General features: G+C 36.9%; 2 pseudogenes; one reads left to right on the forward strand and one right to left on the reverse strand.

Annotated features, from left to right (window-relative positions):
• Positions 1-34,130: 34,130 nt before the first annotated feature.
• On the reverse strand, positions 34,131-35,066 carry LOC145067831 (pentatricopeptide repeat-containing protein At3g59040 pseudogene; annotated as a pseudogene).
• Positions 35,067-51,064: 15,998 nt separating this feature from the next.
• Positions 51,065-110,062, forward strand: LOC145067832 (putative protein phosphatase 2C 4; annotated as a pseudogene).
• The last annotated feature ends 34,117 nt before the right edge of the window (positions 110,063-144,179 follow it).

Raw genomic sequence — 144,179 nt, forward strand, 5'->3', positions numbered from 1 at the left:
ATATAATATAATTGATACTCGATAACTACCTAGTTGAATTCAGATGAGTAGGATAAATGTCAGCTAACCATTTTATTTGTTTTGCAACATGGGTCTTAGATATTGATAATTAATGTTTTTAGAAACTTAAGGTTATTAATTATTATAGATTTATATATCGTAAATACTACATAAATTTTGATAAAATTTTGTGGATGAAAACAAAATCCATTCTAATAACCATGCATCATATTTCACTTGTTGAAATAATAACATTCTTAAAAGGGTCTTATTCCAAAACGACCTGTTTTGAGCAAAAAACTGAACCTGATACCTGGTGCCAACACTATGATGCTGAAGATGTTTCTAGCATCATAAGTAGGAACAGTTATTCCTGCCTTCCTGGAAGTCTTGGATAATTTAGATGTATACAAGATGTTCCAAAAATATTTAGTAGATATTCTAATAATATAGTGATATTTTATTATTGAGCAAGTTCAAACAATTGAATAATGCAATGTCGAAAAGAGTCACCCAATGTGATGTAAGAGGCCCATATTTTACAGAAAGGACACCTTTAGGCCCAAGAAATCCAAAAAATTCCGTAGAGATGGATCTTGTTTCTATTATAGAGAATCAGGACGCTGGAAGAGGAATTGTCCCTCTTATCTTAGTAGGACTGGCCAGACCAGTCATTCGGGTATCTACTAGATAGAACATATACTTTTCATTTAACAATCCTATACTTGGTACTTAATGTTAATCTAATATTTGTAGATATTTATAGATATTAAAGAAGAGTAAGCAACTGAACACAAACAAGTTGGAACTTGACTCTCGAAGTTTAGTTTATTATTTATGCTTATAACATAAACTATTTGTATTGTAAAACAATGTTTTTTTTGGAATAATGTATATTTTAATTTAGCATTTTCTAAATATATTTCTCAATTAATTTATTAAAATTTGATTATTTACTTAAATCGTTTTTCATAACGATCACATTCAAAATTTTGTAATGATCATATTTCTGTTTTAGAGAACTAGATCTCTTAATAGGATTAAAAAGTAAATATCAATTTTTTTATAAATAACAAGTTCTATATGTAAACACTTTTGACTTAAACTTATTTTAAATCAAGCTTATCTAATACATTATTATCTTTATTATATAAATGATATTACCATATTCCAACTTCAAGAAAATAGATTTTTGAAGTCAAATAGTGTAGTTTATTTGACATATGTGAATCTTATATATATATATATATATATATATATATATATATATATATATATATATATATATATATATATAAAAGATTCCTAATGATATTTTTGCTAAACTATAGAGAAAATAATTATTAAGAACTACACACTGTGATGTATGACTTCTTTTCTAATGAATATTTAAGATTTAACACAAGATACCAAATCAACTTTATGAACAACTATACTAGTTATAATTATATTTTATATGTTAAAACATAATCGTAAAACCTTTGTTGAAGTTTTCAAAATATAATGTTGAGATACAAACCAATAAAACCATCAATAGCATCAGTGATAATAAAGGATGAACTAGACCTTGCTATATATTGTTTACTTTCTCATTGGTAGAAATTATCTTCTTTTATCTTTTTGAGATTCTACCTTAATCACTATCACTTGTAGTTTTAATAGAAACACCAACCAATAAGTAGATAAAACAATTGATAAGATTTAGTATGGAAAGGTTCCATCCTTATATTACTTAATGTTTTGTGGATTTAAAGCCAATGTTAGCCTAAATCTTTTAAACCCAAAATCTACTAATTAAACATTTTTAGAATACTCTAAAAGGCTGATTGCACTATTTATACAAACCCATCAAAAATAAGTTCTCGTATTCCTCTAAAAGTCGAGTTATCAGAGAGAAAGCTTCTAATGACAAAGCAAGTTGGTGGCACAGAACTTGAAGTAGCTCAAGAACCGTAGCTTGATGTAGCAGTAGTTAGCACTAGTTTCAACAAAGAATTGTTGAACATGAATAATAGCCATTCATAAATACATTTGTTTGCATATATGGTAGAAATCATCTACAACATGACAAATATGAAATCTATCATTGTTGAGTTCTTCTTAATCGTTTTTTTGCAAATCCATCAACTACCAAAATTCTATATTAGATCTTGAACCCGATTAATGACTTAGAGTCATGAATATGAGATTAAATCCATGTATAACAATCAAGCATGGGCTTGATTAATCTTCATCTCTATAGCAAGACTAGAAGGAGTATGTAATTCTTCTATATGATATATATATATATATATATATATATATATATATATATATATACACACACACACACACATTTAACAAAAACTTTTCATAAAAAGATTTTCTCATAATGATGTTTTTGACTATGATATTTATCATATGCATGTCATTGACTATGATCAAACATTTTTACAAGTAGATGTGATCAGATCAACTAGGATATTATTCACCATAACTAGGACAATGGATCTGAACGATATACTTATCATAGCATACTATTTAAGCAAAATCAAACTAAAGGCCATGCCAAAAGTGCCCTACGAACTGCTTTAAACTTCTTGAAGGACTATGTCAAAGAATTTTTAAGAACTGATGTTGAGCTCTTTACCATGTTTAAGTAAACTCCAGCTCCTCCTCTAATCAACTCATCTCTTGAAAACATTAAAGATCTGCCTCTTTGTCTCACTAAAAAGCTTGAGCTTGAATTTATGTACACCATGTAGAAATCTACACATAGGAAGTTTTTTAGGCCAAGGAAAAAGCACCTATTCCACACTCATGTGCTTTAGAAGTTTTCTCCAATGATATTCAGCAACTGACTAGGTGGCCTTGAGAGGAATCATAGAAGCTTAATGAGTATATCTAGAAAATTGGCATCTTTCTTAACATTGTGGAGATTAACACTTGTGTCGATGCTCTCTCCAATAATGTCACTCAATCATTTATCAAGGTCTTTGAGAAACTTAATGTTATTCAGACTGGATTCATGAATAAAGTTGGGCTGTAACGACCCAATTTTCAAGTCCAAAAAAATCATTTTTTGATTAAGTGATTTGCAAAATATTTGTAACAAAATATCATTTGATCATATCATTTAATAAAAACATGTCTCGTGTATGAAAACCGAATCGTAAAAACATAATAATGTCAGAGTACAAATCCCAGAATAACTCATAGTGCGGAAGACAATGTGTGTGTATGATGTGTCGCTACCGCGCCAGGTCCTTCCCCTTAGCTGAAGAGGTACCTGAAACCAAAACTCTAAACTGTAAGCACGAAGCTTAGTGAGTTCCCCCATCATACCACATACCATGCAATCACATAACATACATACTGCCGGGCAATTATGGGGTGCCTGACCTACCCGGTACGGCCATTCTGGGGTGCCGACTTACCCGTACGGCCATTCTGGGGTGCCGACCTACCCATGCGGCCATTCTGGGGTGCCGTTCTACCCATGTCAAGCCATTCTGGGGTGCTGACCTGCCCGTCAGTCCTAACAACCGAACCTCGGGGACTATTCCACCCCCTACTACTACTATCACATATATCATAACATAAACATATTATCAGACATATCTGGGGTGTCCGAACTACCCTTCGGTCCTAATAATTGAACTTGGGGACTATTCCCATCCTTCTACCACTATCACATATAACATATCATGCCAGCATATAAACATATCATCACTTACCGTCAGACATATCTGGGGTGTCTGGCCTACCCTTCGGTCCTAACAACTAAACTCTACTACTATCACATATAACATATCATGCCAGCATATAACATATCAGGTAGTAGCAAACCTAGATGATATCACAAAGACAATCATCTAACATACAACTCCTACTGGTGGGCCGGCATTGTGGCCGTAGACCCACTGCTACTGGAAGGTAACTCATCTCGTAGTAGCTGCTGAACTGTGCGGGAATCCTATGACTACTTCCGCTGCTGCTCCGGAAATCCTCCGGCTACTGAAGACTGCAAATGATGTTCAAAATCGGATCCCTCTAGCCTCCTCTTGATCCTTCAAGCTTTTCCTTCCTTCCTTGGATCACAAAAGCACCAAAATTACTCCAAATGTCTTAGATTGCTTCAATAACGGCTAGGGTTTGCTATGGGGGTCTTCTGGGAGCAAATGGGACGAAGGAGGCCGAGTTAAGGTGTTTAAATAGGGTGCAAACCCTCGAGTTAGGGTTTTTGTCCAAACAGGGCCTACTCGCCGAGTCCGGGACTCGACTCGTCGAGTCAACATCTTAAACTTCGCGTCTCATCTCGCTTCTACTCGGCGAGTTGGTCCTTCAACTCGCCAAGTCCAAGGCCAAAATGCAAAATATTTTAAATAAGAGAATACATACCAAGAACCAGGTGCTACAGGGGCCTTCATTCATGAAAGGGGGAAAAGACGAACATCATCGGGAAGAAACACATACTTCCCCTCTAAAGGATGATGATGAGAAAAAGATGCTAGAAAAAGAAGTAATTCAAACTTTATCTGATGCTGATGAAAAATCGTCAAAGAAAGCTCCAACTCCTACAAAGAATCCTACTAAAGTTCCCAGTTTACCTGATTTACCAAAGTCACCGCAGTCACCACCAAAGTCTCCACTTGAATCTTCTACTCCTCTTAGAGACCTAGGAAGAAAAAGATTACTAAAGAAGAAGATTACATCAGAATCGTCTGGCCGCAGCTCTCCTACAAGAACAGTTTGATAAAGAGAAAGTTGTTCCTCCTTATCCTACATAAGAAATTGATGTCGATCCTCTATTCCGTCCATGGAAGTCATTTATTCGGATGATTGAAGACAATGAAATTGTTCCTTAGGAGACTTATAATGCTCCTTCCAGATTTGAGTTTGAGTGGGATCTTCCTATGTCACCAAATGAGTAATATTTTCCGATATTCCTCTTTCATATACCTTCAAGCCTTGAAGAGATTCTTTGTATGAAGAAAAAAAAGGTTGAAAAACTTCTACTCGAAGCACCAACAAAGAATCTGTGGCATGGGATGGTCTAGAAGAGTAATAATAAAATTCAAAATCTTCATGTTCCGTTCATTCGAAGGAGCTTCATATTACTCCTATGACCTTCAGAGGAAAAATGAAAAACAATATTGCCTCACTAAAGTAGAATTCCCCATTGCAAACCATGATGATCTCTTTTGCATTGCAAAGGAACCGAACTGAAGAATCCCCTCAAAGGAAACAACCAAAGCAACCCCCATTCCCATCAGAACTTATCTCCAAAGAACAAAACATGAGATACCTACAACTGATTCTAAGATAAACACTCTGATATCTTTGGCTCAATTTGAAGAGGTGTACTGTAGTCTTGATGGAATAAAACATCAAGACTTCAGGATCAGAAAGTAACCTGAATGAGGAATCATTTATAATCTTGAAGGCTCAGAAGAAAAAAAAATTCTTCTGTTTGAGCCAGAAAGTTGAGCGAAGGTTGATCATGCCTGAAGTCAATTATTATCAGAGGGTTGTCTGTTCAAATATGTAGTGAAGATCATAAGAAGTTGACTTGAGTTTTGTTTGTTAGCAATAGAAATTATTGTTTGTTAGTTTGTGATGGTTATGTTGGATTAGTGTCTAAGGCTGTAACCATATTTGGTAAGTACTTGACCCGGTTATGCATGGTCCTTTTGGGTTGCCTTCACCAAAGCAACTTGACTAGAGAAATAGTTGAAGAGAGAGGTTATTATGATTTATTAATATTTTATAATAATAATATATTAAAGGAGAAATCATATTTGTTTAATTAATATTGGTCAATAATTAATTAGGAATTAATTTTGTGATCAAGTGTAATTAATTAAACTAGAGGGACTGAATTGTAATTATGTGATAGTTACAAATTAGGGAAATGATTATCCTTATTATAGGTTGGACGAAATCAAGGATAAGATATCCTTGAAATCGTCCAAGGGATAGAGGATATGGGCTTTTCAAGGCTTATCTTGTGATTGCTTGGTGGGCAAGTAATTGGATAAAGATAAGGACTGAAACCCTAATCCCAAATCTATATAAAGACCCCTTGGCCTTGAGAAATCGTCCGACATGCATCTAAGAGATACCAAGGCCGATTTCTACTCATCCTCTCTCTCTCTCTCTCTATAGTTTCTCCAATTGCTTGTGGTGTTTGTGAGCCATTAGAGGCACTACACTTGTGGTGCTTGCTTTCAAGACAAAGGGTTTGGAGATTTGAGTTGTTATTACAATATAACAACAAGAGGTATGTGATCTAACCTTATATGAGAATTTCGAAAATAGCATTGTACATTAGGGTTTTATTCTTGTGTTCATAATGTTGTATATCTAAAAGTGTAAACATAGATCCAAAGCTAGGGATGCATGTACACATAGGATTGTTTGTATAAAACTCATCAGTGGTATCAGAGCCATTGGTTTACTTGTTTTCAATTAGTATATTCAAATGTATGAACTTGACAAATTAGGGTTTATAGCCAATAAACCCTAGGAGGCTATAGATTTCGAGATTAGGGTTTCCTAACCCTAATTTGCGAAAAATATCATGAAAGGTTTTGTGAATCCTTTCCTTTGATCCAAATTTCGAAATCTAGCGTTTGCAAACCCTTAGATTTCGAGATTAGCCTCCTTCCCCAAGATAAGATCCTAAATTTTCGGGATTTGGATAATCCCATATCTTGTAATTATCCTTTAATTGTTAAATATGGTAATTGAAGATCTTGCATTATCCTATCCCTTATTTTCGAGATTTAGAGAGGGATTCAAGGGATTAGGATATTTTAAATGTATAAATGGTAATTATCCTCATGATTTAATCAATCCCTTGTGATTTAATAATTCAAATTAATTGTTTAATTTATGGTAATTATTAAATCAAGAGTTTTAATATTTAAAATTTTAATTTAATTTCTATTAAATTTCGAAAATTTTAAATTGAAGATTAAAACCCTAGTATTTTGAAATGTTTAAAATACACCCTATACTATTATATTATTACAAGCTTAATAAATATATATGTATAATTAAAATGCTAGTGTTACCGTTAGTAGGCCTCATTCACGAAGCCGGTCTATAAGGTGGGTATAAGGTTGCTGCCTATAAAATGGCGCTTAATGGGTGTACACTCACACCCACCGCTTTGCCAAAAGGTGACTTTTGATGGAACGAGCTTTAATGAATGGATAAGATACATTCGCACTATTGCGCGCTACGAGGACAAAGAGTATGTCCTTGACGAAAAGCTCGAGAAGATCAATCCAGAAGTCGCCACTCCTGGTGAAATGGTTGTCTTTGAGACCCACGAACGTGATGCAACGAAAGTACATTGCATCATGATAGCCACCATGAAACAAGAATTCCAAAATTCCTATGAGGACATGTATTTGTATGAAATGCATCAAGACTTGATGGAGAGGTATCATCAAAGCGCGAGGCAAGAGCGCTATGAGATCATTACGAATATGATCACCTCTAAGATGGGAAGTGGAGAATCTCTTACCGTGCACTTGCAAAAGATGCATAGATATCTCGATCGTCTTCGCAAGTTAAATGTTAACTTTGGGGAGGATTTGGCTATTGACATTGTTCTTCACTCCTTGCCTTCATGCTACAACCAATTCAGGATGACCTACCACATGAACAAGGAAGAGGTCACCCTAAGCAAACTCCAAGGGCTCCTAAGGACTGCTGAGAGCAACCTAAAGGACAAGTCTATTGCACCAACTGCCAATCCATCCACTGCTCCTGTTTTGGCTATAGGGCAGGGAAGAGGCAAGAAGAGGAAGGCTCCGTCAAAGAGCCACCGCAAGGGAAAGTCCCAAGATGGTTCCTCTTCTAGTGGGACCAAGGTTGATCCTGCTAAGCCCAACCCTAACCCGAAGGAGGCAGAGTGTCATCATTGCCACAAAATAGGGCATTGGAAGAGAAGCTGCCCGGAATACCTGCAAGCCATCAAGTACGGAAAGATCAAGCTGTCTTATGCAGGTATATACACAATTAAATCTAATGATACATCACATGCTATTTCTTGGTTTCTTGATACAGGATGTGGTTACCACATTTGTTCTGATTTGCAGGGACTAGGACGAAATAAGGATGTGGAGCATGGAAGAATAAATCTAATCATGGGGAACAAAAGAATGTCGGTGTCACTAAGATTGGAGTGTATTCTTTAGTGCTTAGTAATGGATTTAATTTAGATTTGAGTAATTTTTGCTACTCGCCAGATATGGCAAGAAACATCATTTCATTTCATGGTTTATTTAGACAGGGATTTAGATATTCGTTTAATAATGAGAATGGTTCTATTTATGCTTATCTAAATGGTGTCTTATACTTTGAAGCAATACCTTGCAATGGAATTTATGAAACTGTTTTGGTTGTAGATAACCTAGGAAATGATGTGTTGTGTATGGATTTTTCCAATAGTATGGATAAAGCATCTTTGTGGCATTGTCGTCTTGGACATGTCAACAAGAAGCGCATAGCCCAACTCCAAAAGAATGGAGTGTTGGAGTCATTCGACCTTAGGGAAGATGACAAGTGCGAATCTTGTTTGCTTGGAAAGATGACCAAGTCACCCTTCACTGGAACTTGAGCGACTGGTAAGGGTTTATTGGATCTCATACATACCGATGTATGTTGGCCCTTTAGATCCACCACAAAGGATGGAAACCGCTTCTATGTGACTTTTACCGATGATTATAGTAGATATGGGTATATTTACTTAATCAAGCATAATTCAGAAACGTTTGAAAAGTTCAAAGAGTTCAAGCATGAAGTGGAGAATCAATTGGGCAGGAAAATCAAGATGCTTCGATCCGATCGAGGAGGAGAGTACCTAAGTCTTGAATTCCACGACTATCTCAAGGAATGCGGAATAGTTTCGCAATTGACGCCACCTAGGACACCGCAGTTAAATGGTGTGGCAGGAAGGCGTAATCAAACCTTGTTATACATGGTCCGTTCAATGATGAGTCGTGCTTCACTACCTATCTCATTCTGGGGGTATGCCTTAGAGACTGCCGCCCATATCCTTAACCTGGTCCCTACAAAGAAGGTTGCCAAAACACCTCACGAGATGTGGACAGGGAAGGCTCCCTCGTTGGCACATATCAAGGTTTGGGGATGTGAGGTTTTCGTAAGACGAGAAACTCATGACAAGCTCGAGCCTCGTAGTGAGCGATGTATTTTCATCGGCTACCCGTAGAGATCCTTTGGATATCTCCTTTATAGACCGAATGACAATGTTGTCTTCGTTGCGAGGAGAGGGGTTTTCCGAGAGCGAGAACTCATAAGCCAAGGAGACAGTGGGAGGCAAATCGATCTTGAAGAGATTCAAGAATCGAGTGATGAAGGAACCTCTACCGCTGGCGCTCAACCCGAGGAGGAAACTCCGGTTGAACCAATTGACGAGTCCCTACCTCTTATACGTTCCGAAATAGTTAGAGTTCAACCCCAGTTTTATGGTTTTCATATTACTACTGAAGGGGACACTTATATTAGTGATGGTACACTAATAAATTTAGATGAACCTAATAGCTATAAGGAAGCCATGGCAGGCCCAGAGTCTAAGAAATGGAAAGAGGCGATGGACAGCGAGATTCAGTCCATGTATGACAACCAAGTTTGGAATTTGGTTGACAATGTACAGACTTATAAGGCGCGATTGGTGGCAAAGGGCTTTACTCAAACTCCCGGAGTTGACTATGATGAGACCTTCTCACCAGTTGTGAAAATAATGTCTATTATGGTGATGCTAGCCATTGCTGCATTTCATGACTATAAGATATGGCAAATGGATGTCAAGACCGCTTTCCTTAATGGGAAGTTGGATGAGGATGTTTACATGGCTCAGCCAGATGGGTTTGTCGATACAAAGCATCCCGAAAGAGTGTGCAAGCTTGAGAAGTCCATTTATGGACTTAAGCAAGCATCTCGCAGATGGAATCTTTGCTTTGATGAGAAAGTCAAAGAGTTTGGATTTGTACGAAGCGAAGATGAATCATGTGTATATGTCAAGACCAGTGGGAGTATAGTTAGCTTCCTCGTTGTGTATGTCGATGACATACTGCTCATAGGAAACGACATCCCGACTCTGCAGGAGGTTAAGTCCTGGCTCGGGAAGTGCTTCGCTATGAAGGACCTCGGAGAGGCTTCCTATATTTTGGGAATAAGGATAGTGAGAGAACTAAGTAAGAGACTAATAGGACTTAGTCAGAATACTTACTTGGAAAAGGTACTAGAACGTTTTAGTATGGAAAACTTGAAGAAGGGAGAACTACCGATACAGAGTAATGCGAAGTTGATTAAGACTCAAAGTCCGAGTACCGAAGCCGAAATAGCAGAGATGAGCCGAGTACCTTATGCTTCCACAGTTGGCTTAATCATGTATGCTATGACTTGTACTCTCCCTGATGTGGCCTTTGGTTTGAGCATGGTCAGTAGATATCAAGGGAACCCAGGCAAAGCTCATTGGATTGCTGTCAAGAATATACTTAAGTACCTTCATAGGACGAAGGAATGGTTCTTAGTTCTCAGAGGGAGTGATAACTTAAAGGTGCGAGGGTATAGTGACGCCAGCTTCCAAACCGACAGAGACAACTACCGTTCGCAGTCGGGCTGGGTCTTTACTCTAAATGGTGGACCAGTGACTTGGAAAAGTTCCAAGTAGGAAACTGTAGCTGATTCAACGTGCGAATCAGAGTACATTGCAGCGAGCGAAGCGTCAAAGGAGGCGATATGGTTGAAGAACTTCATTGGTGACCTTGGAGTTGTGCTTTCCATAAAGGAGCCTATGGAAATTTTCTATGATAATGAAGGAGCGGTTGCCTTGACCAAGGAACCAAGGGATCATGGTAGATCTCGACATATCGACAGAAAATATCATTTTATTAGACATCGAGTAGAAGAAGGACACCTCGTCGTTAAGAGGATATCATCGGAAGATAACCCAGCAGATCCGCTTATGAAGGGACTGAGTAGGGTTAAGCACTTGCAGCATGCCAGGAGCATTGGGCTGAAGGATGATATTAGTTTAGATTAGATAGTTTTGAAACATGTAATAGATAAATGTAATTGACATTTGATGATTAAATAAAGGAGTATTATTTATAAGTAAAGTTACTGTCTTATGTTAATTTTTTAACTATTGTTTCACTTTGCATGTTTTGACTTCCAGAATAATTGAGTTTATTAAGAATAATAGAATTATTCAAACAGTCCACAATCGTTCATATGTTGGAAGTAGGTATGAATGAAGATTTTCATGAATTGGTGTGTAGATTTTCTAAATGGTATTAGACATGGCAAATGTTTGCTGCAACGTTCATGAGTGCTTATGAAAAGGTTTTGAGCATTGGAATAAACCCGCACTTGCTGGAATCACTTTATGGAATATGACAAAAAGTGATCGCAAGATGATAATATCATATGGTCTTAAAACCTAGATATATGGTTTATTATTTGCTTATTGGTTGTGCATTGATAATGCGAAACCGCATCAGTAAATTGATGTCATAAAACGCATTGTTGTGTATTATTGATTGGTGAATAAGTAAATGCATATAAGTCGAAGTTTATCTGTTACTTCTATCCTAAGAGGATAAAAGCGATATCACAGCCGCTCTATGATTTGATTTGACCTATGTGTCGGGCCCGGTCAGGACTGAATTGATGTGTTCAATTAAGTTCTATGTCGAATAAATCTGAGATCGAGAAACCAACTGCTGGACAATTAGTTCCATAAAATTGTCAGCATAATATCTAAATAGAGGATTGTATGATCCCTTATCTATAGGACAGGTTACTGATAAGATCAGAGTTCAACAGCATCTTTGAGAGCTACGATTGCTAATCAAGGTGTACGTTACATTTGTGGTTACTAGACTTATCCAAGTGGGAGACTGTTGGATTAGTGTCTAAGGCTGTAACCATATTTGGAAAGTACTTGACCCGGTTGTGCATGGTCCTTTTGGGTTGCTTTCACCAAAGCAACTTGACTAGATAAATAGTTGAAGAGAGAGGTTATTATGATTTATTAATATGTTATAAGAATAATATATTAAAGGAGAAATCATATTTGTTTAATTAATATTGGTCAATAATTAATTAGGAATTAATTTTGTGATCAAGTGTAATTAATTAAACTTGAGGGACAGAATTGTAATTATGTGATAGTTACAAATTAGGGCAATGATTATCCTTATTATAGGTTGGACGAAATCAAGGATAAGATATCCTTGAAATCGTCCAAGGGATATAGGATATGGGCTTTTCAAGGCTTATCTTGTGATTGCTTGGTGGGCAAGTAATTGGATAAAGATAAGGACTAAAACCCTAATCACAACCCTATATAAAGACCCCTTGGCCTTGAGAAATCGTCCGACATGCATCTAAGAGATACCAAGGCCGATTTCTACTCCTCCTCTCTCTCTCTCTATTGTTTCTCCAATTGTTTGTGGTGTTTGTGAGCCATTAGAGGCACTACACTTGTGGTGCTTGCTTTCAAGACAAAGGGTTTGGAGATTTGAGTTGTTGTTACAATATAACAACAAGAGGTATGTGATCTAACCTTATATGAGAATTTCGAAAATAGCATTGTACATTAGGGTTTTATTCTTGTGTTTATAATGTTGTATATCTAATAGTGAAAACATAGATCCAAAGCTAGGGTTGCATGTACACATAGGATTGTTTGTATAAAACCCATCGGGTTACTGGTTATTAACTATATTAGTTAGTCAAATCATTATCTTTTGGAATAATGTGTTGGATTAGGTGTGTAAGCCCATAACTATTATTGATATGTACTTGACCCGATAGTAGCATGGTCCTTTTTGGTTGCCTTCATCGGAGCAATTTGATAGGATGGATATTTGAGAAAGAGGTTATTTGTGATTTATTAATATATTATAAGAATAATATATTAATTGAGAAATAATATTATTTAATTGGTATTGACCAGGAATTAATTTAGTGATCAAAAGAGACTGATTAAATTAACGGGGACTGATTAAGTAAATCAATGATACATATAGTTTGGGCTAATGATCCATTTTGATTAGGGATGGACTAAGTCTATGTGAGAGTCCATGAAGATTTAGTCCAAACGGCCCATCAAATGAGTTATTGGATTAAATGCCTAAGTGAATGAATTAGGGTTTACAAGTTGAAACCCTAGGAATTCCACACTATAAATGTAAACCTTAGCACTCCAAAAGTTGGAAAATACTTCCAAGAAGAAACCCTAGCCGTTTTTGGGTGCCTCCTAGCCTCTCTCTCTCTCTCTCACTATCCTCCATTGTTCTTGGTGTTTGTGACTCATTTGAGGTGTCACATTTGAGATACTAAGCTCTTGAAAGGCCAAGTTCTACAAGCTACAACAAAAAGGTATTCATCTAACTTGTTTTATGTTGTAAATCTCAAAATTGTATGCTAGTTAAGGTTCATGCTTTGGACTAAAGAAAATTGCATGTATAACTTGAGAAAACTTAGATCCAAAGCATTAGGGTTGTATGTGCACCATAGATTGTTATAGTGCTCAAAACCCATCAGTGATATTAGAGCCTAGGGTGTTTTCTATTATATTGATGCATTGGTTAATTGTTCAAAGTTGAAGAAATGGAAATTTGCTCTCTGCATGATGAACTCCATGAGTCCGTTTTCTGAATCTTCTTTCTTCATTTAACACCATTTAACCATAGAAACTTGATGACAATTCTTCACTAACATGCAATCAAAATATTTTTCTTGAAAAAGAAGAATCAGAAAGATATTCCAAGCAAAACATTGATGTTTGGAGAGTCACATTCAAGATTGAGTAATACATACAAATCACATATAACGATTAAATGAGAAACTGAATATAAAGAAAGAGTAGAAAAGCTTAATTTGTTTTAGTTGAAAGATATTTCAAGCAAAACATTGATGTTATGACATCCTTCTTACATGTAAGATTTTATATAACACAAAAGACACAAAAGATTGACTTTTTATAGTAAACGTTTAACTAAATGCTAATTAAGCATAATATAAGTTATAAAAACTTTTGAGTCACTACAAGAAAAATACCCTTTAATGACGCGCAAACAATGACACTCGCCGATTTAGGATACGCATTTTTGTGTGACCTTAAAAATAATGTCAGCCTTCCGAAATTCGAAGGATAATGGACACGCATTTTTGCGCGCCTTCTAATTAATGTCCAACAAAAAAAATACAAACATGGAGAGCACTTGTTTTAAATGCGTGTCCTCTAGAAATGTCGCTTTATATTTTTTTTTATCTAACGCGCGTTTTTAAAGGCGGAAAATGAAATCCTTTGCAATTCTAAAATTTTGAAGTGCCCGGTTCTTCACTTTTTCCTCTAGAGCTTCTCTCTACAAACCCTAAGGCATCGCCACCTCCCTTCTCTTTAGGACGTGCTAGGGTCCAGAAATCATCTCTTGCGGCTGAACATGCGACGGCCGGAAACTTCGACACCGCTATGCGGTTGCTCAGCCGCCAGCTTGGCATAAAGAACTTCACACTGTTGAAATCACTCTTTCTTGATCTTCACATGGGGAGTCATGCTTTCCTGCGTACTTTCTCTTCGGCTCCACTGATCTCATTGGCTATTGAGCGTGGCTGGAGTGATTCAGCAAGCCCTAACGTCTGGGCCCCACCTGCACTCGTGTTCAATTTCTCTCAGTTAGAAGAAAAACTCAAAGTTGGCAAGAAAGCCACCACCACTGGTAAATTCACTGAAGATTGAAAGTCAAAATTAGATTAATTGCCGCCAGGAAATGATCGCAGTGTTCTCAGAACTTACTTCTGCTACCAAAGAAGAAGCGTCCTTCTTCCTCGAATCGCACAACTTCGATCTCGATTCCGCCGTCTCCACCTTCTTCAAAAAAGCCCTAGGGCTTCGTTTTCATACGAGAATTGTTGTTGCTTTCGTTGGTTCACTGAGCGTTGGGGATTCCTTGCCTTGGGATCTACGCTTACGAGCGACGGTGGTTTAGGGGAAGGAAAATGGAACTGGGTGAGTTCAATCCCTTAGATTCACTTCTAATCCCACCTCCATCTCATCTAAGCTTTTTCGATCTTACAAAGAAGAAGACGATAGGTCGGACACGGTAGACGAATCCCTAAATGATGTGTTGGGTTTTGAGCAATCTAACACTTCCTAAGTGTGCATGCAACCCTAATAAACCTTGGATCTATGTTTGTCTAAATACATGAAAAATAATAAGTTTCCAAGGTTCATAACCTATCTAACATGGCATGGGGAACATTTCAACATAAAAGAGTTAGAAGAGATTACATACCTTTTTGATGAGTTTGATTCTTGAGGAGTTTGAGGGACAAGCACCAATAGTGTGAATGCCTCAAATGGAATCACAAATCACCACAAACTCTTGGAAAACTTTGAGAGAGTATACACACTTGCAATTTTTCGGCCACACACAAGCACACACACACTAGTTCACTAGTTGCCATTTCATGCACCATAAGCATGCTTATATAGTGTACATGGTTAGGGTGAAACCCTAATAACCCATGACCTTTCCTTTTCCAAGGATCCATGGGTTAAAAGCTCCATGGATCATCCATGGACTTCCATCCAAGCCTCGCCCATTAACAAATGAGTGTTAGCCCACACCATATAAAACCAATAGCCCATAATCTAATTAGTCTTCCTTTTAATATCTAAATTAATTCATAATTAATTTAAGACTAAGACTAATTAAATAACATAACTTCATATTAATATATTATAACTTATAATATATTAATAAACATATGTGTATAACTCTCATAAAATTATCCATAAATTGTTCGGGTGAAATGCAACCCAAATGGACCATGTCGGGTCGGGTCAAGTATATACCAAATAAGTTATGGACTTAGACACCTTATCCAACAGACTCCCACTTGGATAAGTCTAATAACTCTATTTGCCTATATAACTTCAGGAACCAACCAGCAATCGTAGCTCTCAAAAACTCTGTTGAACTATGAAGCGCCATTTTAAGACAAGTGATCATTTAATCCTCTGTTCTCATGATATCAGCCGGACAAACACATGGAACTATGTCTTGCTTATTGTCTGGCAGTTGTTTCTCGATTTCCGATTTGTTTGACAAAGAACTTTACTGAACACATCAGTTTAGTTCTGACCGGGCCCGGTACATGGGTCAACACAAAATCATCGAGGGTCCCAGATATCGCTTCTATTTCTAGAAGGAACAGATAAACTTCGACTCATATGCTTGTTCTACTACTTGTTAAATTGTACACAAAGGCACGTTTTATAACATCAAGTTACTGATGCGTTTACGTGCAATCAATGCACAACCAACACATAGGTAACAACTCATATCTCTAGGTTTGAAGACTTATATGATATTATCGTCTCATGATCACTCGAGATAAATTCCATGAAGTGATACAAGTGAGCGTGGGTTTATACCAATACTCATAACTTATAAGTACTCATGAATGTTGCAGCAACCATTGCCATGTCTAAACACCTTTAGACATCTACAAACCCAATTCATGACAATCTCGATTCATACCTACTTCCAACGTATGACCGATTGTGGAGGTTTGAATAAATTAATTATTCTGGAAGTCAAAACATGCAAAACTGAAACAATAGTAAATAATTGACAATGATAGTAACACTTTACTCATAAATAAATCACAAATTTTATTCATCATCAAACGTCGATTACATTTTACAAGTTTCAGGAAAACTATCTAATCTGTAAAACTAATATTGTCCCTCAGCCCGATGTGCCTCGCATGCTGAAAATGCTTAACCCTCGTCAGTCCCTTCGTAAGGGGATCTGCAGGATTCTCATCCGACGATATCCTCCTTGTCACGATGAGTCCTTCTTCAATCTTGTGTCTATGAAGTGATATTTTCTGTCAATGTGTCGGGATCTGCCATGATCTCTTGGTTCCTTGGCTAAGGCAACCGCACTATTGTTGTCACAGAAAATCTCCATAAGTTCCTTAATAGCTGGTACAACTCCAAGGTCTCCGATGAAGTTCTTTAGCCATATCGCCTCCTTCACTGCTTCACTCGCTGCTATATACTCTGATTCACAAGTCGAATCAGCCACCGTCTCCTGCTTGGAACTCTTCCAAGAAATTGCCCCTCCATTTAAGGTAAAGACCCAGCCCGACTGAGAGCGGAAGTTATCCCTATCAGTCTGAAAACCAGCATCACTATACCCTAATACTCTCAAGTCATCACTCCCACCAAGGGTAAGGATCCAATCCTTAGTCCTCCGCAGATACTTGAGAATGTTCTTTACCGCGGTCCAATGAGCCTTGCCAGGGTTCCCTTGATACCTGCTGACCATGCTCAAAGCAAATGCCACATCAGGGCGGGTACAAGTCATTGCATACATGATCGAGCCAACAGCGGAAGCATACGGTAATTAGCTCATCTCAGCTATCTCTGCCTCTGTACTCGGACTCTGAGTCTTACTTAGTTTGGCATTGCTTTGGATCGGTAAATCTCCTTTCTTGGAATTTTGCATGTTGAACCTTTTTAACACCTTATCCAAGTAGGTACTCTGACTAAGTCCAATTAATATCTTACTCCTTTCTCTTAATATCCTTATCCCTAGGATATAGGCAGCCTCCCCTAGGTCCTTCATAGCAAAGCACTTCCCAAGCCAGGACTTAACCTCCTGCAAGGTTGGGATGTCATTTCCTATAAGTAGTATGTCATCCACATACAGTACCAAGAAGCTAACTATACTCCCACTAGCTCTGACATACACGCAAGACTCATCTTCACTTCTCGAGAAGCCAAACTCTTTGACCTTCTCATCAAAAAAAAGATTCCAGCTACGAGATGCTTGTTTTAATCCATAAATGGATTTCTCAAGCTTGCATACTCTATTAGGGTACTCTGCACTGACAAAACCCTCTGGCTGATTCATGTACACATCCTCAACCAACTTTCCATTAAGGAACGCGGTTTTGACATCTATTTGCCATATTTCATAATCATGAAATGCAGCAATGGCTAACATAACCCTAATAGACTTAATCTTTGCTACCGGCGAGAAGGTTTCATCATAATCAATACCCTGAGTCTGAGTAAAACCCTTCGCAACCAGTCGAGCCTTATAAGTATGCACCTTTCCTTCCATGTCGGTCTTCTTCTTGAAGATCCATTTGCACCCGACTATTTTACGGCCTGGTACATTGTCAACTAAGTTCCAAACTTGATTGTCATACATGGACTGTATCTCGCTGTCCATAGCCTCCTTCCATTTAGCAGAATTCAGGCCTGCCATGGCCTCCTTAACACTGCTAGGTTCATCCAAATTTACCAGTGTACTATCGCTGGTAAACGTATCACCTTCCGTAGTAATATGAAAGCCATAATAAAACGAAGGTGTGTTCCTAACCCGTGTGGAACGCCTCGGAGGTACAGACATGTCAGCTTGCTCAACAGGAGTTTCCTCCTCAGGTTGATTGCTAGTGTCTGAGGTTCCTTCACCAATTGCTTCTTGAATTTCTTCAAGATCAATTTGCCTCCCACTGTCTCCTTGGCTTATAAATTCTCTCTCACGAAAGACCCGTCTTCTCGCTACAAAGACCACATTCTCACTGGGTCTGTAGAAGAGGTAACCAAAAGATTTCTGTGGGTAGCCGATGAAAATACACCTTTCACTTCGGGGTTTGAGCTTACCATGAGTCTCACGCCTCACGAAAGCCTTGCAACCCCAAATCTTGATGTGGTTCAAATTGGGAACCTTCCCAGTCCACATCTCATGAGGTGTTTTGGTAACCTTCTTTGTAGGGACTAGATTAAGGATATGGGCGGCAGTCTCTAAGGCATACCCCCAAAAAGAGATTGGTAGCGAAACTCGACTCATCATGGAGCGAACCATGTCCAACAAGGTTCAATTACGCCTCTCAGCTACACCATTCAGCTGTGGTGTCCTGGGAGGAGTCAATTGTGAGACAATCCCACACTCCTTAAGATAGTCAAGGAACTCGGTACTAAGATACTCACCACCTCGATCGGATCGAAGCATCTTAATGTTCCTGCCCAATTGATTTTCTACTTCCTGTTTGAATTCCTTAAACCTTTCAAAGGTTTCTGACTTATGTTTGATTAAGTAGACATACCCATATCTACTAAAATCATCAATAAAAGTCACATAATACCGATTAGCATCCCTTGTGGCGGTTTTGAATGGCCCACATACATCAGTATGTATTAGGTTCAACAAACCCTCACCCCTTTCACAAGTTCTAGTGAAGGGTGATTTTGTCATCTTTCCAAGTAGACAAGATTCACAACTATCATCCGATTTAAGGTCGAATGACTCCAAGACTCCACTCTTTTGGAGTTGGCTCATGCGTTTCTTGTTTACATGTCCAAGACAACAATGCCACAATGATGATTTATCTAGGCTAGTAGAAGAATCAATATACAACACATTATTTCCTAAGTTGTCTACAATCGACACAGTTTCATACACACCATCACAAGGTAACGCTTTAAAATAAAACACATTTTTAAAGAAAGCATTAATACCACCACATTCATTATCAAACGAAAAGGTAAAACCTTGTTTGTACAAAGCATGAAAAGAAATAATATTTCTCGCCATTTCAGACGAGTACACACATTTATTCAAATCTAATTTTAACCCATTATTAAGCAACAAAGTATAAACTCCAATCTTGGAAACAGGTGAATCCTTCCTATTCCCCATGATCAAGTTTATCTTCCCGTGCTCCACATCCTCACTTCCTCTTAGGCCCTGCAAATCAGAACATATGTGAATACCACATCCTGTATCAAGCACCCAAGAGTTAGAATATGTTGAGTAATTAGACAATATAGTGTAAATACCTGCATGGGTGGGTTTCACTTTCCCATCCTTTAGATCCTGCAAGTACTTAGGGCAGTTTCGCTTCCAGTGTGCCTTTTCATGGCAATAGAAACATTCAGCATCCTTGGGAATGGTAGAAGGAGTGACAGAACCGCTCTTGGTCTTCGATGAGGAGCCTTCAAGAGACTTTCCCTTGGTACCCTTCGAAGGGTGCTTCATCCTTTTTCCTTTGCCTTGCCCGATAGCCAAAACAGGGGTAGATGTTGGAGTAGGAGTAGTAGAGGTAACAACCGCCTTGCCCTTAAGACCGGTTTCTGCGGTCTTCAAGAGTCCTTGAAGCTTGCTGAGTGTAACTTCCTCCTTGTTCATATGATATGTCATACGAAATTGGACATAACAAGAAGGTAAGGAGTGCAAAATGATGTCAATTGCCAACTCCTCAGGGATGTTCACATTCAGCTTCAGCAAACGGTCCACATACCTTTGCATCTTTTGCATGTGAGCCGTGACGGAATCACCGTCCTTCATGCGGGTAGTTATTATGGAGGAGATTATTTCATACCGCTCCTGACAAGCACTCTGATGGTACCTTTCCATCAGGTCTTGGTGCATCTCAAAAGGGTAGAAATCTTCATATGACTTTTGGAGCTCGGCTGTCATCGTGGCCATCATGATACATGCCACCTTAGTAGCATCTCTCTCATGTGTCCTGAATTCAGCGATCTCCTCAGGAGTAGCAGTAGACTCATCAAGCTCTTTTAACTCCTTATCGAGGACATATTCCTTGTCCTCATAACGAGTAACCATCCTGATGTTCCTAATCCAACCCATGAAGTTGGAACCATCAAAGATGACTCTCCCATAAAGATTCATGAGAGACAAAGAACCAGTTGGGTTAGAGCCTAAAGCATTAGTGTTGGAAGACATCTGAAAGAAGAAGGCAAGTTTAGATTAGATATATAGAATCCTTAATAAGACACCCAAATGTAATATTAAGGCTAGGACCCAATCACAATATATTATACTTAGAAGAGGGTTGTCGTAATCTAAGTAATAATATATTTGAAAGGTAGGTGAATGACGATTCACCAATTTCCACCATGAAAAACAAAATGAATTATTAGGTTTTAATTGGATTTGAAATTCCTAGATTCTTTTGAGATTCATTGAACTTTTCAATGGCATGTTTCAATCTCGATTGTGCCCTTCAAGTTTTGTGACTGGGATGTCGAGGATCACAAAACAAGGTGTGAATAACCATGCTAATTCACTTGGTACCCTTAATATTATCACCTAATCAATGTGCCGGTTAACCATACACGCTCCATTGATCCATGACAAACATTAAGTCACCCTTCGTGATCCTTACTAGTCCAAGTTAGTGTGCCGGTTAACCACACACGCTCCACCAACGACTTGGTAAGGTACAAAGTGTGAATTCCATGGACTAGCACCATGTTCACATTTTTCCTAAAATAACTAAGATTGGGAATTAAAAAGGTTTAGTTACTTTATAATAATCATTATACTTTTAATGAGGATTTAAAGTCATTGTCCTACCCGTTCGGCTAACGACCCTCCACCAGTCAAGCAAGCGGTGGGTGAGAGTGGACACCCATTAAGTTGCCATTTTATAGGCAACAACCTTATACCCACCTTATAGACCGGCTTCGTGAATGAGGCCTACTAACGGTAGAACAACTTATTCTTATACATATATATAATAATTAACCATTAATGTTATAAATAGTATAAGGGTTGAATTTTAACTATTAAAACTCTAAGGGTTGGAATTAAAGTTTATTAAAGTGTGTGAAACTTTACAAATTCCAAAACTTGAGGGCAAGTTTTGTAACTATCCAAAACTTTTCATTTCATAACTTATGAATTAAAGGTTTATAGAAATGAAGACTCTTCATTTTCATGTAACTTATGTGTTTAAATGTCTGTGTTAAAGAAAGTGACCTTTGGATATCCATAACTTGAGGACAAATTATGGACTCCATTAAAACACATAAATGATCAAGAATTAATTCTAAACAATTCAGCAAATAATTCCTATCATCTGCTAAATTCATAAAAACATGAACATGATCATCAAAATTTCAAGAATTATATGAACACATAAAAATCATGGAATTTTGATATATGCTATTGTAAATGGATTAGAACAACCATTACACCAACTAAAACAAGTTTTAAAACACCAAAACAGTTTAGGGTAATGTTTCTAGTCCATTTCCAGCAGCAAAAGTCGAAAATCTGCACTCTGTGGCTCCTACTCGTCGAGTGCATGAACCTACTCGGCGAGTAGGTTGAAGATACACATGAACTCGGCGAGTCCCCCCATGGACTCGGCGATTTCATCAGGCAGACAGCAAGTTTTTCGACTTTTTCAACTATTTTGCATCAAGTATCAAACAAGCAAGCCTAGACTCTGATACCACTGTTGGGTTTTGAGCAATCTAACACTTCCTAAGTGTGCATGCAACCCTAATAAACCTTGGATCTATGTTTGACTAAATACATGCAAAATAATAATTTTCCAAGGTTCATAACCTATCTAACATGGCATGGGGAACATTTCAACATAAAAGAGTTAGAAGAGATTACATACCTTTTTGATGAGTTTGATTCTTGAGGAGTTTGAGGGCCAAGCACCAATAGTGTGAATGCCTCAAATGGAATCACAAATCACCACAAACTCTTGGAAAACTTTGAGAGAGTATACACACTTGCAATTTTTCGGCCACACACACACACTAGTTCACTAGTTGCCATTTCATGCACCATAAGCATGCTTATATAGTGTACATGGTTAGGGTGAAACCCTAATAACCCATGACCTTTCCTTTTCCAAGTATCCATGGGTTAAAAGCTCCATGGATCATCCATGGACTTCCATCCAAGCCTAGCCCATTAACAAATGAGTGTTAGCTCACACCATATAAAACCAATAGCCCATAATCTAATTAGTCTTCCTTTTAATATCTAAATTAATTCATAATTAATTTAAGACTAAGACTAATTAAATAACATAACTTCATATTAATATATTATAACTTATAATATATTAATAAACATATGTGTATAACTCTCATAAAATTATCCATAAATTGTTCGGGTGAAATGCAACCCAAATGGACCATGTCGGGTCGAGTCAAGTATATACCAAATAAGTTATGGACTTAGACACCTTATCCAACATGATGTTCAAAAGGTAATTGGTTTTGCTTTCTCTCATCTCCTGTGTGAAGGTTTAACTTTTTCCTCCTAATATGTCTCCTTTTATCCAATAATCATTCATTAGTTTTCAATGTATAGCTTCTTTATCATAGACCCAGACTATTCTCGAGATTTTAAATAAAATCGTTTCTGGGATCTTCTTATTCTTATCCTTGATTCACATCAATTTTATTGCTTATAAATATGTCAATCTCCACCTACTTGTATTGTTGATCTTGATGGCGATTGTGGGTTGGGAAATTCGACTAAAGGGCAATTCAAAAGATCTAATGTGATATCAGGTTAATTTTTAGGGTTCTATGATTAAAATATGTTTGTTTGTAGCATCAGTGGAATTGATTTAGTGAACGGAAGTTTTGATTATGGTTTTTTCTGGTGTTGTTTGTAGTTAACAGTTCCAGCTTTTTCATTGAACTCAAGAACGAAGGGCACAACCTTTATCTATTTCTCCTGCATCCAATTAGGTATCAATTTCTCTTTTTCTAATGTTCTGATCAATTTTTTCTTCAGCTGACTGATGTGTTCCTTCATCATATTGAGAGCCTCCCTCTCTCTTTCTTTCAGTATTGTACTTTATGAACCGATTCCAACTATACACCTGTCACCACCAAATATGAACTTCTCTCAGGTACTCCTATTAATAGTTTTTCTTATCACAATGCATTTTGAGTTTTGAGGATGTTTTCAATGGGATTGAAGAGATACCGAGAAGAGTTTGTGTTATATGTGCACTTATTTTGTCCCACCAAGTGTTGGATAAAAATCCATATTCATTTACTTCCTATGATGTTCCATATTAAGCGTTATATTATTTGATTAAATCTGCAGTTGGCATATAATTGAAGTTGGGCTATCTTTTTTTGCATAAAGTGTAAAATATAAGCTCAATGTTTATTTGTAATGCTGTTACAGGACCAACATCGTTTGCCTACTGTCGTTGAAAAAAGTGGTAGCTAATACCAGGTATTATTAATTAATGCAGATGGGCATGTAATTTTTTTATTAATTATGATAATTTATTTTGTTGCATATGTCACAATTAATCTTTAATTGTATTTTAAGCTAACAAGAAGTGTTGATACTAAATTTGGTCATTTGAGTTAAGAGGAATAGAACTATACATGCCATTGTCGAAGCAATGTGATTATATAACAAAGTATTATAATTTATAAGGAGGATAGAAAAGAGTAGCTGGTGTTTGAAGTTTTGTTGATAAAAAGAGTAGCTGGTGTTCCCACTTATAGTCCAATGTGAAAATTGTTGATGTTAAAGTAAGTAATTATCTTCCCTGCATCTCTTCTTTTACTTTTGTTATTGATAATTATTCAATTAAATGAGGATATTATCTACTACACACTCATTTTCTCCTTATTCTATACATCTAAAAACATAATAGAGAGATTTTCAAAGAAGGGATGTGTTTTATGAAAGATGATTTTGTCGGGGTAATGAATTTCTAATTCATAAGTTCTTTTATTGCTTCAATATCTTTTTTCTTATTAATACTTCAATTATATGCCAAAGCCTACTTAAAGGGAGTCGTTAATTGATGTGTTTTCCACCTTGTAGGTGAGCTTCTAAAGCTGATCTTAAGGTCCTATTTCAGCCACGACAGAAGACTGTCGCACCCCACAGCTACACCGAAGACCTTCGACCTCTCAGCTACAGGTTCCTTTTTCTTCGTTTGATTAAGTTCTCGTAATTAGGATTTGCAATTAGGGTTTCAAAACATTTTCGCAAACTGTATATCTGAAAAACAAAATCACTTTTTTTTTGTTTTTCCTAGGTAAGGATAATTAGTTTATTTGGGGAAGTATGGGGGATTGGTCCAGCAACTGCATTGAAGCTGTATGAAAAAGGACACAGAAGTATGGAAAGATGGAGAAGATGTTTTACCTGGTGTAAGTCTTATGTTTTCCAATATTTCAAAATGTGTTAAATTCAAATATAAAAAAATGAAAATATTTATTTATGTCAGGTGAATGATGTGTGTGGAGGATCCTTCAGACGTGGAAAAGCTAGTTGTGGGGATATGGATATTGTGATTACACATCCTGATGGAAAATGGTATCATCTTTACAATAATAATATTACTAGTTAATATAAGAATATGCATTTTTTTGGCTCACACTTACTTACCTTCTGTTTCTTTTTGACTTAATGGGAATGATTCAGAAAGCTATATATGTGTTTATTTTTATTTATTACTTGATTCAAATCGAACGACTTAATAGAGAAAGTCCTAACTTTTTATAGATTTCCCCTAGTTTGGTTTTTCCTTCCATTTCCCTAAGTGTGCTTTATTCTTCTTAAATTTTCAATATGATTTCAGCTGCTTTTGGTATTCAAACTAATAAATAATGATTGGTGTTGATTTAGTATGTTAGTTTATAATTTTTATTTTCAGTCATGTAGGGTTTCTACCCAAGTATGTAAATCATTTGATTAGGTGGGATGACATAAATTCTTAAAAGGAAAAGTCATTCTCCATTTGGTTTTTAAACAATTTCTTTATAAATAATAACTCACTTTTGTTGACATCAACATAATGAAAAGTCATTCTCGCTGAAAACCGTGGCGGATGGTCAGGTGCTTTTACACTCGGTAAGTACGTTTTTCTAAATTCTTATAGTTTTTTTAATCTGAATTTGTTTTTTAATGCTATAGAACTCGGTTAATTCCCGGGCTTTGAGAATTCCATTCCCGTGGCTGATCTTTAATTAGAAGATCAAAGTGAACTCTGTTTTTCTCCTGGATACAAATGTTGTTTCCGATTCCGTCCTGCTACTGTTTGGTGGAAGCATCTCAAAAGGCGATATAGTGAGTCTATTACCTTTTCTTACTCCATTCCTTTTTGATTCCATTCCATTTCATGATATGAAACAGGATGGGCACTTGAAAATGTTGGGAGGATACTTGGAGTTCTTCATGGAACCTTCATTGGCTAAACTATATTACAACTTAAGAAAAGATCTCGATGAGTTATTCCAGTCTAAAGTAAGTAATGTATCCTCTCTTATTCATTATTACTAAAACAATGATCTGGATCACTTCTGGTATAAAACTATACATAATCGGTGTGTTTTATTATGATTACAATAGTAATCTGAGTTTTTTGAATAAAGCAGTTTTTTGATACTTCTTTTATGGTAGTGGGTTTCCACGTGCAGCTGATGAAAGACCATCACCATTGGTATGTATAGCTTGAGTGCATCTGTGGCTTAATCTTAATAATAATTCAGTTTTATATTATCTTATTGTCAAGTTTGTTTAGTAAGCTTAAGAAGAGTAAACATGGTATCCTTATCTCAGTTGCAGTCAAACCACAAGCTTCCAGGGCCAATTCAGTTGTTAAGACATTTTCTGAATTCAAACACCTTCTTCTTGTATATAATTTCAATAGCAAATTCAGTACTTTCTTGTGTATAAGTTCTATTAGAAGACAAAAATATTTTTGATCCCTTTGAGATTTATCCATTTGTCTACTTTTGGAATGATTATTTGTATGACATTAACTTTTGTGCAATGTATTATATTTTTTGTATATGGTATTTTATTTTCTATTATGAAACATGAAATGGAAATTTAATTTGAAAATTAGTAAATTTATAAATATATTTTTTTAAACATTTAAAATTATGATATGCAAAAATGTGTGTCATCTTCGTTTATGACATGGCCTTTCTTGACAGGGGCTTTCTTGATACGCATTGCGTGTCATTAACACGCGCGTCGTAAGGTTACGACACGCGAATGCGTGTCGTCTTCCTTTATGACAGGGCCTTTCTTGATACGCATTGCGTGTCGTAAACGCGCGTCGTAATTGCGCGTCATAAATGCGCGTCGTCTATAGACGACGCGCAAAAGCGCGTCATCTCTCTTTATGACATGGCCTTCCTTGACGCGCATTTGCGCGTCCTCTGAGCCCTTTACGACGCGCAATGAGCGTCGTAAAAGGCTGTTTTTCTAGTAGTGAGTGGTAAATCATAATTAAGAAAACTTTTGAGTTGCATTAGTTAAAAAATGAGGTTTCAAATGAATGTGGTTTGAGAAAGTTAAAAAATTGGGGTTTCAAATGCATGAGATTCAAGAAAAAATGTTAGCTTTATAAGTATTTATGATGTATGATAATGAAACTAGACGTATATCCGTGCGTTGCACACAATAAAATTTTATACTTAAAATTAGGCAACTACACGTTGAAAATAGATGGCTTATTTATATTGACTATGAAATAAAAACTTTTTACATTAATTTTTTTAGTATAAAATTGTAATCATTTTGAACTAATTGATAATATCTATTAAAATTATATAATTTAATGGCAGCTACTCGCAACTATTGTAAATAAAAATATAATAATAATTAGCTTCTTGATATTGACTATACACGTTGAAAATAATTAGCTTATTGATATTGACTATTAAAATGATAATTTATACATTATTTTTTTTATATAAAACTGTAATGATTTTGAACAAAATTATAATATCTAATAAATCTTATAATTTAATGGCCGCTATTTGCGACTGTTGTAAATAAAACAAAATATAATTCCCGATTTTGTGTTATTTTTAAGATTATGTGTAATTAATTTAAAAATTATTTAGTTGACATTTTATATAAGGTAATGCAATGTAATTTATAACCTTATGTTATTTCTAACTATTGTTGATGTGAATAAATTCAATTATTAGGGGAAAATAAATAGTCATGAGGGTTTCAAATAAATGGTGCATCTAAAAATGCATCTATTATAAGTACACTAGACGAATATCCCACGTTGCAGAGAATATAACAATATATTTGAAATCTTTACAAATATATGTTTTTAAATATATCAATGACATTGTTGTTAGCTCTAATATAATAAATCTTATAATAAGTTGGTATAAACATTGTTTTTTATTTATATAATAACTAAACGAATGTCCGCGCGTTGCGTATAAACACCTATATAGTTGAAATCTTTATAATATATGTTTTTTTTAATATAACAATAGCATTGTTTTTAAATTTTATATAATAATTCGTATGCTGAATTGATATAATATATTGATTATTTTGAATTATATGATAATATATACATCGATTATAACTGCATAATCTCAATCGTTTGAATGACTTCTACCAACGAGTTACTCATGAATAAAATTAAATATAATATATGATTTAATATTTTTTATAGTTGTTGTTATTGTTAATTAATTTTTTAAAATTTATTTGTTTAATGTTTTAGTTTCTATCATTATAATTATTTATAACATCAAACATTGTTTTTTGATTTTAAAGGGAACAATATAATCATTTATATATAGTTATTTTTAATTGTTGTTATTATAATTTATTTTAAGCTACTTAATTGTAAACTTTTAACGATTATAAAAATATCTTTAGAAAATATTTTAGTTAAATTGATATTACAATTTAGTATTTACATTTAGAACTACAATTTATCACTTTTAAGTTTAAAGACATAACTTTATAAATAGAAGTAAAAATATTATTTTAATATTGAAATTTAGTTTATTTATGAATACACTTTAGGTTTAGTATTTATTTAACCTTATTAACCAACTTATAATCATTATTAGAAAGACTAGGGATGGAATTGGTACGGTACCAATTCATTTTTCTCTAAACCGTGTACCGTACCAACTATAATTGGTATAAAAAAGTTGTTACCGATACCGTACCAATCATACTTGGTACCACTTTATTTGGCTACCAGCAAGTTTGGTTGATACAAATTGGTAATGGTATATACCAACTTCTTTTAATTTTTTATTATAAGATTTAAAAATAAGAAAATACATCGGGATTTTGATGTGTAGTATAGAAATTAGTTACGTAGTTCTTTCAGTTTACAAAAGAAATCTATTGAAGTAACGCTAAAGTAACGTTTTAATATTGTGCTTTAACGTGGTAATAACTATTGACTAATACGACCAAATGACTAATATAATATTATTAAAACTATAAACACTAAATACAATTAATAGTTGAAATACATATATATATATATATATATATATATATATATATATATATATATCAAATGAATTGGTTGGTACGGTATTACCATGGTATTCCAATTTTTGTACCATTATCGTACCAACATTGATCAATTGGTACGGTACTACCAACCAAGCATGTTGGCTACCAAATATACTGGCTACCAAGTTTCTTGGTTCGGTTGGTAACATGTTGGTTGGTTTTCTACGGTACAATTTTGTCAGCCCTAAGAAAGACTTTACAATTTATCACTTTTAACTATTTGCAAACTATTTTTTGGATTGTTTAGGTTCAACTAAAATTTATATTTAACTTGACCCTATAATGTTTTATTTAAATTAAGAATTTAAGTATTTTATACAAATTCAAAAACTATAACTTTAAAATGATAATGGATTACATCCAACAATATATTAAAACTAATAAATTAAGTATAATATGTTAAAAGTTAAAAAAAACTAACTTTGTAAGTAGAAGTAAAGATATTCTTTTAATATTGAAATTTAGTTTATATATGATTACACTTTAGGTTTGATATTTATTTAACCTTATTAACCAACTTAGAATTATTATTATAAAGAAATTGAATAGTCATGGGAGTTTCAAATGAATGTGGTTGAAGAAAAAATGCATGAGAGTTTCAAATAAATGTGGTGAAAGGAAAAATGTTTCCTTTGATGATATGATGTAGACATCTTTTAAAATTTTATAATACTAATTGTGTCAATTGTCTCTAACTGCAGGTTATCTACGAATAAAATTAAATATGATATATAGTTTAATGATATTTATAGTTGTTGTTATAATTAATTAATTTTAAAAAGTTTATTTGCTGAAGATTTTAATTTCTATCATTGTAATTATTTAAAATATCAAACATTGTTTTTGTTTTAAAATGTAACAATATACTTTTTGTATATAATGTTACTTTTAGCTATTGCTATTGTAAGTTATTTAAAATAACATATTTGTTTTTTTAATTATTTCAATTTGGTTTCAATAATCTAACATTTTTAAAATTTATTTGATGAATATTGTTAGTTTATTTTATTGTAATTATTTAAAACAGTAAACATTGTTTGTTTTTAAATATAACATTGTAATTTTTTATATAATATTACTATTAATTATTCTTATTGTAAGTTATTTATAAACAGTTATTTGAAAATTCTTAATGAGTATAAAGAACAATTTCATGGTTTTTTTTGTTAATTTAAATATACAATTTAGGTTTAACACTATAATTTATAACTTTTAAATATTTATAAAATAGTCTCTGTTTTTTTTTCAAGTTTTAACTCAAAATTTTGATTTAAGTCAACCATTTAATATTATATTGAAATTAATAATTTAACTATTTAGCATAAAATCATAAATTATACAAAAGTTGTGGCTTTAAAATGAGAATTACTCACATACGACAACATATTTAAACTAAAAATTAACTATAATATGTTAAAAAATAAAAGTAATAATTTTACAAACAGAAGTAAAATATTATATTTTAATATTGTACTTTAGTTAATTTATGATTAGAATTTAGTTTTTACATTAATTTAATATCATTAACCAATTTATAATTATTATTAGCAATAAATTAATAATGTGTGTGTGTGTGTGTGTGTGTATATATATATATATATATATATATATATATATATATATACTAATTATGAGACCTACGTTTTACATGGATTTATTTTTTTATTTAAAAAGTTAAATATAAAAGTCTAAATATTCGATAATTTTGAATTTATAAGAAAAATAAGAAAAAAATATTGAATTATAAAATTCAATTGTTTTTTTCTTTTACAAATTTAAATAAATAATTTAGGTAAAAAAAAACTAACGAGGATTTAATTTAGAAATTTAGAAATTAAAAGGTAAGTCAATTAATGAAATCGATATTCATTTATTATTAGATTTATAATTATTACATTTAAATATTATTTGAAATTTAAAAATATAGAAAAATATCATAAAATAACATGTGGCAAAATAAATGAAAATATGAAATGCAGTAAAGAGATCTTTATTTATTAGAGTATATATATATATATATATATATATATATATATATATATATATATACACACACACACACACTAGCCGTTTACCCGTGCCAAACGACGAGTGTGACAATGGTGGTTGAATGTTGAAAGATGAATTAAACCCTAGAAATGGAAAAATCAGCGATATATATCCAGGATTTGTGAACAGAAATTGCGAGATTTGGGGAAATACGGAGATAAGGAATAAACCGGGGTCAAAATAGCCTAAGAATAGAGATAAGAGATTTGACATTTTCAACTGTTGACTATATATACTCTACTCTTTTTGTAATGCATAAATTGATTGTACAAATACATTGTATGTTTGTACGACTTAAAATTTAGTATTTGACCAAAAATGCTTTATAAGGTAATTAATATATATATATATATATATATATATATATATATATATATATATATATATATATATATATATATAAGGAAGGGTTATATGGAAAATAAACAATTAGGGCAACACATGTTGAAACCAATAAAAGCATGACAACACATCATTTTGGAATAACTACATAAATAACTTCCATAGTAGATTGCTTATGAATAAAGAAATGGACACGTGTCACTTGATCATTGGTTCCAGCATATGTTGTCCTAATTGTTCATTTTCCATTGAACCTAACCCTCTATATATATATATATATATATATATATATATATATATATATATATATATATATATATATATATATATATATATATATATATATATATATATATATATATCAACCAAACATTATAGGGACCATAAGAAAACCAAAACTCCAAAGATTCTAATATTCTACCTCCCTGGTCGTCTCACAACCAAACAAAAAGGATTCTTTCCGGTTTGTGATTTCTTGGCTAACTTTGCTAAGCCACAAAATATCGTTCCAACTTGACAAAATCATTTGAGATAAGTTTATTATAAAGTAAGATATATGGCTCATTATTTTTTAATGAATCTCATTTTATTAATGGTCTTGTTATATTGAATAATTTGTAAAGTGGAACTTTAAGACGATCAGTTTCAGTGAGCAAAGGTGTTTTTCTAACTCTGAAATTAAATATTTATAAGTGTATCTAAAATCTAATATTTATGCTATGACTTAAACTTTTTGTCACAACATATATTTATTAGTTTTAATTATAATTAAATATTCTATCCAACGGTTAAACGTTTTTAATTTTCTTTTAACAAATTTAAATAATTCATCTTATATTTAAAATGTTTTACAAACCACTTCATTTAATTTGTGGTTTTCTAAACATCAAATTTTACTGCTAAGTATTTTGTTAACTAAAAAGAAAATCATTATCAAAGTCTTATTATTATTTTACTTGAATTTGTGAATACATCTCAAACTAAAATTTATTTATAAAAAAACATAAATTATCACTAAAAATAATGATTTGACTATTTTTTTCTTCGTTTATCAGTTTCATTGTAGACCTAAATTTATTAAAGTCTCATTATTTACCTTAATTTACGAATAAATCTCAGAGAAAATTTTGTTTACGAAAAATAATGAATTACCGGTAAAGGTGATGATTTGTACATTTTCTCTCTATAACATACATTTTATCGGTTTAATTGCTGACATGGACACTTAGTCATTAAATGAGTTGATGAGATAGTTATGTTGGGTTATATAATGTAATGTCTACTGCAAAACTTGATATCATATTACATTGTATATTTTTTAGAATATGACATGCATCCAACAAAGACTACAATAACTACATAAACTAGCAACAACTTCATCATTTTTGAAGTTCATGAGAAATTTCAAATTGTCTAACTATTTATTATGTAATCCAACATATCAATCTCATCCGCTCATTTCATTTTTTTTCCTGAAAACACACATTTTACCTGTTTCATTGTTGAGTTGGACGCTTAATCATTAAATGAGTTGGTGAGATAGATATCAAGTTTTATGGTAAACATAACATTATATAACCCATCATATTTATCTCAGGAGTTCATTTAATGACTAATCGTCCGGGAGAACAATGTAACCGATAATTAATGTTTTTTCATAACAAATTATATTTTGGGACTTATTTGTAAATATGGTAAAATAATGATACTTTAATTCATCTAGGTAAACAATGCAATTGGTAAACAATGAAAAATGGTTAAATCATCATTTTTATCGGTAATTTATGTTTTTTCTAAATAAATTTTAGTTTGAGACTTATTTATAAATTATGGTAAAATAATGAGATTTTAGTGGAGATTTCGTTAACAAAAGATACTAGATATTTAATTATTTTTATACAAATTTAACTAAATAATCTTAATATTTTTCAAATATTTCATAAACTTCTTCATTTATTTTGAGACGTTTTAAATACACATCAAATTTTAGTGTAAAATATTTTAATAAAAAATTAATAGGACATTAACTATTAAATATTACTATATAGGATTTAGAAATATGTACAAAAAAAATTATTATCAAAATTAAGTGTGTTTGGTCTCAAATTTTAATTTTTAACTCTGATGGTCCTATGAATTAGTCTTGGTCCGGTCTTGGTCCCTGATTCAGTTAAAAAGACTAATATATCTTTATTACTTTCATTTAACATTATTTTTATATGTTTGTTAATTATTTATAGACAAATCATCATGAATGATCTATATAGTTTCTCAATATATCATGTTTAGTCCCTTATTCTTTTTTGTCTCTTAGAAGGTCCTTATGTTTTAAAACTTTTCGTAGACAGTCTTTATAACATTGTGTATATTGCTCCTTTAATTCCAAACATGCCCAAGACATTTAAAGGCAAAATCCTCTTTTACAAACTACATATACCATTCATGATGTTTTGTCTTAAAATAATATTGGCCCACAACCCCACTTCTACCCGCCCTTGTGATTCATTTCCCCCCCATCTTCATCTTCCGATAAGACTACCTTCGTCTTTTCCACAAAGACTCTCACCATTCAACCTCTTTATACTTTTATTCATATGATATCAAGCTATTATAATCATCGGGGGTTGGTTTAAAGGAGTCATTTTTCATTTATCATTGAAAATAGCCTTCGATCCTTATCATTGATCCATGCCTTTTTGTACATATAAACCATGACGTGAAAAAATAGTTTGTCTAGTTTCAAAGATAAAACTTCGCCTATCAAAATGGTTTCAAAATTTTCTTCCAGTTCTTCAAACTTCTTTGCCTACAACATCCATAAATCCACAGATGCAATTCAAAATACAAAGACGCAAATAAGAAGAGAAAAATAGAAGAATACCATACCTTGACAAATATCTTGAGAATTATTTTATATGTTACAATAGAAGGTTCAAGTCCTAACGATTTCATCCTTATAAGTATTCCTTATGAATTTTTGCATAGAGCTCCTTTTCCATATGCTTCCATAAGAGTAATATGATATATAACACTTAGTGGATAACCCTTCTTGTTTATATAAGTAAACAACATTTCTGCTTTGCTAAAACCTATTTCTTTCCCATAGGAAAAATTCAACACTAAAGCATTGGTTTCATTGAAATTCCACCAATAATTTAATCATATGATAATACCATCCGATTAAAGGGATGCATAATAATACCTCTGCAACAATATTCCATTTCTTTTACTGCTTAATCTAAATTAACTTCCTAAAACTAAGTCATTCGGAAGAGGTGGATTCTTTATTCTTCGTATTTTGAGCACAAAAACAATAGAGCCCACCATAACAATTTCACTCACCATCTTCCTCTTCCTATGTTGATATTCTTCTTCAGCAGAATCCTCAAAAACTTCTATCCTTTTCCTTATCTATATAAATCATTTGGGTGTCAACATGCCTTGAAAGATCAACTTTGATCGTCTTTGACCAATAAAGTTGGGGTCAAATCGATACATGTAAGCTTTTAGGCATACTAACACATGTTCATAAGCAGCGAAAGAATATTACAATTCATATGTGTTCATGTAACAAGTGAGGATATAAGTTCATTCTCTAATTGTAAATACAAAAGTAATAAGAATTGCATAACATCATTGTAGCTATAGATCTCTTTACTTGAGATCGAGTTCTTGCCGCCTTTTCTTGGATGTAAGGACCCAAAGTAAAATCCCTCTAATGGTATCATACCCAAGAAAACCAAAAGAGAAAACCAATAATACCCTAGGAGATGGGAAGTAAAATAACCAAAACCCTAGAAGCGTTGTTTTGTGTCACCTTGGAGGGAGGGGTAGAATTTAGGAATAAGAATGAGAATCTAAGGTTTGATCCTCATCTCCTTATTTATAGGCTTCCAGTTGCTTATTGCCAAAGTAACTCCGAAACCCTAACATGGCTTATCCTGAACAAGTCCCATATCCTTATCTTTCTGGAATGTTCCAAATAGTTAAACCTTTTAATTCATTAACAATTAGTTTGTCTGATTAAATCCAAAATAGTTTCTAATTAATTTATCATCACATGACAAATTAATAAACCAATTTCTCATAAATCCCTTTGTCATTTTGTTTGAAAAGGTGTTGAAGGTCATTAACCATTAGTGTTATCTCTAATAATAATAGGGTCCTCTTAGGTTGCCCTTAAGACTCAAATTAATTAGAATTGATATATGAGGATTTAGTTTATTAATTACTATGGTTTAATGATTAATTAGAAACAATTTAGAAAATATTTTTTGCGAATATATTAACAGTTTAATTAATTAAAGGGTTGGATATTAATTAAACTATTGTTGACTAATCAGGAATATTCCAAAACTTGTGGAATAACGAGGAGGAAGAAATCTCCTTATCCCATAGGGAGGATTTCGAACTACCCCATCCCACATGGGTGGAAGGATAAAACCCTAGAAGATATCCAAGGCTATAAATAAGACATTAGGGATTCATTCTTCCTTGCTCATTCTTGGCTTGAAGTTTTGCCTCCTCTTTCTCCTTTCTTCTGGATGAACTCTTTTAGAGTTTGACCCTTCCCAATTATATTTTGATATTGACTCTTTTGATTTCATTTGGCATGAACCAAGATAGGGATTCTGGTTTGGGTCCTATTCATCTAAACAAGGTGGCAGACATGAGAGCTCAATCGTGATGGTCTTTGGCTGTAAGAGAGGTGTGTGATTCTTCTTTTGTATTTATGTTTTCCTAGGACAATTGTAATTAGTATGAAGCCATAGATCCATAGGTTTCATGTACACTTAGATATATCATAGTTTGAGTTTTTTGCTACCTAGTTTAATGTATATTTGATGCATAGAAAACGTAACAGTGGTATCAAAGTCATTGGTTCATAGTTACTAGCATCCTTAATCCATATTTTCTATAAATTCTTATTTTAAGTTTGAAAAAGGAAGTAAAAATCGAAACTAAAAGAAACCTTCTAATCGCAGCCACGACGCGCCCCGTCGGATAAATGTTTCCTTTTTTTATTTTTAATTTCAAATCTTAAGATTTCTAATATGGATAATTACCATATTTAAATTGTTTAAAATTTGGAAAACTATAAATATTATTTAAGTATGATTATTTGATTTTGAATATTTATTATTTAAATATTTAATATTATTTATAATAGAGATTTCTAAATTTGAATATTAACCCACATGAATTGTTAATTATTACATTGTGTCATCGTAATTAATTAGAATTAATAACAGACAACTAAATTTATCGTTTGTGTGTGTATATATATATATATATATATGTGTGTGTGTGTGTGTGTGTATATATATATATATGTGTGTGTGTGTGTGTATATATATATATATATATGTGTGTGTGTGTGTGTGTATGTGTGTGTGTGTGTGTTTTAGAACAATACTTATTGTATGTGTAAGAAAATTACAACATGTGTCCTTGCATGTTTAAATATTGACATTGTTAGTCTTACCATGACTATCCTCACCCACTCTAATGTAGGGGTTTAAGGACGTTAATGGTCCCAAAAACCTAACACTTGTGTATGAAGCTACTAGAAACACAAAATAATAACACAAGTATTTGAGGAATAATAACCAATATTATTTATCAGGATTTTCACTAAGGAAAATGTTATTATAAAGAGAACGAGTACAATGATTCAAAACTCACCATGAACTCTAAATATATCTCTACATAAACTATATCTCTTAGAAACAATACTATTCATCAACTCTCAACCAATGAGAGAGGCTAGTATAAATACTAGTATAAACGTAGGAGATAAGAATTCTGTAGATACACCAAATCTTCCTATAAATCAAATCCTTGATTTGAGGGGATTGAATCTTCAATGATAAATGTAGATCTAGTATTTAAGGAACATATCATATCATATCTTCATAATGCTTATTCACTAAGTACTTCTTATCTGCTCCAGATTCGGACTTCAGCATCAACACAGCATATGTTCATCGAGGTATCAACGTCAAGGAGTCACACTGATTAGGGCATCGGCGTCAGCATCGAAAAGACATTCTTTGACTAGCTTCAGCTTCATTAGTATAAGGACTTCAACGTATGGTCACACTGATCAGGTCTTCAGTGAATACTCTTTGGGTTGATAATACCTTTAGTGCCTTTGGTGCTGATAGTGCCTTCCGTTTCTTTTTCTTATCAGAGGATGATCTTTATTCTTCGACATATGAACTTCCATCAACATATCTTTAGATAAACTATATAAGCAAACTTTGACAGATCAGCTTGTCTACATTATATTATTTACACTTACTAAGACAAGACTGACTCTCTACAATGAGTAGATAAAATACAACTATAATGAATATATTTTGCATCATCGAATTTATACAAAAATGTATCCCAACAATCCCCCCCCCCCCATTTGATGATTTTAAAACCAAACTAATAAATAATGAAATAATAAATAAATATATAACTGAAGTAATATGCAAATTTCAGTTCCTTTTTAGATTTTTGTTCCCCTTCAGATAAACAACATCTAAGGTTTGCTCCCCTTATAACTTTCTTCTTCAAGAGTGTATGCTATTCTATGAATAATCAAGTGACAACATAAAAAAACTAAACATTTCTCCTCCTTTTTGATATCATCAATATGCATTGCCTTCTTTTTTGATTTTTTTAAAAGATGACAGCAAGAAACCTGAAATGAAATAAAACATCTGATAAAGTTAAAAAGGTGGGGTGTTTATGTCTCATACGTTATATGTGTTGGATTAGGTATCTAAGCCCATAACTATAATTGGTATTTACTTAACCCGAGAGTAGCATGGAACATTTTGGGTTGTATTCACCAGAACAATCTGATAGGATGGATATTTGAGAAAGAGGAATCATATTATTTAATTAGTATTGATCAAGAATTAATTTGAAATTAATTTAGTGATCAAAAGAGACTAATTAAATATACAGGGGCTGATTGTGTAAATTAATGATACATATAGGTTGGGCTAATAATCCATGATTGATTAGTGATGGGCTAAGCTTATGTAAGGATCCATAAAGTGTTAGTCCATTACAACCCCAAGTGTAAGAATTAGGGTTTACACATAACCCTTGGAATTCTACACTATCTATATGTAACCCATTGGCCTAAAATCGGATACACTAGTCTTCTTAGAGAAAGTATAGCCGATTTTGAGTGCCTCCAAGGCTTCTCTCAAGTTCTCCAATTGTTGGTGGTGTTTTGTGAACCATTTGAGGCATCACACTTGAGGTACTAAGCTCTTAAAGGCCAAATACAACAAGCTACAACAAGAGGTATTCTTCTAACTAGTTTCTATGATTCATATATCACATTTGTGTGCTAGTTAGGCTCCAAGCTTTATAAAAACAATATTTCATGTATAATTAGAGAAACCGTAGATCCAAAGCATCTAGGGTTGTATGTGCACCGTATGAGTGTTATAGTGTTCAAAACCCATCAGTGGTATCAGAGCCTGGGTTTTTTTCTCTAATATTGATGCATTGGTAATTGTTCAAAGCAAGAAAATCGTTTTCTTTGGAATCTAACTGATGACCACGACATGGTGACTATTCAGTGGGCGTTTTTTTTTTTTTTTTGGTTTTTTGGCCTAAATTGGATTAGGATCATTACCACAAATTTTTTTATATCACAAAATTCATTTTCTTCTGATATGTTAGTGATTATCCTCATCCAATTAAAAGATAATTGGATGATATGCTAGTTACTTGTAAATTGTTGATTTGATATTATCTTGCCTTATGAGTTAGATTAGATCAATGACGGATTACATGATAATTTTATTGGTTAAAATTGATCTAAATGCTTTTAAAGAATTCCATAACTTTTCCTCAAGTTATGGAAAATGAAAAGGCTCATTCATAAAAATGCATTAACTCATAAGTTATGGAAACCAAGAGTTTTAAAGAATTTTAAAACTTGCCCTCAAGTTTTGGAATTTATAAAGTCTCATTCATGAAACATTTAATTCCAAACCTTAGAGTTTTAAAAGTTTAAAATTCAACCCTTATACTATTATAATATTAAAAGTTTAATAATTATATATATGTATAAGACAAGTCAGTCTTACCGTTAGTAGGTCTCATTCACGAAGCCGGTCTATAAGGGGGTATAAGGAAATTGTATATAAATGGCGATTGAATGGGTGTCCACTCTCACCAACCGCTTCCTTGACTAGTGGAGGGTCGGTAGCCGAACGGGTAGGATAGGACATTAAATCTCATTAAAAGTATAATGATAATTACAAAGTAACTAAATGTTTTATAAAATTTCCAATCTTAGTTATTTTAGGAAAAATGTGAAAATGATGCTATTCCATGAAATTGCACGTTGCACCTTGCCAAGTCGTTAGTGGAGCGTGTGTGGTTAACCGGCACACTAACTTGGGCTAACAAGGGTGGCAAAGGGTAGCTTGATGTTTTTCATAAATCAATAGAGGTTGTGTGGTTAACCGACACATTGATTAGGTGATAAATGACATCTAGTGTACCAAGCACATTTTCATGGTTATTCACACCTTGTTTGTGATCCTCGGTATCCTAGTCACAAACTTGAAGGGCATAATCGAGATTTAAACATGCCATTGAAAAGTTTAATGAATCTCAAAAGAATCTAGGAATTTCAATTCATTTAAAACTTAATAATCAATTTCGTTTTTCATGGTGGAAATTGGTAAATCGTCATTTACCTACCTTCAAATATTTTGCATTTGGATTATGGCATCTGTCTTCCGAATTATAAAATATTGTGTTGGGTCCTAGCCTTAATATTTCATTTGGTTGTTATATTAGGGATTCTTATCTAACCTAAACTTTGTCTTTCTTTTTCAGATGTCTTCCAACACCGCTTCTGGCTCAAACCCTTCTGGATCTTTCTCCCTCATGAACTTGTGTGAGAGGGCCATCTTTGATGGTTCAAATTTCAATGATTGGATTTAGAACATTAAGATGGTCACTCGTTACGAGGACAAGGAATATGTACTCGATAAAGAGCTTAAGGAGATTGATGAAGCCACTGCTACTCTTGAAGAGGTTGCTGAATATAGGGCACATGAGAAGGACGCCACAAAGGTGTCATGCATCATGGTTGCCACTATGACAACCGAACATCAAAAATCCTATGAGGACTACTACCCTTTCGAGATGCACCAATAATTGATGGAAAGATACCATCAAAGTGCTCGTTAGGAAAGGTATGAAATCATCGCCTCCATGATAACAACAAAAATGAAGGACGGAGAGTCCATCACGACCCACTTGCAGAAAAAGCAAAGGTTTGTGGACCGCTTGCTGAAGTTGAATGTTAACTTCGATGAAGAGTTAGTCATTGATATTATCCTACACTCTTTGCCTCCTTGTTATGTTCAGTTTCGTATGACTTATCATATGAACAAGGAGGATGTCACTATTAGAAAGCTTCAAGGCCTTTTGAGAATTGATGAAAGTAGTCTTAAAGGAAAATCTGTTGTATCTACTCCTACTCCTACTACTACTACCTCTGTTCTGGAAATTGGACATGGGAAGGGGAAGAAGAGGAAGGCTCCTACTAAGAGCCACAAGGGAAAGTCCAATGATGGATCCTCTTCTAGTGGAACCAAAGGTGGTTCTGCTACTCCTTCTACCAACCAAAAGGAAGAAGAGTGTTTCCACTGTCATGACAAAGGGCACCGGAAGGAAAGCCACCCCAAATACTTGCAAGACGTCAATGATGGGAAGATAAAGCCCACTCGTGCAGGTATTTACACTATTCTTTCTAATAACTCATCACATGCTAATTCTTAGGTCCTTGACATAGTTTGTGGTTTTCACATTTGTTCTGATATGCAGGGACTAAAAAGAAGTAGGGATGTGGAGCACAAGAAGATGAACTAGATCATGGGGAATAGGAAAATATCGTCTGTCACCAATATTGGAGTTTATTCTTTATTGCTTAGTAATGGGTTACAATTAGATTTGAATAAGTGTTGCTACTCGTCCGATACGACAAGAAACATTATTTCCTTTCATGGTTTGTACAAACAAGGTTTTAGATTTTTCATTTGATAATGAAATTGGTTCTATTAATGCTTTTTATAATGGTGCATTTTATTTTAAATCATTGCCTTGTAATGGTGTATATGAAACTGTGATGGTTGTAGACAACTTAGGAAATAATGTATTGCATATTGATTTGTCCAATAATTTGGACAAGGCATGCTTGTGGCATTGTCGTCTTGGACATGTCAACAAAAAGCGCATATGCCAACTCCCAAAGGCTGAGATCTTGGAGATTCATAAACTAGGGTTAATGTCATGTTAATCTCATTTATGCTCATCTTAGTCCATGATAAGGATGACATGGATCATGCGTTAGATGGTGGATCAACCATGCAAAAACCATGTGATTTCTGGCTTAAAATACGCTTCAAAATCATGAGCACTACATCTTTTTCATCTATACCCTTATATTGATGTGTGGGAAAACCTGACATACCGCATCAACAAATTATAAAGAAAATGTGATTTTTTTTCATGGGCAGCAGATGATTCACGATTTTATTTATATAAAACGGGATTTTCTTTTAATACTTTATTATCCTATCAAATCCTTTTGGTAACTCCACTCAAAAAACATAAGGCGATAAGGCTAGTATGCAATGAACTTTTAAAAACTGATCTCATTATGAATTAAAGAAACCTACTTAAACCTTTCTTATAACATTAAAATCGGTGACTCTAGTCATGGTAAGAATGACAATGTTTTATAAAATATGTCAGGACGCAATGTTGTATATTTCTTTATATATATATATATATATATATATATATATATATATATATATATATATATATATATATATATATATATATATATTCTTCTAACATGTATAGGTAAATTAATATAATTTAAATTGAAGTGTTATTTATTAATTCAAATTAAACATATGTGGGCGAAATATTAATAATTAATATTAATTTAATAAGTAAATTTATAATTTATATTGTAGAAAATAATTAAATAAATGAGGTATATCCAAAATTCCAATATATATATTCTGGTTATGTTTCTTGCAAGAAAGTTAGGAAACTTGTTGACCAAGTCACAATGAGCAAACTAATCTGTAGAGGAGGCATGTTTCTCTTTTAGATGCTCTAGGTTTCTATTTCAATTTAGTTTTAGGGTCATGGTTATTAAACCCTAGCTTAGGGAACAAGAAAACAGAAACAACCATACAAAACAAAAATCAGACTTTTGCACCCTAAAACCTAATTTTGAAAAACCCTAATAGCAAATAAGATTTAACTCAAATAAATTTAGATCAAACAGTTCAAATAAGCATGAACTAAGGCTTTGATACGAATGTAAGGTTTTAGGCATATTATCGCACCCTAAACCCGAGTTTTGAAAAACCTAATAGCAAACAAAATTTAACTCAAATAAATTTTGATGAAGCAGTGCAAATAATCATGAACTAAAGCTTTGATACAAATGTAAGGTTTTAGGCATACTATGTAACATCCTCCTCCGAAGCATTTCACATTATTTTCAACTTTAGGCTCCTACTATGACAACTTCCAAGGGTGATACCCCATCCTAGAATTGCTCTCGCCTAACACGTTTAACTACAAAGTTCTTATGGGAATTGTTGCCCTAAAAAATTTAAAACGCATTGGGATAGGGAATGTATCCACACCCACTTTATATAACATCCCTCTCTAAAACGTATCATAATATTGTTCTCTTTGGGCTTCCAGCACGAAAACTTCCCAATGGGTCACCCAAACTGTAGTTGTTCTAGTCCGGGAATGCTTAACTGCATATATCTTATGGAAATTACTGCCCACACAGGTTTAAAATGTGTTTTGATAGGAAAGGTATCCACACCCCTTATAATGAATACTTATCTTTTTCCGACCGATATGGGATCAGGTGCAGGTAGCCACCTACCTTTATAGGGTTTGATGTTCCTGCCGAACACATCGATGTACTCCCTAGTCCTGATACCATTTATAACATCTGCTTTTGGAACATATCATAATATTGTCCACTTTGGGCTACTAACACGAAAACTTCTCAAAGTGTCACCCATCCTAGAATTACTCTCATTTGGGCACGCTTAACTGTAGAGTTTTTGTGGGATCTGATGCCCCAAAATACAATGTAACAAAGAAGGTATCCACACCCATGCACTTGATCCCACATTGGATCAGAAAGAAAAGTAAGAATCTCCTTATATAGGGTGTGGATATATTCCCGGTCGCAATGTGTTTTAAAGGGTGCGAGGGTAAAAAATCCTATAAGAACTATACAGTTAAGAATGCCCGGATGAGTGCAATTCCAAGATAGGTAACCCCCTAGGAAGTTTTCGTGCTGGGATCCCAAAGTGGACAATATTATGATACTTGCCAGAGAGGAATGTTACATAATAACAAATGTTTACAATCAACAGAAGCATATAACAATTCATATGTGTTCATATAGCCAATAAGGATCTAATTTCAGTATATTATTGCAACTATAAAAGTAATAATGATTACATACTTTTTTAGTAGCTAGAGATCTCCTTGCTTAAGATTGAGTTCTTGCCATTTTTAAATGAATGTAAGGACCTAAAGTGGAATCCCTACAATGGTATCACTCCTAAGAACACCAAAAGAGCAAACGAAAAAACCCTAGGATGGGGGGGGGGGGGAGGAAAAATCATCAAAACCAAAACCATGAAAGGGTTGTTTTGAGTCACCTATGAGGGAGGCAAGGAAGGGGAAGAAATTTAGGAGTAAGAAGTAGCATCTAGGGTTTGATTTGTAGATCCTTTTTATAGGCTTCCAGTTGCTTCATCTTAAAGCAACTCCAAAACCCTAATAAGGTTTATCCTAAAATCATCCTTATCCCGATCTTTCTGAATTATTCTAATTAATTAAACCTTTTAATTAATTAACATTTAGTCCATTTAATAAAAGAAATCTTAATTAATTCTAAAATAGTTTCTAATTAATTTAACATCACATGAAAAGTAAATAAACTAATTTTTCCTGAATCATTTTGTATTTTATTTGCACAAATGGGTCTTAAGGGCAACCAAAAAGGACCTTGTTATTATTAGAAATATCAATAATAGTTATGACCTCGGAAACTTTTTCCAATAATATATCTAACAATCTTCTTGATGAGTATTCAACCATGTTAGCATACTTAGAAATTTTATCAGTATATAATAATAATTAAATCCTTAAAACAACAATTAGATGGTGTGATGGTTTCTTCTTTCTAGGACATTAAACATGAACTTATCTATAGGAGGGTGAAATTTTGATTTGTAGCCATAAGTAAGAGAGAATGAGGGAATTAGAGAGAGAGAGAGAGAGGATTACGACTACTATTGCCATAGCCATGATCACTGATGTCGGTGACTAGCAGTGACAACCAATTAAGAGAATGGGGTGAAGTGAGCAACATCAGTATGGGGTTAAATGGTAAGAATAAGGACATATAATAAGGGTAGTTAGTGACAATTGATAAAAGAGAGTAAATAAGGGAGCAAGGTGTTACATGGTGGTGGGCGGTGGTGAGTAATGCTAGCGGCAGTAACATATGCTCCATTCACGTAGTGACGGTGGATCAGGAACAAAGATACGAGATCAAGATGTGAGAGTGTAGGGTCCGTTAGGTGTTGCGTCTTGGGCTCGTTCTTTAGTCCAATTTTGTATCCGGATTGGGCCTTTCCATCCGTGATTTTATGTTCTAGGGTTTAGTATATATAGATTCTTGCATGCATCTTAGTACGTAAGATTTGAGTCATTCATTCATAGATATTATCTTTATCGTTTGTAACCCTAATAGCCTCTACAGCGGAAGTTCTTTGTCGAGCTCTGCTGAGGCTTGAATCTATTGAATCATTCGACATATTTTGATTCACTCTTGTGCTTGATATTTCTGTTTTATGTTTTCGTGATTAACTTGTTTAAAGATCTAAATGATCAAAGAGTTATTTAACTCATCAATTGGTATCAGAGCAGGAGACTGTGTAATTCATACACATCTCTTCTGTGAAAGAAGCGATTAGGGTTTATTCTGCATTCATTGATATTTATTGAGTCGTCACTCCATAATTGACGTATCTCATTAATTATTCATCTTGCCCTAATATTACGTATTACAAAGTCTGATCTTATAACAGGTTACACGATCAATCATGGACGATTCTCAGTCCAATCCCATCAACATCTCAAACAGCATCGGATCAACCACCAAGATTCCAATTCTCTATACTCAAGACTATGAAGTATGGACGCACCACTTTGAAGATTATGTTATTCGATATGAAGATAACGAGTATCTGGTATGGGAAGCTATCACTTCTGGCCCTTTCGCTCATTCAAGCACGTCCAGAATCATTAAAACTCAAAAGGAGTATAATGATCTATTAAAAGATGTGAAAGACGTCACTCAGGATGAAAAGGAGATGTTCCAATGCAACATTAAGGCATTGAGACTAATTCGATTCGCTCTTCAGTCCGACACATTTCGATTAGTTATTTCTTGCATTACCGCAAAAGAAATCTGGGATCGGCTGCGAGAGCTGTACTCCACAGATGAAGATCTAGAGCCTTCGATTCAGACCCTACTTCTCTCTGAATTTGGAGAATTCAAGCAGATGCCGGATGAGGTTGTTACACAAACATTTGATCGGTTCAATCATCTTCTCAGCAAGATGATCAATCATGACATCGAAATAAAGCTTATCAAACAGAAGGTCACATTCTTAAATGGTTTGAGACCCGAATGGAGGGCTGTTGTGTCAACGGTTAAAGCACATGAGTAGTTTAAATCATATTCCTTGGCAAAACTGGTGGGGATTTTGAAATCCCAAGAAAAGATTGTGTTGCAAGAGAAAAGCGTGGTTTCAAGCTTGGGGTCTTTGGCGCTCTTGTCCAAAGGTAAGAATGCAGAAGAAGAAGAAGATTTGAATCTGGGAGATTACGATTTAACGGCTGAAGACTATGCTATGATGGTATCAAATCCCAGAAGGTTCATTAAGAAGAAGTTCCCTACCAACAAGAACCGAAATTGGCAGGGAAGATACAGTTCTAAGAAAGTGAAAGAGGAGCCGAAAGTTGAAGAATCGAAGAAGGAAGCGAAGGGTGAAGCTGACTCTGGTGTCAGTTGCTTTTACTGTGGTGGGAAAAATCACTACGCAAAAGATTGCGTGTCGAAGAAGATGGAAGAGAAAGATGAGGAGAAAGATGAGGAGAAAGATGAAGAAGCAAGTCTTATGAAAAGACTAGAAGAAATAAAGAGGAAGAAAGCTACCACTAATCCCTTTATGAATGCTCTTATTGTGCAGGGTTCGGTGGATGATGATGAGTTCGGTGGCGTGCAGGTGTGGTTGACTGACTCGGAAGATGATGAAGTGAGAAAGCCTTCTCATGGAAAGACTTATGTAGCGAAGAGTGGTGAAGCTGATGGAAGATGTCTGATGGTGACAGATGTATCTCAGATAAGGGGATACAACACTGATGATGGTAACGAAGAGGCTAAGGAGCGAGAGGACTTGTGCTTTACAGCAAAACCTCTCACTGTACAGATCAATGAGCTAGATGAACTGATCAAGAGGATATAACCTATTTTTGTTTCATTTAAAATTCCACAAAAATCATATGAAAAGGAATTAAATAACTTGAATACAAGAATTTCGAATCTAGATAGTTGTTTAAATCAAACACGGGTCACGAATTCTAATCTAACTGACCAAATAAGAAGGGTGTCTTCTAAGAGTGAGGAGCGAAGGATTTGGATAGAGCAGAAAGAGTTGGAGCTGGTTAAGTCTAGGGATGAGAACATTTATTTGCAAAGAGACAATCTCAAATTATTAAAACAGAGGAATGTTTGTTGTTTAATTGCCAAAAGTAGGGGTGCAAACGAGCCAAGCTACTCACGAGCTACTCGAGATCGGATTGTTAAAAGCTCGACTCGAAATCGATTTTAAACGAGCCTGAGCCGAGCTCGAGCTTAATATTAATCTCGTTTATTAAACGAGCTCGAGCTCGAGCTTATGTCATTAAGCTCGATTAGGCTCGCGAGCCTAAACAGCCCTTTATATAATATAATTTATTATTATTTATATATATTAAACTAAAAAAATATTAGGGGAATTATGGATTTAGGGTATTAGTAAACGAGCTTCTTAACGAGCTCGAGCCGAGCTTAAGCTTATTTAGGCACGTCAGATAAAAAATGAGTTGAGTCCAAGCCCGAACCGAGCTTGTATAATTCTTTACGAGCTCGAGCCGAGCTCAGTACAAGAAAGCTCGAATCGAGCCGAGCTCGAGCTCGAGCCTCATATAACTTAAACGAGCCCGAGCCGAGCCTGGTCAAGCTCGGGCTCGGCTCGGCTCGTTTGCACCCCTAGCCAAAAGGTTTTATGCTAACATTACTCAGCTGCATTTAAACTGTGAAATAGGACAGAAGATACATCGCATGATTTTACCCTTCCTTGAGTTTAAGGAGGATGAAATCGATGCCGAAGCATACAACTGTGAAAGTGTTGTATCTTCTGACGATGTCAATCCTACTTATATGTATGGTCTGGACAAAATTGAATCTTTTATAAAGTCCAAATACCATAAGGATATGCTTAAAAATCTTTTGGATGAAAATGATAAGTTGAAACTCAGGGCCAAAACCATACAAAAATTTGACTCATTGAGTACCAAATTGAGTTCAGAAAATAAAATTGATGTTGAAAATGCATCTGAACTTAATGAGGACAATGACATGAGTGAAATTTCTGTAGAGGATGTTGTTGACTGTTCCGAGTTCATTAGGAGCGAACCTGAAAACCACAAAAATCTGATTTCTGAAAATTCTGTGGAATTCACTCGTTTGTCCAAAACTAAGTCCCCAATCCTTAAAGAAAAGGGTGTTGTGTTTCAAAAGGTTAGAACAACTCCCAATCAGGTTTATAAGGTCACAGGAGTAACCGAACATCAGACAGTCAAACTCACTGCCATAGTGAATGAAGATAATGCATATGGGTGTGATGAGTTTTTCTGGTCTGCACCAATAGACAACGCAGATGAAACAGTTGGTTTGTCGGAGCGAACATCATGGAAGGCCAAAGGAAGATATGTGCCCGAACCTCTGAATAAGCCTACCAATTTTGACGTACCAAGTTCCAGTGGCACAAAAGAGATTCCAGTGGAGGAAGTCACCTCAACTAGCGAAACCTCTTCCATGAAGAGTGAACCCGTTGCTAAGAAGCCGAAACAAAAGGCAAATATCCACAGACAACCGAAACAGGTGAAAAATCAAAAGCAGCAGAGAAACTTGAGATACAAGAAAAATCTCTCAGGGCGAAAGCAGTTTTGGCGCTCCCAAAATCCTCACTACGCTCTCTTTGACAAACATTCTATGTCAAAAGGAGAAGAAAACAGGAGTAAAAGGAACTTCGAATCACCGATTCAAAAGAACCAGAGGAAGACTTTCGGGCCATAGGAAGAACAAAACCGAAAGGATGGGTTCGGTCCCAAAAGAAACAACAACCGAAGAGCTAGTTTCGGTCCACCAAACAACAACAGGCAAAGACCAGATTTCAGCCCGTCAAGCTTTTAAAATAAAAACCGCAGTTTCGGGCCACCAACCTACAACACTCGAAAATCAAGCTTCGGTTCATCATCAATCAACAACTGAAAGTCCAGGTTCGGTCCCTCAAATGACCACAACCGAAAGGGTCATTCCAAACCTCAAGTCAGGAAAGATTCTCATTTTAATTTCTTTTCCTCTAATTCTTCTCGTTCTCAATCTTCCTCTAAGCCTAATTCTGGTCCTACACCAAAGTCAAGATCATCAAAGGATTTGAAAGGAAAAAGGAAAATTTCCTCAGCTGATGAAGACCGAAAGCAGGCTAAAGTCCAGACACCAGAACCTAAATCCAATACACCTGCATCTAATTCTAATAAAATCAAAGTGTTTACTATTAAAAGAAAAGATGAAACAACCTTAATTAAACGAACATATCTCGTTGATGTTTCTCTTACTATGCCAGTTTCTGTAAAAGGCTCACGTGGACCCAAGAAACTTTGGGTTCCTAAATTTGCTTAATTTTTGCAGGTTATAAGTGACGAGCAGTTTGACGAAGAATGGTACATAGACAGTGGCTGCTCGCATCACATGACAGGAAGGAATGAAGAGCTAAGGGAGTTTCGGTCTCTTCAAAATAGAGGCAATGTCAAGTTCGGTAATAACTCTTATGGAACGATAAAGGGTTATGGGATGATAACAAATTGAGATTTTACAATTAGAAAGGTGGCGTATGTAGAGGGGTTGCAGCATAACCTCATCAATGTGTTTCAACTAGTGGGAGGAACCGGTCTCAAAGTCTCGTTCGATGACAAAGGTTCAGAAATTATAGAGAAGAAATCCAACAAAGTCATTCTCAAATCAGATCAAAAAGGTGAAATGTTTCCTCTGAATCTCAGACCAATCAAAGGGAATCCAGCAATATGTATTTTATCCAAAGCTCACTCAGACGAAAGTTGGTTGTGGCACCGAAGGCTTTCACATCTCAACTTCAAAGACATCAACAAGCTTGTCACCGACGGTCATGTTCGGGGTCTTCCATTTCTCAAGTTCGACCGTGAACACTTGTGCACTGCATGCGAAATGGGGAAACAAAGTCGCCAAAGTCACCCATCGATCATAAACACGAAAGTTGTTGAACCACTTGAGTTGCTTCACATCGACTTATGTGGCCCATCATCAATCGAGAGCATTGGTGGTAACAAGTACATTCTTGTTATTGTTGATGACTTCTCACGATTTACTTGGGTATTTTTTCTAAACCACAAATCTGAGGCGACTCCCAAACTGAAGATCTTTATCAAGCAGGTCGAAGTGCAAATGAGGAAAGTCGTTCGAAATATTAGAAGCGACAATGGACTGGAATTCAAGAACAAAGAATTCGAAGACTTCTTGGCAGAAAAAGGGACCAGTCACAACTTCTCAGAATGTAATTGTCGAAAGGTGAAACCGATCCTTGTGTGAGGCGGCCCGGACCATGCTAAGCTTTTCTTCTCTTCCTTTATATTTCTGGGTTGATGCCATTGCTGTAGCGTGTTTTACTCAGAACAGGTCTTATCTCAACAAGCGTTTCTCTCTCACTCCTTATGAGATAATCAACAACAGGAAGCCAAATGTCAAATTCTTCCACGTGTTCGGTTCCAGGTGCTTCATCTTCAACTCCAAAGAACATCGCAACAAGTTTGATGTCAAAGCTGATGAAGGTATCTTTCTGGGATATTCTATTACTTCAAAGTCTTACAGAGTTTTGAATAAGTGTTCTAAAATAATTGAAGAAACCTATTATGTGACGTTCGATGACAATTACGTCAAGAAGTTGAAGTCCACTGAAGAAGCAATAGGAGAGATTTTCTCTCAAACAGGTCAAGTCACAGCCTTTATCGCCAATCTCTTTGACCAGTTCATGGATCTATTTGATGAACCTGAGAAAGCAGCTCACTCTGAAGCCACGGCAGCAGACAACAAGATTGATCGCCTTAAGAAGATCGTCGAAGATGCAGCCAAACGAATGGGAGCGGAAGAACCAGTTCGAAAAGAACCTCCCCAGAGCGGTACTTCGGTCGAGGGGGAGAATCTATCCTCTTCAAATGAGCAGGACTCACATATTCAGGGGGAGAATCCAATTTTTGACGCACCCGAAAGCCCCTGTGCACCTGAAAGTCCAGTAACACCCGAAAGTCCAGTAACAACCGAAAGTCCGGATCAACCCGAAAGCCCTGTTGAAGAAAGATTTCTTGGCTCATCATCTGTCGAGGGGGAGAATTCCGATATGCTCTATGACGATGACATTCAATCAGAGTTTGAAGAAATGGTAAATGCTGAATTGGATCCATCCTATGATCCAAACTTTCCTCCTCTCACCAAATGGACCAGAGATCATCCTATATCTCAAATAGTGGGTAACGCATCAGAGAAAGTTCTAACTCGTTCACAACTGAAGGCGAAACAAACTGCTTTATTCTCCAAAGTAGAGTTCTGCATGTTTAATTCTTTCGTGTCCAAAATTGAGCCGAAGACCGTCAATATTGCCCTTGATCATTCAGATTGGGTCCAGGCAATGCAAGACGAACTCAATGAGTTTGAAAGAAATAAGGTCTGGCGTCTCATTCCAACACCGAAATATGCCTCGGTCGTCGGTCTCAAATGGGTGTTCAGAAACAAAATGGACAAGGAGGGTAATGTGATTAGAAATAAGGCTCAGCTAGTGGTAAAAGGTTACTGCCAGGAAGAAGGAATCGATTACGAAGAGACATTCACTCCGGTAGCAAGGCTGGAATCCGTTCGAATATTTCTCGCCTATGCTGCACACAAGAATTTCGAGGTCTACCAGATGGATGTAAAGTGCGCTTTTCTGAATGGGGAACTTGAAGAAACTGTGTATGTGGAGCAACCTCCTAGCTTCGTGAATGAAAAGAATCCAGATCACTACTACATCTTGGATAAAGTTGTTTATGGTCTGAAACAAGCACCTAGGGCATGGTATGAAACACTAACTAAGTTTTTAAAGATGTCTAAATTCAAACAAGGTTCGGTTGACCCAACCTTCTTTCGTAAAAAGGAAGGTAACCATCTTATGATAGTTCAGATCTATGTCGATGATATCATCTTTGGCTCAACGAATCCTAGCCTAACAGCTGAATTCAGAAAGTTGATGGAGACAAAATTTGAAATGAGCTCAATGGGTCCGATTAACTTTTTCCTTGGTTTAAATATTAGACAGGGACCCGAAGGCATCTTTATAAACCAGGAAGCATATACCAAGACTCTTCTTGCTAAATTCGGCATGATGGGAGATTCAAAGGTTAAAGTCCCTATGGCGTTCGGTACCAAGCTCACACCATCTTTGGAAAAACCGGCAGTTGACATAACGCTATATCGCCAAATGATTGGTTCCCTGATGTACCTCACAGCTAGCAAGCCTGATATAATGTTTTCAGTTTGCTATTGTGCCAGGTTTCAAGCAAATCCGCGTGAACCACACATGTTAGCAGTGAAGAATATACTCCGGTATTTGAAGCGAACCACCTCTCTCGGTCTCTGGTATCCCCCAAACTCAGGTTTCTTTGTTCAAGCCTGTTCAGATGCAAACCTTGGAGGATGTGGTCATGATCGGAAAAGCACTACAGGAGGCTGTCAATTCCTCGACGTGAAGTTGGTGAGCTGGCAATCTAAGAAACAAACGTGTGTTTCTCTGTCTACAGCCGAAGCAGAGTACATTGCAGCTGCCTCCTACACATCTTAAGTGATTTGAATCCAAATTCAACTCCGGGACTATGGACTCAATATGAAAAAGATCCCTCTATATTGCGACTCTGAAAGTGCAATAAGGATCTGTCATAACCTGGTGCAACACTCCAAAACCAAACATATTGCATTGCGGTTTCACTTTATTAAGGATCATGTGGAAGACGGAAATGTAGAGATTCACTTTGTTCGAACCACTGATCAACTAGCTGACATCTTCACCAAAGCCCTTCCTAAAGCAAGTTTTAATAAAATTCTACAAGGACTAGGTATGATGGAATCGGAGTCAGTACCAAAAACACCTTCTCAAAACTAAAAGTTGGAAGCAAAATGAACCGAACGTTCGATCTATTTCGGGTTCGGTTCACATGGGAACCGAAATGAACCGAGTGCTCGGTCTATTTCGCGTTCAGTCCCATTGAACTTTTCTCGCTTATCTAAACAAGGTGATATTTTTAGTTGTACCCTTTTGTACAATATGTTTTTCCAAAAATTCCAAAAACATTTTTTTAAACCGAAATGAACCGAGCATTCGGTCTATTTCGGGTTCGGTTCAAATTTTATTTGTTTGGTTTATTTTGTTTTTCTCTTTAAAAAAATATAAAAAGTTCCAAAAATATTTTCTTTTTCTTTTTGTCTCTTCATTTGTTTATATTAGATGGGGCAGGTATCATTCTCACACTTTCTACTAATTAAGTGTCCCTAGAAGCATGCTGCTGCATGTCGTCCAAAGCCTCACCTGATTCTGAATAAAGCCTTACTGACTTGGTATATACAAACCTTGTCTTCCCAATCAGGCTGCTATATTTTATTCTAATCATGAGCTATCTTACTCTTTTCTCATATGAGTTAAGAGTTTTCTGCTTGGTCACTATTTTTATAGCAGAGGTACTTTGGTTTCTTTATACCACCTCAAATATTTTCTCCATCATATTCACTTCATACAAGTAACCCTTGAGACTCTCAGAAATTACCACTGAGGTTTATGGTTACACAATCTCTGTGTTTGTGATCTTAGCTTCGTGTCACTACGTGCTAAGTGAAACCCACAATTCAATACCTACTATGCATTGACGGTGAACAATTATATTTGCTCTAGTTCTCACTCATGAATTAACGAATTCACCCAAGTGGTTGTACCATGAAATCTCTAATTTTTCTTTTTGTGTGATTCTTATGAAATTGTTACATACCATAACATTTCTTCCCTTAGAATCCAACTTTAATTTTTCTTGAGATTTCACACCAAGTATTCCCAACATGTCACTTAAATATTATCCAAACCTACTTGTTCAATAGACCACATTGGTCTCACAAGTACTTCATTCGGTTTCTCTCTTATGTCAAGATTAGGAACTCTGAACTGAAGCGAAAGCCACCCTTATCAGCCTTATTAAAAGATGCCTTTCAACACTTCTTAACAAGTGATTGATCGTAATTCAACGGGAAACCTCACTAACACTTTAAAGTCTCTCTTGACTTTGAAGGAAGAGATTCGTGCCCGGGATCCACTGTTTCATGTCTTTATTGACATCACAAATTCCCACATATGTGTTGCTTTATTTCTTTATCTTTGACACTCTATGCACGAAAATCTTTTTGATTTTCCAAAAATCTGGTTTCGTTCATTATAAGCTAATTTTATGGCTCTGGTTTTAATGCAATATTCTCAAAGGGATGATATGACTAATACTACACGTGTTTACTTTTATCTATGAAGACAGCTCATTTTAAAAGGATAAGTTGTTGACTCAACCGAAAGTCTAAATGTTTTGGCATTCAAAACGGCGCTTGATGGGAAGGCGTGTAAAACGGAAGAGTTTTTCTCTCTCATGCGTAATCATAGGGGTTGCTACTCTGTCACGCATCAATCAACTCATGAAATGCTTCGATTTTCAAGAATATTTGGGGGCGGATTCTTCTCTCTCCTCTAACCCACGGTATAAAGGGTAAACCCTAAAGTCTTTTACCTCTTTACTGCACCCACAATTCAGAGAGCAAGAAACAATTATTTTCTCCCACTGTTCATCTTCTTCTCCAAAACACTCTTCCATGGCGGATTCTTCTTCTGTTCATGCAACCTCCCACATTTTGCCTATCTGACCTCAGCAAAGCCTGATTATTGATCTCACCCCCCATGTCTACGACGCATTCATGTTCCCGATAGTGGAGTGTCTCAAACACTCTCCACTGGTTCCAGCACTAACCAAGGTTGAACTCGTTCCAATGGAGTGTTTATCGCAGATCTTCTCAACAGCCCACTATGACAAGTCTGTCGATCTCATTTTCTTCGACATTCTTGATACCAAATCCTCCATCTCCAAACAGCGATTCTGTTTGCTTCTAGGGTTCGAACCTGATGAGTCAAGGGTTAACCCTGAGTCTATTCCTGTGGTATAGTTGTTTTCCATGTTTTACCACATGGGATACACTGAGATTCTTACTATAGTCACCAAGTTCAAGAAATCCTGTCTTCCTCCACAGTGGAATGGCTTCTTCACGGTTCTGTTCAAGGGTTTGTCAGAAAGAAGTGCAGGTTCTAACGGGGCTAGCCGTCTGTTTATGTCGATTATCTACGGGTTATACCACGGCCTTAATCTTGACTATGGCTCTGTGTTATGGCAACAGTTGATCCAAAGTCTTGCCTCGACTTCTCGCCATTTTGAGATTTCTCATGCCAGATTATGGACACTGGTCACAAAGTGGGCAATGGACAAGTATCATGTCCCTGTTGTTGCTAATTCTCCACTCTCCTCGATCGCAGTTTTCCACACAACGAAGATTATCGTAACTAATGCTTCCAAGTTTCAGTTCGTTGGCTCAATCCCTGAGTCAATGTATGTGTGTGTTCCAAGGGATAGTCGCATCATCAAGACTTATAAGGAGTTTCTTCGTTCAGGCCCCAGAGAGCTCACTCCAGCATCATTGAAGCACATGATCCCATCCTGAACTATTCTGTAAGGCGCACTCTAGCTGAGAAGTTTGCTCCCGCCCTTGACCTACTTAGCAAAATTGAAGGGCTTCCTAAGTTCGTGGCCCATCCAAAACAAGGGGGATAAGATGTGTCTCAACCGCCTCCTACTTCTACATCAACTAAAGCAACTGAACCTCCTCCAATGGGTCAACCTTCAGGTTCGGGTGCTAAAGATAAAGGGAAGAAGATTGTTGAAGACAGTGATAATGATGATGATAAAGAGACCATCGCTGATCTCTTGAAGAAACAAGGTCGGGAAAAAGATGCAGACATGAGTGCTCGCGTTGCCAGAGAGGCCGAGGCGAACGAAAGAAAAATGAAGGAGGCTCATGACCTTCTTGAGAGTCAAAAAACTCTATTTCCTCCGTGGACTCTCGAGAAGCTTATCAAAGAAGCCATTGATACTCCCAGCATCTTATGGCTCGAACCGGTGATTTCCTTGGACAGGGTCAATTCTGTCGACTCTCAGTTTGATATGCCCTTGACCCGAAAGGCCTTCATTTTTCATGTTTTCTCTCATATTGCTGATGTTCCTCATCCTCACCCGAAGGTTAATAGGGAGCTTGTTGAATTCTATCTGAGGTCTGCTCAGCCTTAGTATCAAACATGGAGTGCTCAGAAGATTATAAACGTTCGTGTCCTAAAACCCTTTCGGGAGGGTAACTTCACGAATGTTCGGTTCAAAGTGCTGAGGGGGTCTGCCAAAACAGAACATGCTATTTCACTTGCCGATCTTCCTAACCTGAATCCACATGATTAGGTCATTATGCACAACATCCTCCTCACCAATGAAGCTAAGTATGGGCCAATCATAGATCACTTCAAAAGGATGCTAGTTTGCTACATCATGGAGGTTGTCAAGATGGATCAGGAGATCGCAAGTATATTCAAGAAAAAGCCTACCATTTCTCCTGTTGGTTCTGCAAGTGATTTAAATATGATGTAGATGGGAAGGATCGACCCGAAGCGGAACTTTGTCATGTTCACAAGGAACGAAGGCCAAAAATGCCTGTTCGCCTTGGCAGATAAGCATCTGTATACCACTACATGCTTGGAACATGTTCTGAGTATCATCAATCGATGCAAGCAGAACTCTGCAGATGACAAGAAAGGATGCTAGTTTGCTACATCATGGAGGTTGTCAAGATGGATCAGGAGATCGCAAGTATATTCAAGAAAAAGCCTACCATTTCTCCTGTTGGTTCTGCAAGTGATTTAAATATGATGTAGATGGGAAGGATCGACCCGAAGCGGAACTTTGTCATGTTCACAAGGAACGAAGGCCAAAAATGCCTGTTCGCCTTGGCAGATAAGCATCTGTATACCACTACATGCTTGGAACATGTTCTGAGTATCATCAATCGATGCAAGCAGAACTCTGCAGATGACAAGAAATATTTTGATGATATGATCCAGTGGTACATTCGATTCATACAAACCATTCTCCCTCTTATTCCTTGTCTGTTTGACACCACAAAGAAAGTTCCTGCAACTGGACCCAGCAAGCCGAAGTAGAGTCTCGCTCCAATTGACGCAAAGGGGGAGATTGTAGGGTCCGTTAGGTGTTGCGTATTGGGGTCGTTCTTTAGTCCAATTTTGTATCCGGATTGGGCCTGTCCATCCGTGATTTTATGTTCTAGGGTTTAGTATATATAGATGCTTGCATGCATCTTAGTACGTAAGATTTGAAGTCATTCATTCATAGATATTATCTTTATCATTTGTAACCCTAATAGCCTCTACAGCAGGATTTCTTTGTCGAGCTCTGCTGAGGCTTGAATCTATTGAATCATTCGACATATTTTGATTCACTCTTGTGCTTGATATTTCTGTTTTACGTTTTCGTGATTAACTTGTTTACAGATCTAAACGATCAAAGAGTTATTTAACTCATCAGAGAGGTACATACTTTAGGTTTCTTGAGAGAAAAAATTGGTCTTAGGGTTAGGGTCGAACATGTAGGCGATGAAAGAACACAAATCTTCATAAATTGTCCCCATAGTTTGTAAAAGAATAAACTTCATGAACGGTCTCTATAGTTGCAAAAGATGAGTTTTCCCTCATATATGTTGTAGATGTTCTGACTTAACATACTAAAATAGACAATGTTAGCCATAACAATTGTCTATGAAAAGTTCCCCCGACCCATTCTCCTATTTCTAGCAACACACCCTCTCCGACATCACATCTCATAACAACCTTCGTAGGAAAACTCAGGAAGTCATCGGAGAAGGTGAATCTTACTGGAAGGACACTAACACCACATTTCAGCGAGACATTATGCCTTAATTGTATCCTAATGAACCGAACCTCTTATCCCCATGTTATAAACCCCACTCTCATCTCCAATCTTGAACCAAGTTTCAATAAAAACAATGGATTAAGTTGTGTATTCAGATTCCAATCAACAACAAAAACGATGAATTAAGTTGTTAAAGTTTTTTGCACTAGAACTTTTTCACCATTATTCTACAATTATGGGTTGAAGACGATATCTAGGACCTAGAGATGATGATGGTATTTTAGTAACCCACCTTGATTAGGTTCTCCTAGTCACCAACAATAAAACTACAACTCATTTTTTTCATAATGATTGATTGTAGTCATTTTAAGTCTATCAAGAACCAAATACGAAACAAAACTAAATTATAGGTATCTTCCAAGTGAAAATATTAAGATAAAGACCAACTATATAAATTACCAAAAACCACAACAACTATTCGTGTAATTTACTCTAAATATTATGTTCATATTATAAAACAAATTATTTAGTAAACAAGAATAAATATTTTAAAGTAAAAATAAAACCACAATAAAATTATATCTTATTAAATGAGAAATGTTATATTCATAATGTCTAAAAAGAAATTAACATTTCAATATTATAGTCAACAAAAAATTATGTAATTCATTGATGATGAAAAATGAAAAATGATTAATTAAATAACAACTAAGATCTTATTAAAAATGCTTAAATATATTATCATGGGTTTATGCACAACGACATAAGTCGTATGATATAGGGATGAGCATGCTAGATACATTTTTTCTTGTAAAGTGATAGGAACAAACGTTGATCAAGATCTATAAATAATGTTACAATAAAAACATCAAGTTTTATACATAATGTTATATATAACATTAACTAATAATTCAATATCCTTATCTATATATTTTAAGGAGAAATTTTTTTTCGGTCCGGTCCGGGTTAAATCCCGTATTCCGGGTACGGTCCGGTCCAAACCCGAAACCCGATTAGCGGTAAAAACAAAACCCGAAAACCGGCCCATTAATATGTATATCCGGTCCGGTCCGGGTCCGGTCCCGGTTTTTTTCCGGTCCGGTCCGGTCCAACGGGTTATATGCTCATCCCTAGTATGATATGTGCAAGAGCTTTTTTACCGTGGATTATTAATGAAATTGATTAAACTAGGGTGGTGATATTATTTTCGTTTTATGGAATATAATCTGTAAAATTTTCTATTAGTTAGGGATAATTTTTGTAAATATCTGAACATATATATAATGTCTGTAAAGAAATTACATAGGTTCCTTTTCTGTAAATTATATATAAAATTCTATAATTTATTTTTTACATAAGAATCAAAACTACAAAGACACGAATATCTTATGTGACCAAAATGAACATTTCACACAAACAATGACCAAAGGTGCAAAATTCTAAAGCCACGTGGCATTAATCAGCACATAAATAAAGGACAAAAGTTGGAAATATCCTAATGATAAGTGACACTATTCAAAAACATATAAAATCAATGATTCATTTTGTCCTGGCTGCAAAATGTAAATTGTTATTAGAAAAGACTATTTTTGTAATTTTTAAAACATGACCTGTTTCACTTAAAAAAATGCTTATGACATTTTTTGTAAATTATAGAAATAATGTTTTTAATATATTTTTTTTATACAGAGATCAAACCTTCTAATAAAAGAAAAACATCAACATAAGAACCGTTTTTATAAAAAAAATTACACATTGACCGGTTTTATACATTATAAGGACCGTTTTGTAATTTATTTGCTAAATAGCAAAAGAAATTGCCAACATCCGAAAATCTTCTATCCAAAATTTTAAACCCAAAAATTTTAGAAACCAATCCTATCAATATACCAAAATTGTTATATTGTGAAAATATAAAATCAAAAATTGTTAGATGGTGAAAATATAAAACGAAAAAATAATGGGGACTAAACTTACAAATATATCAAATTTTATGACCAAAGTTGTAAACTAAACGTTTATTTTTCTTATTTCAATTGAAATTAGTACATATAAAAATAATGATTTAAAGTTTTCGAATCTAACCTCGAGCCAACCACCGTTATTTGACTACAAATTACTTTATATATATATATATATATATATATATATATATATATATATATATATATATATATATATATATATATATATATATATATATATATATATATATATATATATGTGTGTGTGTGTGTTTTTTGTGTGTGTGTGTCCTGAAAAACATTGGCGATAAATAGATTTTTTGATAAATAATTTTCTTATGAAGAAATAATTATTAGATTTTATTATTTGCTATTATGTAATAAAAAATTACTAGTTTTAAATAAAAATATTTCTATATAAACCTTATATTTATATTATCTGTTTATACATTTAATGTAAATTAATTATTATCGATGTCTAGTTTAGAAAAATATATCATCCATCTAAATATAAAAAAATACGATTAAATTATAATACTTACTGAATTACTTAAATTACATGAATATAATAATTGATGTAAAGTAACTAATAAAATATTACAAATTACAAAATTACACAACTTACTTGAGTATTTTTTACGAAGAAAGGTAATTTTTCATCATTCGATGAAATGAAGAAACTTGAAGATGGTAAAAAAAACAGAATTTGTAGAATTCTTTGTTTATTTTCAAGGGACAAATTGAAAAAATGGTTTCTCTGTTTGTCAAAATAAAGCGGTTTTGGTTCAAAAGTTTGATGATGCATCAAAAGTCAAATGTTGGAGACTTATGTGGTTTTGGTTCCTATGGTTGTCATTTTTTGTGGTTTTGGTCCATATCCTACCTGAAATGACAAATATACCCTTCTAATTATTTTTTTTAAATCTTTTAATTATAATCTTTTTATTTTATTTTTAAAATACCAAAAAGGAAATCTCGTCCACCCAACCTCTCCCAAATCACATCCTACACACCTCCAACTTGCACATCATCTACATCTTTCTATTCCAAGACTAAGAAAAAATAAAGACGTCCAAACATACACTCAAAACACATACACAAACTCAAAATCATTCACGCCCCTGGTTTTGTTTGTTCTTCTCCTTCACTCGATACAAATGTCAATTAAAATAAATAAAGACGAGGAACGGTTATAGGTCAAGATAAAAAAAACTAGTCTCTAGTGATTACATTTATTTTCTTGAGTTGCAAGTATCCAAGAGAAAGAGGGGCAAGTTTGTGATGGTGATTTATTGTGCTTTTTCTACTTTTCTTCTGAATCGAGCCCTTCTTCCACAGACCCCCACCCACCCCTTATTCCCCCGGTCATGGCCATGATGTTGGAATAGTGTCTAAGGCTGTAACTATATTTGGCAAGTATTTGACCCGATTGTGCATGGTCCTTTTGGGTTGCCTTCACCATAGCAACTTGACAGGATGATTTGTAATGAGAGAAGAAATATTATTAATATATTATGAGAATAATATAAGGAATAATAATATTTTTATTTGATTAATATAAGTCATAAATTAATTAGGAATTAATTTGGTGACTTAAAGAGGTTAATTGAATAAAGGGGCATAAACTATCAAATGTGTGATACTTGTATTTTGGGCTATGAATCTTTATGGATATGAGGGTGGACGATTTTAGGGTTTGGAGAAACCTAGAAATCGTCCAAGGCCTAGTATATAGGGATTATTGGATTGCTTAGGGCCTAAGTAATTCAATTAGGGTTTAAGGTGTAACCCTAGTAGCCAATAGTATATATAGACCCTTTGGGTGGAGGAAATCGGCACTCTTGCATCTCAAGAAACCCTAGAGCCGATTTTCTCATCCTCCTCTCTCTCTCTATTAACATCCTCTTGCTAGTTGGTGTTTGTAAGCCATTAGAGGAGTGACAATTGTGACTCTAAGCTCCAAAGACAAGAAGATTCAAGCAAGCAACTCAAGGTATTCCTTTAGATCTGATTTCATATGTTATGATTTGAATGTTTACACTAGATCTATCAATATTAGTCTTGGATACATTGCATGTTCAATTAGAGAAACCTAGATCCAAGCATTAGGGTTTGCATGTGCACATAGCAAAGTTCTTATGGCTCAAACCCATCAGTGGTATCAGAGACTTGATTGGTTTCTATTGAATTGATGCATTGGTTGATTGCTTGTTGATTGCAAAATTCGATTTTCCCCATCTGCCTGATGAAGTCGGCGAGTTCCATAGTGGACTCGGCGAGTAGGCCTCAACTCGGCAAGTCCATTGTGGTACTCGGCGAGTTCGAGCGTTAGATGGAGTTAGTTTCGGGATTTCTTGCTGTTTTTCTTATGGAAACTTGCCTTAATCTTTATGGGTCAATAAAATTTGAATTTTAACATATATGTGAGTATATTCTTGACCTAACAAAAGATATCTACCAATTAGTTGAATAATAATTTCCTTATATGATATTAATTGATTATTTTAATTAAATTGGTGAATTGTTTTGCAAGAAACATTTAAATAAATAAAATATAGATAACTATGAGATTAAATAGTCAATTTAAATTATTTGTTATTTGATCCCTTATGATTGAAAAGTTTAAAACTTGTCCTTAAGTTTTGTGATTAAAAGTTTAATTTGGACAATTTAAATTTCAAACCCTAGAATTTTACAAGTTTAAAATTCAACCTTATACTACTATATGATTACAAACTTAATATATATGTGTATAATTAAAATGCTAGTCTTACCGTTAGTAGGCCTCATTCACGAAGCCGGTCTATAAGGTGGGTATAAGGTTGCTACCTATAAAATGGCGCTTAATGGGTGTACACTCACACCCACCGCTTGCTTGATCGGTGGAGGGTCGTTAGCCGAACGGGTAGGATAGGGCAACCCTATCTCCTCATTAAAAGTATAATATTAAAATACAAAGTAACTACATGTTTTTCAAATTCCCAATCCTAGTTACTTTAGGAAAAGTGAATTGATGCAAACCCATGAAATTACACTTTGCACCCTTGCTAAGAAGTTAGTGGAGCGTGTGTGGTTTACCGGCACACTAATTGGTTCTAAGCAAAGGTGGCAAAGGGTGATTCATTGTTTATCATAGTTCGGTGGAGCGTGTGTGGTTTACCGGCACATCGAATAGGTGATTGTAACAATGAAGGCACCATGTAGATTTGCATGGTTATTCACACCCACTTTGTGATCCTTGGCATCCCAGTCACAAAAGAGAGGGGCATATCGAGATTTAAACATGCCATTGAAAAGTTCAATGAATCTCATCGATATCTAGGAATTCTAAATGCATTTAAAACTTAAGGTTATGTTTTGTGGTGGAGAATTAGTGAATCGTCATTCATTTACCTTCAAATTGTTTGCATGTTGGATTACAACATCCCTTTTCTAATATGTAAATAATGTTGTTGGATCCTAGCCCTAATTTTTCATATTGGGTGATAATTAGGGATTCAATTCTAATCAAACTTTGTCCTTTTTTCTTGTAGATGTCGAACGCAAACAATGCTGCCGCTAGCTCGTTCACGTTAATGAGCCTTTGCCAAAAGGTGACTTTCGATGGAATGAACTTTAGCGAATGGATAAGATACATTCGCACGATTGCTCGCTACGAGGACAAGGAGTATGTCCTTGACGAGAAGCTCAAAAAGATTAATCCAGAAATCGCTACTCCGGCTGAAATGACTGCTTTTGAGATTCATGAGTGTGATGCAACGAAAGTTCATTGCATCATGATAGCCACAATGAACGCCGAATTCCAAAAGTCCTATGAGGACATGTATCCGTAAGAAATGCATCAAGACTTGTTGGAGAGATACCATCAAAACGCGAGGCAAGAACGTTACGAGATTTTCACTAACATGATCACTAATAAAATGGGTAATGGAGAATCTCTAACCATTCACTTGCAAAAGATGAAAAGGTATGTCGATCGTCTTCGCAAGTTGAAAGTCGACTTTGGGGAAGACTTGCCCAGAATATCTGCAAGCCATCAGGGAAGGGAAGATCAAGCTGTCTTTTGCAGGTATTTACACAATTAAATCTAATGATTCATCTCATGCTATTTCTTGGGTCCTTGATACCGAGTGTGGTTACCACATTTGTTCTGAATTGCAGGGACTAAGAAGAAATAGGGATGTGGAGCATGGAAGAATTAATCTAATCATGGGAAACAGAAGATCGTCGCCTGTCACCAAGATATGAGTGTATTCTTTAGTGCTTAGTAATGGATTAAGTTTAGATTTGAATAATTGTTGCTACTCGCCAGATATGGTAAGAAACATCATTTCGTTTCATGGTTTGTTTAGACAGGGATTTGGATATTCGTTTAATAATGAGCATGGTTCGATTTATGCTTATCTAAATGGTGTTTTATATTTTGAAGCAATGCCTTGTAATGGAATTTATGAAACTTTTATGATTGTAGATAACCTAGGAAATGATGTTTTATGCATGGATTCTTCCAATAGTATGGATAAAGCATGTTTGTGGCATTGTCGTCTTGGACATGTCAACAAGAAGCGCATAGCCCAACTCCAAAAGGATGGAGTGTTGGAGTCATTCGACCTTAGGGAAGATGACACATGTGAGTCTTGTTTGCTTGGAAAGATGACTAAGTCACCCTTCACTGGTACTTGTGAGAGGGGTGTGGGTTTGATGGATCTCATACATACCGATATATGTGGACCCTTTAGATCCACCACAAAGGATGCGAACCACTTCTATGTGACTTTCACCGATGATTATATTAGATATGGGTATATTTACTTAATCAAACATAAGTCAGAAACGTTTGAAAAGTTCAAAGAATTCAAACATGAAGTGGAGAATCAATTGGGCAGGAAAATCAAGATGCTTCGATCCGATCGAGGAGGAGAGTACCTAAGTCTTGAATTCCACGACTATCTCAAGGAATGCGAAATAGTTTTGCAATTGACGCCACCTAGGACACCGCAGTTAAATGGTGTGGCAGAAAGGCGTAATCGAACCTTGTTAGACATGGTTCGTTCTATGATGAGTCGTGCTTCACTACCTATCTCATTTTGGGGGTATACCTTAGAGACTGCCGCCCATATCCTTAACCGAGTCCCTACAAAGAAGGTTGCCAAAACACCTCACGAGATGTGGACAGGGAAAGCTCCCTCGTTGGCACATATCAAGGTTTGGGGTTGCGAGGCTTTCGTAAGACGAGATACTCACGACAAGCTCGAACTGCGTAGTGAGCGATGTATATTCATCGGCTACCCGCATAAATCCTTTGGATATCTCTTCTATAGACCGAATGACAATGTTGTCTTCGTTGCGAGGAGAGGGGTTTTCCGAGAGCGAGAACTCATAAGCCAAGGAGACAATGGGAGGCAGATCGAACTTGAAGAGATTCAAGAATCGAGTGATGAAAGAACCTCTACTGCTGACACTCAACCCGAGGAGGAAACTCCGGTTGAACCAATTGACGAGTCCTTACCTTTTAGACGTTCCGAAAGAGTTAGAGTTCAACCCCAGTTTTATGGTTTTCATATTACTACCGATGGGGACATGTATATTAGTGATGGGACACTAATAGATCTAGATGAACCTAATAGCTATAAGGAAGCCATGGCAGGTCTGGAGTTTGCAAAATGGAAAGAGGCAATGGGCAGTGAGATTCAATCCATGTATGACAACCAAGTTTGGAATTTGGTTGATAATGTGCCCGGACGTAAGACCGTTGGGTGCAAATGGATCTTCAAGAAGAAGACCGACGTGGATGGGAATGTACACACATATAAGGCGCGATTGGTTGCGAAGGGCTTTACTCAAAATCCCGGAGTTGACTATGATGAGACCTTCTCACCAGTTGCAAAAATAAAGTCAATTAGGGTGATGCTAGCCATTGTTGCATTTCATGATTATGAGATATGGCAGATGGATGTCAAGACCGCTTTTCTTAATGGAAAGTTGGCTGAGGATGTTTACATGGCTTAGCCAGGGGGTTTTGTCGATATGAAGCATCCAAATAGAGTGTGCAAGCTTGAGAAGTCCATTTATGGGCTTAAGCAAGCGTCTCACAGATGGAATCTTTGCTTCGATGAGAAAGTTAAAGAGTTTGGATTTGTACGAAGTGAAGATGAATCATGTGTATATGTCAAAGCCAGTGGGAGTATAGTTAGCTTCTTCGTTTTGTATGTCGATGACATACTACTCATAGGAAATGACGTCCCGACACTGCAGGAGGTTAAGTCCTGGCTCGGGAAGTGCTTCGCTATGAAGGACCTCGGAGAGGCTTCCTATATATTGGGAATAAGGATAGTGAGAAAACGAAGTAAGAGGCTAATAGGACTTAGTTAGAACACTTACTTAGATAAAGTACTGAAACGTTTTAGTATGGAGAATTCGAAGAAGGGAGAATTACCGATACAAAGTAATGCCAAATTGAGTAAGACTCAAAGTCCCAGTACCGAAGCCGAGATAGCAGAGATGAGCCGAGTACCTTACGCTTCCGCAGTTGGCTCAATCATGTATGCTATGACTTGTATTCGCCCTGATGTAGCCTTTGCTTTGAGCATTGTCAGTAGATATCAAGGGAACCCTGGCAGAGCCCATTGGATTGCGGTCAAGAATATCCTTAAGTACCTTCGGAGGACCAAGGAATGGATTTTAGTCCTCGGAGGGAGTGATGACTTAAAGGTGAGAGGGTATAGTGATGAGAGCTTCCAGACCGACAAGGACAACTACCGTTCGCAGTCGGGTTGGGTCTTTACCCTTAATGGAGGAGCAGTAACTTGGAAAAGTTCCAAGCAGGAAACCGTAGCTGATTCAACGTGCGAATCAGAGTACATTGCAGCAAGCGAAGCGTCGAAGGAGGCAATATGGTTGAAGAACTTCATCGGTGATCTTGGAGTTGTACCTGCCATAAAGGAGCCTATGGAAATTTTCTGTGATAATGAAGGAGCGGTTGCCTTGACAAAGGAACCGAGGGATCATGGTGGATCTTGACATATCGACATAAAATATCAGTTTATTAGACATCGAGTAGAAGAAGGACACCTCGTGGTTAAGAGGATATCATCAGAAGATAACCCAACAAATTCGCTTACGAAGGGACTGACTAGGGTTAAGCATTTGCAGCATGCTAGGAGTATTGGGCTGAAGGATGATATTAGTTTAGATTAGATAGTTTTAGAAACTTGTAATAGATAAATGTAATTGACATTTGATGATTAAATAAAAGAGTATTATTTATAAGTAAAGTTACCGTCTCATGTTAATTGTTTAACTATTGTTTCACTTTGCATGTTTTGACTTCCTGAATAATTAAGTTATTAAGAATAATCGAATTATTCGAATGGTCCACAATCGTTCATATGTTGGAAGTAGATATGAAAGAAGATTGTCATGAATTGGTATGTAGATTGTCTGAATGGTATTAGACATAGCAAAAGGTTGCTACAACGTTCATGAGTGCTTATGAACTAGTTTTGAGCATTGGAACAAACCCGCGTTTCCTGGAATCACTTTAAGGTATATATATATATATATATATATATATATATATATATATATATATATATATTGTAAGTGATCGCAAGAAGATAATATCATATGGTCTTAAAACCTGGATATATGGTTTGTTATTTGTTAATTGGTTGTACATTGATGATGCGAAACCGCATCAGCAAATTGATGTTATAAAACGCATTATTGTGTATGATTGATTGACAAATAAGTAAATGCATATAAGTCGAAGTTTATTTGTTACTTTTATCCTAAAAGGGTAAAAGCGATATCTCGGCCGCTCGATGATTTGATTTGACTTATGTGTCGGGCCCGGTCAGAACTGAATTGCTGTTTCGATTAAGTTCTATGTCTATTAAATCTGAGATCGAGAAACTAAACGCTGGACTATGATTGTGTCTGCATGATATCTAAACAGAGGACTGTACGATCCCTTATCTAAAGGACAGGACTGATAAGATCAAAGTTTGACAGCATCTTTGAGAGCTACGATTGCTAATCGGATTGTGCTTGTGTATATAGTTACCGGAATTATCCAAGTGGGAGACTGATGGAATAGTGTCTAAGGCTGTAACTATATTTGGCAAGTATTTGACCCGGTTGTGCATGGTCCTTTTGGGTTGCCTTCACCATAGCAACTTGACAGGATGATTTGTAATGAGAGAAGAAATATTATTAATATATTATGAGAATAATATAAGGAATAATAATATTGTTATTTGATTAATATAAGTCATTAATTAATTAGGAATTAATTTGGTGACTTAAAGAGGTTAATTGAATAAAGGGGCATAAACTGTCAAATGTGTGATAGTTGTATTTTGGGCTATGAATCTTTATGGATATGAGGGTGGACGATTTTAGTGTTTGGAGAAACCTAGAAATCGTCCAAGGCCTAGTCTATAGGGATTATTGGATTGCTTAGGGCCTAAGTAATTCAATTAGGGTTTAAGGTGTAACCCTAGTAGCCAATAGTATATATAGGCCCTTTGGGTGGAGGAAATCGGCACTCTTGCATCTCAAGAAAACCTAGAGCCGATTTTCTCATCCTCCCCTCTCTCCATTATCATCCTCTTGCTAGTTGGTGTTTGTAAGCCATTAGAGGAGTGACAATTGTGACTCTAAGCTCCAAAGACAAGAAGATTCAAGCAAGCAACTCAAGGTATTCCTTTAGATCTGATTTCATATGTTATGATTTGAATGTTTACACTAGATCTATCAATATAAGTCTTGGATACATTGCATGTTCAATTAGAGAAACCTAGATCCAAGCATTAGGGTTTGCATGTGCACATAGGAAAGTTCTTATGGCTCAAACCCATCACATGAGACCCACCTGCCACTGCCCCCTATTTGTTCATCACCGTGTAACATCCTATTACCTGCCATTTCTGGTCCGTGGGCCGGAAGTCAATTGTGTAAGGCTTTGGGCCTGAAGGAGGCAAAGTTTTGTCCTTGTGGAAGGAGGTAATGTTAGTTAAGAGATTTTACTTTGGAATAGTTTTTTGGGCCAAAGGGGAGAAAGGGAAAATCATAGGTTGGGTTCTTGCATGAAATATGGATTTTTATTCAAGAAGCTTTTAGTCCAAGACATTTAAATAATATTATAGATTTAGTATGCAGGGCATACGTGATCAAGTCCCAAACCTATTTTCATGGTTTGAGCCATATTTAAGCTCCTTCACTTCCGCAAGCGCACTCCACTCTCATCCTCTACCTCTCTGAAACACTCTCTTGAAACCCTAACACAAGATTAAGCCTTGTGAGAAAAAGAAGGTGTTTTGAAGGGCTTTGGAGTGTTCTTTGTGCACCTTGGAGAAAAATGAACTCATGGAAGAAGTGTTAGTTGTATTGGAGCTTGTAGATCTAGACTTTGTTCACCTTGATCTTTCTTCTAGAGGTATAAAGTTTGAATCTTGATGATGATATTGTTAGATCTAGATAGTTCTGAGTGTTAAGAGCTTTTAGTCACTTTAAGTGCATAAAGTTTAGATCTTGAAAGTTTATGACCTTGTTATGGATAAAGTTGGAAACTTTATCCATCTAAACATCATTTTGATTCAGATATGAAGATTAGAGACTTGGACTTAATGGATTAAGTTGAAAAGATGCACTTTTTCGGTCCATTAGAGACTTAAAGACTAAATCTTGTTTTTTGGGATCATTCTAATGGATAAAGTTGGAAACTTTATCGATTATGGAGCTATTATGAACCATTATGATCATGAGTGTTGTATGTAACCTATGTATGTGTTGAATGGTCTTAATGGGTTAAGAACATATGTAACACATGCATGTGTTAGATGCTCTTAATTGGTTAAGAGCATAGAGTTTTGGACATTAAGCACCTAGTGACCACGCAAGACCATAAAGTTGGAAACTTTATGGTCAAGGACATCACTTTGGGCATGGATTTGGAAAATGGGCTTAAGAGCATAAGGATTAAGCTCTTAATGAGTTGGGTTAGCATCCAGTTGTGTACGTTGGGCGTACAAGGCGTACGTTGCACATACATGGTCAACAGACCCGTGCCTGGTCAACAAACATGTATGTGACCATACTCAACTTGATTGAATCAGTTGAATTTTGGAATTTGGACTTTTACTTGATTTTGACAAAGTTTGACCTATGGGTATTTTGGGTATTTTGGATTGTGTTTAAGAATTGGTCATTTGGATGGATATGTAACGGTTAGAGCTGAGATTCAGAGTCGGGGCCTCATCAGCTATTGATCAGATCGAGAGGTGAGTTTTCCTCACTGTACTTTTAGGTATAAGGCACCAAGGCCGACCCATTGGATTAACCATCCTGTTTATGATAATATGTTATTTTGATGTAGTGATATGTTAGATATGTATCCTAGTATATAAGATGATGCTATGCTTAGTGATCCGTAGATCTGCCTGATTTTCTGTTGACTGATTATATGTTTAACTGTTTTATGTGCACATATTTTGGTTGGTGGTTTAGGATTTACTACTATGTGCATGAGCTAACATACCAGGGGAATTCAAACCCGATTGTTGACTAGCCCATTGTTTATTAGCATTCCAACCTAGGGTACTCCATCCCGAGGATGATTGGACCGAGAGGTTGACTGGGCCTGGGTTATTCTAACTAGATGGTTGACTAGACCCGTTGTATATTGGCATTTCAATGTGGTGTATTCCATCTCGAGGATGACTGGACCTGAAGGTTGATTGGGCAACCCGATGGTTGATTGGACCCGACATGCTTGATTGTATATGTTATCTGTTTGTGTGGTGTTACTTTGGGGGAACTCACTAAGCTTCGTGCCTACAACTTCAATTTATTGTTTTAGGTACTTTAGACGATTGTGGCAAGGCGAAGGCATGACCGTACACATCCTTGGTTTTACGACTGACTAGATCTTGGGAGACTCTGATGTTAAATAATATTTTGGAAACAATGGTTTTGCAAACACTTCTTTTACTAAATGGGTTGTTTTGAAAAGTTTAAATTCATTTTCATTTTTGATTCGTTACAAGTTGCTATCAAAGCATGGTTTGAGCGAATTGGAGGAACACACGTGTGAATCCAGTCGTAAACTAAGGAACTACAAATGATTTTCGAAATTTTTCCAAAAATTATCAAGAAAGGATGTGACGTGTACGATCAGTCAGAGCCAGTAAGTAGACCCCAAATTACACACTATTATTTGACATCATGATATGTTAGAACTGCATGCTAGTGATAGGCTAAGGATCTTCAGGAATTGCATGACATAATTGTATGATTTTATGATGCATGTTAGCCTAGGGTTCTTTCTTATATGAAATTGACATCATTAATGTGTTCACTTAGTGTGTGCTTCATAGTTGTACATAAACAAAGATTTTATAGCCTGCGAATGTTTGATTTATCTTTACTTCCTGTACTTGTCTGATTAAGGTCTTAGAGTTGAGTCATGTATTCGACTGTCTATGGGATTCATCGTTATGAATGATTAGCATGAACTAGTGGTTGCAGGGTTGGTGGAAGTTCCATGAGTTGGTGCAGTTCATAGCGGGTCAACGTGAGGAATGATTAGCCACTCTTGAGAGAGTGAGGGCAGGTCGACCGTGTATCATAGATGCTGGGATTTAGAGTTCAAAAATTTCATATGAGGATCAGCTTGATTTTATCGTGTCTTAGTGCCAGTCGACTCCACTGCTTGAATGTTGCTTGCTTTGTGCTTTTTGGAACTCACATTGATATGAGCTAACTATCAAATGAATACATTAAATTACATGGTATGAAGGTTAAATAATATTAGAGTGAAGTATTTGGCCATATTGCGTAGCTCTCGTTTGATTCCAACTGTTGTAGGGTTGAGTCCTTTAGTCGATAGATTATTTAAGCTTTGTTGCATGTAATCGTATTCATGAAATGGTTAGATGACATTAGTAGGGGTTCTTCAACAATTGATGGCATGGAAGTGGGGGGGGATCCTAGGGGAGCTTAGGAAGTATTTTAGTGCGGTTGCTACGCTATTTAGCTGGTGTTGGAAGTACTATTATGAGTAGGTAACTTAGAGGACTCGGGATGGATCGTAAGGAAAGTATGGATTTGTGTGGAAGGTAGTATTGGGCCCGTACTACTGGAAGCACAAAATCCAATCAAGAGAAGTCACGGGGATTCTAAGGAGCTGATTGAGGGTAGATGACATGGTTGATACCATGATTCATGGCTGTGTTGTTGTTGTTGTTGTTATATATGTGGATCTTTTTGTTATGGTTTTTCAGGATGAGGATAAGTCTGGTGATTATTTGGGCTTTAGTGGCCATGTGAGTTTGGGTTTTTAATGGTACATACCTAGGTGACTTAGTTGATTTTGAGGTCCCGAGGGCCTTGCTCAAAGTAGTGTCGGCTGAGTTGTAGGACTCAAGAAAGAAGCAATTGTTATGATCAACTAAGAGATTTCTGCCAAAGGCTGAGTAACCGGAAGGTGGATTGGAATGTCCTGTGTATGAGGGTGTTGATGTTCCTTTAGCTTTCCGTGATTTGGAAGAAATATAATGCAAACATGTTGTTTTCAAAGTTGGAATTAAGACCCTACAAGGGGCGAGGTGGTTGTGATTTTTGGAAATAGTATGGTAGTGTCGAAATGCATAAGAGGATCCTTGTCGTATGGTTGCTTGAGATGAGATCAAGGGTCTTCTTCCTTTGGATATAAGCAGCTCAGGTTCTAACTGATGGTTTCAGGCGAGGATTATAGTAATCCGGTTGTTTCTAGATAGGAAGCTGGTGTTTTACTTGTGCATTTGTAGGGAATGCTTGTGTTAGAGGCAACCATGATGGGGGAGTTCATGAGGTTCCCATCTGAGATTAAAAATCTTTTGAGTTTGCTTGGTCTATATATGCATGATTATATTGCATTAAGATATATCCCAAGAATTAAGGATGTTATGTATATGGTTGAGTCGATTAGGATTTTTGGTTGTCTGCTAGGTCATTTTGTGGTAGTTAAAACCCAGGTGGGGGAGAGCTGGATGTTCTGTTTAGAGGAGCAGCGACCTGTTCGAGTTTTGGTTTCAAAAGAATGAGTTATAAGGAATTGTGGTTCGGATATGCAAAACTTTGGTCAGGATTTAGAGAAGACAAGAGTGTTGTTGAATCTATATGCCCAAGAATCGTTATGGAGTGGTATTGATAATAACATATGTGTTGGATTAGTGTCTAAGGCTGTAACTATATTTGGTAAGTACTTGACCCGATTGTGCATGGTCCTTTTGGGTTGCCTTCACCATAGCAACTTGACAGGGTGATTTATATAAAGAGAAGAGATATTATTATTAATGTATTATAAGAATAATATGTTATAGGAATAATAATATTATTTGATTAATATAAGTCATAAATTAATTAGGAATTAATTTGGTGACTTAAAGAGATTAATTGAAGAAAGGGGTATGAACTGTCAAATGTGTGATAGTTGTATTTTGAGCTAAGAATCCTTATGGATATGGGGTGGACGATTTTAGGGATGTGGATCACCTAGAAATCGTCCAAGGCCTTATCTAGAAGGGATATTGGATTGCTTTGAGGCTAAGTTATCCAATTAGGGTTTTAGGGTGAAACCCTAGGAGACCACAGTATAAATAGATCCTTGGGGTTGTGGAAATCGACTCCCTTGTTATTGGAGTAATCCTAGAGCCGATTTCCCTCTTCCTTACCTCTCTCAAATCATCTTCTTGCTAGTTGGTGTTTGTAAGCTATTAGAGGAGTGACAATTGTGACTCTAAGCTCCAAGAAGAAGAAGGTTTCAAGCATGTAACTCAAGGTATTATTCTAGATCTGTTTTTCATATGTTTTGATTGTTAGTTTACACTAGATCTAGCCATGAAAGTCTTGGATATATTGCATGTTCAATTAGAGAAACCTAGATCCAAGCTATAGGGTTGTATGTGCACATAGGAAAGATCTTATGTCTAAAACCCATCAGTGGTATCAGAGCCATGATTGGTCTCAATTGAATATGATGCTTAACCATTTTGCTTGCTGAAAATCGTTTTTCTTCACCTCTGTCCGACCCAACTGGGCGAGCCAGTGTCTGGAATTGGTGAGTTGGCCCTACTCGGCGAGTCCAAAGCTTGACTCGGCGATTTCCAGCGTCAGACAGAGGATAATTCGGGATTTTATTGTTGTTTTGTCTTGGATTGATACCTAAATCGTTTTATTAAGTATAAATCCGAATTTTAACCTAATTTAATGATTATCCTTGACATAAGAATAGATAATTTCAAATCTTGTGAATATTAATTATTTATATGATGAATATGGACTATTTAAGACTATTTGGTAATTATCTAATGACTAAAATTGGATTAGGTCAAATATAGATAATTATGAAATTAATTGTTTAAGTTGAATTATTTGTTATTTGATCCCTATTGTTTTGAAAAGTTCAATATTTATCCCGAAAGTTTTGAAATTTGAATTTGGTGATTAATAGTTTAATTTAGAAGAATTTAAATTTCAACCCCTAGAATTTTACAAGTTTAAAATTCAACCATATACTATTATATTATTAAAAGCTTAACAAACATATAAGTAAAATCAAAATGCTAGTCTTACCGTTAGTAGGCCTCATTCACGAAGCCGGTCTATACGGTGGGTATAAGGTTGCTACCTATAAAATGACGCTTAATGGGTGTACACTCACACCCACCGCTTGCTTGATCGGTGGAGGGTCGTTAGCCGAATGGGTAGGATAGGGCAACTCTCTCCTCATTAATAAGTATAATGAATCTATAAAGTAACTAAACTATTATATAAAATTCCCAATCATAGCTACTTTAGGAAAAGTGAATTGATGCAATCCCATGAAATTGCACTTTGCACCCTTGATAAGAAGTTAGTGGAGCGTGTGTGGTTTACCGACACACTAATTAGTTCTCAGCAAAGGTGACAAAGGGTGATTCATTGTTTATCAGAGTTCGATGGAGCGTGTGTGGTTTACCGGCACGTCGAATGGGTGATTGTAACAATGAAGGCACCATGTAGATTTGCATGGTTATTCACACCCACTTTGTGATCCTCGGCATCCCAGTCACAAACGAGCGGGGCATATTGAGATTTAAACATGCCATTGAAAGGTTCGATGAATCTCAAAGAAAATCTAGGAATTCTCAATAAAAACTTAAGGTTATGTTTTCAAGGTGAAGAATTAGTGAATCGTCATTCACTTACCTCCAAATTATTTGCATGTTGGATTACGACATCCCTTTTCTAATATGTAAATAATGTTGTTGGGTCCTAGCCCTAATTTTTCATTTTGGGTGTTTAATTAGGGATCCAATTCTAATCAAACATTGTCCTTTCTAATTGTAGATGTCGAACGCAAACAACGTTGCTGCTAACTCATTCACGTTAATGAGTCTGCCAAAAGGTGACCTTCGATGGTACGAACTTTAGCGAATGGATAAGATACATTCGCACCATTGCACTCTATGAGGACAAAGAGTATGTCCTCGACGAAAAGCTCGAGAAGGTCAACCCGGAAATTGCTACTCCCGAAGAGATGGCTGTCTTTGAGACACACGAACGTGATGCAACAAAAGTCCATTGCATCATGATAGCCATTATGAACCAAGAATTCCAAAGGTCCTATGAGGACATATATCCCTATGAAATGCATCAAGACTTGATAGAGAGGTACCACCAAAGCGCGAGGCAAGAGAGCTACGAGATCATCACCAACATGATCACCGCCAAGATGCGAAATGGAGAATCGTTAACCGTGCACTTGCAAAAGATGCAAAGATATGTTGATCGTCTTCGCAAGTTAAATGTTAACTTTGGGGAGGATTTGGCCATTGACATTGTTCTTCACTCCATGCCTTCATGCTACAACTAATTTAGGATGACCTACCACATGAACAAGGAAGAGGTCACACTAAGCAAACTCCAAGGACTCCTAAGGACTGCTGAGAGCAACCTAAAGGACAAGTCTATTGCACCAACTCCCGCACCAACCGCTGCTCCTGTTTTGGCTATAGGGAAGGGATGGGGCAAGAAGAGGAAGGCTCCATCAAAGAGCCACCACAAGGGAAAGTCCTAAGATGGTTCCTCTTCTAGTGGGACTAAGGTTGATCCTGCTAAGCCCAACCCTAACCCGAAGGAGGCAGAGTGCCATCATTGCCACAAAATAGGGCATTGGAAGAGAAGCTGCTTGGAATATCTGCAAGCCATCAAGGATGGAAAGATCAAGCCATCTTTTGCAGGTATATACACAATTAAATCTAATGATTCATCTCATACTATTTCTTGGGTTCTTGATACAGGATGTGGTTACCACATTTGTTCTAATTTGCAGGGACTAAGAAGAGATAGAGATGTGGAGCAAGGAAGAATAAATCTAATCATGGGAAACAGAAGATCGTCGCCTGTCACCAAGATTGGAGTGTATTCTTTAGTGCTTAGTAATGGATTAGGTTTAGATTTAAATAATTGTTGCTATTCGCCAGATATGGCAAGAAACATCATTTCATTTCATGGTTTGTTTAGACAAGGATTTAGATATTCATTTAATAATATGAATGGTTCTATTTATGCTTATCTAAATGGTGTTTTATACTTTGAAGCAATGCCTTTTAATGGAATTTATGAAAATGTTATGGTTGTAGATAACCTAGGAAATGATGTGTTGTGTATGGATTCTACCAATAGTATGGATAAGAATCTTTGTGGCATTGTCGTCTTGGACATGTCAACAAGAAACGCATAGCTAAACTACAAAAGGATGGAGTGTTGGAGTTATTCGACCTAGGGAAGATGACACGTGTGAATCTTGTTTGCTTGGAAAGATGACCAAGTCACCCTTCACTGGTACGTGTGAGAGGGGTGAGGGTTTATTCGATCTCATACATACCGTTGTATGTGGACCCTTTAGATCCGCCACAAAGTATGGAAACCGCTTCTATGTGACTTTCACCGATGATTATAGTAGATATGGGTATATTTACTTAATCAAGCACAAGTCAGAAATGTTTGAAAAGTTCAAAGAATTTAAGATTGAAGTGGAGAATCAATTGGGTAGGAAAATCAAGATGCTTCGATCTGATCAAGCAGGAAAGTACCTATGTCTTGAATTCCACGACTATCTCAAGAAATGCGGAATAGTTTCGCAATTGACGCCACCTAGGACACCACAGTTAAATGGTGTGGCAGAAAGGCGCAATCGAACCTTGTTAGACATGGTTCGTTCTATGATGAGTCGTGCTTCACTACCTATCTCATTTTGGGGGTATGCCTTAGAGACTGCCGCCCATATCCTTTACTGAGTCCCTACAAAGAAGGTTGCCAAAACACCTCACGAGATGTGGACATGGAAATCTCCCTCGTTGGCACATATCAAGGTTTGGGGCTGTGAAGTTTTCGTAAGACGAGAAACTCATGACAAGCTCGAACCTCGTAGTGAGCGATGTATTTTCATCGGCTACCCGCAGAAATACTTTGGATATCTCTTCTATAGACCGAGTGACAACGTGTCTTCGTTGCGAGGAGAGGGGTTTTCCGAGAACGAGAACTCATAAACCAAGGAGACAGTGAGAGGCAGATCGATTTTGAAGATATTCAAGAGTCGAGTGATGAAGGAACCTCTACTGCTAGCGCTCAACCCGAGGAGGAAACTCCGGTTGAACCAATTGATGAGTCCTTACATCTTAGACATTCCGAAAGAGTTAGAGTTCAACCCCACTTGTATGGTTTTCATATTACTACCGAAGGGGACACGTATATTAGTGATAGTACACTAATAAATCTAGATGAACCTAATTGCTATAAAGAAGCCATGGAAGGCCCGGAGTCTGCAAAATGGAAAGAGGCGATGGAGCGAGATTCAATCCATGTATGACAACCAAGTTTGGAATTTGGTTGACAATGTGCCCATACGTAAGACAGTTGGGTGCAAATGGATCTTCAAGAAGAAGACTGACATGGATGGGAATGTGCACACGTACAAGGAACAACTGGTGGCGAAGGGCTTTACTCAAACTCCCAGAGTTAACTATGATGAGACCTTCTCACCAGTTGCTAAGATAAAATCTATTAGGGTGATGCTAGCCATTGCCGCATTTCATGATTATGAGATATGGCAAATAGATGTTAAGACCGCTTTCCTTAATGGGAAGTTGGCTGAGGATGTTTACATGGCTCAGCCAGAGGGTTTTGTCGATCCGAAGCATCCAAATAGAGTGTGCAAGCTTGAGAAGTCCATTTATGGACTTAAGCAAGCATCTCGCAGATGGAATCTTTGCTTTGATGAGAAAGTCAAAGAGTTTGGATTTGTACGAAGCGAAGATGAATCATGTGTATATGTCAAAGCCAGTGGGAGCATAGTTAGCTTTCTCGTTTTGTATGTCGATGACATACTCCTCATAGGAAACGACATCCCAACTCTGCAGGAGGTAAAGTCCTGGCTCGGGAAGTGCTTCGCTATGAAGGACCTCGGAGAGGCTTCCTATATTTTGGGAATAAGGATAGTAAGAGGAAGAAGTAAGAGACTAATAGGACTTAGTCAGAATACTTACTTAGATAAGGTACTAAAACGTTTTAGTATGGAGAACTCGAAGAAGGGAGAACTACCGATACAAATTAATACAAAGTTGAGTAAGACTCAAAGTCTGAGTACCGAAGCCGAGATAGCTAAGATGAGCCGAGTACCTTACGCTTCCGCAGTTGGCTCAATCATGTATGCTATGACTTGTACTCGTCCTGATGTGGCCTTTGCTTTGAGCATGGTCAGTAGATATCAAGGGAATCCTGGAAGAGCGCATTGGATTGCGGTCAAGAACATCCTTAAGTACCTTCGGAGGACCAAGGAATGGTTTCTATTACTCGGAGGGAATGAGGACTTAAAGGTGAGAGGGTATAGTGACGCTAGTTTCCAGACCGACAGGGACATCTACTGTTCGCAGTTGGGATGGGTATTTACCCTTAATGGAGGAGCGGTAACTTGGAAAAGTTCCAAACAGGAAACTGTAGCTGATTCAACATGCAAATCAGAGTACATTGCAGCGAGCAAAGCGTCAAAGGAGGCAATATGGTTGAAGAACTTCATTGGCGATCTTGGAGTTGTGCCTGCTATAAAGGAGCCCATGGAAATTTTCTATGATAATGAAGGAGCGGTTTCCTTGACCAAGGAACCGAGGGATCATGGTAGATCTCGACAGAAAATATCACTTTATTAGACATCGAGTAGAAGAAGGACACCTCGTGGTTAAGAGGATATCATCAGAAGATAACCCAGCAGATCCACTTACGAAGGGACTGAGCAGGGTTAAGCACTTGCAGCATGCTAGGAGTATTGGGCTGAAGGATGATATTAGTTTAGATTAGATAGTTTTAGAAACATGTAATAGGTAAATGTAATTGACATTTGATGATTAAATAAAAGAGTATTGTTTATAAGTAAAGTTATTATCTTATGTTAATTGTTTAGCTATTGTTTCACTTTGCATGTTTTGAGTTCCAGAATAATTGAGTTTATTAAGAATAATCGAATTATTCAAACTGTCCACAATCATTCATATGTTGGAAGTAGGTATGAATGAAGATTGTCATGAATTGGTGTGTAGATTGTCTAAATGGTATTAGACATAGCAAAGGTTTGCTGCAACGTTCATGAGTGCTTATGAACAAGCTTTGAGCATTGGAATAAACCCGCGCTTGCTGGAATCACTTTGGGGTGATCGCAAGACGATAATATCATATGGTCTTAAAACCTAGATATATGGTTTATTATTTACTAGTTGGTTGTACATTGATAATGCGAAACAACATCAGTAATTTGATGTCATAAAACGCATTGTTGTGTATAGTTGATTAGTCGATAAGTAAATGCATATAAGTCGAAGTTTATCTGTTACTTTTATCCTAAGAGGGTAAAAGCGATATCACGGCCGCTTGATGATTTGATTTGACTTATGTGCCGGGCCTGGTCAGGACTGAATTGATGTGTTCAATTAAGTTCTATGTCAAATAAATCTGAGATCGAGAAAATAGTTGCTGGACAATAAGTATGACAATGTTTCATGAAATCGTCTGCACGATATCAAACCAGAGGACTGTACGATCCCTTATCTAAAGGACAAGATACTGATAAGATCATAGTTGACAACGTATTTGAGAGCTATGATTGCTAATCGGATTGTGTTTGCGTTTATAGTTACTAGACTTATCCAAGTGGGAGACTGTTGGATTAGTGTCTAAGGCTGTAACTATATTTGGTAAGTACTTGACCCGATTGTGCATGGTCCTTTTGGGTTGCCTTCACCATAGCAACTTGACGGGATGATTTATATAGAGAGAAGATATATTATTATTAATGTATTATAAGAATAATATGTTATAGGAATAATAATATTATTTGATTAATATTAGTCATAAATTAATTAGGAATTAATTTGGTGACTTAAAGAGATTAATTGAAGAAAGGGGTATGAACTGTCAAATGTGTGATAGTTATATTTTGAGCTAAGAATCCTTATGGATATGGGGTGGACGATTTTAGGGATGTGGATCACCTAGAAATCGTCCAAGGCCTTATCTAGAAGGGATATTGGATTGCTTTGAGGCTAAGTTATCCAATTAGGGTTTTAGGGTGAAACCCTAGGAGCTCACAGTATAAATAGACCCTTAGGGTTGTGGAAATCGACACCCTTGTTATTGGAGTAACCCTAGAGCCGATTTCCCTCTTCCTTACCTCTCTCAAATCATCTTCTTTCTATTTGGTGTTTGTAAGACCTTAGAGGAGTGACAATTATGACTCTAAGCTCCAAGAAGAAGAAGGTTTCAAGCAAGTAACACAAGGTATTATTATAGATCTGTTTTTCATATCTTTTGATTGTTAGTTTACACTAGATCTAGCCATGAAAGTCTTGGATATATTGCATATTCAGTTAGAGAAACCTAGATCCAAGCTATAGATTTGTATGTGCACATAGGAAAGATCTTATGTCCAAAACCCATCAATATGATCCTACAAGGTCACACCTTTATCAAGTTGACGCATTTTGTATATTTATTATTAATGTGATTATTAATAAATAATATCAATTCTTGTATTTAAATTAAGGAATATTTTTTTTATGAAAATAATAATTATAAGAGAGTATAACTAGTTATTATTTCATATGGTATGAATTAATAAGCCATGCACAACATTTTGGACTAGTTGGATTCGTTTGTCTTTTACCTAAAGACAAAGTTTATATTTTATAAACCTAGAGTTTATAAAATTAAAGAATTCATCATCTTTTGAGAAGTATGGCCCAAAATATTAAGATAAGATGGAGGTTGCCTTTTCAACCTCCATGCTTTGTCTCCCATGCTTCTAAAGGCTACCATTACTTTAGAGTATTTTAATGGTTAGGCCTTACCTTGCATGGAGTATATAAAGAGTGCCTTACGCATTAGAAACCAGTACTTCTTCTTCTTCTCTTTTGCTCTCTAAAACCATGGGTTTTTCCTCCCTCCTTCTCCTCCTCCTCTTCCTCCTCTTTTTCTCTCTCTCACTCTCTCTCTCTCTCTCTGGAAGTTAGTTTGGTGGTTTAAAGCTCCTCTTGAGTTGTCTCCTTTAGTGCTTATTTGAGTTAAGAACTTAAAGGCTTAAGACACTCAAGAATACAAGAAGGAACTAGCATTCCAAATGCCTTACTCTTGATGGTGGATACTTGTGAAAAATCATATTCTTTGATATTTGCTATCTTCATGAACACCCCAAAACTAAGTGGGTTCAAAGGCTTCAATGGTTATCATTGTAAACACTTTTTGGTTATTTTTATTTCATTCTAACCTCTATAAATGGATCGATGATAGTTTGGTTTTGTTATGAACTAGAAATAAACTTGTTATTTTTAAAATATTTCGTTGCCGGTTTTTGTGAAAAACAAACTTATTTTTTGTATCAAAACCCATAAGTGGTATCAGAGACATCCTTTATATGTTAGAATGAGTTTTTATGTCTGATAATATTTGGTTTTTGGAAAACAATCAAGGATTTCTTTTTGTTAAGAAAAAATCATATTTGTCTTCTTTGGCAACTTCTTGGTTAAAATTGTTTATTTTTATATATAACCAATTTTCATGCATTTTGGTTATATAAAAGTTGCCTTAGAAAAAAAAGGGTTGTTCGTTATAATATTTGATATGTTGTTGTGTATAAACAATCCATTTGGACCTTTGTGTTGTGTTTGGTTGATATTTATTTATTCATAAGATGTAATAGATAAATAGGTAATTTTTACATTTGTTAATTTGTTGTAATAAATTAGTTAGACTAGTTGTATTTCTTTTTAAATGTAACAAGATGAAGAAATTACCTCCTTGAAGATGACTTAACCATTTAAGACCATAATCCCAACCATAAGCTTTTACTTTTGGTTTTGGGCTTGATTATACTCTTAATGGTTTAAGTGTTGCAACTTTCACAACATGAAGTTTTGAAGTCCTTATGCAAGCAAGATTTGCCTTGGCAAGTGGGAGCTTGAAGACCTTTTGAAGAGTCCTTTAAGTCCTTTAGGAAACACTTAATAATTCTTGTGATGGCTCAAAAAACTATAACTAGACATGACTTGGTTTATACACATTGTAATGCATGCATGTAATGTTTAATTTTGAGTTATTGTATGTTATATTTTGTGTATGAAAATGAGTTTTACATATCAAACAACATTTTGACATAAGATTATATGATTTGGAGTTTGAGTAAAAAGTATTTATAATATAACATAAGATGTTTATAAATGGATATTTATAAAACGCTTTTACCGGTTAACCGGTTAAAAATTGATTTTTTGTTGAAAATTGTTTTAATGTAAAACTTATAAATGCTCAACTTTAAAATATTTGACATGGTTTAAAAGTTGTTTAAACAATATATAAACTTCACGTTTTTATAATAAAAAATGAGTTTTTATTAAAAAACTAAAATCGGTTTATAGTGTTATAACGACAAATAATAAAACTAGAGATTATTTTTTGCGTCGAAACTTAATATACGATATTGGTGTTTTAAACATAACGCAACATATTGATATTATGTTTTTTGGATGCCAAATGAGATTTAAAACATAATTATCATCACCCAAGTTTTTGTTTATCAAAATATGACTTTTATCATAAGATGCATAAAATTGAGTTTATAAAATGAAATAAGTTTATTCTATAAATCCATGAAGTCATAAGTTTTTGATTATTGAAAGGAGATTTAAAATAGTGATTTTATAACTCATCCAAAACTCCAAGTATTAAGTATAAAATGAAATTTTATCAGACTATTACCGGTTTTTAGAACCGATCTACGACTAAACTTTAAAATACCGGATTTTAGTTTATAATTGATCGTGGCTAATGGAAAATAAAATGAAGTTTTATTTGGAACCTAAAGAATCTCATAACAAGTTATATGAATTGTTGGATGCATGCAATATTCATGAGACCATGTTTTGATAAACTATAGTTGTAAAACATATATAAAACCTTTTCTAAAAATGCAAGTCATTGATGTCCTTTTGAAGAACACTCGTTATCATTTGTATGATCTTAGTGTCACATGTTCACCTGGTCATTAGGATTGGCTTATGATGTTCGGGGTTGTTTTGTAGTTTCTTGTTTCTAAAGGGTCACCTTGTCACTAATTAGTTACAATGCTACAAGTTGTTTCAAGTAGGATGACTTGATTATAATCTTGTGTGATAAAGGTCACCTAAGCATGCGAGGTCTGAGGCATAGATGGGATAAAAATGTCAAGTTAAGCAATATTTGTTTAGGATCCCATAATCTATGAGTTACATATCGTATGCAATTAGTAATCGCTACCTACTGCGTTTGATTAAGTTTGTGGGATAAAGGTCACGAAACCATTATTTGTTTTGTTACTTGGATCCTTTACTTTAATAAATTAATTTTTTAATGATACAATAAAATGTATTAATTTTTAAAGACTAAATATTGAAAAATATTAAATGAAAGTTTGTTAAATTCTGGTTATAATTGTTAATAACTTTACACCCTGTAAACACCTTTCTCTTGTTGAGTTTCAAGAGATAGTAACATTTGATGGTTATATAAACTATAACTGTAAAACATATATAAAACCTTCTCTAAAAATGCAAGTCATTGTCGTCCTTTTGAAGAACACTCGTTATCATTTGTATGATCTTAGTGTCACATGTTCACCTGGTCATTAGGATTGGATTATGATGTTCGGGTTGTTTGTAGTTTCTTGTTTCTAAAGGGTCACCTTGTCACTAATTAGTTACAATGCTACAAGTTGTTTCAAGTAGGATGACATGATTATAATCTTGTGTGATAAAGGTCACCTAAGCGTGAGAGGTCTGAGGCATAGATGGGATAAACATGTCAAGTTAAGCAATATCTGTTTAGGATCCCATAATCTATGAGTTACATATCGTATGCAATTAGTAATCGCTACCTACCGCGTTTGATTAAGTTTGTGGGATAAAGGTCATCAAACCATTTACTTGTTTTGTTACTTGGATCCTTGACTTTAATAAATTAATGTTTTAATGATACAATAAAATGTATTAATTTTTAAAGACTAAATATTGAAAAATACTAAATGAAACTTTGTTAAATTCTTTTGATAATTGGTAATAACTTTACACCCTGTAAAAACCTCTCTCTTGTTGAGTTTCAAGAGATAGTAACATTTGATGGTTACAATTTCTATAACTGGTATAATATCTTGAGGTCTTACCATAAGGATAAATAGAAATTATATATACTGAAAGATCCCATACCTGAGCAATCTCTGCTAACCATTTAGTCTGATCATGATACTTTGATGGAAGTATTATTATGATGACATTGATGTGTCTCACATCATATTAGAGTAATTATCCTTGACTTGCAGAAAGTCTTGGATAGTTATGAAACATATCAGATGTCTCATCAAGTAAAGCAAATATTCAATCAGAACACTAGAAAGTGCTTCAAGTTTGTTCAAGCATTAAATGAAAGGAAGTTTGAGAGATTATGTACTCAAGTAGACTTATAGTTAAGTTAAGGGAAATACAACATAAACCCATAAATCAAAAAAGGATCAAATAATTAGTTTTGTTTCTATTATGGAGGAAATTGGACACTAATTTCTCCTCTAATCTCATTGAGCTGAAGAAGTCTGACTCGGACAAGACTTCAGATATCTATATGATAAAACTATTTATATTTCCATCATCCACTTGAGTAGGTTATAGTTCAGGTGACACTAATAATTGATATTATGTGCTGATGATTGGAAGAAATAATCAACTGATTACATACGAATGATATTTCGTGTTGAATATATAACAAGTGATGTTATAGTCTTTATTTAAACAATATATGTTTTGTGCCTATTTTATAGGGACATGTAATAGTTGTTAATTTATGAATAAATCTAGATTTACTTATCGTTTAATGGATGTTCACATTCATGATCTAAAACAATGTATTTTGTGTTAAAGAATATTTTCTCATAATGTTAATTATGAAGTAAATTTATAATCATTCATTAAATTGATAGTTCTGATCATAACACCTAAATAATAAAATTATTTTTGATTGAAAATTATCTATGTCATTATCATAATGACTATATAAATATGAAACACATATATGTCACACCCCAAAACTGGAACGGCGGAAACGTTCTGGGGCAGAGGACGTCATGTACAGTATCACAACAATGCATAATAGTAAATAGGTAACAACATCATCCATTGCATTAATAATATAATTTAATACAATTGTGTTATGTGTATAGTTTATAAGACACCAAATATGAATAATCAAAATAAAGATGAGTTTTGAAAGCTCTGTCTTCTCAAAAACCTGGTCATCGGTACCTGTCTACTGGTGACCTGAGAATACAAGTTATTTTGAAAGAGTAGATCAACATTAAAACTGGTGAGTTCATAAGTATTTTAGTGTCATTGTTTGTGTGAAAGTGTTTGAAAATGTTTGAAGTAAATGTTTGTAAGTGTTTGTAGTAAATGTTTGTATCTATTGGAAAATCCTATATTTTCTACTAAAAAGTAGCCTTCTACCAAGGCCCGAATGTTCTGTATGTTGTTTGTTTGTAAAAGTGTGTATCTTTCCCAAGTATGACTATCAATACCAAAATAGAGTTTACATTACCGTTTATGTAAGAAGATCACAATGTGGATGCAATGGGAAAATAACGATGTACTGTAGTATTGTATATAAGTAACTACCAATGTACTAACTACCTTAAACCAGTTTGTTAATTAAGGTAAAATGTGATGAGGTTGTAACAATACTTGATTGACTAGTAAAACACGACGATCAAAGACGTCGAAATGGTATGACATTCGTCACCCTTAGACCTGCAGGTCCCAATGTAGCTAGCAACAAGGTGTAGGACGGTCAGTCCCGTACATATCTATACACAAACTCACGCTCTCCTCCAGGAGACTCTGGTTACAAAATGTGACACAATAGTAGATTGCCATGTCAGGAAGTAGTGGCTCACATTAATGTTATAGTATTCTAGTGTTTGTATAATATGATCGAGTTTGTTGTATGTTCTCTCTGTTCTAGTGTATAGTATGTTCTCTTTGTATAGTGTAGTGTATGTTCTCTTAGTTTCTCATAATAGAATGTTCTTTCTGTTTCTCATAATAAAATGTTCTTTCTGTTTCTCATAATAGTAAGTTTGTATTGACTCATGAATGAACAGACTCTTGTATGTTTCATTGTACTAGAAATAGGGAGCAGTGAACCTCTAAACTATACCTATTATAGTTTACTAGTAATGTTGTTTGAATGACTGTGTATGTTTATACACCCTTGTTACCCAAAGGTGCTGAACTAATGTAAGAACTTTCATATCTATACACATAAACATAATATATAACTAAGATTCAAACGACACTCGGACAAATAACTGGATACCCTAAGTCCAAAACAAAACAAGGAACAAGAAATAAAGTGAGTTATCAGTCCTAAGTCCTTTCAACCTCACATATATAACTATATCTATATAGACATGATTTTGACAATGTATAAGTTTAAAAGAGTTTAATAGAAAGTTTAACATAGAGTTTTAACCATTTGAATGGTAACAGATGACTTGATGTTAGTTTATAAGATGTTTTGAAGAGTTTGTTTGATAAAATAGTTTGAAGTATAAGAAAATCCATTTGTTTGATAATTATTAATCACATGTGATTGATATAACAATTATAATGTTATCAACTCGTATCCCCCCCCCATAAAAGCATTTAAAATCATTTAAAAGGTACATTAAGGGGTATGAACTCACCTGTAGTGAGTGATACGAATGTAAGATCGATATAGGATGCTAAGTGTCAAGTGAAGCCTTGAGAACAAACGGATCCTATTAAGCATATAATGATACATATATGTATATAATTAGTGTATATACAACTAATCATGCAAAGAAACCACTTTAGGGACTAGGAAACACTTGGATTGAAGTGTTTTAATCGTATATGATTGCATCTAAGGGGTTTATGGCCACACAATGGTATGTACGGCCAAGGTGTGTACGACCTTTGTGTATACGGCCATGGAGTGTACGTTCAAGGAGTTTACGGCCGTATACTTATGGGAGAACTTGCAAACGAGGTGTTTTATGGCACTAACAAGCATTCCTTATGAGTTCATGATCTTATGTTTGGACTTAAAATGAGTTTGAGGCCAAAACATGCACCAACACAAGGGTTTACGACCATGCAAGGGTTTACGACCGTAAACTCTTGGTGTTCATGCAATATATGATGTTTTAAGGTTAGGAATCATGTGCTTAGCAAGCCTAACTAGAAGACAGAAGAAAAACTCGCACTTTTGAAGGCCTCTAATGAGTTCACGACCCAAGAACAACTAGGTGTTCTTGGTGTTCTTAGTGAAAGTGATGAAAACTTGAAGATCTACCCAAAAAGAGATATTTCATGGATGAAAACATGAATCTTCACTAGATAAATAAGAATATCAACTTGAAAATGGAAAGATTACTTACAACATTGAAGATCAAGGAGAAAGCTTTTGATGATACTTAAGAGGAAATCAAGTTCTTGAGGTGGGAGTGTGAGAAAAATGTGAAAAATGAAGGAATATCTTATATGAAGGGAAGAGTTCACGGCCAAGGAGGTGTTTACGGTCGTAAACTCCAATACTTGGAGTTTTCCAGCTTGTATGTGGCACATTGAACTCTACAAGATACTTCCTAACACTCCTTCCTTGAAGGCACTAGGCTTAGAAGACTCAAACAGACCCTAAACAATGCTAAAAGATAGTAGAAACGATTCTGACTTTGATTGAATTGAATGATTGTACAAGATAGAAATTTCGGGTTGTCACAATATACAACCTTTATAAGGATGGAGTTTTTGAAGGCAAATGAGCTTGATACATTTGATATATGTGAATCCTATTTATATGGGAAAATGATTCACAAATGTCTTTATCTATTAGTAGTTAAAGAATAAAATGCTTGACAAAGAATTATACATAAGTGATGTATTTAATCCTTTTTCAATCCATGAACAGAAATGGTCATAGAAGTTTATTCAATTTCACTGACGACTTTTATTCGTTATGGTGGAAAATTTTAATTTGCTCAAATTGTTTCATAGTGAAGATTGAAATATAACTTAATGAGATCATGATTAAAATTTCATTGTGATAAAGAAAATGAGCTTTTTCAAATGAGTCTTCTTGGAACATCTTAAGCGTTGTGGAATCGATTTACAAGTCATTCCGACAAAAACACTCACTCGTCATTACTATGGCTCTTGTGGCACAGGATCACCTGGTCACTTGGATCTATCTTTTGATGTTTGAGGCCGCCATCGTATTATCTAGTGGGATAGGGGCACTTGACCACTAGTTGAATGTCGATAGTACAAGTTTTTGAGGAGTATAAAACATAGGCCTTTTATACGATGTTTTAAAGAACTATTTACTTTATAGATTTTTTGGAATTATGCTTACTCCAACAAATATATATATATATATATATATATATATATATATATATATATATATATATATATATATATATATATATATATATATGACAAAATTGCAAAAATGGTCCCTGTGGTATGCAAATTTTTGGGGTTGTAGTCCAAACCCGAAGTTTTTTGGATCGATGGTCCTTTTGGAGTGATTTGTATGTGTTTTTGTCCCTGGACTTAACTCCCGTTAAATAGGATCTGTTACGCCCCCTCATGTGCCTCACACGTGAGGGTAAATTCGTCATTTCATATGTAAGGGACCATTTTTGCATAAATCGTTTTTTGTCCCCACTGTCTACGCTCTTCTTCCCCAATGTTCCCCAACGTCTGTTTTTTCTACCCTTCTTCTTCTTGAACTCTGCTACAACAACAATGGTTCTATAAGCCAAAAATAGGCTTCCTTTCGGGGCCAATTGAGCATGCCTTCTTATCGGGTCCTCTTTTTTCGGGTCCTCTCGAAAAGGGTAGTCACGAGCAGTTCCAAAGAAGCTATTCTCAGGGAGGGCTTGCCTATAAATGTAGATCAATAAAAAGGACGTTGATTCGTGTCATCTAGAGAGTGATTTCAAAGACCTTTGTAACCCGTGGGCAAAACTCGATTGTTGCCCCGATTAATAAAAACATGGGTTTTCTAAAGGTTCTAGATTGGATTGTTGGGGCTTCGGAGAAAACCAATGAATTGAATATTATCAATGTTAATTTGAGCAGTGAAGGTAGTTTTCTTGAAGATTACGAGTTCATAAATCAGAGCCAGAATCTTCAATGGGCGCAAGGGAAATCTAGGGAAGATCGAGTACACGTCGTCATTTCGGAGGAATACAGGTGGGTTTTTGTTGGGATTTATGATGGATTTAATGGTCCTGATGCACCTAATTATCTGTTATCAAATATGTACCCAGTTGTTCATAAGGAATTGAAAGGTTTGTTGTGGGACTATGAACTTGATTCCATGAATGTAACTCCTCAGGGCAACAACCATTAGATGATACCAAATCCTAGGTCGAAAATCAACCTCAACAAAATAACCATCAAAGATATGTCGATCAGCAAGAGAGTTACCCCAATGCAACCGAGGATTTTGAGAAAAGAAGAAACAAGAGTTCAAGAGTTAGGAGCCAAGGGGCTTCAAAGAAATGGGAAGATAACCACCGGAGATGGAAGTGTGAATTCGACAGGTAGAGATTAGAATTGGATCGAAGACTAAAAGAGCAACTGAATTCCAATGGGTCAAATTCAAATTAACCATTCAGATAAAAGCTCTATCTCAGGGATTAAAGAACACAGAAGACACATATTTTCATATTGCAGACCAAATGCTCGCTGAAAATCTTGAACTAGCTCTAGTGGGTTCATGTCTTCTGGTTGATGAGTTGAAAAACTCTTTGATCGATTAGATCTTAAATAGGTTGATCAAAATAATTCAAACAAAAATATCAAACAAGAGAATGAATCAAAATATGCTGAATGATTCAATAGATTCACGCCTCAGCAGAGCTCGATAATGAACTCCCGCTGTAGAGGCTTTCTAGGGTTACAATCGATAAAAAAAATATTCTGTGAATAATCGACTCTGAAAACTTACGTACCGAGATGCATGCAAGCATCTATAAATACTAAACCCTAATAATAAAATCACGGATGGACAGGCCCAATCCGGATACAAAATTTGGACTATGGACCGAGCCCAAGACGCAACACCTAACGGACCCTACAATCTCCCCCTTTGCATCAATTGGAGCGAGACTCTACTTAGGCTTGCTGGGTCCTGCTGTAGGAAATTTCTTCGTGGTATTGAACAGATGAGGAATGATGGCAAGAATGGTCTGTCTGAAATGAATGTACCACTGGATCATATCATCAAAATACTTCTTGTCATCTTCAGAATTCTGCTTGCACCGATTAATGATCCCCAAAACATGCTCCAAGCACGAAGTGGTATAAAGATGCTTGTCTGCCAAGGCGAACAAGCATTTTTGGCCTTCATTCCTGGTGAACATGACTGAGTTCCGCTTTGGATCGATTCTCCACATCTGCATCATATTCAAATCACTTGTAGAACCAACTGGAGAGATGGTGGGCTTCTTCTTGAAGACACTTGCAATCTCCTGATCCATCTTGGCAACCTCCATGATGTAGCAAACCAACATCCTCTTGAAGTGATCTATGATCGGCCCATATTCAGCTTCATTGATGAGGAGGATGTTATGCAAAATGATCCAATCATGTGGATTCAGGTTAGGAAGATCACCGAGTGAAATGGCATGTTCGGTTTTAGCTGACCCCCTTAAAACTTTGAATCTGACATTTGTAAAGTTACCTTCCCGAAAGGGTTTGAGGACCCGAACATTGATGATCTTTTGCGCACTCCACGTCTGATACTGAGGCTGAGCAGACCTCAGATAGAATTCAACAAGCTCCCTATCGACCTTCGGGTGAGGATGAGGTACATCAGCAACGTGGGAAAATGCATGGAATATGAAGGCCTTTCGGGTCAAAGGCATGTCGAACTGAGAGTCAACAGAATTAAACCTGTCCAAGGAAATCACCGGTTCAAGCCAGAGGATACGGGGAGTATCGATAGCTTCTTTGATAACCTTCTCGAGAGTCCATGGAGGGAATAGGGTTTTACGACTTTCAAGGAGATCATGAGCCTCCTTCATCTTCCTTTCGTTTGCTTCTGCCTCTCTATCCATTCGAGCACTCATGTTTGAATCTTTATCCCTAGACTGTTTCTTCAAGAGATCAACAATGGTCTCTTTGTCATCATCACCATCACTGTCAACAATAGCCTTTTTCCCTTTATCTTGAGCACCCGAACCCGAAGCCTGACCAATTGTTGGAGGTTCGGTTGCTTTAGTTGCAGCTGATGTAGAAGTAGGAGGCGGTTGAGATTGATTTTCGCCCTTTGAAACTCCTTCTCCCCCTTGTTTTGGATGGGCCACGAACTCAGGAAGCCCATCAATTTTGCTGAGCAGGGAAAGGGCAGGAGCAAGCTTCTCAGCAAGAGTTTGCCTTACTGAATAGTTGAGGATAGGGTTGTGTGCTTCAATAATGTTGGAGAGGGTGCCGTGAACATCCGACACACAAGTTGAAATGACCGCTCGCTCAGATCGAAGAGACGCAACCTCCTTTTCTTATTGGGAAAGCTGAAGACTCTTGACCTTTAGAGCAGTGGTTTTATGAGCAAGCGCATCCATCATTGAGTTCTCCAAAGCGAGATCTTCTTGGAGCTTGGTCAATCGCTCCTCAACAGTCGCCTGGAAAGATTTATGGTCAGATACAAGGGACTGACGAATACCGGCAAAGAATTGTTGTTCTGATGCGAATGAAGTAGCCAGCTTCTCGACAACGGAATCGACCTTCGCTGCATTAGAGTCACCTGCTCCCTGTAAAGACTGTAAAAGACTGTTAGCATCATGAAATAGTTTTTCGACTTTTTCGGTCGCATCAGCACAGGCCTTTGTAGATGCTTCTATAACAGCAGTGACAGAGTTGATAGAAGCTTCATGTGCCTTGGTGAAAGAATCAACTAGGCCCTGAATGGAAGCCTCTGAGATATTGGACCGAGAGGAGGAGAAGGAAGCGATGAGACTATCAATTTTCTCATGAAGTTCCTTGATGTGCTTTTTGGTGACAGGAGCATCATCGTCATCATCACTTTGAACCTGGTAGGGAATGTAGTAGACAGAATCGAAGGTCATGTCATCCCCTCCAAGAAAAGTCTCGGTATCTGCTGAGTGATTTGGAGATGAAGGCGAAGGTGGAGGTTCGGTTGAGGTAGTAGGTTCGGGTTTGGAAGTAGGTTTGGTTGCAGGTGTGTGTTTAGGTGCTGAAGTGTGAGCCCCCGTATCAGATACGTTGGTTCGAACTCCAGTGGTTGTTGTTGTTGTAGCGTCTGAGAAAATGGGAGGTGGTACAGGAATAGAAGTGGGTGGAATATGAGTAGTGGAGGTTATGGGGGGAATGGAAATAGAGATAGAGATTGGGGGAGGAGAAACAGGTTTGGTTGAAATTGGTACCTCAGGTGAAGGCGAGTGAGGATGAGTGTCACCACGAAACGACTCCTCTGAGTCTGAACCCTCATCCTCTGATTCACTGGAGGAAGAGGCAAGAATGAGTTTTCGCTTGGGCTGGGTTTTCCTCTTCTTTGGTGGAGGTGATTTGGCTGCCTTCGTGGGTTTTCTCTTTTTAGGAGAAGGGCCTTTCGCCCCTTTGACCACCTTCTTGTCTTTCCCTTTTTCTCGTTTCTTGCCCCTGGGAGAAGGCTTGTCAGTGTCATGGATTGACTGAATCATCTCTGGAGTGAGCTCTCTGGGACCCGAAGGAAGAAACTCCTTGTAGGTCTTGATGATGCGACTCTCCCCTGATACACTTGCATACGTTGATTCTAGAATAGAACCAACAACCTGAAACTTGGAAGGATCCGTCACAATGATCTTCGTAGTGTGGAAGATGCCGATAGATGAGAGTGGAGATGTAGCCACAATCGGGACATGATACTTGTCCATTGCCCATTTGGTGATGAGCGTCCAGAACCTTGCATATGAAGTTTCAGAATGGCGAGAAGTAGAGGCAAGACTTTGGATTAACTGCTGCCATAAAACTGAGCCATAGTCGAGGTTAACACTAGTGTACAACCCATAGAGAATCGTCATGAACAGACGACTAGCCCCATCAGAACCTGCGCTCCTCTCCGATAGACCCTTGAACAAGATTGTGAAAAAGCCATTCCACTGAGGAGGAAGACACGATTTCTTGAACTTCGTGACGGTGGTCAAGATTTCAGTGTAACCCATGTTGTAAAACATGGAGAACAACTGTCCCACAGAAATCGACTCAGGGTTAACCCTCGACTCATCAGGTTCAAACCCTAGAAGCGAGCAGAATCGCTGTTTTGAGATGGAGGTTTTGGTATCAAGAATGTCGAACAAAATGCGATCAACAGACTTGTCGTAGTGGGCAGTAGAGAAAATCTGGGATAAACACTCCATAGGTACGATTTCGACCTTGGTCAGTGCGAGAACTAGTGGAGAGTGTTTAAGGAACTCCAGTATAGGGTACATGAAGGCATCGTACGAAGATGGGTTGAGATCAATGACCAAGCTTTGCTGGGGTCGGATAGGGAGAATGTGGGAGGTTTCATGAACATAGGAGGAATCCGCCATTGTTGAGTGCTTCGATGAAGGAGATGAACAATGGTAGAAAAACGTCTTTGTGATCTATTGAACAAGTAGGTTTGGACAATATTTTAGTGACTTGTTGAAAATGCTTGGTGTGAAATCTCAAGAAATGTTATGGTATGTAACAATTTCGTAAGAATCACGCAAAGGGAAAATAGAGATTTCATGGTACAACCACTTGAGTGGATTCGTTAATTCATAAGTGGAAGCTAGAGCAAATTTAATTGTTCACCGTCAATGCATAGTGGGTATTGAATTGTGGGTTTCATTTAGCACGTAGTGACATGAAGCTAAGATCACAAACACAGAGATTGTGTAACCATAAACCTCAGTGGTAATTTATGAGAGTCTCAAGGGTTACTTGTATGAAGTGAATATGATGGATAAAAAAATATTTGAGGTGGTGTAAGAAAACTAAAATACCTCTACTATAAAAATAGTGACCAAGCAGAAAACTCTTAACTCATGTGAGGAAAGAGTATGGTAGCTCATGATTAGAGTAAATGTCGCAGCCTAATTGGGAAGACAAGGTTTGTATATACCGAGTCAATAAGGATTTATTCAAAATCAGTTGAGGCTTTGGACAACATGCAACAGCATGCTTCTAGGGACACTTAGCTAGTAAAAAGTGTGAGAATGATATCTGGCCCATCGATATTCCATAAACTGTTAACATAAACAGAAGTAGAGACAAAAAAAATATATTTTTGGAATTTTTGATACTTTTTGTAAAGAGAAAAACAAAACAAACCAAACTGAAAAAAATTTTTGAACCGAACCCGAAATAGACCGAACGCTTGGTTCATTTCGGTTTTTTAAAAAAATATTTTTGGAATTTTTGGAAAACAATTATACAAAAGTATACAACCAAAGATATTACCTTTTTGAGATAAGCGAAAATAAGTATAGTGGGACCGAACCCGAAATAGACCGAGTGTTCGGTTCATTTCGGTTCCCATGTGAACCGAGCCCGAAATAGACCGAGCGTTCGGTTCATTTCGCTTCCAACTTTTAGTTTTGAGAAGGTGTTTTTGGTACTGACTCTGGTTCCATCATACCTAGGCCTTGTAGGATTTTATTGAAACTTGCTTCAGGAAGGGCTTTGGTGAAGATGTCGGCCAGTTGATCATTGGTTCAAACAAAGTGAATTTCTACGTTTCCTTCTTCCACATGATCCTTAATAAAGTGATACCTCAGTGCTATATGCTTTGTCTTAGAATGTTGCACTGGGTTATGACATATCCTAATTGCACTTTATGAGTCGCAATATAGTGGGATATTTTTCATATTGAGTCCATAATCCCGGAGTTGGCTTTGGATCCAAATCACTTGAGATGTGCAGGAGGCAGCGGCAATGTACTCTGCTTCGGCTGTAGACAGAGAAACACATGTTTGTTTCTTAGATTTCCAGCTCACCAATTTCCCGTTGAGGAATTGACAGCCTCCTGTAGTGCTTTTCCGGTCTAGACCACATCCTCCTAGGTCTGCATCTGAGTAGGCTTGAAAGAAGAAACCTGAGTTTGAGGGATACCAGAGACCGAGAGAGGTGGTTCGATTCAAATACCGGAATATATTTTTCACTGCCAACATATGTGGTTCACGAGGATTTGCTTGGAACCCGGCACAATAACACACTGAAAACATTATATCTGGCTGCTAGCGGTGAGGTACATCAGGGAACCAATCATTTGGCGATATAGAGTTATGTCGACTGCTGGTTTTTCCAAGGATGGTGTGAGCTTGGTACCAAATGCCATAGGAATTTTGACCTTCGAGTCTCCCATCATGCCAAATTTGGCAAGGAGATTCTTCGTATATGCTTCCTGGTTGATAAAGATGCCTTCGGGTCCCTGTCTAATATTTAAACCAAGGAAAAAGTTAATTGGACCCATTGAGCTCATTTCAAATTTAGTCTCCATCAACTTTCTGAATTCAGCTTTTAGGCTAGGATTCGTTGAGCCAAAGATGATATCATCGACATAAATTTGAACGATCATAAGGTGGTTACCTTCCTTTTTACGAAAGAAGGCTGGGTCAACCGAACCTTGTTTGAATTTAGACATCTTTAAAAACTTAGTTAATGCTTCATACCATGCCCTAGGTGCTTGTTTCAGACCATAAACAACCTTATCCAAGATGTAGCAGTAATCAGGATGTTTTTCATTTACAAAACCAGGAGGTTTCTCTACGTACACAGTTTCTTCAAGTTCCCCATTCAGAAAGGCGCACTTCACATCCGTCTAGTAGACCTCGAAATTTTTGTGTGCAACATAGGCAAGAAATATTCGAACGGATTCCAGCCTTGCTACCGGAGCAAATGTTTCTTCGTAATCGATTCCTTCTTCCTGGAAATAACCTTTCACCACTAGCCGAGCCTTATTTCGAATCAAATTTCCCTCCTTGTCCATTTTGTTTCTGAACACCCATTTGAGACCGACAACCGAGGCATCTTTTGGTGTTGGAATGAGTCTCCAGACCTTATTTCTTTCGAACTCATTGAGTTCGTCTTGCATTGCCTGAACCCAATCAGAATGATCGAGAGCAGTATTGACGGTCTTTGGCTCTATTTTGGAGATGAAAGAATTAAACATGCAGAATTCTACTTTGGAGAATAAAGCAGTTTGCTTCGCCTTCAGTTGAGATCAAGTCATAACCTTTTCAGATGCATCACCCACTATTTGAGATACAGGATGATCTCTGGTCCATTTGGTGAGAGGAGCTTAATTTGGATCATAGGATGGATCCAATTCAGCATTAACCATTTCTTCCAACTCTAATTGAATGTCATCATCATAGAGCATATCTGAGTTCTCCCCCTCGACAGATGATAAACCAAGAAGTCTTTCTTCGACTGAGCTTTCGGGTTGATCTAGACTTTCGGTTGTCACTGGACTTTCGGGTGCAACCGGGCTTTTGGGTGCAGCAGGGCTTTCGGGTGCTACTGGACTTTCGGGTGCGTTAGGGCTTTCGGGTGCTATCGGACTTTCGGGTGCTACAGGACTTTCGGGTGCGTCAAAGATAGGATTCTCCCCTAGATATGTGAGTCTTGATGATTTGAAGAAAATTGATTCTCCCCCTCGACCGAAGTACCGCTCTGGGGAGGTTCTTTATGAATTGGTTCTTCTTCTCCCATTCGTTTGGCTGCATTTTCGACAATCTTCTTAAGGTGATCAATCTTGTTGTCTGCTGTCGTGGCCTCAGAGTGAGCAGCTTTCTCAGGTTCATCAAACAAATCCATGAACTGGTCAAAGAAGTTGGCGATTGATGCTGTGACTTGACCTGTTTGAGAGAAAATCTCTCCAATTGTTTCTTCAGTAGACTTCATCTTTTTGACGTAATTGTCATCGAACGTCACATAATAGGTTTCTTCAATTCTTTTAGAACGCTTATTCAAAACCCTGTATGCCTTTGAAGTAAGAGAATATCCCAGAAAGATACCTTCATTAGCTTTGACATCAAACTTGTTGCGATGTTCTTTGGAGTTGAAGATGAAGCACCTTGAACCGAATACGTGAAAGAACTTGACATTCGGCTTCCTGTTGTTAATAATCTCATAAGGCGTGAGTGAGAAATGCTTGTTGAGATAAGATCCGTTTTGAGTAAAACATGCTGCAGCAATGGCGTCAGCCCATAAATATAGAGGAAGAGAAGCAAAACTCAGCATGGTTCGGGATGCCTCACACAGTCATCGGTTTTGCCTTTCGACAATTCCGTTCTGTTGAGGTGTATACGGAGTTGAGAAGTTGTGACTGGTGCCTTTTTCTGCTAAAAAATCTTTGAATTCTTTGTTCTTGAATTCCAATCCATTGTCGCTCCTGATGTTTCGAACGACTTTTCTTAGTTGCACTTCGACTTGCTTGATAAAGATCTTCAGTTTGGGAGTCGCCTCAGATGTGTGCTTTACAAAGAAAACCCAAGTAAAACGAGAGAAGTCATCAACAAGCACAAGGATGTACTTGTTACCGCCAATGCTCTCTATTGATGATGGACCACATAAGTCGTTGTGAAGCAACTCAAGTGGTTCAACAACTTTGGTGTTTATGATTGTTGGGTGACTTTGGCGACTTTGTTTCCCCATTTCACATGCAACACATAAGTGTTCACGATCGAACTTGAGCAGTGGAAGTCCCCGAACATGACCACCGGTGACTAGCTTGTTGATGTCTTTGAAGTTGAGATGTGAGAGCCTTCGGTGCCACAACCAACTTTCATCTGAATGAGCTTTGGACAAAAGACATATTGCTGGATTCCCTTTGATTGGTCTACGATTCAGAGGGAACATTTGACCTTTTCGTTCAGACTTGAGAATGACTTTGTTGGATTTCTTCTCTATTATCTCTGAACCTTCGTCATCGAATGAGACTTTGAGACCTGTACCTCCCACTAGTTGAGACACACTGATGAGGTTATGCTGCAACCCCTCTACATACGCCACCTTCCTGATTGTAAAATCTCCATTGGTTATCATCCCATAACCCTTTATCGTTCCATAAGAGTTGTTACCTAACTTGACATTGCCACCATTTTGAAGTGACCGAAACTCCCTTAGCTCTTCCTTCCTTCCTGTCATGTGACGTGAGCAGCCGCTGTCTATGTACCATTCTTTGTCGAACTGCTCGTCACTTATAACCTGCAAAAATTAAGCAGATTTCGGAACCCAAAGTTTCTTGGGTCCTCGTGAGCCTTGTACAGAAACAGGAATAGTAAGAGAAAGATTAACAAGATATGTTCGTTTTATTAAGGTTGTTTCATCTTTCCTTTTAATGGTAAACACTTTGATTTTATTGGAGTTAGATGCAGGTATTTTGGATTCAGGTTCGGGCGTTTGGACTTTAACTTGCTTTCGGTCTTCATTTGCTGAGGAAATCTTCCTTTTTCCTTTCAAATCCTTCGACGATTGTGAGTTTGGTATAGGTCGAGAAGAATGAGAACGAGAAGAATTAGAGGAAAAGAAACTAGGATGAGAATCTTTCCTGACTTGAGGTTCGAAATGACCCTTTCGGTTGTTGTTTGATGATGGACCGAACCTGGACCTTCGGTTACTGTTTGATGATGGACCGAAACTCTTTTTCCGGTTGTTGTGAGTTGCTGGACCGAAGCTGTGTCTTTTACTATAAAAGCTTGATGGGTTGAACTCTAGTCTTTTTCTGTTGTTGTTTGGTGGACCGAAACCAGCCTTTTGGTTGTTGTTACTTTCGAGACCGAACTGTGACAACCGTCAATTTTCAGTCAAGTCAAAGTCAACGAAAGTCAACAAGTCAAACCGATCCACTCATTTTACCGTGAGAACTAGAGCTTAGTGAGGCCTTTAGGCGGCCAAGACACTCCTGATTCGATATGATATAAGACCCTCTACAAGGTCAATTTTCCCTAATTTGTTACATCTTAAGCATCAATGACGTATCAATCAGCCGAATTCTGTGACACCTTTTTGCTCAAACACTCCCATCATGCTGCCATAGGAGCCTGCCTAAAACCCACTCTATTCAAGATGTAAGACTAGAGTAATCTAGCTCCGGAATCGTTCCTGATCTTCTCTCCAAGGTTGGATCATGTTATTCACCAACCAATGGAACTCGGTTTCAAACAACCAACATCAAAAGATCACTACCTAAACTTACTTCTACTCTGTATTAGGACTGCGTCATAGGGATGCAGGTCAAATCTTCGAGAACATGCTCCAATTGGTCATAATAAGGACCTAGCCTGGGTCAACTATAAGGCTCCACTTGGATGCAGAACTACTAAAAATTCATGGGTTACCATATAAAGACTCCTGTTATGAATTATTTTCAGAACGCCCTTAACGACCAAATTACGTTACAAATTGATATAAGATAAAACTTGGTTAGAAACTCACGACGTATAGCCATTCTAAAAACTCATTATCATCTCAGCCTTAAACATTTTGTTGAGAAGTTACTTCATCATAGACTTAGGGGTGCGACCATACCAGCACTAATACACCGGGTCCCATCAAAACTCCCCAGCCAAGCGTGTTTGGACACACATGATTCTAAGATGGGTAAAGCTTGACGCCCGTATGAAACCTACCCCTACCCACTGCTGTAACTCCATTTCAAGAATGTTAGCGGAAATACTAGGAATAGTACAGTAATGTGCAAAAATTTATATGCGTTAATATAAATCGTAAGGATGCACTTAAGATAATCATTTCCACTAACGAAGATGTTTTTCATCGTGAAACAAAGCTATGTTTTCACCAAGAGGCAACCAACCAACTAGCAAGGCGCCAACTCTGCAGATAGACGCTGCTACTTTTCAGGCTGCAGTCACGGCAGCCGTGGTAGCCGTCATGGCACAGTTCAATGCTAACAACGCCAGCAGAAATGGAAGCGGTACTGACAATACAGATAGTGGTAATATTCAGGAACACCAACGGATGTCCGCCAGCGAAAATACCTCAGGTCACAAACCTACGAACAAGAAGAGAAATTTTTGGAACATGAAAGAGCGCCACCAATCTCAAAGATTCACTAAAAGACAACAACCTATGGCCACCCCCACCATTACAACAGCAGTCACGACACATGCCTCGACACTAGCCATGGGGTCTGCCACCCAAACATCGGCCAGACCATATAAGGGGTCACTCCCGAAGTGTAACAAGTGTAATTACCATCACACAGGAGCTTGCCGAATTTTACAATGTGAAAACTGCAACAGGAAAGGGCACACCGCCCGTTTCTGTAGGACCCCGACTCAGTACATCACTTCAACACCCAGTACCAAGGTAATTCCAGTGTGCTTCCTATGTGGCGAAGCGGGACACTTCAAGAGAAACTGTCCAACTAAGAGGAATGACGGGGAAAGCGGAGGAGCATAACAAATGAACCAGCAAGGGTAATAGGGAACCATATTAGGACTTTTGTAATGTTTCCCAACAACAAAAGCGTTTAAGTACCATATGTTTGTAGGGAAATTGTTATGCTTGCTAAAATCACCGTCTTTCTAAAAGTAGTTAAAATACTCTCTCGTTTAAATCGAACCAAATACATTCATATATGATCTTAGGATCATTACCTGTAAGATGTGATGACTTTGTACATACATCGGGGTTAATTATAATCAAAATACTGAAGTCTTGAAATAAATAATTTCATCCCGACTCCTAATCCGTGTCTAGTAGTAAGAACTGAGTGGGGCCACCCACTCGACGATTTCACCAACATCAGATCACATACGACGTTCATATACCATTTGATCATAGGGAGACCTGTCAGGGATCACAGTGTCAAGTATCATTACTGATTATCGAAACACACCCACTGCCAGTGCTAGACACTGTGGTATGAATCATCTACAATAATGATAACATCAAACAAAGTTTATCACCCTAAAAAGAAACACAAGATACTCTATCACTCTAGTGATCTCTTCTTGCGAATACAGCTTAGCTAGTTTTATCTAAAAAGATATTGCTATCGTCATCCAATTTTCATTGATATAGCCCTCATCTTCCCAATTTAACATCTACAAAAGGACCTTTCACCTAACCCCCCCCCCCCCCCGAACATCGAAACTTTCATCTCTCATAAATATCCAGCACGAACCTACGGATCATCTCTCGCTGTGGAACCCCAAGACATGCACCAGAGGAGTGTTATACTTCCCGAAACCTTATCACAAAATCTTACAGGAGACCTTTGGGAATGTCACGCATGTAGCAGACAAGGTCCAAGCACAGAAGCTTGGGAAAGATATGGTATAAGTTCTACCATGAACTTCGGGCCAAGGTTGCCCAGGAGGGCGAGTAAATGTCCTACCATCTAGAAGGCCTAATCGTGTAAACCAAACCCACATGCTTCCTACCGAGCTACAAGAACTCTTAGGTCAAATCTGTCGAACTACTCAAAAATAAAATTGAGGAACCAAGCTTTTCACCCTGGAAAGCTCTGTTGTTATTCTTCAAATAGAAAGGCAAATTTCTCATAGTTCCATTAACTTCAGAGGCCCTGACAATATCTCCACTAGAAACCTTTACTATCTGCCTCACATAAACGAATAGGCCGAACAACCACAAGGAACGAGGTGCCCTTTTGGAAACGGACCTGAGATCTGAATATCACCAGTCGCGAGTATTGGAAAAAGGATGTCCGAGGACAACCCTCCAAATTCGATGCGGACGCTGCAAGTCCGTAGTGATACCCCTCAGATAGGACCAACCCGTTCGCAGTATTCATAGGATGTGCCATTCTTACTAGGATCAGTTCAGCGTTGTCGTTGTAAGTGACTTGGTTATCTACCCTCGTAGTAAGAAAGATTACTAAGTTATTTGTTATGATTTCCTCACTTATACATTCCCCGGTTATATATAACGAATACCTGGTAGATAATAGAATGTGAGAATTCTGACTTAGTTTCTTTTCCTCGTTGGGATGTGAAACTGAAGTAGAATCACACATTTTGCTATCCGCCTAGTATTGGTTATATCATAATGTGTATAAGCTAAGTTTTCATGTATAATAACTCATCTCTTAGTCAGAATCAAAATAATGTAGAGCCGATCTTAGTCATTCACAAACTCCTTGCCTGATTTCAAATTTCGGGACGAAATTCCCTCTAACGGGGGGATGATGTGACAACCGTCAATTTTCAGTCAAGTCAAAGTCAACAAAAGTCAACAAGTCAAACCGGTCCACTCGTTTTGCCGTGAGTACTAGAGCTTACGTTAAGTAACTCCTAAACAACTCTCTATTCTAACGAGAGACCATAAATCAAAAAGTGCGTACATCTAGATCTCCTTAACCTAAAACTGTGGTACGTGGAGAGCCAAACCAATAAAACAATGTTACATACTCATCGGGAGTATGCAAGATCCTTAAACAAGGCTTAACGGGGTTTACGGACCTTGCAGTGCGTAGCCGGACACTCAAAAAGGTCACCAATGAAACCTCTCTCTATCGTTTTCACTCCATCTCCAAGTATGTCAAATCTCTCCCAAATCTCTCTAAGTATGTGAAATCTCTCCCAAATCTCTCTTTGTATGTGAAATCTCTCCAAGTATGTCAAATCTCTCCCAAATCTCTCTAAGTATGTGAAATCTCACCCAAATATCTCTCTGTATGTGAAATCTCTCCAAGTATGTCAAATCTCTCCCAAATCTCCCTAAGTATGTGAAATCTCTCCCAAATCTCTCTTTGTATGAGAAATCTCCCCAAGTATGTCAAATCTCTCCCAAATCTCTCTGAGTATGTGGAATCTCTCTCAAATCTCTCTCCAAATCTCTCCCCAACTTTCTATAATCACTCGGGGCATTCCGACCCCCGAATTTGGCGAAAATAGCCCAAAAACCGAAGTCTACGCGAAAAACGGACTTAAGGAAACGAATCCTCCGAACCGAAAGTACTATTCATGAACCGAACCGAAAGTACTATTCATGAAGGTCCGAACCGAGAGTACTGTTCATGAGCCGAACCGAGACTACTGTTCATCCGAGCCGAACATCGCACAAGAGGAAGAACCGAACCCGAAGGTACTGTTCATTACTGTTCACAACAGTTCCTTCGGTTCTGGCTTCCCTTCGGACCGAACCGCCTGACTTCGCTTCTTTTCGGACCGAGCCTCGGACCAATCCTCGCTTCGCTTCTTCCTTCTGGCTCGCGTCTCTCGCCTCCGAACCGTGCACACACCTGACCGAACTTCGGCCTAGGGACCGAACCTCGGCCTAGGTCCGAAGGGTCTCGCTGGAAAGCTCATTTTTCACCCGGTTTCGCGTAATTTTTCGTTTTAAGCCCGTTTTTAATTGTTTTAACATAGGATTTTCACCCAAAACTTTATTTTAAAAATAAGGCCCCTAAATTAATGATTTAATCATATTTTAAGGATAAAACCTTATCCAAAAGAGAGTAGGTAAAGTACAAAGGTAGAGTGTTGACTTTACCTTATTTTATGACACAAGCAACCACTCCCACACCCACTCTATGACCAGCCACTCCTCCCCACCTTACCTAGGTCACATCAATGTCCTTTCCACTCAATCATCACTCCTTCCCACGTTTTTGAGAGCTGGATATTCATCCTCTCTCCTCATTTCTCTCATTTGCTCTCATTTCACAAGAAGATCAAACTCCTTTCTCTCTCACTTTCTCTCTCTAGAAATTCGAGATTCAAGGGCTGATCTTGAGTTTTTCCTCCACATTTGGTAAGCATAATCCATTTCCTTTATGATTATCTCAATTATTTCCACTCAAATCATGGATATGTTACACAAACTCCATTATATTTGTGTTAGAGCTTCGAATCTTCAAGGGATTCCTCAAGTGTTCTTGGGTTGAACACTTCTCTTCTTCAACACTTATCTACTGAAATCACACAAGGTGAGTTCATATCCCCATATTTTCATGTTTTCTCAAGTTTTTAGGGGGGGAATACAAGTTAAAACACCAAGAACATAACTACACTTTTCTAACAGCCTTCATCAGAAAAGTCAACTCCATTCACGGACTGTTTTCGACAACTTAAACATTTTAGTTTTCAAAACTGTTTTAGGTGTACGTAGTTCCAGTTCTTAGCTTTAAAATGACTACTTGCACATCTCCATATGATTTTTCTACAATTTATGGTGATTTTTACAAAACTTCCTCTCATTTCAAACACCAATCCGGACCAGTCTGTGATTATGGATTTTTTCACCCAAGTTGGAGGTCATTAAAAATCATGATAAAAATTATGAGTAAACTAGACACATTTTGGGAACTCTCAGAATTTACGGATTTAGTTTTCAGCTTCGTATGATTTTTCTATGAATTTTCAAAAACAGTGTAGACAGGTTGAAAATTTGTTAACAGCTTATAACTTTCATAACACTTTGTATTATGTTGAGCAAAGTGTATAACAATAAGTTCCAAATATTGAATGTGTTTCCATGTTAGTTCATCATCATAAACTGAAATATAGTCATTCATGATAAGATTATTCATTCATTTAGAACACGTATATTAAGCCATAATGAGCATAGTTTATGGATTCATAGCATTAAAGCATTCATAAAAGAATTCTTATACATTACAAACGTTTTGGATAAACTATAATAGGTATAGTTTATGTATCATTTACTTCGCAAACTTATTTACCAAAGGTTTTCTATTTAGTTCACGTAAATCTGTTAATGAATAAATTTGTGAGTCATTCCCTTCGGGTTACTTCCAAAGTAACAAATTCAAAAAGTCCTGTAAATTGTAACCAGAGTCTCTTGTAGGGAGAACGTGATAGTTGTGTATAGATCTATATTGGGTTTGACAAACCCACACCAGGGCTGCTCGCTACAGCTAGACCGGCAGGTCTGTGGTGACAAGTGTCATTTAACGGCGACGCCTGAAGAACGTCGTATTACGAGGCCGTCTATGTCAAGTATGGTTATGATAGCTCACATGTGGTATTAACAATCATAAGATTTACGGGTTCTAACTTTAAATTAGCGAGTTATGTCTATTTAGCTCACTGAAATTACTTTAAGTATGGAAAAATACTTATACGCCTTCATATCAAAAAGGGTTTTATGTCGATTTAAAATCACTTTTTACATCCACAATTACATACTTTATTGTATACTTTCGGTCTTGGTATTTAAGACTACACATCATTCATTACGGGATTTTTCTCACATCAGAAAGGGTTTTATGCCGATTTAAAATCACTTTTATATCTTTAAGTATGACAAATAGTTGTTCATTTTCGGTCCTGGTATTTAGGACTACATAACTTTTGTAAGGAAAATATTGGATTTTTCTTGGTATCATACATCTCTTTACAAAGATCGATTTTCAAACTCTTACTGTCAAAAGCTTATGAACTCACCAACCTTTGTGTTGACACTTTTCAAAACTACTTGTATTCTCAGGAATTCAGTGAAACAGGAAATCAACCACGTTTTGAGGATGGGACGATAAATCGTCGAACAATTCATTTTGTTTCATAATGTAATTGATTTGAATTATGTAAACATATACTTTGGTGTAACTTTTTCAATTATATTTATGATGGTTGTATTTACTTTGAGCACTATTATACTTGTTGTTGTGATACTCTACATGAAGTCCTCCACCCCCAGACGTTTCCGCCATCCTTGGTTTGGGGGTGTGACACGAACCTATCCTTCCGGTTTTGTTCTTCCTGTGGCCCGAAAGTCTTCTTCTGGTTCTTTTGAGCTGATGGACCGAAGCTCCTTTTACTCTTATTTTCTTCTCCTTTTGGCTTGGAATTTCTGTCAAAGTGAGTATAGTGGGGATTTTGGGAGCGCCAAAATTGCTTTCGCTCCGAGAGATTTTTCTTGTATCTCAGATTTCTCTGCTGCTTTTAATTTTTCACCTGTTTCAGTTGTCTGTGAATATTTACCTTCTGTTTCGGCTTCTTAGCAACAGGTTCACTTTTCATGGAAGAGGTTTCGCTAGTTGAGGAGACATATTCCACTGGAACCTCTTTTGTTCCGCTGGAACTGGGCACGTCAAAGTTGGTAGGTTTATTCAGTGGTTCTGCCACATATCTACCTTTGGCCTTCCATGATGTTCGCTCCGACAAACCAACTGTTTCATCTGCGTTGTCTATCGGTGCAGACCAGAAAAATTCATCACAGCCATCTGCATTATATTCATTCACTATGGCAGTGAGTTCGGCTGTCTGATGTTCGGTTACTCTTGTGACCTTATAAACCTGATTTGGAGTGGTTCTAACCTTTTGATATACAACGGCCTTTTCTTTAAGGATTGGGGACATGTTTTTGGACAGATGAGCGAACTCCATAGAATTTTCAGAAATTAAATTTTTGTGGTTTTCGGGTTTGCTCCTAATAAACTCAGAACAATCAACCTCATCCTCTATATAGATTTCACTCATGTCATCGTCCTCATTAAGTTCAGATGCATTTTCATAATCAATTTTATTTTCTGAACTTAATTTGGTACTCAATGAGTCAAATTTTTGTGTAGTTTCGGCCCTGAGTTTCAACTTATCATTTTCATCCAAAAGATTCATAAGCATGTCCTTATGGTCTTTGGACTTTATAAAAGATTCAATTTTGTCCAAACCATACATTTAAGTAGGATTTACATCATCTGAAGATACAACACTTTCACAGTTGTATGCTTCGGCATCCATTTCATCCTCCTTTAACTCAAGGAAGGGCAAAATCATGCGATGTATCTTCTGGCCTATTTCACAGTTTAAATGCAGCTGAGTGATGTTAGTATAAAGTCTTTTTGTAGTCAAACAAAAAACATTTCTCTGTTTCAACAACTTAAGATTGTCTCTTTGCAAATAGATATTCTCATCCCTAGACTTAACCAGCTCCAACTCCTTCTGCTCTATCCATATCCTTCGCTCTTCACTCATGGATGATACCCTGCTTATTTTGTTAGTTAGATTAGAATTCGTGACACGTGTTTGAGTTAAACAACTATCTACATTTGAAATTCTTGAATTCAGGTTATTTAATTCCTTTTCATATGATGTTTGTGGAATTTTAAATGAAACAAAAATGGATTGTACCTTCTTGATCAGTTCATCTAGTTCACTGATCTGCACACTGAGAGGCTTCGCTGTAAAGCACACGTCCTCTCGCTCCTTATCCACTTAGTTTCCTCCATCAGTGTTGTATCCTCTCATCTGGCATACATCCGTCACCATCAGACATCTTCCACCAGCATCACTACTCTTCGGCACATAAGCCTTTCCATGAGAAGGCTTTCTCACCTCATCATCTTCTGAGTCGGTTGACCATACCTGTACGCCACCGAACTCATCGTCATCTACTAAATCCTGCACAACAAGAGCATTCATAGAGGGATTAGTATTAGCCTTCTTCTTTTTAATCTCCTCTAGTCTTTTCAGGAGACTCGCTTCTTCATCCTTCTCCTCATCTTTCTCTGTCATCTTTTTCAACACGCAATCTTTTGCGTAGTGATTTTTCCCACCACAGTAAAAACAACTAAACCAGAGTCAGCTTCACCCTTCGCTTCTTTCTTTGATTCTTCCGCCTTCGACTCCTCTTTCACCTTTTCAGAGCTGTAGCTTCCCTTCCAGTTTCGGTTCCTGTTGGTAGGGAACTTCTTCTTGATGAACCTTCTGGGATTTGACACCATCATTGCGTAGTCTTTAGATGTTAAATCATAGTCTCCTAGATTCAAATCTTCTTCTTCTTCTTCTGCTGCATTCTTACCTTTAGACAGAAGAGCCAAAGACCCCAAGTTTGAAACCACGCTCTTCTCTTGTAGCACAATCTTTTCCTGGGATTTCAGAATCCCCACCAGTTTTGCCAAAGAATACGATTTGAACTGCTCATGCACTTTAACCGTTGACACAACTTCCCTTCATTCGGGTCTTAGGCCATTTAAGAAAGTGACTTTCTGTTCGATGAGCTTTTGTTCAATGTCATGTTTAATCATCTTGCTGAGAAGATGATTGAATCGACCAAATGTTTGTGTAACAACTTCCTCTGGCATTTGCTTGAATTCTCCGAATTCAGAGAGAAGTAGGGTCTGAATTGAGTGCTCCAGATCTTCATCTGTGGAGTACAGCTATCGCAGCCGATCCCAGATTTCCTTTGTTGTACCACAAGAACTTACTAAATGAAACATGTCAGATTGAAGAGCGAATCGAATTAATCTCAATGCCTTAATGTTGCATTGGAACTTCTCCTTTTCGTCCTGAGCGACGTCTTTCACATCTTTTAATAGATCATTATACTCCTTTTGAGTTTTAATGATTCTAGAAGTGCTTGAATGAGCGAAAGGGCCAGATGTGATAGCTTCCCATATCAAATACCCATTATCTTCAGATCCAATAACGTAACCTTCAAAGTGGTGCGTCCACACTTCATAGTCTTGAGTGTAGAGGATTGGAATCTTGGTGGTTGATCCGATGCTGTTAGAGATGTTGATGGGATTGGATTGAGAATCGTCCATGCTTGATCATTTAACCTGTTATAAGATCAGACTTTGTAATACGTAATATTAGGGCAAGATGAATAATTAATGAGATACGTCAATTATGGAGTGACGGCTCAATAAATATCAATGAATGCGGAATAAACCCTATTCACTTCTTTCACAGAAGAGATGTGTATGAATTACACAGTCTCCTGCTCTGATACCAGTTGATGAGTTGAAAAACTCTTTGATCGATTAGATATTAAATAGGTTGACCACAATACTTCAAACATAAATATCAAACAAGAGAATGAATCAAAATATGCTGAATGATTCAATAGATTCACACCTCAGCAAAGCTCGATAAAGAACTTCCGTTGTAGAGGATTTCTAGGGTTACAATCGATAAAAAAAAATATTCTGTGAATAATCGACTCTGAAAACTTACGTACCAAGATGCATGCAAGCATCTATAAATACTAAACCCTAATAATAAAATCACGGATGGACAGGCCCAATCCGGATACAAAATTTGGACTATGGACCGAGCCCAAGATGCAACACCTAACGGACACTACACTGGTTATGTTAATGAAAGAAGAAGATGTTTACATGATTAATGTAAGAGATGGTAGAGCAGTTTTAGCTCAAAAACCAGATCCAAATCTCCGGAGACAAGATCTAGAGAGAATTAAAGAGGAAACATAGTATGATCTGGAGGTCAATGCCGATTTAGCCACTACATATCCAACCCTAAACATCTGCCAGCTCATAATGGATCACAATACCTCCATTGAAGAGGTAAAAACTACTACATATTTTCAAATCAATGGTTCTATAAAGTATAAACCATTGTTGTTGTAGTAGAGCTTAAGAAGAAGAAGGGTAGAAAAAAGAGACGTTGGGGAACGTTGGGGAAGAAGAGCGCAGATAGTGGGGCCAAAAAACGGTTTATGCAAAAATGATCCCTTACATATGAAATGACGAATTTACCCTCACGTGTGAGGCACATGAGGGGGCTTAACAAATCCTATTTAACGGGAGTTAAGTCCAGGGACCAAAATCACATACAAACCACTCCAAAAGGACCATGGATCCAAAAAACTCGGGGTTTGGACTAAAACCCAAAAAATTTGCATACCACAGGGACCATTTTTGCAATTTTGTCTATATATATATATATATATATATATATATATATATATATATATATATATATATATATATATATATATTCCAACCAAACAAGTGGATTAAATGCTTACATTAGGCTAAGGATGTAATGTTTTATCCTTATCTAAAAGGTATGGAGTTATAGAACTTATGTTAGACAACAAGCGTAACTACTCTAGGATCTATAAATTGCATTCATGTAGACTATCCTAAATGATTGTTTAGGATGACGTCTCTACTAACCCTAGTAATTTTCATTCCATAAGATAACTACTTAGAAAGTTCTTTTTCTAAGTGGGAGCTATATGGAACTTTAAGAGCTAAAGAACCATAAACTACACGCATCATAGTTTGGAACTAGCAAGTTTTCAACTGTTGTTAAATCTATGCAATAGTTAACCAGAAACTAATAAAACACATAGAGATGCATTCATGTATGATTATCAAGTATGGGCTTGATTAATCATCCTCTATATAGTTTGACTATAAAGAGTAAGTGAGTTTTCAAAGAAGAAAACATACATGAATGAAAATCTTCCCAAATTTAAGCTAACATCTCAGAGTAAGAATCTTCTTTCTTATAAGATAATTACATAGTGTGACTTGATTATAAATTAAGATGACTCTAGTATTTTATAGAAAGCTAGTGGGAGCGCAGTAACATTCCTAGTGTTATATGTATTTGACATACTTATTCATGGAATAAGGATCTATACAGATAGATCATGGAAACTTAAATGGTTGAGTAAAATTGCATTAATTTTCAAGGATCTTAAAGAGCTTAAGATAAAGGATTATGAGAGAGTCATCTTTTCAAATACCACATGATATGATTTTGAGAAAAATTCTAGTGATTTTTTTTAAAACTAGATTATATGATTGTATTCCATATGTTGCTGCAATTGGATTAATCATATATGTCATGATTATGCATAAAGGACAAATAAGTCATATGCTTAGAGCATGTTGAATGATACCGGTATAAGTCGAGAACAAGTCATTGTGTGACTTGTAGGAACATTATAAAGTACTTGCGAGAACTAGATAAGTATTCATAATCCACAAAGTATTTGAAAGAAAACTATGTTTAAAGTTGTTACACATGTGCTAAATTTTCAAATTGATTAGGATGTCTCGCAGTCACAATCGGGCATGCCCTCATTATGAATGAAGAGAAAATTATATCGATAGTATTTCCATGAAGATTTTAATTACAGTTACACATCATAGGTAAAGTACCTTGTGGTTTGGAGAACCACATACAAAGATGCTTAATGTATAGTCCATTATGACTATGAGTAATCCCATTACGCAAGTATTGGTATCTAATTCAGATTTAAGCATCTAATTCATTCACAATACTTTTCTTTATATATGAGTCATATATAAAACTGAAAATGTTTGTATTTGCAAAGTTTATACAAATCTACTTAACAAAGCTACTTCATTAGCTAAAGCATAAAAGTCAAGCTGGTGCTGTATGGCTTTGTTGATATAAGTATATGTTTTTTATTGAAATTTGGTATTTGGATATTGGAACAATAAAGACAACATATATACTGTAATTAGCTGATATATTGGATATGAGTCATTTATTAAATAAGTGTTGTGTTCTATATTAGCATGTTTAAATCCTTGAATAACTAGGTTATTCTAAATGTCCATAGTCGTTCATAGTTGTGGGAGCATCTATGAGGTAAGACTAATATGTGTGGATTGGTATATTCTCATGGAGATGAGAATAGAAAGAGCTGATACCAACTTCATAGCTACTTGATTAGGATAATAAGTATTGGACTTGATCCTCATCAAAATCACTTTAAGGACCGTACTCAAGAGTGATGTTTTGATCAAGGTTATATCTTTTTATTCTTAGACTTGAGATGCATATTTGGGACTTGAATTATGGGAATTTTTGTGCTTTGACATGGTTTAATGTTATTATGTAAAAGGAAGTCATAAGGGCCATCGCTAGGTATGACATGAACTACATTGAATGGCGTATGTTATCGAGATGGGATTTGTCCCTCTTATTCGTTGAGAGTTAGACATATAAGGCATTACTAAAAGTTGAACACTAAATGAGATAAAAAGTTGAACACTAACTGAGATTGATGGTGATCCACATCTCATGTTTGACATAATGTCTGAGACAAATGAATAACTGATACCATACATTTAGTAACAATTGTAGCTTAGAGCTCCTGGAATTGGATGTTGATGAGATGACACCCTTCATATGTTGCTAGGGGAAGTAGGTTGTTGCTAGACGTCAGCTACTTTCTATGTCAGTCTATAATGAATCTTGTGCAAGTAGGAGATTTTTGAACTATATGCCCAAGAATCATTATGGAGTGATATTGATAATAATATATGATCGTATAGGGTCACACCTTTATGAATTTGGCACATTTTGTATATTTATTATTAATGTGATTTTTAATAAATAATATCGATTCTTGTATTTTAATTAAGGTACAATTTTTTTTATGAAAATAATAATTATAAGAGAGTATAACTGGTTATTATTTCATATGATATGAATTAATAAGTCATGCACAACATTTTGGACTAGTTGGATTCTTTTGTCTTTTACCTAAAGACAAATTCTATACTTTATAAACTTAGAGTTTATAAAAATTAAAGAGTTCATCCTCTTTTGAGAAGTATGGCCCAAAATATTAAAATAATATTGAGGTTCCCTTTTCAACCTCAATGCTTTGTCTCCCATGCTTCTAAAGGCTACCATTACTTTAGAGTATTTTAATGGTTAGACCTTACCTTGCATGGAGTATATAAAGAGTGCCTTATGCATGAGAAACTAGCACTTCTTCTTCTTCTCTTTTGCCCTCCAAAACTTTGGGTTTTCCTCTCTCATCCTCTCTCTCTTTTGAAGTTAGTTTGGTGGTTTAAAGCTCCTCTTGAGTTGTCTCCTTTAGTGCTTATTTGAGTTAAGCACTTAAAGGCTTAAGATACTCAAGAATACAAGAAGAAACTAGCATTCCAAGTACCTTACTCTTTATGGTGGATACTTGTAGAGAAATCATATTCTTTGATTTTTTCTGTCTTCATCAACACCCCAAAACCAAGTGGGTTCAAAGGCTTCACAACTTATCATTCTAATCACTCTTTGGTTGCTTTTATTTCATTCTAACCTCTATAAATGGATCGATGATGGTTTGGTTTTGTTATGAACTAAAAATAAACTTGTTATTTTTAAAGTCTCCTGTTGTTGGTTTTTGTGAAAATCAAACTTATATTTTGTATCAAAACCCATCAAGTGCAGAGCAAGTTGCCATCATATATATGTAGAGAAGAAACCAAGATTCATCTTCGTGGCAAGGACTTATTGGACAAGGGGCTCGTTGTAGCTAATGGCTCCTTGCAGAATCATCGAGGAATTAATGAAGAGTCATTTGGGTCGCTCGAGTTGAGTATCATTTATTGAGAGATTTGTTAGCTTGATATCTATAGTCTAGTATGGGAAATTGTTTATCGGTCTATTAGTTTTTGAGTTTAGTATATTTAGTTCCACATGGGTTTATTTTGTAGTATATTGTCTCATGAGCTTCATCTCCTATGCATCCTTGATCATTGGTTATTTCGTTCATCATCTATAACACGAAGGTTCTTTGAAAGTTCGAGTTGTGTTAATTGAAGTTCAATGGATGCATCAACCAATCGTCTAGTCCTATGTGCTTTATATTTTATTTGGTCTCTGGTATGTTTATCCTCCATTATGGTGTGGAATTTTGGTTTATAGCAGGCTCAGTTTTGGTAGTTGTCCTTGGCTACTGGAAGTTTAGATGTTGGGGCAGCGTTGTTTGGTTTTTCAGGTGTGACTTTGATCTACAAATAATCTAATTTTGGCATGTTGTGTCGAAATGATTTGTATTGTGGTTGATCCGGCTAAAGTTTTGGCAACATTTCTAGATCACCTTGGGAGTCTTCTCGAGCTAGTTACGTATTGGTGGAATCTACTAAGTTTCAATCAAGGTGTGGGGTCTGGTTTCGCTCGTTCATAAGGATGTTTCTGATAATGGTTAAGGATCATCATTTCATTAAATCTACTAACACTTCACCCTTTGGGTAAGTTCGTGAGGAAGAAGGAATGCAGTAGATCTAGATATGGTTATGTGCTTCCCTTTGGGGATGTATATTGTGGTAGCTCATCAAATATGGTCATGAAGAGGTGTATATAAACTGAGTAAGATAGCATGAGAACACCTTGTTTAAACTTATTGGGATGGTTCATATTTGGTTTGTATCCCTTGATTCGGAGCAAGAATACAACCTTATATCCCATTCATTGGTTGGGCTGTGTTTGGTTAGAGTTGAAGTGAATGTTGAATGGCTTTTCTGTAAGATAGTGGATTGATGATGGAGTATCTTTAAAGCCGATAGTCATTTGGTTGAGACTCGTAGGTATTGGATCGTTATTCTTATTGGCATGGTTAGATGTAGTGTGTTGTGAAGGGTTTTGAGCATTCTAACACTCCTAAGGTGTACATGCAACCCTAGAAACCTTGGATCTATGTTTTACTAAGATACATGCAAATTTGATTTTTCCAAGGTTCTTAGCGTAACTAGCATGGCATGAGGAACTTGAAACACAAAAGCTAGTAGAAGAACATACCTTTCTTGTTGTTTGGATTCCTTAAGAACTTTGTGAGCCTAGCACCCCAAATGTGATGCCTCATGTGTTTCACACAGTACCACGACTCTTGGAATAACTTTGAGAGAAGTACACAAACACATAAAATCGGCTAACCCTCTTGTTCTTCACTTAGTGTCGATTTTGGTAGCCCATGGGGTCCTTATATAGCGTGTCACAAGTAGGGTTACACCATGTAAACCCTAATTGACATGGCTTTTCATTTCCTCAATGATCCATGGGGTTTAACCTCCATGGACTATCCATGGAGCACCTTATGGGTTTTAGCCCAATTCAATAAACCATGGATCATTAGCCCACTATATAAGAATGGATGATTTACACAATCAACCGCATATATTTAATTAGTCCCTTTTTTATCACAAAATTAGTTCCAAATTAATTCTTCATCAATACTAATTAAATAATATTATTAATATATTAGAACTTATAATATATTAATAAACCTTAAGTGTTCTTTTCTCATTTTGTCTATCCAAGTGTCATGATGCCATGCAACCCAAATGGACCATGCCAACTGGGTCAAGTACATACCAAAAATAGTTATGAATTTAGACACCTAATCCGACAATCTCCCACTTGGATAAGTCTAATAACTATAACTACAAGTATGACTTCAGGAACCGATCAGCAATCGTAGCTCTTTCAAAGTTTCACAGATCTAAGATGACGTGCCATTTAAGATTAGTGATCATATAATCCTCTGCTCTCAAGATATCAGCCGAAAAAATACATGGAACAATGTCGTACTTATTGTCCAACAATTTGTTTCCCGATTTCAGATTTTTTTGACATAGAACTTAATCGAACACATCAATTTAGTTCTGACCGGGCCCAGTACATAGGTCAAAACAAAATCATCGAGGGGCCCGAATATCGCTTTCAATCCTCCAAGGACTAAATGGAACAGATAAATTTCGACTCATATGCTTGTTCTACTACTTGTTGAATCATACACAAAGGTACGTTTTATAACATCGAGTTACCAATTCGTTTTCATACAATCAATCTATAACCAACTCATAGTAAAAAACTCATATCTCTAGGTTTGAAGACTTATATGATATTACAGTCTCACGATCACTCAATATAAATTCCATGAACTGATACAAGTGAGCGTGGGTTGAATCCAATACTCGAATCGCTATTCTAGGAGTACTCATGAACACTGTAGCCCCTTTGTCCCAGTCAAACTGCAGACCCTTCATGACAGTCTTGGATCATTACCTGCTTCCAAAGTATGATTGACTGTGGATGGTTTGAATAATATGATATACCATAACATGATTATTCTAGAAGTCAAAACGTGCAAAAAATGAAATGATAGTAAACGATTGACAGAAGATAGCAACACTTTACTTATAAATAAACAACAAATTTTATTTATCATCAAATGTCAATTACAATTTACAAATTTCAAAAGCTATCTAATTTCTAAAACTAATATCATCCTTTAGCCCAAAGCGCCTCGCATGCTGAAGATGCTTAACCCTACCCATTCCCTTCCTGAGGGGATTTGTTGGGTTCTCATCCGATGATACCCTCTTTGCCACCAAGAGTCCTTGTTCTATTCCATGTCTAATGAAATGGTATTTTCTTTCAATTTTTCTGGATCTTCCGTGATCCCTTGGTTCCTTGGCTAAGGCAACTGCACTTTCACTATCACAGAAAATCTCCACAGGCTCCTTTATAGCTGGTACTACTCCAAGGTCTCCAATGAAGTTCTTCAACCATATTGCCTCCTTTGCTGCCTCGTTTTCTGTTATGTACTCTGATTCGCAAGTTGAATCAGCCACTGCCTCCTGCTTGGAACTTTTCAATTAATTGCTCCTCCGTTTAACGTAAAGACGCAGCCTGACTGAGAGCGGAAATTATCCCTATCAATCTGGAAGCTAACATCACTATAACCTACTACTCTCAAGTCATCACTCCCACCGAGGGTAAGGACCCAGTCCTTAGTTCTCCGCAGGTACTTGAGAATGTTCTTTAACGCAATCCAGTGAGCCTTGTCAGGGTTTCCCTGATATTTGCTAACCATGCTTAAAGCAAAGGACACATCAGGACGAGTAGAAGTCATAGCATACATGATCGAGCCTACAACGGAAGCATACGGTACTCGACTCATCTCAACTATCTCAGCCTCTGTACTCGAGCTCTGAGTCTTACTTAATCTATCGTTACTCTGGATCGGTAACTCTCCTTTCTTGGAATCCTGCATGCTGAACCTATTCAGCACCTTATCTAAGTAGGTACTTTGACTAACTCCAATTAGTCTCTTAATCCCATCTCTCAAAAATCCTTATCCTTAGGATATAGGCAGCTTCTCCAAGGTCCTTTGTAGTGAAACACTTCCCAAGCCAGGACTTCACTTCCTGCAGAGTTGGGATGTCATTTCCTATGAGTAGTATGTCATCCACATACAATACCAAAAAACTAACTATACTCCCACTAGCCTTGACATATACACAAGATTCATCTTCGCTCCTCGAAAAGCCAAACTCTTTGACTTTCCCTTCAAAACAAAGATTCCATCTGCGAGGTGCTTGTTTCAATCCATAGAAGGATTTCTTAAGCTTACACACTCTATTAGGGTACTCTGTATTGAAAAAACCCTCTAGCTGACTCATGTAAACATCCTCAGCCAACCTTCCAATAAGGAAAGCGGTTTCGACATCCATTTTCCATATTTCATAGTCATGAAATGTAGTAATGGCTAGTATAACCCTAATAGACTTAATCTTCGCTACTGGTGATAAGGTGTCATCATAATCAACTCCCGGAGTTTTAGAAAAACCCTTTGCAACCAGTCATGCCTTATAAGTGTGTACTTTACCATCCATGTCGGTCTTTCATCTTGAAGATCCATTTGCACCCGACTGTCTTACGACCTGGTACCTTGTCAACCAAGTTCCAAACTTCATTTTCATACATGGACTGTATCTTGTTGTCCATAGCCTCTTTCCGTTTAGTAGAGTCGGGGCCTCCCATGGATTTTGTGCAGCTGTTAGGTTCATCCAGACTTACCAGTGTACTATCCCTGATAAGTGTATCACATTCTGCATTAATATGGAAACCACAGTAATGCTCAGGTGCATTCCTAACTCTCGTGGAACGCCTCAGAGGTACAGACTCGTCAGTTGGATCAACAGGAGTTTCCTCCTCAGGTTGACTGCTAGGATTTGAGGTTGCTTCACCACTTGACTATTGAGTTTCTTCAAGGTCAATTTGCCTCCCACTGTTTCCTTGGCTTATGAACTCTCTCTCTCTCTCTCTCTCTCTCGACTCCCTCCTTGCTACAAACACCACATTATCAATGGGTCTGTAGAAGAGGTAACCAAAGGATTTATGTGGGTAGCCAATGAAAATACACCTCTCACTTCGAGGTTCGAGCTTTTCGCGATTCTCGCGCCTCACGAAATCCTCACAACGCCAAATCTTGATGTGGTCCAAATTGGGAACTTTCCTAGTCCACATCTCATGAGGTGTTTTGGAAACCTTTTTGGTAGGGACTAGATTAAGAATACGGGTGACAGTCTCTAAGGTATACCCCCAAAATGAGATTGGTAGCGAAGCTCGACTCATCATGGAACAAACCATGTCCAACGAGGTTCGATTATGCCTCTCAGCCACACCATTAAGTTGTGGTGTTCTGGGAGGTGTCAATTGTGAGACAATCCCACATTCCTTAAGATAGTCAAGGAACTTTGTACTAAGATACTCACCACCTCGATCAGATTGGAGCATCTTAATGTTCCTGATCAGCTGATTCTCCACTTCCTGTTAAAACTCTTTGAACTTTTCAAAGGTTTCTGACTTATGCTTGATTAAGTATACACATCCATATCTACTATAATCATCAGTAAAATTCACATAGAAGTGGTTAGCATCCCTTGTGGCGGTTCTGAAGGGTCCACACACATCTGTATGTACAAGATCGAACAAACCTTCACCCTTAGCACAGATACTAGTGAAGGGCGACTTTTTCATTTTTACAAGTAAACAACATTCACAACTATCATCTGACTTTAGGTCAAATGACTCCAAGACTCCCTCCTTTTGGAGTTGGCCTATGCGTTTCTTGCTCACATGTCCAAGACGACAATGCCATAATGATGCTTTATCCAAGCTAGTGGAAGAATTGACACAAAACACATTATTTCCTTGGTTATCTACAACCGACACAGTTTCATATACACCATCACAAGGTAATGCTCTAAAATAAAGAACATTATTATAGAAATAATATTTCACGCCATTTCAGACGAGTAACAACATTTATTCAAATCTAATGTTAACCCACTACTTAGCAACAAAGAATAAACTCCAATCTGGGTGACAGATGAAGCTTTCCTATTCCCCATGATTAAGTTTATCTTCCCATGCTCCACATTCTCACTTCTTCTTAGTCCCTGCAAATCAGAACATATGTGAATACCACAACCTCTATCAAGGACTCAATAATTAGATTAGGGTGAGTTATTAGACAATATAGTGTAAATACCTAGATGGTCGGGTTTTACTTTCCCATCCTTAACATCTTGCAAGTACTTTTGGTAGTTTCTCTTCCAGTGCGCCTTTTCATGGCAATAGAAGCATTCAGCCTCTTTTGGGTTGGCAGAATGAGTGACAGAACCACCTTCGGTTCTACTTGAAGAGGAGCCATCAAGATACTTTCCCTTGGTACCCTACGAAGGGCTCTTCCTCTTTTTCCCTTTACCTTGCCCGATAGCCAGAATAGGAGCGACGGTAGGAGTAGGAGTGGTAACAATCGATTTACTTTTAAGACCACTTTCGGCGGTCTTCAAAAGTCCTTGAAGTTTTCTGAGTGTGAACTCCTCCTTGTTCATGTGATAGGTCATTCGGAATTGATCATAACAAGAAGGTAACAAGTGCAGTATGATATCAATAGGCAACTCCTCGGGGAAGTTCACATTCAAATTCAGCAGACGATCCACAAACCTTTGCATTTTCTGCATGTGGCTCGTGATGGGTTCACCATCTTTCATTCGGGTTGTTATCATGGAGGAGATTATTTCATATCGCTCTTGACGAGCACTCTGATGGTATCTGTACATCAAATCCTGGTGCACCTCAAAAGGATAAAAGTCCTCATAGGACTTTTGGAGCTCGGCTATCATCGTGGCCAACATGATACATGCCACTTTGGTAGTATCTCTCTCATGTGCCCTAAAGTCAGCCCTCTCCTTGGGAGTAGCAGTAGACTCATTAAGATCCTTCAGCTCCTTATCGAGGACATATTCATTGTCCTCATAGCGAGTGACCATCCTTATGTTCCTAATCCAATCATTGAAATTAGTCCCATCAAAGATGACTCTCCCACAAAGGTTCATGAGAGAGAAGGAGCCGGTAGGGTTTGAGCCAGAAGCAGCATTGTTAGAAGAAATCTGAAAAGGAAGAAAGACAAGTTTAGATTAGATATAAATATAGTCCTCAATAAGACACCCAAATGTAATATTAAGGCTAGGACCCAACACAATATTTTTTAACTTAGAAGAGGGATGCCGTAATCCAAGTTATAAAATATTTGAAGGTAGGTGAATGACGATTCACCAGTTTCCTCCATGAAAAACGAAATGAATTATTAGGTTTTAATTTGTTTTTGAAACTCCTCGATTCTTTTGAGATTCATTGAACTTTTCAATGGCATGTCTTAATCTCGATTGGGCCCTTCAAGTTTGTTGACCGGGATGCCGAGGATCACAAAACAAGGTATGAATAACAATGCAAATTACTTGGTACTCTTAATGTTTATCACCTAATCGATGTGTTGGTTAACCACAATGCTCCACCGATCTATGATAAACCTTAAGCCACCCTTTGCCAAACTTGTTAAATCCAACTTAGTGTGTCGGTTAACCACACGCGCTCCAGTAACGACTTAACCAAGGTGCAAAGTGTAATTTTACGGGTTAGCACCAAATTCACATTTTTCCAAAGTAACTAAGATTGAGAATTTATAAAACATTTAGTTACTTTATAATAATCATTACGCTTTTAATGAAAATTAAAGTCATTGTCCTACCCGTTCGGCTAACGACCCTCTACCAGTCAAGGAAGCGGTGGGTAAGATTGGACACCCATTAAGCTGCCATTTAATTGGAAACAACCTTATACCCCCCCCTTAGAGATCGGCTTCATGAATGAGGCCTACTAATGGTAAAACGACTAGTTCTTATACATACATACATATATATATATATATATATATATATATATATATATATATATATATTAACTTATAATATTATAAAGTATAAGGGTTGAATTTTAACTTTTAAAATTCTAGGGGTTGGAACTGAAGTTTTCTAAGGTGACTTTACATGTTCCAAAACTTGAGGGAAAGTTTTGTAACTATTCAAAACTTTTAAACTTCATAACTTATGAGTTAATGGTTTATTAAAATGAAGACTCTTGATTTTATGTAACTTATGTGTTCTTTAATGGACTTTAAAACAAAGACTTTTGGTAATCCATAACTTGAGGATAAATTATGGATTCCATTAAAAACATTTTGATCAAGAATTAAACTAACAAACAATTTTGCAAATAATTCCTATGATCTACCAAACTCATAAGTGTATGAACATTCATATCAACAATTTCAAGAATCAGTTAAACACATATAAAACTTGAAATTTTGATAATAACCATTGTAAATGGATTAGCATAATCATTACCACATCAAAAATAGTTTTTATAAGTCCAAAACAGTTTAGGGTAATGATTCTAGTCCATTTCCAACAACAAAACTCGAAAAACTGCACTCTGGGCCTTCTACTCGTCTAGTGCACGAACCTACTCGACGAGTTGGATGAATATATGCATGCACTCGTTGAGTCCCCCCATGGACTCAGCGAGTTCACTAAGCATAATGCAGAAATTTCGAGTTTCTTCAACAATTTGCATAACGTATCAAGAAAACAAGCCTAGGCCCTGATACCACTGAAGGGTTTTGAGCATTCTAACATTCCTAAGGTGTACATGCAACCCTAGAAACCTTGGATCTATGTTTTACTAAGATACATGCAAATTTGATTTTTCCAAGGTTCTTAACCTAACTAGCATGGCATGCGGAACTTGAAACATAAAAGCTAGTAGAAGAACATACCTTTCTTGTTGTTTGGATTCCTTAAGAACTTTGTGAGCCTAGCATCCCAAATGTGATGCCTCAAGTGTTTCACACAACACCACAGCTCTTGGAATAACTCTGAGAGAAGTACACAAACACTCAAAATCGGGTAGCCCTCTTGTTCTTCAATTAGTGCCGATTTTGGTAGCCCATTGGGTCTTTATATAGTTTGTCACAAGTAGGGTTACACCATGTAAAGCCTAATTGACATGGCTTTTCATTTCCTCCATGATCCATGGGTTTTAACCTCCACGAACTATCCATGGAGCACCCTATGGGTTTTAGCCCAATTCAATAAACCATGGATCATTAGCCCACTATATAAGAATGGATAATTTACACAATCAACCCGATATATTTAATTAGTCTCTTTTTTATCAAAAAATTAATTCCAAATTAATTCTTGATCAATATTAATTAAATAATATTATTAATATATTAGAACTTAAAATATATTAATAAACCATAAGTTTTCTTTTCTTATTTTGTCTATCCAAGTGTCATGATGCCATGCAACCCAAATGGACCATGCCAACCAGGTCAAGTACATACCAGAAATAGTTATGAACTTAGACACTTAATCCAACACATTGTTCTTGGGAGTCGGGAGACTCGGTGACTAGTTGGTTTGGATCATGTGGTCAGGAAATTTAATTAGAATGGGATATTATTTGTGCACCGGGAGTGTCTTAATGAATGCTTAGTATGGTGGAATCCATTTTCTTATGGGTTGTCTAGTAGGAGTTGGTTTCTAGTATGAGGAGTTGGTTCTAATATCTCAAGTGATTTGTCAGGTGGAGGTACACTAAATTTGATGAGGGATTTCAACGTAATGTGCAAAATTCTTGGATTAACTATTCTTATGCCTATGGGGGCAGTAGGTTGGTGATAATTTTTCAGGAAGTCAAGAGTATATTTAAAGTTTTTGGGCGGAATTCACGATCAGAATATTTTGAGTATCTTTTCAGCATGTTTTGGTGGTGTCCCCAGTCACGGACTTGGGGTAGGCTCAACGAATAGATGATTAGCAGTCTTAGGGTAAGGTTTCTAGGAACAAACTGATGTGTTCCTATTTTCGGGAAGTATAGTGACAAGGATGGTTTGTGATTATAGTATTGAGAATACCCAGTTTTTGTGGTTTTCTCTGGAAGTTAGGTCATGCAGTTAGGGAGAGGAAGAAAAGTGTTGCATCTAAGCATTTTCAAGTTATTGGGTTGCTTGTTGGCAATTGGGGGTTTCCGCATGGTCTCTCAAGTTATATTTATAAGATGCCTTGATTTCGAATTGATTAAATGGAGTTTAAAGAATATGTTGGTGTTGTTTTAGAAATCATAACCGAGAAAGATTTCGAGGACGAAATCTAATTTAAGAGGGAGAGAATTGTAACATCTTGTTTCCTGCCATTTTTGGGCCGTGGGCCGGAAGTCAATTGCGCCTTAAGGAGGAAAATTTTAGTCCTTGTGGAAGGAGGTAATGTTAGTTAAGAGATTTTACCCTTGAATTGTGTTTTGGGCCGAAGGGTAGAAATGGAAAAGTCATAGGTCGGGTTCTTGCGTGAAATATGGATTTTTATTCGAGAAGTTTATATTCCAAGATATTTATATAATATTGTAGAGCTATTTAATACCTTTTGTGGATATAAAGAACGTCGAAAATGGAGTTGGAATGTAACGCTTGGTCCAGGTTTTATTTATTTCTCAACATTTTGGGGTTCTGCGCTGGAACTCGATGAGTTGGGGAGCTGCAACTCGTCGTGTGGGGATCTATTTGGACATGCAGATTAAGCATTCAAATCGACGAGTTGGGGAACCTCAACTCGATGAACTAACGTTGGGGATGAAAACCCTAATTTTTCGGGCATTGTACCATATTAAAGGACTTAACCTCAATGGCTGACCTCCTTACCAACCTCCTTGCCCAGAGAAAACCGTAGAATCGCCTCCCCTTCTTGTTCATTGAGTTTTTTGTGAGTGTTGATGTGACAATCCAAAATTTATTCCGTCATTATAACCCGTTTCCGTTAATAGAATATTCTATTTTATAAAAGGACCGTTAAATTGGGGTTGACAAATAAATAAATGTTTTATTTATTTGTTTTTATGTTAATATCGTCGTAATAAAATAAATAAAAACACGTAAATTATCTTTCCATTTTATTGGAAAAAATTTATTTTTAATTACGACCATTTAACCGGGTAAAAAGTTTGAACCTCGTTAAACATAAGTATCGGGTAGTTGTATACCGGGTACAACACCCAAGCCTTATATAAAGGAGGGTAGACACTCCATAGAAACCTTTTACCACACTAGACCCACTTTCTCTCTCTAGTCTCTCTCCTCAAGTCCGATTTCATCCAAAAACTGCAAGTTTCCGCCTCCAAAACGTAAGTTCTCTTACCCTAACTTGTTCTAGACATCATTGATTTGTGTTTTAACCCAAAAATCGTTCATGAAGGCTGAAAAAGAGGAGTCTACGGCCTAAGGAGCTCCTTAGGTCGTAAACCCCTAAAAAGATGTCAAAAGTGCCAAATTTCTCCCCTTTAAGCTTAGAAACTAGTTTTGGACCTAACCTAGAAGTGTTTGAACCTTGAACCATCAAGTTTTAGGGCTTGAAAGAGGGTTTACGGTCCAAGCACATGCTTAGACCGTAAACACCCTCTAAGCTTGCAAATCAAGCCCAAAACACTTCCAAACCACACTTAGGCTTAGGATAGGTCTTAGGGACTTGCTATTTCGGACTTGGAGCACCGTAAACTTCCCTAAAACACGCCAAATGAACTTTTAATCCCCTAAGAAGCCTTATACCCTCACTAGAACTTGTTAGGAATGAGCCAAGGACCACAAAATCGAAGATTGGAGAGTGCACAAGAGTTTACTACCGTAAACCATGGGGTTTACAGCCGTAAACTCCCAAGGAGTGGTCCTTGGACCATAAACTCCAAGGGAGTACCCTCCTTTAACCATAAACACCCATATAGCCTTGTATATTGCCTTAGAATCATTGCTAGAACCACAAGAGGCTTGAAAACACTCAATTACACTCCTCCCATGAATTTACGGCCGTAAACTCATGGGGGATGTGGTCTCCCAACCGTAAACTCACTTAATGCGAGTTTTAGAAGAGTAAACCCCATGGTGAGGTCTTATACTCTTTCCTTGCAACCCATTAGCCTTCTAGCACTCAACCATAGAGCTTTTATTAACATTAGGATGTCGATATGTGTTTAAATAGAGTTTAAATCACTAATTACTTGTAAACATATTTCTTCATATGTTACTAGGGTCTTAAAGAGTGTACAAGTCTTTACTTGACACCAAACGCTCATTAGACACTTACACCCGATCTACTCATTGCAGGTGAGTTTATACCTCTTAATGAACCTTTTTAAATGATTTTACATGTTTTAGGGGGGATACAAGTATAACTCTACAAGTTTTATTATCAAATCTTATGTGATTCACAAATTATCATCAAAAAGGGATTTTTCTACACTTTTAGCTGTTTACCAATAAAACTGTTTTAGTTGTGTATCAAATGCATTTTTAAGATTTTATTGTTGTTAAACTATTTTCAAAACTGTGTTTAAATCATTTTTCTTTTTAAAAATATTTCTACACTAATATATTTATATAAGTAAGACTTGTAGGACTTAGGACCGATAGCTCGCCTTACTTCCTGTTCTTATTTGATGTGGTATTAGGGTATCTGTTATCCGTCCGACCGTCATTGATTTCTTAGTTATATATCGTATATATTTGTGTTAGATATGAAAGTCTTCATTCATACAATACCTTTGTTATTCAAGGGCAGGAAATCATACACTCTAGCTAACTATAATAGGTATAGTTAAGACTACTGCTGGTTACCTCTACTACTACTATACTCACTACAACTGTTACTACAAGTTAATACTCATATAAGAGAACACTCTATGAACTGTACAAAAAGACTACTATACTATAATACAAGAGAATACATTAATCCAGAGTATAACACACTATCCCTCTATAAGACACTCTACCGCGCTTACACCATGTGACCAGGGCCTTCCGGAAGGAAGGCAACACTACATGTATAGATCTATACGGGGTAGACACTATTACATCCCGACTGTTAACTACAGTCCGAGCCGACTAGGAACAGGGGTGGCACTACATCACTACACTACGCATGACCGGGAGGGTCATCGGGTTATCTATTATCATTCAGTCTGGTTACATGAGGGGTTACACCTTTATCCAAATTAATACACTAAGACTTAAGTCTAAGCTAACATCCCGAAGTAAGTAAGTATCTATTACTAATGGAAGTTTGCACCACTACTACTGTCAACACGCATAATTTTTCTTCATCTATGTTACTCACATGAGATTTATTATCGTACTTTTACAACTGAAGGTTTTCAATGATAATACTTACACACAACTCAAAGGATTTAACTTACAATGTACTTTTCTGGAAAATATAGGATTTTCTAGGGATTTCTACTACTCATAAACATAAATTTTAGTTTTTATACTATAAATTTGTAAACAATTTTATACAATAACGACACTAAATTCGTATGAAGTCACCAGCTTTATGCTGATACTCGTTTTCAAAATAACTTGTATTCTCAGGTCAAAGACAGAAAGGTACAGGTGCAACTTTTGGAGAAGATGGAGCAAATACAAGACCCATCTTTTATTTTTGTTATGCTTTTGGTGTCTATTAAACTTTACAGAACACGTTGTAATTAAAATTACTATATAAATGCAATGGTTGTTGTCGCTTGTTTTTACTATTATGCAATTGTTATGATACTATACATGACGTCCTCCACCCCAGAATGTATTCCGCCGTTATCGGTTTTGGGGTGTGACAGATTGGTATCAGAGCATTGTTCATAGTGAATCAAGTATATCAACCTATAAAAGATATATGAACTATAAACACTTCGGGACTAAAACACTCTGATCAAGAATGTATACTTCTAAATGCTAAAATATTTAATTAAGTATATATATATATATACACTAACCACTACAAAAGGGTCAGTATCATACTAGAACAGAACAAAAGTATTAAGATTATTGAATATCACAATTAAGCTTAGAGACATATAGTCACATCTGGGTGGATGTAGCTTGATCAACTACATTTTTCCAGGAGCGACTAGCATGTGCCTAAGAGTGATTGTGGTGTTGCAACAAGTCTAAAAACTTACCAGCACTACCACAAGAACGTTAGAACAAGAATACTATAGGAGTATTCTGCATTCTACTAACTACGTATGTGATAACTAAAAGGATCGTTAATGGTAGGACAATAGTTGCTAAGTGGATACACGACGATTACATGTGACTAGGGCGCTATAGACTCAGAATCTGTGGCCTTTGCTTCATTTCATGTTCTTGTTTGATTGGGGATTTGAAGTTAGGGTTACTTATTCGAAGGACTATCTTGCTTCGATTACATGTAATTGGTGTGCACTACGCAAGTATTGGGCCGACCAATAATGATCCATCTCATAAGTATCTTCGATAAGTACGTCTATTAACCTTTCTCTCCCCATTATCGCGTAGATAGCATGGCTGGCTTCCACCATACCGGCGATAAGTATTATCAAAACCAGGGCAATGGAGGATGGCTCGATGAGGAGCTAGAAGACGATCACCCGATCCCATTGGATAATCATCATGTAGAAGGCTTTTCGGATAGCTCCAGCTGCGAGCAAGAAGTTAACAACCTACCCCCTGTAGCTGCAAACCCCAACCCCCGTCCGTCATTTCAAGGTCCCACTCCCATGTGGGCAATAACCTTGAACCGATGGAGTGAGGAGCAGGGTCAGCCCTTTCCTTACAATGGAGACCGAAGCTTCTACAACATAAGCGAGGGAGGATCAACGGACCAAGTTCTGCCCATCATGGTCCGAAGGATTGCCAGGAACGTCGAGCAAGGTCAAGCAGCCATCGGCCGAGTTGTAGAAGTGGATGCCAACTCAAATCTCAACACTGCTCGCATCCGCCAACTTGAAGAAGCTATGGATATGACATGGAAGACCAACGAGGCTCTACAGCAACAGCTAGCTGCATCCCGAGCCGAAGTTAGGGAACTCCGAGCACGTCAGAGGACTCATGAACAACAACTTCAGGAAGTTATGCGCCAACTTGCTGATCTGAGGGTTCTCCCAATGGGGACCCGTCGCCAGTAGAAGATGTCGAAACATCTCACTCTTTTGTTTCAGGACTAGCCTTTTCTTTTCTATGCTCAGTAGAGCACTTGTCTGTAAACATTCCTAACTTTGAAAGTACTCTAATTAGGCCTCTAGACTGCCAACATTTTCCTTTTGGTTTGATGTAAGACCTACTATTAGGTCACTTTTCCCGAATTTGTATTACATCATTTATACCAGTAATTGGCAGTTAACTACTCTATTGCTGTGACTCTCTATCTGATTTTTGGACTATATTGATTTAGTCCATGAAACACCCTTACCATACTTGCAATAGACTCTTACTATTGTCATCATCCCTATTAACTTTCAGTGAAAGATGCCTCCTCGCAAGCGCCCAAACAAAGGCAGGCCAGCGACTCAAACTCCACCTCCACCACCTCCTCCTCCGCAGTTCGATCCAGTGTTGTTTCAAATAGCTGTGACCGCAACTGTGACGGAAGTCATGGCCCAAATGAATTCTGGCGATGCTAGTGGAGCCGGAATGGGCACCAACTCCAGACATGGTGAAATCCCCTCTCGTGCACATGGGTGTACTTATAAAGACTTCATGAACTGTACGCCCACATTTTTCAATGGGACCGGAGGAATCCTTGCTCTGTCCCAATGGATCGAAAGAGCTGAAGCTGTTTTCGAAATGTGCTCATGCCCCGAAGAAAGCAAAATCAAGTTCGTTGCTGCCACCTTCACTGAAAGGGCCCTGACTTGGTGGAATGGCCACGTCAGTTCACTCTCTCTAGTAACAGCCAATGCCATGGGCTGGGATACACTAAAGGACCTACTGAGAAAGGAGTACTGCCCTAGAGGTGAGGTTCAGAAGCTTGAAGAGGAACTCTGGAACCTCAAAATGAAGGGGACAGACAAAGTGGCTTATACGGCCAGGTTTTGCGACCTGGTGGCTATGTGACCTAACATGATCCTTTTTGAGAGCAAGAAAATCGAGCGATACATGTGGGGTTTAGTACCCCCGTATCAAGGAAATGTTCTATCTTCCCATCCTGCAACCTTTGACAGCGCCATGGAGTTGGCCCACAGGTTGATTGATCATGAAACTCCTTCCACTCCAGCAACAACAACCACAACCGCTACAACACCCCCCAAATCAAACGACAAAAAGAGGAAGCATTGGGGTCAGAAGAAGGGCAAGAAAACTCAACCCTCCCCCAAAGAGCAACAAATTGTGGCTATCCATGCTGCCACCACTCCTACTACCCCTACACCAGCCAAAACTTATGTTGGGAACCTGCCCAAGTGCCCCTTCCATCACAACGGCCCTTGCCGTGAATTGCAATGCACCAACTGCGTCCGGAAGGGCCATACCGTCTGGTTTTGCAAATCCCAACCAAAACCTATCTCGCAAGTCCCCAGTTTGGGAGTGACCCAGACCTGTTATGGCTGCAGTGAAGCTGGTCATTTCAAGAAAAAACTGTCTGAAGGCTGGGAATGCGGGAGGAACAGGAAGACTACTTGCTATTGGCCACAACAAAGCAGTAGCGGATCCCGAAGAAGTCACGAGTACGTTCCTTCTCAACAACTCTTATGCCTGTGTCTTATTCGATAGTGGTGCGGAAAGAAGCTTCATAAACCAAAACTTTAAACACTTACTTAAGCAATCCCCACAACCACTAAAAGAAACATTCGTCGTAGAAATGGCTAACAGAAAGACCGAAAGCTCTAACAAAATTTACATAGGTTGTACCCTCATGTTAGATGATCATTCATTCCCAATCAATCTCATACCAGTCTCGATCAAGAGTTTCGATGTCATTGTTGGCATGGCCTGGTTGAATCTTCATGGCACTGATATTCTATGCTTCGACAAAGCCATCCGCCTAAATCCACCGAATCACGAAACTCTGTTAATCTACGGAGACAAACCCGGTACAAGCCTTCGTATCATCTCAAGTATTCAAGCCCAGAAATACTTGCGTAAGGAATATCGCACCTTCCTTGCACACGTCGTCGACACAAGCCAGAAAGCGAGAGATCCAAAAGACATCCCTGTTGTATGTGATTTCCCTAATGTCTTTCCAGAGGAGCTCCCAGGTTTACCTCCCAAACGTCAGGTTGAGTTCAGAATCGACCTAGTCCCAGGAGCTACCCTCGTAGCTAAGTTGCCCTATCGTTTAGCGCCTGCCGAGATGCAAGAACTATCCGGTCAACTTAACGAGCTGCTCAGCAAGGGCTTTATAAGACCAAGCTTCTCACCCTGGGGAGCTTCGGTCTTGTCCGTGAAGAAGAAAGACAGATCGTTCTGTATGTGCATCGATTATAGGGACTCACGATCAAAAATCGCTACCCTCTTCCTCGTTAGACGACTTATTCGACTAGCTACAAGGGGCGAGTTACTTTTCCAAGATTGATCTTAGGTCCGGGTATCACCAGTTACGAGTTCTTGAGGAGGATGTTCCGAAGACAACCTTCTGAACTCGTTATAGGCACTATGAGTTCGTAGTGATGCCCTTTGGACTGACTAACGCACCTGCAGTGTTCATGGACTTGATGAATAGGGTGTGTCGTCCATACATAGATCAGTTTGTCATCATCTTTATTGATGATATACTCGTCTACTCTCGGAGTGAGGAAGAACACAGGAATCATCTACGACGAGTCTTAGAAACCCTACGATCGGAGAAGTTATACGCAAAGTTCTCTAAGTGAGAATTTTGGATCCGAAGAGTTGAATTCTTAGGACACGTAGTTAGTGAGGAAGGAATCCGCGTGGACCCATCCAAGATTAAAGCTATCGAGAACTGGTTAGCACCGAAGATGCCTACAGAAATTCATCAATTTCTAGGCCTCGCTGGCTACTACCACATATTCATTCAGAACTTCTCTCGGATTGCGAAACCTCTTACCATGTTGACACAGAAGGGCGTGACATTTGACTGGGAAGAGAAACAGGAGAAGGCATTCCAGACCCTGAAGCGAGCTCTATGCACCGCACCGGTATTATCCCTTCCCGAAGGGACTGAAGATTTTGTGGTATACTGCGATGCATCGAATCAAGGGCTCAGTTGTGTCTTGATGCAACGAGGTAAGGTCATTGCCTATGCCTCAAGGCAGCTGAAGACACATGAGGTCAACTATACCACCCACAACCTCGAGTTAGGGGTGGTTGTATTCGCTTTAAAGATCTGGAGACATTACCTGTATGGAACGAAGAGTGTAATATACACTGATCAGAAAAGCCTTCAACACATACTGAACCAGAAGGAGCTCAATATGAGGCAGCGACGGTGGGTCGAACTACTCAATGATTATGACTGCGAGATTCATTATCACCCGGGGAAAGCCAATGTAGTAGCAAACGCCCTAAGTAGAAAAGAGTATTCCGGGTGAAGAGTCAAGTCATTAACAATGACTATCCATTCTCATCTATCCGCATAGATTAAGGAGGCTCAGATCGAAGCCTTAAAGCCTGAGAATGTGACGGGAGAATCCCTGCATGGAATGGATAAGAACTTGGAGGTCAAGGGTGACGGAGCCTATTATCTCATGGACCGAATCTGGACTCCACGCCACGGTGATTTCAGAGATTTGGTCGTGAAGGAAGCATATAACACTTGATACTCCGTTCACCCAGGTTCAGATAAGATGTATCTGGATCTCAAAAAGCTATACTGGTGGCATAACATGAAATCAGAGATTGCTACCTTCGTGAGTAAGTGCCTTACTTGCGCAAAGGTCAAGGTCGGATACCAGAAGCCATCAGGTCTTCTCCAACAACCGGAGATACCGGAGTGGAAGTGGGAGCGGATCACCATGGATTTCATAACTAAGCTACCCAAGACAACGGGTGGGTTGGATACCATATGGGTCATCGTCGACAGATTGACCAAGTCCGCGCACTTCCTACCCATCAAAGAAACAGACAAGATGGAGAAACTCACAAGAACATACATTAAGGAGACAGTACGACTGCATGGTATCCTTGTATCTATTATCTCTGATAGAGATAGTAGGTTTACTTCGAGATTTTGGCAATCAATGCAAAAAGCATTAGGTACAAGGCTGGATATGAGTACAGCCTACCACCCGCAGACTGACGGATAAAGTGAGAGGACGATCCAAACCTTAGAGGATATGCTGCGAGCCTGTGTGATTGACTTTGGTAAAGCGTGGGATACACACTTACCCCTTGTAGAGTTTTCCTACAACAATAGTTATCATACGAGCATCAAGGTAGCTCCATTTGAAGCCCTCTACGGCCGGAAGTGCAGATCCCCTCTGTGCTGGGCTGAGGTGGGTGACACTCAGTTGGCTAAAGGACGAGTTCCTGACAGCACTCTCATGGGTCCGAAAATCATTCGAGAAACGACCGAGAAGATTGTACAGATTCGCGAACGATTAAAAGCCGCCAGGGACCGACAAAAAAGCTACGCAGACAAACGAAGAAAACCTTTGGAATTCCAGGTGGGAGACCGAGTCCTTTTGAAGGTCTCACCCTGGAAGGGCACGATACACTTAGGAAAACATGGAAAGTTGAACCCAAGGTACATAGGGCCTTTCGAGATTCTCGCTAGAATCAGCCCCATAGCTTACAAACTCAACCTACTCCACGAGCTAAGTAACATACATCCAACCTTCCATTTCTCAAACTTGAAGAAATGCCTGTCCGACGAGACTCTCGTAATCCCGCTCGATGAGATCGAAGTCAACGAGAGCCTCAACTTCGTGGAAGAGCCTGCGAAGATTATGGTCCGAGAAGTAAAACGAACGAAACAAAGTCGCATCCCTATTGTGAATGCTCGATGGAACGCAAAACAAGGACCGGAGTTCACTTGGGAGCGCGAGGATCAAATGAAACTCAAATATCCCCATCTGTTTGCTTAGTAGTACTGTAATAACTTAACTATTTGAATTCTAAATTTCGGGACGAAATTTCCTTAACGGGGGGATGATGTGACAACCCAAAATTTATTCCGTCATTATAACCCGTTTCCGTTAATAGAATATTCTATTTTATAAAAGTTCCATTAAATTGGGGTCGACAAATAAATAAATGTTTTATTTATTTGTATTTTATGTTAATATCGTCGTAATAAAATAAATAAAAACACGTAAATTGTCTTTCCATTTTATTGGAAAAAGTTTATTTTTAATTACGACCATTTAACCGGGTAAAAAGTTTGAACCTCGTTAAACATAAGTATCGGGTAGTCGTATACCGGGTACAACACCCAAGCCTTATATAAAGGAGGGTGGACACTCCATAGAAACCTTTTACGACACTAGACCCACTTTCTCTCTCTACTCTCTCTCCTTAAGTCCGATTTCATCCAAAAACCGCAAGTTTCCGCCTCCAAAACGTAAGTTCTCTTACCCTAACTTGTTCTAGACATCATTGATTTGTGTTTTATCCCAAAAATCGTTCACAAAGGCTGAAAAAAGAGGATTTTACGGCCTAAGAACCTCCTTAGGCCGTAAACCCCTAAAAAGATGTCAAAACTGCCGTAAACCATGGGGTTTATGGCCGTAAATTCCCAAGGAGTGGTCCTTGGACCGTAAACTCGAAGGGAGTACCCTCCTTTAACCATAAATACCCCTATAGCCTTGTATATTGCCTTAGAATCATTGCTAGAGCCACAAGTGGCTTGAAAACACTCAATTACACTCCTCCCATGAGTTTACAGCCGTAAACTCATGGGGGATGTGGTCTCCCAACCTTAAACTCACTTAAGGTGAGTTTTTGAAGAGTAAACTCCATGGTGAGGTCTTATACTCTTTCCTTGCAACCCATTAGCCTTCTAGCACTCAAGCATAGAACTTTTATTCACATTAGGATGTCGATATGTGTTTAAATAGAGTTTAAATTACTAACTACTTGTAAACATATGTCTTCATATGTTACTAGGGTCATAAAGGGTGTATAAGTCTTTACTTGACACCAAACGCTCATCAGACACTTCTACCCGATCTACTCATTGCAGGTGAGTTCGTACCCATTAATGAACCTTTTTAAATGATTTTACATGTTTTAGGGGGGGATACAAGTATAAATATACAAGTTTTATTATCAAATCTTATGTGATTCACAAATTATCATCAAAAAGGGATTTTTCTACACTTTTAGTTGTTTACCAATAAAACTGTTTTAGTTGTTTATCAAATGCATTTTTAAGATTTTATTGTTGTTAAACTATTTTCAAAACTGTATTTAAATCATTTTTCTTTCTAAAAATATATCTACACCAATATATTTATATAAGTAAGACTTGAAGGACTTAGGACCGATAGCTCGTCTTACTTCCTGTTCTTTTTTATGTGGTCTTAGGGTATCTGTTATCCGTCCGACTGTCGTTGATTTATTAGTTATATATCGTATATATTTGTATTAGATATGAAAGTCTTAGTTCATACAATACCTTTGTTATTCAAGGGCAGGAAATCATACACTCTAGCTAACTATAATAGGTATAGTTAAGACTATTGTTCGTTACTTCTACTACTACTATACTCACTACAACTGTTATTACTACTAGTTAATACTCGTATAAGAGAACAATCTATGAATTGTACAAAAAGACTACTATACTATAATACAAGAGAATATATTAATCCAGAGTATAACACACTATCCCTCTATAAGACACTCTACCACGCTTACACCATGTGACCAGGGCCTTCCGGAAGGAAGGCAACACTACATGTATAGATCTATACATGGCAGACACTATTACATCCCGACTGTTAACTACAGTCCGAGTCGACTAGGAACAGGGGTGGCACTACATCACTACACTACGCATGACCGGGAGGGTCATCGGGTTCTCTATTATCATTCATTCTGGTTACATGAGGGGTTACACCTTTATCCAAATTAATACACTAAGACTTAACTCTAAGCTAACATCCCGAAGTAAGTAAGTATCTATTACTAATGGAAGTTTGCACCACTATTACTATCAACACGCATAATTTTTCTTCATCTATATTACTTACATGAGATTTATTATCGTACTTTTACAACTGAAGGTTTTCAATGATAATACTTACACACAACTCAAAGGATTTAACTTACAATGTACTTTTCTGGAAAATATAGGATTTTCTAGGGATTTCTACTACTCATAAACATAAATTTTAGTTTTTATACTATAAGTTTGTAAACAATTTTATACAATAATGACACTAAATTCGTATGAACTCACCAGCTTTATGCTGATACTCGTTTTCAAAATAACTTGTATTCTCAGGTCAATGACAGAAAGGTACATGTGCAACTTTTGGAGAAGATGGAGCAAATACAAGACCCATCTTTTATTTTTGTTATGCTTTTGGTGTCTATTAAACTTTACAGAACACGTTGTAATTAAAATTACTATATAAATGCAATGGTTGTTGTCGCTTGTTTTTACTATTATGCAATTGTTATGATACTGTACATGACGTCCTCCACCCCAGAATGTATTCCGCCGTTTTCGGTTTTGGGGTGTGACAGTTGAGTGATTGTTTAAGATAATTGAAGGAGGTTTTGAAGAGAGAAGAATCAAGCTTGGAAGAGTGAACTTGGATCCAGAAACTCTACATCAATGACTACATCTTTGAGGTATAAATTCATAACCTTGACATGTAGCTTATTAGATCTCATATGTTGAAGTTTAAGCATGATTTTAGGAACTTGGGTTGATTTGCCCAAAAGAAATAGATTCAAGGGGTTGTCAAGCTAGAAGTGACCCCTCCATGGTATCGTAAGTCTTAAAGTAGCATACTTTAATGACCTCCATGTCCCATTCATGCAATATGTTCATTATATAGCCTAATATGGACCCTAGAGAGTGTTACAAGTATGCATGGACGTAATGATATAAACTTTACATAATTTGTCCACCTATGGACATCAGATCTGTGTTTTGGGAAATAGGGTTTGGGTTTAGAGCTGATTAGATGATCATTGGAGGTAAATTTGGAAAATTTACCCTTCTAGGCATCTCTGTGGATGGGGATTTGAGGTTTGGAACCTTTGATTCAAGAAAAAGGGCTTAATGCATTAAGTGGGTTGACAGACTGGAAAAATTGATGAGTTCATAGGGGAACTCGGCGAGTTGGGCTGGGGTTACCCTTGACCAGGGTTGACTTTTGAGGGTTTGAAGGGTTGAGTTGTATCTAACGAGTTTTTATAATCAGGGAGGTGGCAGAGCTGATAATCGGAACTTGGATCCATTCAGCTACAATTTGCATTTGAGGTGAGTCTCCTCACCATACCAATGGGTCGTAGGCACCAAAGCCTGCCCATTATGTGTTCTGTGGAATGCTAGTTGATTACGTGATATGTGATATGCTAGTTGTCCTTGTGATACTCGCATGGAAGACCCCAAGGGGTTCCCGTGGAAGTGGACTAAGACCATGCGGGGGTTCCCACGGCATTTGGTGTAACACCTTGAAGGGTTTCCATGGCATCCTAGTATGTTTGCATGTTTAGCTTATATGATATTTCTGTGGATAGCTATGACCATGTGGGGTTCGCATGGAAGTTAGGGACGACCATGTGGGGGTTCCCATGGAAGTAGGTTAAAACCATGTGGGGGTTCAAGTGGCACCCGATGTAAGACCATGGAGGGTTTCCATGACATCCTTATATTTTTATATGTATGGCTTATGTGGTTGATGTTGTTGGATAAGGTGTCTAACTCCATAACTATTTCTGGTATGTACTTGACCCGACCCGACATGGTCCACTTATGGTTTTTTAATATATTGTAAGTTCTACTATATTAATAATATTATTTAATTAGTTTGATCAAGAATTAATCTAGAGTTAATTAAGTGATCAAAAGATAACTAATTAAATATATGGGTTGACTATGTAAATCATCCATAACTTATATAGTGGGCTAAGAGGCTACATGGATTATCAAGTTGGGTTCCACCCATAGGATGCTCCATGGAGTTAATCCATGGATCATGGAAATGAAGTGTCATGTTACATTAGGGTTTACATGATGTAACCCTAATGCAACACACTATATAAAGCTAATGTTTCTCCCGAAATTGGCTACACATGCATTTGGTGTTGTGTGAAGCATTTGAGGCATCACATTTGGGGTGCTAGGCTCACAAGGTTTCGAGGAATCAAAATCAACAACAAGGTATGTTATTCTATCTTTCATTTAAGTTAAAATATTCCCCATGTATGCTAGATAGGATCATCAACCTTGCAAATCAATTTTGCATAAATCCTATACAAACATAGATCCAAGGTTTATTAGGGTTGCATGTACACTTAGGAAGTGTTCGAATGCTCAAAACCTATTAGTGGTATCAGAGCCTAGGCTTGTTTGTTTGTTATTTGTGCAAAATGTGTTAAAAATCGAAACAGCTTGCTGTCTGGACAGTGGACTCGCCGAGTCAATGGGGGGACTCGACGAGTCCAAGTGAAAATTCATCCTACTTGTCGAGTAGGAACATGCACTCGATGAGTAGCAGCCCTAACAACAGATTTTCGACTTTTGTTGCTGGAAATGGACTAGAAACATTACCCTAAACTGTTTTGGTGTTTTAAAACTTGTTTTAGATGGTGTAATGTTTATGCTATTCCATTTACAATGGCAATCATCAAAATTACAAGTTTGATGAGTAATTTACGATTATTGAAATGTTCATATTCATGGTCTTGAACTTATGAAGATTAGATGATCATAGGAATTGTTTGTAACCTACTTGGTAGTTTAATTCATGATCATTATGTGTTTTAATGAATCCATAACTTGTCCTCAAGTTATGGAAAACCAAAGGTCACACTTTAAAAAAAGCCATTAAAAGAACACAAGGGTTATAAAAATGAAAACTCTTCATTTTTAATACTCAATTAATTCATAAGTTCTAAGAAATAAAAAGTTTTGGAAGTTTACAAAACTTGCCCTCAAGTTTTGGAACAAGTAAAGTCATGATTAAAACTTTAGTTCCAACCCTTAGAATTTTAAAAGTTTAAATTCAACCCTTATACTTTATAATATTATAAGTTAATAATATATATATATATATATATATATATATATATATATATATATATATATATATATATGTATAAGATCAAGTCGTCTTAGCGCTAGTACGCCTCATTCACGAAGTCGGTCTATAAGGGGGGTATAAGGATGTTGCCTATAAAATGGCAACTTAATGGGTGTCCACTGTCACCCACCGCTTCATTGATCGGTGGAGGGTCGTTAGCCGAACGGGTAGGACAAGGAATTATAAATTCTCATTAAAGTATAATGATAATTATAAAGTAACTAAATGCTTTAATTAAATTCCCAATCTTAGTTACTCTAGGAAAATGTGAATAAGGTGCTAATCCATGAAATTACACATTACACTTTGTTTAAGTCGTTAGTGGAGCGTGTGTGGTTAACCGGCACACTAACTTGAACTTAACAAGGTAGGTAAAGGGTGACTTAAAGTTTATTATAGGTCGATGGAGCGCATGTGGTTAACCGGCACATCAATTGAGTAATAAACATTGAGGGTACCAAGTGATTTGCATGGTTACTTCACACCTCGTTTTATGATCCACGGTATCCCAGTCGCAAAACTTGGAGGGCACACTCGAGATAGAAAAATGCCTTTGAAAAGTTCATTGAATCTCAAAAGAATCTAGGAATTTATAAAAAAAAAACAAATTAAAACTTAATATATTAATATTTCGTTTTTGGTGGAAATTGGTGAATCGTCATTCACCTACCTTTCAAATATGTTATTACTTAGATTATGGCATACCTCTTCTAAGTATAATATATTGTGATTGGGTACTAGCCTTAGTAATACATTTGGGTGTTTTATTAAGGACTAAATACCTCTTCAAACAATGTTGCTTCTAAGTACAATGTGACTTTTGATGGATCCAACTTCAATGAATGGATCAGAAACATCAGGATGATTACCCACTACGAGGACAAGGAACATGTCCTCGATAAGGAGCTTAAAGAGATTGATGAGACCACTGCAACTCCCTAGGAGATCGCTAACTTCCAGGCACATGAAAGGGATGCCACGAAAGTGGCATGCATCATGATGGCCACCATGACAGCAAAACTCCAAAAGTCCTATGAGGACTTCTACCCTTTTGAAATGCACCAAGACTTGATGGAAAGATACCATCAAAGTTCCCAAAAAGAGAGGTATGAAATCATCTCCTCCATGATAACAACCCGAATGAAGGATGGTTAACCCATCACGACCACACGCAGAAAATGCAAAGATTTGTGGACCATCTGCTGAAGCTTAATGTGAACTTCCCCGAGGAGCTTGCAATAGATATTATTTTTCACTCCTTACCCCTCGTGCTATGATCAATTCCGCATGACATATCACATGAATAAGGAAGAGGTGACACTCAGAAGAATTCAAGGACTCCTAAAGACCGCGGAAAGTGGTCTTAAGAGTAAGTCGGTTGTTACTCCTACTCCTTTCAACTCCACCCCTGTCTTAGCAATCGGGAAAGGGAAGGGTAAGAAGAGGAAGATCCCCTCGAAGGGTACCAAGGGTAAGACCCTTGAAGGCTCCTCTTCAAATGGAACCAAGAAAGGTTTCGTCACTCCTTCTGCTGACCCGAAAGAGGCTGAATGTTTCTATTGCCATGAAAAGTCTCATTGGAAGCGGAACTGCCCAAAGTACCAGCAAGATGTAAAGGATGGGAAAGTTAAACCCAACCATGCAGGTATTTACACTATCTTATCTAATAACTCACCCTATTCTAACTCTTGGGTCCTTGATATCGGTTGCGGTATTCATATTTGTTCTGATTTGCAGGGACTAAGAAGAACTGAGAATGTGGAACATGGAAGAATAAACTTGATCATGGGAATAGGAAAGCTTTACCTGTCACCAAGATTGGAGTTTATACTTTACCGCTAAGTAGCGGGTTTAGTTCAGATTTGAATAAATGTTGTTACTCGCCAGAAATGGCAAGAAATATTATTTCCTTTCATGCATTGTATAAACAAGGTTTTACCTTTTCATTTGATATTTAAGTTGGTTCGATTAATGCTTTCTTTAATAATATTCTTTATTTTAAAGCATTACCTTGTGATAGTGTGTATGAAACTGTATCTGTTGTAGATAACTTAGGAAATAGTGTATTGTGTATTGATTCTGTTAATGATAATAACTTGGATAAAGCTTCATTATGGAATTGTCGTCTCGGACATATAAGCAAGAAATGCATAGGCCAACTCCAAAAGGATGGAGTCTTGAAATCATTTGACCTAAAGTCAGATGATAGTTGCGAATCATGCTAAATTGGAAAAATGAGAAAGTCTCCCTTCACATGTACTTGTGATAGGGGTGAAGGTTTGTTGGATCTCGTACACATGGATGTGTGTGGACCCTTCAAAATGCCACAAGGGATGTTAATCATTATTATTTGACTTTTACTGATGATTACAGTAGATATGGATATGTCTACTTAATCAAGCATAAGTCAGAGAGTTTTGAAAGGTTTAAAGAATTTAATCAGGAATTCAAGAATCAATTGGGCAGGAACATTAAGATGCTTCGATCCGATCAAGGTAGTGAGTATCTTAGTTCAGAGTTCCTCGACTATCTTAGGGAATGTGTGATTGTCTCACAATTGACGCCTCCCAGGACACCGCAGTTGAATGGTGTGGCTGAGAGGCGTAATCGAACCTTGTCAGATATGGTTCGTTCCATGATGATTCGAGCTTCGCTACCAATCTCATTTTGGGAGTATGCCTTAGAGACTGCCACCCATATCCTTAGTTTAGTCCCTACAAATAAAGTTGCCAAAACTCCTCATGAGATGTGGACTGGTATAGTACCCAAACTAGACCACGTCAAGATTTGGGGTGGCAAGGCTTTCGTGAGACGCGAGACTCATGATAAGCTCGAACCTCGAAGTGAGAGGTGTATTTTCATCGGCTACCCACATAAATCGTTTGGTTACCTCTTCTACTGACCTAGTGATAATGTGGTCTTTGTAGCTAAGAGGGCTTTCTTTCGAAAAAGAGTGTTCCTAAGCCAAGGAAACAGTAGGAGGCAAGTTGACCTTGAAGAAATTCAAGAGTCAAGTGGTGAAGGAACTTCAAACCCTAGCACTCAACATGAGGAGGAAAGTCCTGTTGGGCCAATTGATGAGTCTGTACCTCCGAGGCGTTCCACGAGAGTTAGGAAGGCACCTGAGCATTACTATGGATTCCATATTACTACGGAAGGTGATACACTTATTAGTGATGAGACACTAGTAGGGGTGGATGAACCTAACAGTTACGCGGAAGCCATATCAGGCCCTGAGTCAGCCAAGTGGAAAGAGGCAATGGACAGCAAGATACAGTCCATGTATGACAATCATGTTTGGAACTTGGTTGAGAATGTACCAGGTCGTAAGACTATAGGGTGCAAATGGATTTTCAAGAAGAAGACCGACATGCATGGTAATGTACAAACTTATAAGGCACGATTGGTTGCAAAGGGCTTCTCTCAAACTCCTGGAGTTGATTTTGATGAGACCTTTTCTCTAATAGCCAAGATTAAGTCTATTAGGGTTATGTTAGCACCTCGCAGATGGAATCTTTGCTTTCATGAGAAAGTCAAAGAGTTTGGCTTTTATAGGAGTGAAGATGAATCTTGTGTATATGTCAAGGCTAGTGGGACTATAGTTAGCTTTTTGGTATTGTATGTGGATGACATACTACTCATAGGAAATGACATCCCAACTCTGCAGGAAGTTAAGTCCTGGCTTGGGAAGTGTTTCTCTATGAAGGACCTAGGAGAAGCTACCTATATTCTAGGGATAAGGATCTTGAGAGACCGGAGTAAAAGACTAATTAGACTTAGTCAGAGTACCTACTTGGATAAGGTGCTAAAGAGATTCAGCATGCAGGACTCCAAGAAAGGACAGTTACATATTCAGTGTAACGCCAGATTGAGTAAGACTCAAAGTCCGAGTTCTGAGGCTGAGATAGCAGAAATGAGTCGAGTACCTTATGCTTCAGCTGTAGGATCGATCATGTATTCTATGACTTGTACTCGACCTGATGTAGCCTTTACTTTGAGCATGGTTAGCAGGTATCAGGGGGACCCTGGCAAGGCACATTGGACTGCGGTAAAGAATATCCACAAGTACCTATGGAGGACTAAGGACTGGGTCCTTACCCTCGGTAGGAGTGATGACTTGAGAGTTGTTGGGTATAGTGATGCTGGCTTCTAGACTGATAGGGATAATTTCCGCTCTCAGTCAGGCTGGATCTTTACCTTAAACGGAGGATCAATCACTTGGAAGATTTCCAAGCAGGAGACAGTGGCTAATTCCACTTGTGAATCAGAGTATATAGCAGCTAGTGAGGCAGCAAAAGAGGCAATATGGCTGAAGAATTTCATTGGAGACCTTGGGGTTGTACCAGCTATAAAGGATCCTATGGAAATTTTTTATGATAGTGAAAGTGATGTTGCCTTAGCTAAAGAACCAAGGGATCACGGGAGATCCAGACACATCGACATAAAATATCACTGTATCAGACATCGCATAGAAGAGGAATCCTCGTGGCAAAGAGGGTATCATAATATGAGAACCCAGCAGATCCCCTCACGAAGGGACTGAGACGGGTTAAGCTTCTTCAACATGCTTGGAGCATAGGGCTAAAGGATGATATTAGTTTTAGTAGTTAGATAATTTTGGAAATTTGTAAAGTGTAATTGACATTTGATGATGAATAAAAGTTGTGTTTATTTATGAGTAAAGTGTTGCTATCTTCTATCAATCATTTACTAGAATTTCTTTTGCATGTTTTGACTTCCAGAATATTATGTTTTGTTTTACATATTATTCAAATTTTCACAGTTGGTCATATGTTGGAAGTAGATATGAACTAAGACTGTCATGAAGTTGGTTGTAGGTGTCAAGTTTTAGGACAACACTTGATGAGTACTCATAAGTTCTAAGTATTAGAATCAACCCACGCTCACTGGTATCACTTCATGGAATTTATCTCGAGTGTTTGTGAGATGGTAACATCAGATAAGTCTTCAAATCTAGAGATATGAATTGTTGCCTATGAGTTGGTTATCCATTGATTGTACGAAAACGCATTGGTAACTCGATGTTATAAAACTTGCTTTTGTGTATAATTGAACAAGTAGTAAAGCAAACATATGAGTCGAAGTTTATTTGTTCCTTCTTGGATTAGAAGATGATATCTGTGCCCCTCAATGATTTTGTTCTGACCTATGTACCGGGCCCGGTCAGAACTAAGTTGATGTGTTCAATTAAGTTCTTAGTCAAACAAATCGGAAATCGTGAAACAAACTGTTGGACAATAAGAAAGACATTGTTCCATGTATTTGTCCTGTTGATATCTAGAGCAGAGGATTATATGTTCACCTATCTGAAATGTCGTATCATCATCTTTTCATTTCCGAGACACCTTGAAAGAGCTACGATTGCCGATCGGTTCCTGAAGTCATACTTGCAGATATAGTTATTAGACTTATCCAAGTGGGAGACTGTTGGATAAGGTGTCTAAGTCTATAACTATTTATGGTATGTACTTGACCCGACTCGACATGGTCCATTTGGGTTGCATGGCACCATGCATTGGATAAACTAAATGAGAGAAATAACACTTATGCTTTATTAATATATTATAAGTTCTAATATATTAATAATATTATTTAATTAGTTTGATCAAGAATTAATCTAGAATTAATTAAGTGATCAAAAGATAACTAATTAAATATATGGGTTGATTATGTAAATCATCCATAACTTATATAGTGGGCTAAGATGCTCCATGGATTATCAAGTTGGGTGGA

Source organism: Lactuca serriola, chromosome 8 (assembly GCF_051521515.1).
Source record: "Lactuca serriola cultivar US96UC23 chromosome 8, Lser_US96UC23_V15, whole genome shotgun sequence".
Classification (NCBI taxonomy): domain Eukaryota; kingdom Viridiplantae; phylum Streptophyta; class Magnoliopsida; order Asterales; family Asteraceae; genus Lactuca; species Lactuca serriola.